Here is a 134,917-nt window from a genome sequence, read left to right on the forward strand (position 1 = left end):
AGACTGCACCTAACAAGGACTTTTTCATTCATTCTTTGCTAAGTAACCAAATGCACATGATCTAGGAAAATAAATATGCTTCTAAGGATTAAATAATACTATAGAAAAGCTCTTCTCATTCAGATGACTGCAAAGTACAAATTGTTTACTGGAGAAATCCAGTCATATGTCTGGCAAAATGTTTTTGGATGCTGTTAGAAGATGGATAACCAGGTGATAAAATTCACCATTCCAACATCACAAGATTTTAATAACCGGACAAAGGCTTTAAATGGTGTCTAAGGCATCTTTTATGCACAATAAACAGGGTTCCAGAGGAAAGTCCTCCCACCCATGCCCATCCTAATCACAACTTTTATAGAGGAATATTCCTGCAGACAAGGAGAGTTTTCAGATCACACCTGTCCCTTGAGCCAAATGCTACCATATCCAGGCAATGCCTCCCTCCTATTACCACTTTAGAAAGCCATGTATTTTAAGAATGTTATTAAAATCTTTCAATTCTTCAGCTCCAGATTCAATTCCAGTAGGGGGATCAAATTTAAATGAACAGCAATTGACAAAACCAAATAAAAAAATCCCTACAACAATAAAAAATACTAAATTCTCTGGAAGACAATTCCCTGCCACTGTGACCAAAATAATGATTATTATGAAATATAAGTTTTCAGGGGAGAGAAAGCATTGCTTTTGTTTTTCCGGTTTTTGAAAGAGTTTTCTAGGTTGGATCCTTCTGAGTTCGTGTAAACAAAGGGGTTGACTGGCTGCATTTTATTCCTCCCCATTGGTCCTTTGCAAATAAGAAAGCACCCACGGTGCTGGTAAGGGAACAACATCATTGAAATAATACAAAAAGAGTAATACCTGCACTCAGATTTGTTCTACCCGTTATACTAAAATACTTGGGCAAAACTCACTGTGGCAAAGTGTTAGGTGACAACACCCACAACCAAAATGATATTTTCTGTTGACATTGCTGAATAGAAGAGCATAGGAAATGCCAAGATTGTTTATTAACTTGTGTGAAATACACCTCCCTCTTTTCAGTTTTTCCTCTTGGTTGAGACCAAATGGATTCCCAGAGATATGCTCTAAGGCCCTCCAGAAGCACCAGACACCAAGCTCTTCGATTCTTATTTATTGCTTGTCTAGAAGACACTTTGGTGTTGTGGAGGAGGAATATTAGCTGTATGTCAGTCACACTTTATTTGTGAGAGACTTTGCTCACTTAGAGCATGTTAATCAAAGGCACACTAGAAAATATTAAATCAAAAAGAGCTTGTCAAACACAAAAGACTAGAAACCACAGCGACTCTGCAAAAAAGAAGTACTCACTCCAAAAAGAATGCTCTTTACCCAAACAGTGCCCTATCCAACCAAGAGGAAGGGACCAAAATATGAAGAGCCTGGATCTCAGAAAGAAGAAAAAAGACATTTTTCCAGCATTTCTCTTTTCTGCCCATCATTCTGCAATAAGAGAGGAGGAGTGAGGGCGAGTCAGAGGAAGCAAAGGCTGTGGCCACTTCCTGCCTCTTCTGACTTGTAGCCCCAGCATTTGACATTCAGATGACTTGCTTGCTTCTTACAGCTCTCAATAGCTGCCAGATAATCTTTTCTTTTTAAAAAAATTATTTTTGCAATATTTAAGACATAGAAAAGGAAATAACAAATAAGTCCCTATGCACCCATCCCTACTTTAAGAGATAAAATAGTACTAATCCATTATATTTAATGCCCTTTGTTTGCTCATTACAAATATATCCTCTCCTTCATTCTAAAGGTAAACACTGTCCTGAATTTAAGGTTTGTCTTTTCCAATCTTTTTTTTTTTGTATTTTTATTCTGTCTCTATGTAGCCCTTAACAACTTTTGTATTGCACTGTATGTTTTTAACCTTTACATACACTTTTTTTAATTTGTTAACCTTTATATATTCTTTTTTATTTTTAACATTTATAAGTTTTGCTTATGCTTTTAACTTTTACACATTCTGCGATTTTCTTTTCTCAAGCATCATTATGTTTATAAAGTTGTCCTATAAATATATTTGGCTCTAGTTTATTAATTTTCAGTGCTGCATAGCAGTCCATTATATAAATACACCACCATGAGTTAATTCACTTTTCTGTTGACAACTTAGGTTGTTTCTAAGCATTTGCTATTACAAACCATTTTGCTGTGAACATGTCTCTGTCTCCTTGACTATATGGGCAAGTTGCCCTGGGGTATATTCCTGTGGACTGCTGAGTTATAAGGCAAGGGAATCTTCAACTTTACTAAATATTGTAAAACTGACCTCCAAAGTGGCTACACCAATTTACATTCCTCCTGCTGTGTATAGGAATTGCCATTGCTTTATATCCTTATCACAATATAGTGTTGGCAGGTTTTTTTAATTTCTGCAAATATGATAGACGTGAAATTATAATCATCTTTTCAAGTGATTATTAGTCATTTATGTTTCCTCATCTGTGAGGTTCCATGTTGCTGTGTGTGTTTTTTATGAACCACTTTTTTTATTGTGTTGTTTGTCCTTTTCTTATTGATGTGCAGAATTTCTTATATACACGGCATTTTAATCCTCTGATGATTATACGTGCTGCAAATACCTCTTTTTCACTCTTATTATGATGTCTTTTGATGAACAAAGTTTTTATTGTAGTATGTTCCATCCATATTTTGTATAATTTGTATTTTTCCTGTTTTATTTATTTCATGCTAGAAGCCTTAAAGACATTCTTTGTTTTCTTCTAAATTTTTTGGTTTTATTTTCACTGTCAAATTTTTAATATACCTTGACTCGATTTCTTTATGAAGTGTGAACTAGTATGGCATAGTGATTAAAAGCATGGAGTCTGAAGCCAGACTGCCTGAGTTCACATCTCACCTCCATCACATTTTAGCCTGTCACTTAACCTCTACATGCCCTAGTTTCTTAATCTGTAAAATGGGTATAAAACTAGTAGCGCTTATTGATAGATAAGTGTGAAGTTGCAACTAGGATATGCAAAAACCTCTTAGAACAGTACCTACTACATGCATTTAAGTGATTACTATTACTATTATTATTGTTGTTGTTATTATATGAAGTAGGGATCTAATTTTATTTTTGTATATGGATAGCCAAATTTCCTACTCCTATATACTAACTAGCTGACCTCTTTCTCACTTTCTAACAATGCCATTTCTGTCATACATCAGCTTTCATGTAGGTGCGAACATTTTTCTAGCTTCCTTATTCTTCCATTGGACTGTCTATCCTCTAGAAAATTTCTAGCCTACATTTAAAATTCCCTGAGTTCTAGAAGTCCCTGAAGTTGTCACTCTGGCCTCTTCTTCTTTTATCTATAATCCCACCTCAATAATATATTTTTAGTTGTTTGATAAATAACTGAAGGACAAGGGCAATATTGGTTCCCTAGGGCTGCCAAAACAATGTACCACAAACTGGGAGACTGAAAACAAAAGAAACTTATTGTCACTCATTTCTGGAGGCTGGAAATCCAAAATCAAGGTGTTGGCAGGGTCATGGTCCCTCTGAAACCTGTAGAGGAATCCATCCTTGACTTTCCCTAGCTTCTCGTGGTTTGCTGACAATCTTTGGTGTCCCTTGGCTTGTAGATGCAACATCTAATCCTTCATCTTCACATGGCATTTTTCCTGTGTCCCTGTCTTTACATGGAGTTCTTTTTGTAAGGACATCAATCAAATTGGATTAGGGATCCACCCTATCCCAGTAGGACCTCATCTTAACTAATTATATCTGCAACAACTATATTTTCAAACCAGGTAACATTCTGAGGTACTGGGAGTTGGGACTTTATTTGGGGGGGGGGTACCATTCAACCCATAACAAGGGCACAACTAAAACTACTAACCTTTGGCTTCGATCAAATCTTCCAACCCTCACCTGAACATCTCAATCCACCTGCTGAGGATCCTTGCCACACTGCCTTCAATTACAGTGGTTCAATCCTCCTAGACCCAGTTGTCCTAACTCAGACAAATTTTAAAACAAATAATTGCAAACTTCAAATAGCCAACTACATCAGGAGTTTGCAAAGAATGAAGATTTCAGAATCCTACCCTTAGAGATCCTGATTCAGTGGTTTGAGTTGATCAGTGCTAATGCAGGTGGTCAAGGGAACACACTTTGGGAAACATTAATCCAGACAACGTGTTAAAAGGCACATTTCTAAAGAAGGGGAAATCTGCAGAATAGCCCACCTCATTGCTCAACACTCAGGCAGCTGCTCATCAATCCAAAGGTCTTGGAAGAGGCTGTCTGCAGAGAAATGGAGTTTTCTTGATAAGCAGTCTAGAAAATTAGATTAATACTACTTCAGAGTTTAAAACCCACTCTTAGAGGATTACAGAATTGAACTGGTTCCATTTTTTAATTAGCAATTCGATTGTGTCTTCAATTTTCACAGGCTGCAGATTCCCTCAAAGTCCAAAGTAGGACACTGCAGTAATCTATTCTACATTAATAAAGCTTGGACCAGAGTTTGCTTTTTTATTTGGAAAAAATGAAATTAAAAGACAACAGCTGGTATTTGTTGAAATCCTACTATTTGCCAGCATTTTTCTGGGCAGTAATGAGACAGCATTAAACAAAATGGACATAATCCCTGTTATCACAGAGCTTTTATTCTTGTGGATGGGAAATGATTGAGAAGCAAGATAAATTAATAAAATATGTGAAAACTCCAGGATGATAGAGATTTTTGACTGTTTCGTTTAACACTGCCTCTCAAGTGCCTAGAATAGTCATTGGCACATAGATGAGGGTCAACAAATGTATATTGACTACCAAATGGTGATAAGCGCAATGGCAAAAATAAAGTAGGAACATGGACTAAGGGGTGGGATGGGTGCAATTTTAAATGGGAGAATCAAGGAAAGCCTCATAGAGAAAGGGTTTTTGGAGTAAAGATCTGAAGGAAGTGAAGATGTGAGTCATATATGTATCTGAGAAAGAAAGAGACCAGAAAACATCCTATGCAAAGGCCCTGAGATGGGAGCAAACTTGGTGTATTCAAGGTAGCATTGAGAGAAGGAAAAGAGAGAAAGAGAAGTAGGAGCATGGAAAGTTAAGGGCGTTAGGAATGGACAGATCAGGAAGAGCCAAATGGGTCACTATAATACCCTTGGCATTTGCTCTGAGATGGGAAGCCACCAAGGGTTTAAACAGTGGAGTGATAGAAACTGCTTATAGTTAACAAGTGTATTTCAACTGCTGTGTTTTGAATACACTGAATGGCATAAGCAGGAAGCCATTGCAAAAACCCAGTGAGACTGTCTTCTACCAAAATGGTAGCAGTAGTAGGATGAGAAGGAATAGGATTCTAGGTGTATTTTGAAGATTTGGGCAACAGGATTTGCTAATAGATGGAATTTCAGATTGGATGTGAGAAAAAGAGAGCAGTTGAAGATGTAGCCAGGCAAGGATGTGGAGGAACTCGTACTTTAATACACTGCTGGTGGGAATATGAAATGGCACAACTACCTTGGAACACTGTTTGACAGTTTCTTTAAAAGTTACCCAATACACCTACCATACTACCTGGACATTCTGTACCTAAGTGATTTACTCAAGAAAACTGAAATCAAATGTCTGAACAAAGACCTCTACTGAATGTACATAGCAGCTTTATTCAGAATAGCCAAAAACTGGACACAACCCAAATGTCTGTCACTTGGAGAAAGCATAAACAATTATCCATATAAGGGAATATTAATCACAACAAAAAGAAGTGAACTACCAACACACATGACAGGAATGGATCTCAAAATGTTTATTCTAAGTAAAAGGCACAGACACCAAAGAGTACACCCTGTAGAGTTCTATTTATATAAAATTCTAGAAAATGTAAAGTAACCCCACAGTGACAGAAAGCAGATCAGTGCTCTTTAGGGGACAGGGGAAAAGAGAGGAATGGGTGACAAAGAGAGATAGAAATGTTCTGTATATTGATTGTGGCAGTGGTTTCCTGGTATATACATCAGTCAAAATACATTGAATTGCACACTTGAAATGGACAAAGTTTACTGGGCATAAATTGCATTCAAAAAGTTGATTAAAAAATTTTTAAAGAGGATAAAGCTAAGGTTTTTAGCCTGAGTGACTAAAAGTATGGAATTGCAGTTTACGTAAGTGAGAAAGACTCATTTACGTAAGAGAAGGCTATTTGAAAGAAGAGAAGGCTATTTTGTTGATGGAGAATATCAGGAGCTCAGACTCATGGTGAGTTTGAGACACCAATTAGATATCAAAGTAGAGGTGTTAAATGGACAGTCAGATATAAAAACCTGGAGTTCAGGAAATGGCCTAGGGTGGAAATATACATACAGAAGTCATAAAATATAGATAAAGCTATAAGGCTATGTAAGATCATTACAAGACAGAATGGAGAGATCTAAGGACTCATCCCTGAAATAAAGATGAACAGCAAAGAATCTGAGAAGAAGCAGCAGTGATTAAGGAGGAAAAGAAGTAGAGTCTAGTACCCAATAAGGCACATGAAGGAGGGTTTCAGGGAGAAAAGAATGATCCTGTGGCAAACGCTGCTGATAAATCAGACTAGATGAGGATTGAGAACTGCTCATTCATGTAAACAACCTGGAGTTCATTACCGATGGGGTGATAGTGAAGAAAGAATGGGAAAAGAGAAATTAGAGTTAGCCTAGATAGCTAATTCGTTCATGGAGTTTTACTGCAAGAAATGGGGAATGAGTGGTAAGTGCAGGAGGAAGTGGGGTCGAGGGAGAGTTTTCTTAAGATGGGAAAAATCACAGCATGTTTGCTCACTGATGGGAATGATTCAATGGAGGAAGAAATGTTAGTGCTTTGAAGGAGCTAGGGGAGAATTGTTAGAGCAATGTTCCTGAGAGTAGGAGACAATGGAATTAAGCGCACAAGCAGAAGGGCTATATTGTGTCAGGAGCCCAGAGAGACCCTTAGCTATAGGGACAAGGAGGAGAATTCAGGCACGATAAATAAGGCAAGGGGAACTGCTGCAACATCTTTTCTGATTGCTTCTATTTTCTCAATGAAAGAAGAAACAATGTAGTCATTGAGAGTGAGCATGAGTTAGAAGCTGCTGGAGACTTGAGAAGAGAGAATAAACTACATAATAGTCAGCAGTGCAGGGGCTGGCAAACTCCAGCCCCCTGACCTGCCTGTTTTGGTATGGCCTGTGAGCTAAGAATAGCTTTTACATTTTTCAAAGCGGTCAGATAACTATAGCCTTTTAGTGAGAACAGGTACTTGAAGAGCTGAGGATATTTCCTCTTGGCTAACAAAGCCTGCAATATTTACTATTGGCCTTTTAGGAAGAAGTTAGCTGTCCCTTGATGTAGGAGAATGAGAGAGTGAGTGGGCTGAGACTGTACAGCACGATATGCCAGGCAACAGGAAGGTATTGGGTGGGAGCTTGATAGAACGTCAACTCACTGAATCCTCATACAAGCACTGCAAGTTAAATATTAATAACCCAATTTTAGAGATACACTAATTGGGTTTCCGGGAGGTTCGGTAACTTTCTCAAGGCCACACAAATAGTAAGTGGTGGAATACATGTATTTAGCAAATATACAACTATCATAAATGTTTCCTTTCCACTCTGCCATGCTGCATTACAAAAGACTGCGGCCTCTTTGTCTTTACCTTGAATCCTCCCATCTGCAATGGCAAGGTGCTACATAAAGAAGCAGCACATGCAGCAAATGAGCCACCTCTGGAGCTGGACTGATGTAAGGGTAGACTTCACCCTGCTCTTGGCTTTGTGGCCTTGAACAAGATATATCACATGTCCAAGGCTCTGTTTTTCTCATCTATAAAATCAGATTAATAATAAATGCACCATTTGAAGTTGCTGATATTCAACAATTTTTAAACTATAAATATGACAATTTCATATGTTTCAAACTAGTACCTACCATCCAAGGATATTGTGTGGATTAAAGTTAGTGTACATATAGCACAAGTACTATGCTGACATTTAAAGAACAGGTATTCTATGGACACTAATAATAGGAGCAGCCTTATGCCTAAAGAAGTAATTATTTAGAGAGAAATGGCTGTAAAATGATCTCAGCTATGTACACTTGGCCCAGAGGCACAGGGAAAAATGAAGAGAGGAAGTCTGCAGGAATCCTGGTTGTGGCCAATCAGCCTCAAGTCACACTAACTCTAAGTCCAAACCCAATTGATAACATTTGGCCTGGAGGAGCCCTGAGGGCGACTTGATGACCAACTTCTAATACCTGGAAGACTCATGGGGTGGACTGAGACATCTCACTCTGTTTGGCTGCAGGGGATGGGAACAGGAATAGTGAGTGGAAGTTACATGGAGACAGATTTATATGCCATTAAGCTAAAACTTTCTGGTAATTAGAATTATTAACCATGGAATGAGCTGCAGTGGGAAGTAGAGAGTTCAGGGGGAGACTGGGAAAGCACTAGATCACATATTACTAGAGGAATCTCATAATGGGTACGTTCATTACATAATAAATGATCTGTGAGATTCTTTCCAATTCTAAAATGTTATGAGTTAGTAGTCCCTGGCTTTGGCCTAGCAGTGCCCTAAAGTCAGAACAGCTAGTTAAGTATCTAGTATAGTGCCTAATACGGAGAGAGCATTTAAGGAATGTTTGCCCCTCTCCTTCATGATTCTTCTGCCCTTAAATGCAAGAAGTCTTAAGAGGCTGTCTTATCATTCAGTAACTGTACTATATCTTCCCTTTATTTCATTCTTTTTGATTTATCATCTATCTGCTAATTAAGAAACAGAAGAGGAAAGAGTTGATTTTAAAAGTAACAAGTCCAAATTCAAATTTGAATCCAAGTCTATTGTCATGCAACTGTTATCATATCACAGTCAGTATTTCATATTTAAATTGGCTTTTCCAAGAATAGATCACTGGGATTTATATCACTAATAGGGGAAGAAATTGTTTTCTGAGAAAAGATTAAAAATTGGCATTTGAGAGATATTCAGATCACTTCACTCGCAGATGGATGGAATAGAAATTCTACCTACTTTAGTTAGACTGGCCAGAAAAGGCATCTGCAGAAAAGACAATATTTAAGCTGATTTCCAACAGACAAGAAGTCACACAAGGCAACAGTAGAGAGAAAAGAACAGAGGGAACAGCATGTATGAATATCCTGAGGTAGGAAAGATTTGGATGTGTTTGAAAAAGAGTGGCTTTGATGTAGTGATGGAGTAGTGCAGCCTGAGGATGGAGAGATCAGCAGAGACAAATGAACTAGATCTGTAGAGCCATCCAGCTCTTGTAAAGAGTTTGAATTTGTTACAAGTATAATGAAAAGCCACTTCCAGTTTTTAAGGAATGTTTAATTTATGTTCTAGAAGATGATCACTCTTGCTTGTGATGTGGAAATGGATTGTAGAGGAGCAAATGTGGAACCAGAGAGACCAGCAAAGAGATGTCAACATAGTCTGTGAAGGATGGGCTATGACCAGGAGCAAAGAAGATGGAGAAAAGACAGAATCAAGATATTTTGGGGAGTAGAATCAAATGAAGTTATCAAAGCTTTGGATAAGGGTTATGGGAAAAGAAAATCAGGACTGACTCAGGTTTCTGAATTGAGCAACTAAAGGATAATGGTGCCACTTATTAGGATAGAACAGATGGGGGAGGGATTCGCTTGCAGAAGAGAAATGAGAAGTTTTATCTTAGATGTATATGATTTAAGTGTCTATAAGACATACAGGTTGAGCTATCAGGTAAGCAAAATTGTATATGGTGCTCAGAAAAAAAATTATCTAGGTTGGAGATATAAATTTTGGAGTCTTGAGTCATACTGATTTTTTAAAGACTGGGAATTAATAGGATCACTCAGGGAGAAAAAGCAAAAGAAGAGAAGAGGATCCACAACTTAAACCAGAGGACTGCCAATACTTCAGAGGAGGTGTAGGAGCCAGCTGGAAAAGGAAACTGATGGAATAAGCCAGTGCATTTGGAAAACTAGGAAACAATAGTGTAATGATAGCCAAGAGAAGAGAGTGTTTCAGGAAGTAAATGGCCAATCCCATCAAATGCTCAAAGGGTGGATAAGAGAACAGAGATATGTAGATTGCAAATGGCTGTGTGACGATTGTCAGTGATTCTGAGACAAGAAATTTCAGTATAGTCGTGGGGCAATGTAGAAGCCATATTAGAATGGATTAAAGAAAAGTAAAGGAGGTGGAACCAATACATTTAACAACTCTTGAGAAGTTTGGTTATGCAGGATAATGGAGAAATGAGTGAAACCAACCTTCAGGGAGCTATGGAACTAAGGTTTGATTGTTTGTTTTTGGTGTTGTTTCTAAGATAAAGTTGGAAAATTCGAATATGGTTACAAAACTGATCTGATAAAGAATGGAAAATTTGATAAAAGGAGAGTGGATAACCAAAGTGAAGTGTTTTTAAAGGTCAAAGAGCACTGGATCCATAGGATAAGGGGAGGGCCTGGAATTGGCTAAGATGAAGAAAGGGCTCTCCATAATGACAGAAGGGAAAAAGTGAAGATAACTGCTGATGAGGGTAGTCTTTGTTAAGTTTGCATTAGGAATTTTAGAGTTATCATCTGAAGGCTTTTATTTCACTTAAGTATGAGGCAAGGTCAATAGCTGAGTGAGGGTAAAATAGGGAGGAGTTGTGGGTGGTTTGAGGAGAACATATAAAATCATTCTGGGAAATATAAGTGGGTTTCTGGGTCATAGTATGTGCAAGTTGTGATTTTAGATAATCAAATTAAGGAAACATCAATTCAGTTATATATTCTCCGGTAACATTCAGCTGCTCAGATACAAGTGCAGAGAAGATGGAGGGTTGAGGTTTTACTAGACATGTGTGATGAAGGTGAGAGTAGTAGAGGGGTTGAGACTACATGTGAGGGGGTGATTATAATGGCAGACCATGGAAGTTTAATGATGTACCTAAGAGAAAAAATATAGAAGGAAATTCAATAAAATGTTTAAAGGGTATTTCTGAGTGGGGAGAATACAGGTGATTTTCATTTTCATCTTTACATGAGTCTTTATTCTCTAAATTTTCTATAAGAAACATATTTTAGTTCTAAGTACATTATTTTAAAAATAACCAAAATGATATGAAAGCAGTTATATACTGAGCTTAAGAACAATCCTCTTAAAATTGAGATGGGAATCAGAAAACAAGTAGCAAAATGGCAATAAGTACATACCTACCAATAATTACTTTAAATGCTAGTGGACTAAATGATCCAATCAAAGGCATAGGCTGGCTAATTGGATAAAAACAAAAACAAAAACAAGACCTACCTATATGCTGTTTACATAAGACCCTCTCCAGAGCTAAAGACACATACAGACTGAAAATGAAAGGATGGAAAAAGATATTTCATGCAAATGGAAATGACAAGAAAGCCAGGGTCACAATACCATATCAGGCAAAACAGACTTTAAAATGAATTCTGTAACAAAAGACAAGGAAGGGCATTATATAATGATAAAGGGATCAATAAAGGAAGAGGATATAATACGCATTAACAAATATACACATAATACAGAAGTATGTAAATATATAAAGCAAATATTAACAGACATAAAGGGAGAAATTGACAATATTACAATATTAGTAGGGGACTTTAACACCTCACTTACATCAATGGACAAATCATCCAACAGAAAATCAACAAAGAAATAGTAGTTTTAAATGACACATTAGTTCAGTTGAACTTAATATATATCTATAGGACATTCCATCCAAAAAAAGCAGAATACACATTCTTTTCAAGTGCATCTGGGGTGTTCTCTAGGATAGATCACATGTTAGGTCACGAAACAAGTCTCAACAAATTTAAGAGGATAGAAATTATATCAAGCATTTTTTCCAATCACAGCAGTATGAAACTAGAAATCAATTACAAGAAGAAGAATGGGAAAAACACAAAATGAAGAGACTAAACATGTTACTAAAAACCCCTCAATGAAGAAATCAAAGATAAAATCAGAAAATACCTTGAGGCAAATAAAAATGGAAACACAACTTTCCAAAACCTATGAAACATAGCAAAAGCATTCTAAGAGGGAAGTTTACAGGGATAGCGGCCTGCCCCTAAGAAACAAGAAAAATGTCAAACAACCTAACTTACTATCTAAAAGAATTAGAAAAAGAAGAACAAATAAAGCACAAAGTAAGCATAAAGAAGGAAATAATAGCAATCAGAGAGGAAATAAATTAGAGACTAAAAAAAAAGTCAAAAAGATAAAGCCAGGAGCTGTTTTTTTGAAAAGATAAACAAAATTAATAAACTTTTAGCTAAAGTCATCAAGAAAAAAAGAGAGGACACAGATAAACAAAATGAGAAATGAAAGAGGAGAAATAACAACTGGTATCACAGAGATACACCAAAAAAATCATAAAAGAATACTACAAACAGTTATATGCCAACGAACTGGTCAACCTAGAAGAAATGGACAAATTTTTAGAAACATACAACCTTCCAAGAATGAATCAGGAAGAAATAGACAACTTGAACAAACCAAAAACTAGCAGTGAAATTGAATTTATAACAATAATAATAATAATAAAAACTCCCAGCAAACAAAAGTCCAGGAGCAGACAGATTCACAGGGGAATTCTAACACACATGTAGAGAAGAGCTAATACCTATCCTTCTCAAAATATTGCAAAAAATTGAAGAAGAGGTAACACTCCCAAATTCATTCTACAAGGCCACCATTAGCATAATAACAAAATCAAACAAAGACACTACACAAAAAGAAAATTACTGGCCAATATCTCTGACAAATATAGATGCAAAAATCTTCAATAAAACATTAGCAAACCAAATTCAACAATATATAAAAAGAATTATACACCATGATCAAGTGGGATTCATTCTAGGGATACAAGAATGGATCAACAGTCACAAATCAATCAGTGTGACACCACATTAACAAGAGGAAGGATAAAAATCACATGATCTTCTCAATAGATGCAGAAAAATTCAACATCCATTCATGATAAAAACTCTTATCAAAGTTGATATAGAGGGAACATATATCAAAATAATAAAGGTCATTTATGACAAATGCACAGCTAACATCATACTCAACAATGAAAAGCTGAAAGCTTTTTATCCAAAGTCAAGAACAAAACACACATGCCCACTCTCACCAGTTCTATTTAACATAGTATTGGAAGTCTTAGTCACAGCAATCAGACTAGAAAAAGAAGTAAAAGGCATCCAAATTGGAAGGGAAGAAGTAAAACTATCACTATTTACAGATGACATGATACTATATGTAGAAAACCCTAAAATTTACACCAAAGGACTATTAGAATAAATGAATTCAGTAAAGTTTTAGGATGCAAGATTAATACATAGAAAGCTATTGCTTTTCTATACACTAATAATGAACAATCATAAAGAGAAAGCAAGAAACAATCCCATTTAAAATCACATCAAAAAGAATAAAATACCTGGGAATAAATGTACCAAGGAGATGGAAGACCTTAACTCTGAAAACTATAAAACATTGATGAAGGAAATTGAAGATGATCCAGAGAAATGGAAAAATAGCCCATGTTCATGGATTGGAATAATTGATATTGTTAGTGACCACACTAACCAAAGCAATCTACAAAAATAACACAATACCTATCAAAATACCCATGACATTTTTCACAGAACTAGGACAAATAATCCTAAAATATATATGGAAACACAAAAGACCCTGAATTGCCAAAGCAATCTTGAGAAAAAAGAACACAACTGGAGGTATCATGATCCCTGACTTCAGACTATACTACAAAGCTACAGTAATCAAAACAGCATGTTACTGTCACAAAAACAGACACATAGATCAATGGAACAGAATAGAGATCCCAGAAATAAACGTATGCTCTTATTGTCAAAGAATCTGCAGCAAAGGAGACAAGAATATAAAATAAAGACAGACTCTTCAAGGAATGGTGCGGAGAAAATCAGACAGATACATGTAAAAGAATGAAATTAGAACATTTCCTCACACCATATACAAAAATAGACTCAAAATGGTTTAAAGACCTAAATATAAGACCTGAAACCATAAAATTCCTAGAAGAGAACATAGGCAGAACACTTTTTGACATAAATCGTAGCAATATTTTTTTGGATCTCTCTCCTAAGGCAAAGGAAACAAAAGTGAAAATAAATAAATTGGACCTAATTAAACTTAAAAGTTCTTTCACAGAAAAGGAAATCATCAACAAAACGAAAAGACAGCCTACTAAATGGGAGAAAATATTTGCAAATGATATGACCAGTAAGAGGTTAATATCCAAAATATATAAATATATTATATTATATTATATATATATAAAATATATAAATAGCTCATACAACTCAATATCAAAAAAAACCAAACAACCTGATTTAAAAATGGACAGAACCTGGAGGCCACCACCGCCATTGCTGTGCGGTTGAAGCACCGGGCTGCACCATGACCTACTGCCAGCAGGAAGGGAAGGATTGAATCATATTTGTCACCAAAGAAGACCATGAAACTCCAAGCAAATTGGAGCTGGTGGTCAATGACCCCAATGATCTGTACGAGGAGAAGAGACTGATCCTGCCAAATGGAGACATCAACTGGAACTGCCTTGGGCGGATGGCCAGTGGTCCATGTGGGAAACTTTTCAAGGTGGCCTTTTCCTGCTTCCGCTACAGCATGGAGGATGTCAAGGAGTCAGACTGCGCAGACCAGTTCCGGGCCATGCAGGGGTGCATGCAGAAGTACCCGGACCCGGAGGAGAAGCCAGGGGATGGTTTAGAGGAAACAGCTGCCTCTGAGGCCACTGCAATCATAGAAGAGGAGGGGTCCAGCTAATGATGACTCTGGGGTGCTGGGCTCCAGCTTCCTTCAGAGCAATATGAACCTCTCCAAGAAAGTGTCTTTCCTTCTGTTTTTCTGTGCACTGTAATGTACAAAATAACTTATTGTGCTGATCGGGGTCTTGGCCCCTTGACATATACACTGAAAAATGGGGTTGTGTGTATGTGTGTCTCACATGGACATATCAGTGAATGTAGCTGCCACTTTTGAATTCTTTTCTCAGATTGTCCTGAATTTTGCCACTTTGAAATAATATGCTGAATAATCTCAGCGACCAAAACTCATTATCTGGGAGTGTCTCTTGTGAGTAAGCTGATTTATTTTGATTCATTGTATCCCTTTTAGTAGATTTTACACCCAGTTGGAAAGTGAAACAGAAACAAAACATCTTTCTTTAAAAATGTTGGAGTGGGACTATTTCTTGTAGAAGAGGTGGGGGTGATCAGACCTTGAGGAAGCACTATGTTCATTTCTGATACATTTTGGTTTCCAGTTCTTCGTTGAGCTCCAGGTTTTCTAGTTTGGAAAGCAGATCTTTGGACCCTCTGAGTGACTCCCTTTGTAAGTGAAGAGAAAGGCTGGTTTTTGCTCTTCTTGTTATTCCAAAAGCCCTGGTTGGGGGCCTGTGTTCACACTGGCTCTGTCTCAGCCTGTTCAGATGCAATGTTCTTGAGAGGTGGGGACCTAATCATTATCAAAGTAGCACCGAGAGAGGAAACTGTGTCAATTAAAAGGAAAACATAATTTTTACCTGAAAAAAAAAAATGGACAGAACCCTAAATAGACATTTTTCCCAGGAAGATATACAAATGGCCAACAAGCACATGAAAAGATGCTCAACATCGTTAGTCATCAGGGGAATAAAAATCAAAACCACAATGAGATATCACCTCACACTGTCAGAATGGCTATCATCAAAAAGAACACAAAAAGCAAATGTTGGCAAGAATGTGGAAAAAAGGGAACTCTCATACACTGTTGGTGAGAATGTAAATTGGTGCAGCCACTGTGGAAAACAGTATAGAGGTTTCTCAAAAAACTAGAAACAGAACTACCATATGACCCAGCAATTCCACTCCTGGGTATATATCAAAAAAAAAAAAAAAAAAAACTGAAAACACTAATTCAAAAAGATACATGCACCCCAATGTTCATAGCAGCATTATTTACAATTGCCAAGATGTGGAAGTAACCTAAGTGTCCATCAACAGAGGAATGGATTAAGAAGATGTGGTACACATATACAATGGAATATTACTCAGCCATAAAAAAGAATAAAATTTTGCCATGTGCAACAATATGGATGAGTTGGAGGGTATTATGCTAAATGAAATTAGTCAGATAAAGACGAATACTGTATGATATCACTTATAAGTTGAAACTAAAAAATAAACTAGTGATATAACAAAAAAGAAGCAGACTCACAGATATAGAGAACAAACTAGTGTTTACCAGTGAGGAGAAGGAAGGACTATATAAGAGTATGGGATTAAGAGGTACAAACTACTACAAATAAGCTACAAGGATATATTGTACAATACATGGACTATAGCCAATACTTTATAATAACTATAAATATGATATATTTATAATTTATAACTATAAATATAATAACTATAAATATAATAACTATAAATATAATAACTATATAAATGAAGTAAAACCTTTAAAATTGTGAATCATTGTATTGTATACCTATAACATATAATATTGCACATCAACTATACTTCAATTAAATAAATAAAAATATATGTGTCTGTATATATATATATATATATATATATATATATTGCTGGGCTCATTATTCTGAAATTAGATTAAGGTACAGAATCAAGCATTTACCTTGCCTCTCCTTTATAAACTGTTTTTCATATTAACCAGATAAAGAAGTCCAACTAATTCAGAAAGAATGATTGACTTAGAAAAATGTCATTTTGCAACCCCAGTAAAATAATGCATCTGTACAATAATCATCAACAGCTGCTAAGACCATTAGGAAAAGGTTGACACCTAAATCCCACTGATCAATCTTAACATCACTAAAAGTAGGACAAACAGGTATTACACCCCTCTTGATGTGATACAACAGCAAGTACCCACACTGCCTGTGAAATATTCTTGCCTCCCCCAGCATAATTAAGCCTAAATTTCATGTTTTAGACTCAGCTACCAGTTAACAAGAAACATGGGGCTGTAGAAACAAGTTAAACAATACCACAGAGATATAACCAAAACAGTCCAGGGTGCAGGGAATCAACAGGAAAAACGACTCATCTCTTCAATAAATAAATGGCTTGGGGGAAAAAAAAAAAGGAGAGGAAACTGTTAAACGATAATAGAGACATAAGAGATAAATCAACCAAATTCTATAAAGGACCTTGTTTGGGTCCTGATTGAACTAATAGGACAATTAACAAATTTTGAGACAATTGAAGAAATTTGAACACGGATTGGAATAATATTTCAAATAATAATTTTGTTAGGTGTGATAATACTATTGTGGTTATATTGTTCTAAAGCCTTTATCTGTTAGAAATGAGGTATTTATAAGTAAAATTACTGTGGCCCAGGAGTGCAGACTGGTTAAACACAATTGGCAAAATATTGATAATTATTGGGGCTGGATGATAGTACCATCAAGATATGCTTCCCTCTAATTCTGGACATGTTTGAAATTTTCCGTAATAAAATATTTTAAACAAAGTTGAAATGAAAAAGACAATGTGCCATTAAAATCTGAGTGTTGAGACCTGAGGCTTATAAAGTCCTTTCAGAACCTGAAATCACTTGCAATTTTATACGCAAGAATGATCCAAATATCAATGTGTATTGTTATTCTGCTGAACTAACATTTGCCTGTTTGCCGTGTCTTTACAAGAATTCATAGTAACTGGAGCCATCCAGCAATCTGTGAAGAGCTTCTTGTCTTTACGATTTGGGAGAGAATAAACAGATTACTAGACTCGCTAAATCATCCATACACCCCCATCTTTAAGCAGGTGAATGACTATGATGATGGGATTAAGTTTCACAACCAATTATACCATCTGACTCAGATTTCTTGAGACAAAACAGGAGAATAAGGAAACACAAGTAGTGTCTGTGTGCAGTCAAGTGTACAAATATTTATCTAGCTACTCCACCACCGCACAGAGTTTTAATATGTAGTCTGAGAGCATAAACTGCAGATACCAATATTGTATGTGTGTCTGAGACATGACAATTTAGCAGGCCCTCTGGTGCTTAAACCATTTAGGAGTTTCATTCCAGTGAACTCCAAATGGGAGAAGCATCCAGCGGTCAAGAATACATCAGGCTTTCTCTTTCTCAATTCCGCTCTTATACCTTTGAGACTTGGGCTCATTCCAGAACACCCTGCAGCTTCCTCACAATGATCTACACCTGCAAGCTTTCCTATGTCCATACTCTGCCCCGGTCAAACTGTACCCCTACTACCACCACCACCACCATTGCCACCACCTCCGACACACACACACATACACACACACACACACACACACACACACACACACACAGCGGAATTCTTACTTCTTGCACATGGTATAATAGCAGTAGATCTCAACGTGTGGTCCTGAGACGGGCAGCAGCAGCATGACCTGGGAACTAAACATGCAAGTTCTTGGGCCCCATCCCAGACCTATGGAATCAGAAGCTCTAGGGTGGGGACTGCACTCCAAGTTTTAATAAGTCCTCCAGGCGACCCCTGTGCGCAGGAAAGTTTGTGAAAAGTAGAGGAGTGTCATGCCCACAAACGAAGGGTAAATTTGGGGGAACGCTGCAGGTTCTTCTAATTCTTAAAAACCTAGGGCTGAGTGAGTACGAGACATTCTCATTTTACACAAGAAGGAAAGTGAATAATTAAGAAATCAAAAGACACACAGTCAATGTGAATTCATTACAGAAAACATGGAGGTGGGGTGAAACAGGCCAGATAATACAAAACAAGTGTTAACAAAACGAGTGTTAAATGACTGTTATTGTTTCAGCACATCTTCCAAATTGAGGTTAATTTAACATTGGTTTGCGTTGAGTCAATTTGTCAACACGTGCTAATTGGACACCTTTGATGTCCTTTTCTTCAAAGCACACCAACCAATGGAGACACCCGGAAAGAGAGTATTTGGGGAATTCTCTGAAGGATTTAGGATTTAAATCATAATATGAGTAATGTGTATGTATATAAGTGATACTACAGTTAACTTTAAAGGGGTTACTAGAAAGTGAAAAAATTACAAGGGTATTCTCTCCTCTGCCTCTGTCTAGAGTATAGAAGAAAAATCTATATTTTTAAAGGAACAAACATAAGGGAAACAATGTCCAAAGACTGAATTTCTACTCCGCATCTCAGTTTAAATGTGAAATATATTGTTGCTAAACTTGGACTCAAAATCAGGTATGCCTCTTACTGAGCTCTGTTTACTGGGTTCTGCAGAGAAGCCAGATCATGGAATCCAGTTCTTTGGAAAATCTCCAGGGAAAGAATTTCTAGAATGAGGATTCTGAAGTACGAATATGTGGGTTATGTTTCTAATTTCCCAGAATACATGTGATTTCTCATAATTAAAATGCCCAGGATTTTTCTTCTACTTTGATTTTTATTAGCTTATAAAACTGGTGGGATAATTATTCATGTTAAAAAGAATTATTTTCAGTTTTAAGCTATCACCATATTTCAAACTCTTTTCAATTTCTCTTAATTGTGGTGAGACTGTATTTATAAATGTAGAATAAAGTCCCCCAGATGATAATATTTCAAATACTCCCTGCCTTCTTTTTAATTAATAAACCCAAAAGTCATCTTTTGCAGAAATAACTGCCTTAAGCTTCAAAAAAATTTTCAGCTTAAAAGTAACAAAGTTCAACATTTTATAGTTGGCTGTTTTATTAAAAATTTATATGGTAGTAGGAAAAATCAGAAAATTGAACCCAAGAGATTCAAAAGATGCCAAAGGGAACATTCTCCTGCCTCCACCCCGCCCACCTTAAACTTTTACAGAATACAAAAAATGCTTATTTTCCCTCTCTACTGTAACTTACTTAAATTTTATTGAAGGCCTTTATTATTATTATCATATCTAAATAGTTAGAATTGACTTTATTTCTGTGGAAATAAACAAAGACCAACCAAATGAGAAAAATCAAAGGCTATTTATTCAGAACCCGCATAAGAAGTGAGTCAGCCACTGTCACTTGCATCTTGGCAAAGATGCAAAGGCAGGCAGAGGAGTAGGAAAGCTTGATTGTACAAAAAGGGGAGGCTTCACGTGTACCCTGATTGGAAGCTGTGGGCTTGGGGAAGCTGGAGGAGTGATACCTCATAGCAAGGTATCTTATGTGATTGGTTAGGGGTGCATATTTGTTTTTCTCTAGTTGGTCCTAAGTTGGAAGTGGGGGCAAAAATTTGGGAAGCTATCAGCTTTTAATCAAATCCTACCCATTTGGGGCCGACTGTTACAGAAGCTACTGTTTAGCTTCTTAGATTGTTATTAGAGATAGTAGTCTGAATTCTAACAAGTCTGACTTATGGCAGGCTGGCTTCCTGGACTGTTTATTATCAATGAAAGGGTTGGTTTCCTTGGCAGGTTGCTGTAGGTTGTGGGTCAGAGTTCTATTTTTATATAGGGTCTGGCCATTGTCTGTTTCTATGTTTAGTCTCTCATTTCCAAGTCAATTATAATTTAATGAGTAGCTGCAATATTGATGTAGTTCAGATCCAGAATGGGGCGCCCACCTCTGTGGAAATTTAGGCCCAGCAACCAGAGGAGGTATCGTACAGTTCCCACATGTATGAGGGCCTATCCAAGCAATAACAATCTGGGATCTTTTAAGAGACAAATTGGAGTGAATAGCCCCTGGACAGAGACGGGATCACAAAGAAAGGTTTGAAAAGAGTATGGTACAGGCAGATGCTTTCCAGGAAGCAACAGTAAGATAAATCAACAAAGCCAGTGATCTTACTATATTTTTTTATACTGCACAGTTTTCATTATTTTATTTTTTTAATTACTTTTTATTGGAGTATAGTTGATTTACAATGCTGTGTTAGTTTCTGCTGTACAGCAAAGTGAATCAGTTATACATATACATATACGTCTTCCCCTCTTTCCAAAGATCTGAGGCAGAAGTACAGTGTTCGATTCATGCCCATCCGAAACAATGAAGTTCAAGTTGTGTGAGGGTGCTACAAAGGGCAGCAAATTGGCAAAGTAGTCCAGGTTTCCAGGAAGAAATATGTCATCTACACCATACGAGTGCAGCGGGAGAAGGCTGATGGCACAACTGAGCATGCGAGCATTCACCCCAGGAAGGAGTTTATCACTAAACTAAACTGGACAAAGACCAAATAAAGATCCTTGAGCGTAAAGTCAAACCTTGCCAAGTAGGAAAGGAAAAGGGCAAATACAAGGAAGAAACAATTGAGAAGATGCAGAAATAATCTTACATATAACGTTCATTAAAAACTGTTAAAATGAAAAAAATTTTAATTAAAAATATAGTAAGACATTTTAAAAAACAAAACAAACAAAGCAAACAAACAAAAAAAACAAAGCCAGCAAGCTCTAAGACGTGAGACAAGAGAGCAGACTGAAAATGGGAGAGTGCGTGCCTAGATCAGAAACAGAGCCTAGTGCATGCCTAGGCTCAGAAACAGATTTCAAAACCACTCAGCATACCCAACAAAACTAATCTACCAGCAACATGGCCCAGAGGCCTGCCTGTTTGGGACCCCTGTTCAATCTGATATTCAGCCTGTATGCACTGGTTTGACCATACCAATTGGTCAGTTCCCCATTCCATCACGGCACCCAAGACAACTGGTCATTAAATATGTATTTTGAATATTACCCACACTTGAAAGTGCGAGAGTCAGGAGGTACCCCCAACTAGTGGTTACGAAGAATAAACGACTTCAGATGTAGTTTTGCAGGTATGCTGTTTCCTTTCAGTTTAGGTGCTGGGTAACTTGTCTCAAGCTTGATCTGAGCTGGGAAGGCATGAAAACCTGAAAAAAGAAATCAAAGAAAAGTACCCCTGGTGAGAAGAGAGTACTCTTCTCTTCATGAGTCAGGGCCATGAGGAAGCTATAAAATCACACATATATGTCAACTGCACAGGTTGGAGGGCAAATCACTGGGGTCTGTGGCCATGGAAGGGAATATGTCAACACTGCAATTGAAGCCACTGCAGGAGCTTCAGAAATGGGAGCCCAGGACAGAGCAGAGAATAAAGAGGATAAAGAAGGGCATTAATTTTTTTTTAACATCTTTATTGGAGTATAATTGCTTTACAATGGTGTATTAGCTTCTGCTGTACAACAAAGTGAATCAGCTATATGTATACATATATCCCCAAATCCCCTCTCTCTTAAGTGTCACTCCCACCCTCCCTATCCCACAGCTCTAGGTGGTCACAAAGCACCAAGCTGATCTCCCTGTGCTATGCGGCTGCTTCCCACTAGCTATCTATTTTACATTTGGTAGTGTATATATATCCATGCCACTCTCTCACTTTGTCCCAGCTTACCCTGCCCCACCCGCCCCACCCCGTGTCCTCAAGTCCATTCTCTACATCTGCATCTGTAAGGAAGGGCATTAATTCTGATAGCTTCAGCAAGAGAACTGCCACCCCCACTGATAATGTGAGTTACCCCCTTGACTTGGCCAAGAGGCCATGGTGATGGACATTCCAGGGGTATTTCTGGGTGTGCGGTCAGAGTAGAGACACCGTCCTTACCACTTCATATGTTAATTTGCCCCTGCACCCTTCCAGGGTAACATCTACTTTAGGTTAAAAAAAGAGGGGTGGACATTTAATGTACCTTTTTTACCATTTGAATTTTTCACAATAGTTAAGCCTATTTTTATGGTGGCAAATTAACAGATGCTATTTGGGGAAAAAATATCTAAAATTCACATATGACATACCACAAGTATGGTAAATTGTTTACTAAAATGGCTAAATAATATAAAGGCAGTTTTTTTTTAATAGAGCAGGTTTTTATTAGTTATCTATTTTATACATATTAGTGTATATATGTCAATCTCAGTCTCCCAATTCATCCCAAGTCCCCCCTTTTCCCCCCGTGGTAACCAAAAGTTTGTGCTCTACATCTGTGACTCTATTTCTGCTTTGCCAGTAAGGTCATCTGTACCATTTTTCTAGATTCCACATATAAGCGATATTATACAATATTTGTTTTTCTCTGACTTACTTCACTCTGTATGACAGACTCTAGGTCCATCCACGTCTCTACAAATGGTACTATTTTGTTCCTTTTTATGGCTGAGTAATATTCCATTGTAAAAAAATGTGGAATGCTTCACGAATTTGTGGGTCATCCTTGAACAGGGGCCATGCTAATCTTCTCTGCATCATTCCAATTTTAGTATATGTGCTGTCGAAGCAAGCATCCAACTTAACTCTTTAAAGTATGGATAGGGTAGATGATGTGGATCTCTTGTCCCACGCGCAGTGGGGTGTCGATGATACTAATTCTGTTGTCTCAAAATTGGCGACCAAGACCTGGAGCAGAAAGCAAAGACACATCAAGCACCTCCCATTCTAAAAAGAGCTGCCAACAGCTGGAGGCATGAACCCCTCCAGGACGTTTTAATAGACCAGACTTAACCAACTGTACTACTTTCAACCATTCCCCCCACCCCAAACAAGCAGAAAACCAGGAAGAGGAGAAGGAGGAGAGATTCCTTATTGTGAGTCATCGGTAGAGAGTTGAGAGCCTCGGTGTTTTCCATGGAGGAAGAAAAAATGGGGAGCTCTCATAGACAGTAGGAGTGTCAGAAACAAGAGGAGACGGGCATCTTGAACCACAGGGAGACATCAGCTTATGGAGAAGACACACTGATCTGCCCACTCTCCGAACATCTCTGAGCAGGGGAGAGGAGAACCAAGAGGGCAGAGAGAGAGACCAGCAGTGGGGAAACCAGCCCTCCTACCACTTGGTATTTGAAGGAAACCTGAGTCTTCAGTGACTCAGATGGACACTGCAGAAGGTAGCTGGGCTTAAGCTGTCTTAATGTACCCCAAACAAGAGGGCCACATACAGGGTGGATGTCCCAAGCAATGGGAAACAGCAGGGTGTATTGCTGGTGGTGAAAGCTGCGGTGGGATTCAAAGAGGTTGAGCTAGAGTTAATCTCCCTTGTTAAGACACTGGATGGAAACAAGATGTGGAGCCCCGTCCTGATCCTGAAGGGTCCATGAAGAACTCACACATGTACCTCAAGAAGGAAGCAGCCTGGGATGCCTGCCCTCAGTGGGCATCTGTACTTGGTCCATTTCAACCTAAGAAGCAATAGCCAAGAGATGGCCAATGCACACCAGGAATGACAGATTTGTCCCTTTCCATCTCCCCTCTGCAATCAAGGAGAAAAGTGCCCCAGGAAATCGGGGATAAGGAGTAAAAAAGCAGACCAAGCTTTCTCCCTCCTCTAAGTCTCCTTGAAAAAGCATGGCCAGTGCTGGGAGGAGGGGAGGGGATAGATGGATCTGAAATGGATATTTTAAACTTGACCTGCTTTTTTTAAATATTCAGAAGTAAATAGAAAATGTATGGAACTCTGTGAGTACAAGGCAGCATTTTCCTCCCAAAATGAATAAATATTTGCAGGTTTTAAATTGCAAGAAGAGCCCTCCTGCAGAGGGATGTGGCCCTGAGGTCAGGGAATCACAGTGATAAACCAGGAGCATCTAGGAAGTGACCCCTGCACAGGATTTCAATTCCAGGACACTCTTTCCTTGGACTTCAGGAAAAGTAAAGTTAAGCAGCAATGTTTAAATTATTTCTCTCATAATTTCCCCAACACTTTAATAAAAAGTTTGAAATAAGTGAGGGACTGAGTCATAAAAACAAAAACAGAGGGGAACAGATCCCCATCATTCTCACCATCAACTCTGGGATTTTGCAGAGGTGGGAAGATTGCATTAGAAGGTGTCCTGAGCCCCCGGCCCCCACTAGAAGGGCAACAAGTAGGTATCTGCTTTGGCTCAGAAAAGGCTGGGGAGAAAAAAGCAGCCTGGAGAACAGGTAAAAAGGACCCTGCAAGAGCAGAGAAAACTCCCTACCCCAGTGAATACACTAGAGCAGTGACTTTCAAACTCCTTGTACCAAAAGCCACAGTAAAAAATACATTGTACATCATGACCCTATACACATGTATATGCATAACTGAGTAAAGTTTTATAAAACAATATTACTCACCATGTGCAATGAATGGACACAGCCCGTTTATATTCTGTTCTGTTTTGGTTTTTTTTAATGCTGGTCACAGATCATATAAATTGATTTCTGTGGTTCTGAAGAACCTAGTGACAGGAATAAAGGCACAGACGTAGAGAATGGACTTGAGGACACAGAGAAGGGGAAGGGGAAGCTGGGACGAAGTGAGAGAGTGGCATGGGCTATATACACTACCAAACGTAAAATAGATAGCTAGCGGGAAGCAGCCTCATAGCACAGGGAGATCAGCTCGGTGCTTTGTGACCGCCTAGAGGGATAGGATAGGGAGGGTGGGAGGGAGGGAGATGCAAGAGGGAGGAGATATGGGGATATATGTATATGCATAGCTGACTCACTTTGTTATACAGCAGAAACTAACACACCATTGCAAAACAATTATACTCCAGTAAAGATGTTAAAAAAAAAATTGATTTCTGGATCCTAGAAGTCTACAAGCAGCAGTATAAACAACTCTCATTAGAAGGAGGTGACCCTTAAAAAGGAGGGGAGAGTTTAGGTAATACAAGCATGAACAACATTTGTTTTTTCTCTCCCAAATATGCCTCCCACATCCACAGCTCCTTCTATATCATCAGATTGGAATCATATATATTCCTGATAACCTACTTTCCAGATGAGCTCTCTCCTCTGGAGTTCACATCTCTCTACTGGTTCTCTTATCTAACTATCCTCCATGCCTTTCTAGCTCTACCCATTGTAGATGTGGATTGGACTCCTCAATACTATCTCCACTAATTAAATACTTTACAATCCCTTAAATATCCAACATGTACAAATCACTCACAGGGCATTCTTAACAAGCATGTCTGAATAATAACAGTAGCGAGTAATATTTATAGAACGCAAGGATGTGTCAATCGCTGCTCTCAGCTTTATCAATCTATATCTCTCTATCTGTAAGCCTTATAATCATCCCACAAATAAGGAAACAAAGGCCCAGGAAGGTTAAGTAAGGACACAAAGCTGTTAAGTGGTATACCTATGCTTTGAATACAGGGGTTCTTGGAAAACTTGCAGGTCATAGAAAAGCATGGACACAAAGGATAAGTCTGACCTTTCAATGGGGGGAAGAGGGTCATGAGACATGGAGCATTGGTGGGTCTCATGCAGAGCCTCCTCCGGGTTTTATGCTCATGGTAGAATAACCCTTCTGTACCAAAGTGTTCCAACCAAGAGACTTCTTGCTCTCTCATGAAGACAAACATTTGTTTCAGTTTCAGTCACAATTCCTACTTTGTAAGTCAAATCTTGAAATAATTTTATCCCCACAAAACAGAGAAGCAAGATACACATCCTGATAGCGTTTGGATTTGTTAACGACCTTCTCCTACCATTTTCACTTGTTTCAAGAATTTTAGGTCCTGGGTTACTTGGAATATTGACTAGGAAAATCTTTCTCAAGGGCAGGCCTCTCTGAGAGAGTATTCTCATAGGTCCCTGGGACTGGTCCTCAGTTTTGCTAGTTTAATGTGAAAGGAGTAGACTCCAGGGGCACATAAATCATGTTTAACCAACAATGTTAGATCCTTCACTTAGGATGATATTCTTTTCCGTTCCTCCAGGGGGCACCATTTGCATAGAATTCAATATGAATGGCACCCGCAGGGATTAGGCAAAGCGGTGGTCCTGAAAAATAGTCCTGCTCGAAACCATCCTTCAGATATCAGCCACCTGGAAAAACAAAATAAGTTAATCAAATAAGCTAATTGAATTAACGTTCACGAGGTTGCTTGGTGTCCAGAGAATCAGAAGGAAAGGTAGAAACTGACCCTTTCATCACTTCTTCCTTTCAGAGGGAAACTGTCAGATATATTTTCTGCCCCATTAATCAATGCCTCTCTTCTGACCATCCGCCTATGATAGGCATATTCTCTCTAGAATGTGTTCGTTTTACTATTAGTCAGGACTTATTCTGAGCCATTCTCTCTAAGGTGAGTTTGTAGATATCTGATTTCATTCTCATTATGCTGATTTTCACAACAAATTCTCTGAGTTGCCCAATGTAGTGGTGGTTCTCACAGTGTGGTCCCTGGGTACCAGCAGCAGCATCACTTGGGAACTTGTTTAGAAGTGCAAATACTTGGGCCCAAACCCAGACCCAAATCAGACTCTCCAGGTGTGGTACCAGACATCTGTGTGTTTACAAGTCTTACAGGTGATTCTAATACATGCTAAACTTTGAGAACCATCGCCTTAACATACAGTTTCCAGTCCCACTGACACCAGAAACAACCATGAGCTTTTTAAAAATATAGGTGCCCTGGATTCTCCCGGAGTCACTGGGAGAGTAAAAAGAACTTTGGACTCAAAAGGATCTGGGTGGAAATTCTAGTTTTGTTTTGTTTTTTTTTAATAAATTTATTTATTTAATCATTTATTTTTGGCTGTGTTGGGTCTTCATTGTTGCACATGGGCTTTCTCTAGTTGCGGTGAGAGAGGGCTACTCTTCGTTGCGGTGCACGGGCTTCTCTTTGCAGTGGCTTCTCTTGTTGCGGAGCATGGGCTCTAGGCGCATGGGCTTCAGTAGTTGTTGCACGCAGGCTCAGTAGTTGTGGCGCATGGGCTCAGTTGCTCTGCGGCATGTGGGATCTTCCTGGACCAGGGATCGAACCCGTGTCCCCTGCATTGGCAGGCGGATTCTTAACCACAGCGCCACCAGGGAAGTCCCGGAAATTCTAGTTTTGTCACTCACCAGTGTGTGCCTGGTTGACGCCCCATTTTCTCATCTCTAAAGTGAGAGTAGTAGGACCTGCGTCATAGGAAGGTGTTGGAGGTAAGAGGCAACAAATACCTCATATAGAGACTGACAGCAAATCTTCCTTGGCCTCCATCACAACTGGAATTTCCTTTGCCCAGCCTGTGAGGTTGCAGGTCTCATCTTACCCAGAATCACAAAACAAGAGTTGCCAGAAGCTGATTTCCAAAGTTTCACAAATAGCCTAACATTTTCACAGCAGTTATTGGGGGTTTTGCCATGACTCAGTGGGAACAACACAGCCCTGAGATTCCCATGGAGCTATTTCAAATTCTAGATTGATGAGTGCAGGAGGAGTTCCTATGAAGCAATATTTACCAACTGAGAGCATTATAATTGTTAAAGTAGCTCTTGTGAGCCAGATCACATTCCTGCTGACAACAGGGAGGCAAAAAATTTCAATGATTGCCTAGAAAATTGAGTGGAAGTTCCCCAAGTTACCTGCCACACACAGGTTTGTTTTTCCTTAATTATCTAGGTAATTGCTTTGGTTCCTCTACTTGCCTTTACCAAGAGACACCCGGGCAGAAGAGTGAGCAAGAAGAGTGAGTACCTATGGGGCTGCCTGCTGAGTGAAGGCTCAGGCAGCTTATCCCAGTGCAGAGAACTCCTCCATTGTCAGTGCGAGTGCCTATGAACTACCCCCTCCACTGGAACTAATGAGGCCTTTCTCATCAATCTGGGTCCCTGCTCTTGTGGAATTGCATGGATTGTTTTTTTTTAATGTACATGAAATTATCAGCCTAAAATCAAATCATTTCACTGGAAAACATAATACTCAGATCGACTTCCTAATATTCATACAAATTTGGAAAATAGTTAAGATAGAAACTCTCAGGTTTTGTCAAGGGCGAAGTTGTTTTCTCAAATATCGTTTTCGACAATTCTGTACAAATCAAACCAAAGTTCATCAAACACTCTCTCTGAATTAGTTTGACAGCTATCACTAGAGTCCCTGAACATAAAATAAGGGGGAAAAATTAGAAGCAAAAGTTGAGATTGAAGCTGCTGAGAGAGTTAACAAATACACCACTTATGTGGAGGAAAAGACATTTCAAAGGAGCCAAAATATACTTTTTGGCCTGAACATGATAGTCCAAGTACAAGTACAAGTCAAAGAGTAACTCAAAGGCGCATGGGTCTTCAACTGCAGATACCGAATAATACAGATCAACGCCCCCTACTGGATGACACAGGAGGTTCCGTCTTGCATATTCTACTTCCTTTGTGTCTGTGAAAAATACCACTGCATTAGTTAGGGTTTTCCAGAGAAACAGAACAAATTGTAGATAGATAGATAGATAGATAGATAGATAGATAGATAGATAGATAGATAGATAGATAAATAGTTAATGAGAATTGGTTCATATGATTATGGAGTCTAAGACATCCCAAAATATGCAAGCTGGAGACCCAGGAAAACTAGTTGTGGAGTTCAGTTAGAATCTGACGTCCTGAGAAGCAGGAGAGCTTGTGGTATAAATCCCAGTTCAAGGGCAAGAGAAGTTGAGATGAGATGTCCTAGCTCAAGAACTGAAACAGAGAAAATGGGAGAATTCTTCCTTCCTCCTCTTGTTCTATTCAGGTTCTATTCAGGTTGGATGATACCCACCCATGGTGAGGAGGGCAATTTACTGAGTCCCATCATTCAAATGCTAATATCATCTGGAAACCCTCTTATAGACACACCCAGAAATGTTTAGTCAAATATCTGGGCACCCTGTGATCTACTCAACTTGACACATAAAATTAACCATCACACTAACATAACATGTCACCGAAAGTTGGCTGTGGCTTTGACCCACTCACCTTCATTCCAGGACCCAGGGTAATGGAGCAGCAACATTCCAGGACCAACTGATTCTTAATGCTTCTGCCCAGAAATGATACATGTTCCTTGTGCCCACATTTCATTGGCTACAGCAAGTTAAATGGCCTCTCCTGAGTTCAGCACAGTAGGAAAGTAAAATCCTTCCAAGGCAAAAGATGGAGGAAAAATAAGATATTTGGCAAACAGAAATACAGTCTACCATACCAATGGAATTCTTATGGGGTCCACAAGTAAACTGATTCTAGACCATGCTCCAGGGACTTCCCCTCAGGTCTCCACTGCACTTCTTATCACTTTTCCACGCAAGCCAGGCTCTTGCTATACTCAAGGAGAGTTGCAACCCCCTCCCTTAATTCCTAAAGGTACAGCAAATACCTAATGAGCATTTAAGACAATTTATTGAAGGGTTGAAAATAACAAGGAAATTATAATGTAGTAAAAGAAAAGAAAACAATAGTACTGGATAGGAAATATCACTGCTCCTTGAATGAAGTCCATCACCCATACCCCTTCCATAGGCTTTCTTCCTACCACCTACCTACCTACTACCATGAGCCCTCAGTCCCCAGAGTACACTCCCTGACCCTCCTTTTCCTCACTGAAAGAAGGACATAATCCACCACATCCTCACTCAAAACAACACCATCATAACCCCACAGAGATTCAATTCTGCTCACAATGAATTCAGCTCTGATAATTTTATTCAGAGTTGTTTAGTATGTATAGTTCCAGTTGCTTGATTGTAAGACAGAATTTTGACTTTGCATAAATAATGAGCCCACTGAAGAGTAATTTTACTCAAAGATGATGAGTATCTTCTATCTGGGCAAAAGAAAATTACAGGTAGATTCAAAATACAATTTGTCTCCATTGTACTCCAAAAGATAATGACTGTATGTGTGTGTGTATGTGTGTATGTGTGTGTGTGTGTTGTGCTTATTGTGGATGTGAATATATATGTGTAAAGTGGGTACTTCTTGGGTGATCATATATACATAGTTTGAATATTCATGTAAATACTATTTTATGTTCTGCTTTTTCACTTAGGTCATAAAGATATTTCAATATTTTATATAATTGTCTTAACATGGTTAAAAACTATATAATATTCCATCTTGATAAAGTGACATAATTTATTAAAGCATTCTCTTAATCTAGATAGTTTGCTTTACCTAGTATTATGAATGAAGTTGTCATAAACTGCTTCATGCTTATGGATCTTTGCTTCTGATAGATTATTTTACTGAGGTAAATTTCCAGGGATAAAATTCAATATTTTATACACTTGTCTTAATTAACACGGTTAAAAACTGTACAACTATATAACTCAGGATAAAATTCCTGAGTTAAAAATATAAATATTATTACTTTGTACTAGCTGTTTTTATATGCCTTTCTCAATTTACACTGATTAGGAATAATTTTTACTGCAATATTAGATAACATTTTTCTTTGAAACTTCTGTAGTCCAGTTTAATTTGATCAACTAATAAACTCCATGAAATACAGATATTAATGCTTGCTTCTAATTTGAAGAGATTTTAACCCTCCAAAAATAAACCTAAAAAACTTTGCATTGGGATAAAGAAAACTTCTTTTTATATAAAGGCCCTCTGATATAGACAAATAGTATATGGATGATAAACATTTGATTGCAAGTAACAGAAACCAAACTTACACTAATTTATGCAAGAAAAGGGAGTTTGAAGAGCTATGGGTATAGCCCACACCATAATAAAAAAAAGCTCAGAAGTGTAACATCTGAGCATCATCAGAGACCTTGTTAAGAATGGGAATATTATTAGAACTCTCTCCCATCTCTTCTGTCTAGACTTTGGCTTTGTCTTCTCCTACTGTAGACAGATGTCTGCACATGGAGCTCATTCCCAACAGCTCTACACCCAAAGAGGAAAGGAGCTGTGGTATATTGGAGGACTGGTCCCAATTCTTTACCCCTCTACGTATCCACACACTAGCCATGGTCTGATCACAGGCTGTATATACTTCTGCCCTGGCTTTGGGCTTGTCCACGTGACTTGCTTTGGCCAATAACATATGGGCAGAAATGACAGTGTGCCACTTCTGAGACTAGGTCTCTGAGACTTGCATGTTCTCACCTGGTCTCTTGTGGAATATTCCCCAGCTAGTCTGCTGGAAGGTGAGAGACACACGCAGTAGACATGCAAACCTGAAGTATGGACTAGAGACACCCCAGCTGCTGTAGACTAAATCAGTCCACCCAGGTCCAGCCTGAAGACTCGTGGGTGAGCCCAGCTGCGATCAGCAGAGCCTGCCCAGCAGACCTGCAAATGTGTGAGCTAAATAAATGCTCACTGTTTCAAGTCACTTAGATTTTATGGGTTTTTTTGTTATGCAGCAGTAGCTGACTCATACAGGTAGCTCCTCTCTCTGAACCCTAGTTTGAAAAGTCCCAGGGAAGAATACTCTTGTCCACCTTGTTTCAAAGGCCCACATCTGTCACTAAGTAGTTATGTATTTTAAGAACAGGGTGCTGGTGCTGGTTTCAGGCAAAAATGATAAATTTTGTATCTTAAAATGTGAATTTGGTAATAAACATATTTTAAAATCCAAGTAAGAAAGAAATAGAGTTTTTTAAAATATCATTTACCACAACTGAGAGAAATAAGAACTGTTTTCCCAGGGAAGTAAAGAGAGCTGTCTCTCAAGTCACAGGTTTAAAGGATGACTTTAACATCTTATTGCCATCTGGCCACCAGCATCAGCTCCCGGCAAGGGATTAGAATAAATTACTTGGTACCAAAGGCAGGTGAACTGAGCTAGTGGGAGAAGCTATAGAAGGAAACTAGCCAGTGAGGCAAAGGAGAAAGAAACAGTAAAAGGATTAAACAGAACAAGGATTAGGACTCACAGCAGAGTACAAAGAGGAGAATTTCACATACATTCTGGTTCCAAGGGTCTAGGAACAACCACAGCCATAATCTTTGGTGAGCAAGGCAGAGCACAACAGAGCAGAGAACCCTGGAATGTCAGATGGCTGCTTCTAAAGAAATCCATCCAAAATCGAAGCAGGATCAACAAGAAGAGGATCCATAGGAATGAAGTTCACAAGAGGGGAGGCAATGCCAGCTTTTGTCAAGGGAAAGCACACAACAGCATTTGAAACCCAAACATCTAAGAGAGCCAAGTGGAAAGAGGCTGGGTAAGCAGCCTGGTCTCCCTGGGAAGGGCATTCAGAGGATCAGTAGCTTTCAGTTACGAAGCAGACAAAAATTATTTCCAAATTTCGTTATTTCCAAGCACAGTTCTACTGATATACTGCTTCTGTGGCCTCTCTTTGGACCCATGATGAGTTGAAAACAGCCTGCAGATAATTGAGTACTTAGTAAAAACAGCTGGGATAAGGCTAGAGCAAAGCAAAGACTGAAATTTGGGGGGCCTTCAGGATTTTTCTGCTAAAGACTTTAAAGATCATATAACATCTTTATAACTATGGGCATATGTTGATCCAACTCTTGATATTTGCAGTAGGAAATCGGGTTAAGTGCTAGAGGACTCCTCCCTTGCCTTTCATCTTTTTAAGCACTATGACCCCTTGCCATGAATTAATAAGAACAATGGGTGTAGTCAGGGTTCTTCAGAGAAACAGAAACAGACTAATAGAATATGTGTGTGTCTACATATATATACACACAGGTTGGGGCCCATTTCTAGAGATGGAGTGGGATCCATGTCACCCACAGCACCTGGTTTGTGAATGGGGGAGGAGGGAGCTTCTGCAGTGTCTGGAGAAAGGAACATTATGTGCTGGAGAGACAACCAATAGAAGCGCACTACTGCCTGATGGCAAGAAAGTGTCAGGGCCTTTTCCCCTTTGATTCATTTCCTTCTGTGAAGTGGGGAGCCCAGGTAATTAAAGGGAGAAGAAATGAAAATAATTTGAGAAACACTTCATCCCACCTACAAAACAGTCATTCTCATCTATGCAGTTATTTACGGTTTTCAAAGCACTTTCTCAAACAGCACTGGACCTGCATTATAGCAGCTCTAGGGAGACAGCCTAGTGGGTAATATTATCCCCACTAGAGACCTGAAGCAAAGCAGCCTTCTTTTCTCACTGCTCAGGATGTGCCCCTCTCATGCTCACTGAAGGGGAAACTCCCAACCTGTCTGCATGGGAGGGAAATACTAGGAGATTCCATGAGAGGATGCTGGAGGCTGAGTGGTGAGAACAGAGGAGAAAGTGCAGAAAGAGGAGAAGAGGTTCAAGGTAGGAAAAGAAAAGCTGCAGAGTGATGGAACAAAGTGCCCACTACCAACAGCAGGAACTGTATTTGTTTCCACGAAGTGGGTGACTTAAGCAACAGAAATTTATTGTCTCACAGTTCTGGAGGCTAGAAGTCCACGATCAAGGTGACAGCAGGGTCGGCTCCTTCTGAGGGCTGAGAGGCAGAGGCTGTTCCACGTCTCTCCTCTAGCTTCTGGTAGCTTGCCAGCAATCTTCGGTGCTCCTTGGCTGGTAGGCACATCACCCCCTTCTCTGTCTTCATCTTCACATGGCGCTCTCCCTGTGAGTCTGTCTCCAAATTTCCCCATTTTATAAGGACGTCAGTCATATTGGATTAGGACGCATCCTAATGGTCTCATTTTAACTTGATTATCTCTGTAAAGATCTCATCTCCAAATAAGGTCACCTCCTGAGGTACTGGGGGTTAGGTCTTCAACATCTGAATTTTGAGGGGACACAATTCAATCCATAACAGGTACTAAGTCTTTAGAGCTGAGCTGGATATCACGGTGCCCACTGGCCACATGTGGATATCGAGCACTTGACATGTGGCTAGTCTGAACAGAGGTGAGCTATGAGTGTAGAATAGACACCAGAGTTCAAACACTTAGAGTGAAAAAAAGAATGCAGGATACCTCAATTATCTTTATATTGATTACCCGCTAAATACTTTTGATATATTGGGTTAAAGAAACTAAAATACAGAATTAAGATTAATTTCCTCTCTTCTTACATTTTTCAATGTGACTTCTAGAAAATTTACCATTACACATACAGCTTATATTTGTGGCTTGCCTTATATTTCTATTGTACAGCACTGTTCTAGAAAGAGAAATTCACCAGGTCCCTGACACCTGATCACCTTGTGAGAAGATTTTCTGAACTTCTCACATAGTTCTCTGACAATGATGGCAAAAGTAAGCATTTGAATCACTTGAAATATGACATACAGTAGACGGTAAACATCAAACTTTATACCTGTACAGCATACTCTAAATGTGAAATAAGTTTTTGTCTAACCTAAGTGACAAAAGATATATTTGATCAATAAGGATCGCACTTTATTTTTTATTACTAAGAACTCAATTTGGAACAGGCCACCCAATATCATCTTATAATAGTGGCTCCTGTTTAAGGTATTCACTTTTTCATTTACCTTGTGTGAGAAAAATGAGGCTGCATAGCAAGGATGCCTTTTATTAATGATTACATCAGAATGGTACCAGTGCTTATTAAAGATGGTTTTCCAAGTGAGGTTTTGCATATGTTCCATGCAGATAAATCATGGGTACCTTAGTGAAGTCACATCAGTGTAGATGGATTTTGCTTTATGAAATGCACTGGGTTATAAATACTCTGACCTTGTTTATAAAGGAAGCCGGTTAGTTCACTTAATGAAGACATTAATTTGCCATTCAGCTTGGACTGATTATTCATTAGCTGCTCTTTCCTGACCAACAGCTCTGCCTTACAAACGCAGCCCGTTTATTTGATTGTAGGCAGTGGTGTGCTGCCACCTATGGCTGGAAAGAAAAAAGGATAAGGTGCAGAGAGTTCTGACAAAGCCACAACTATTGAAAAGAGTCAGAGTATGAATAAAAAAAGGCTAGAACAAAATACGTTTGAAAGTATACTACTGTGGACCTTTCCCCATGTTAAAATCATTGTAAGACATTGACTTATTTGCAAGCAAAATAAAACCTAGATGAAGTAAGCCATAAATGTCACAACTGCAAAGTCTTAACCCAATTATTCTTGGTGGGGCTGGTGTCATAAGATCAACAGTACTGATAAGTCAAACAGTGTAAGATCTACTATAATCACTTTCCAAGTAGGCCACTGCTTGTATTTCCCAGAACTCACCTTGGGATCTTTCTTTTTTTCACTCTTCAGGTCTTTTCTCTACTCTAGGACAGCACCTTTGGCAACACTCAGCAAACATTTTTGGATTCCAGGCATTGTCCTGGATATTTGAGATGCAACATGGACGAGGATTTGTGTGTAAATCTCCTGCCCTTGAGATGCTTACATTCTAGTAGAGTGAGACAGGTAATAAACACGAAGCAAAAGAAATAAGCCAATTCTCTAGTATGTTGGAAGGTGACAGGTGATATGGAAAGAGAAAATGAAGGACAAGATACAGAGGTTGGAGGTGGGATGGTAAGATGGGGTAGGGTGCAATCTTAACTAGGGGAGCCTCACTGAGAAGGTGACACTGGGTAAGTGTCACCTGGAAAGGTGTTAGAGGTAGCTGCAAGAAGAGCATTCTGGGAAGAGGGACCCCTTGGACCAAGGCCCCATGGAGTGACAGTGTCTGGTGTGCTGAGAAAGAAGAGGCCTGTGGAGCTGGGGACACAAAAGAGGAGGAGAGCTGGGAGATGAAGCCAGAGAGGAGGGGAGGGAGACCATCACAGCAGGCCTTGGGGACCACCATCAAGATCTCAGCTTTTAGCTGAGTGAAATATAACTTCCTGACTTTTTTACATTTCTGGCTGACCTACCCTTACATTTTTCTCTTTCTGGTTTTTGTTTTTAAAATCATGTTTGATAGTTTTATAGTTGTGGTGGTAGTTATTGTCTCAAGATTCATGTATACCCATGAAAGCAAATTGGAATAAATAAGAATGTGTTCACCTTTCACGGACTTCTTTTCATTATTTTCTATTCTATTCATTATTTTTCTATTCACATTATTTTTCTATTCATATTTCATATGCATGGTTATAATCATTCTCGATACATGTGTCTTGCTTTTATGTTTAGTATGTCACAAGCACTTTTCATGTCATTCTATGTTTATTATAAACAGCTTATTAGCTTAGTAAAACTCCTAAAAGAGGATAATATCTACCTTTCGAAGTTATTGTGAAGATTAAGTGAAAAAATCATGAAAAGAGATAAATGTAGTGTCTGGCACAGAATAAACCCTCAATAAACTTAGCTTTGAGTAGATGTACCGGGATTCACTTTTTTTCCATTTCTAAAGGTTTATTCACTACTATTTACTGGGTTAAATAATGCTTTGATGAACTACTTGGTACATAGAGGAATTTGTAGGATTAGTTTATGGCTAAAGTCTATTAGATCGCAAACTGCTTTCCCAAGCCTTCAGAACTTTGAGAAAATAAATTTCTGTTATGTAAACCACCTACTCTGTGGTCTTTTGTTATGGTAGCCCAAGCTGACTAATACACACTTCTTCCCATTCAGGAATGTGGTACAGTGCTCCATTTATTTAAATTTTCCTTTACAACTCTCAAAAACAGGTTTTCAATTTATTTTGAATAAGTTCCAGCCATTTCTCACCAGAATTTTATTTCTAGAAATGGCTATTTTGCTTTTATCATTATGTATTGGAAATCCTTTTTATCAGGATATTTTCTAGCCAATTATTGGAGATAAATAGAAAACCTTCTCATTTTATATATCTCATGTCTAGCCAGACACCTTATTGAACTATTATATGTAATAAATTCCTGTAAAAGCTAACAAGGAATTGGAGAATAAATTATTTAACAGAAATTATTTTAAAAGCACATTGCTCTCTACAGTTCTATGTAGTCAGAAGTAGGCCTCAAATTTTCTCTTACAAGCAAAAAAAATTAAAGGAGGAAACAAAATCCATCCTAAGTTAGTATAACTAGTTGTAGTTAATTCTTCCTACTTCTAAAATCTTCCTTACTACTGAAAAGCAATTTCTCTAATAGAGCCTCAATAAGAGGACCCAGCTTTCTCATAAAAGAAACTCTTTTTTTTGTTTGTTTGGTTGGCTGGTTTTTTAGGTGTTCACTGTGGCATTGTTTAAAATAGAGAAAAAACTGGACACAATTTATATATCCATCCACACAACCGCATAATTTAAATACAAAATACAATGTAATATTATGAAGTAGTTGTTTAAATTAGATCTCTCTATGTAATATGTATATATCTTTAAAATATACTGTAGGGACTTCCCCGGTGGCATAGTGGTCAAGAACCCGCCTGCCAATGCAGGGGACACGGGTTCGATCCCTGATCCGGGAAGATCCCACATGCCGTGGAGCAACCAAGCCCGTGCGCCACAACTTCTGAGCCTGCGCTCTAGAGCCCATGAGCCACAACCACTGAGCCCAAGCATCACAACTACTGAAGCCCGCATGCCTAGAGCCCGTGCTCTGCAACAAGAGAAGCCACCACAATGAGAAGCCCGTGCACTGCGATGAAGAGTAGCCCCTGCTCGCCACAACTAGAGAAAAGCCTGCACGCAGCAACGAAGACCCAACGCAGCCAAAAATAAATAAACAAATTAATTAATTAATTTAAATATATATATATATACATAATGTAGAATGAAAAAAAGTAACAAGCAGAACAATAAGAAAGAAACTGTTTTTTAAGAGCCCATGACCTAACTCCTTCAAACCAAAGGACTGCAGTATTTCTTTTTGAAGTTTCTAGTTATCTTGGAGTTTCCGGCGAAAAGCTAAATTCAGAATCTGAATTCAAAACAAAGTTATGGTATACGTATACACCACCCAATTTTTCTGTAATAGGAGGTTTTTCTGTAACTTGGGCTCAAAATATTCAACTTACTCAGCTCCTACATAAAGAAACGCCTAGAAATTTTAGCTAATTCCTCTACCAAACCAACTAGCCCATATTTCAGTTGCTTTCTCCTGTGATGATGCAGTTAGTAGACATTCCATCAGCTCCCTAAAACTACACCCACACTCCCTCATTCCCCCAAAATGGAAAGCCCAGTCTTACAAACATCGTGGTGGTTTCCTGGAATCATTCAGCTGTCTTCCTCCTTCCAATGTCATGAGTCTATGGGATGGAGAAGCACATCCATACAGGAGTCTTCCTACAGAGACTTGTCTATGTTTGCAGCAGTTGCAGTGCCTAAAAGTGGACACAAACCCCCTCTCCTGAAAGGATGCAGGAGTTAGTGGATAAGAATACACAGCAATACAGAAGTCAATGGAGAAACACACATAACTGCTTTTCTCCTTATTTTAAACCCAATAACTCACTCTGTATATTCATTAAATTTACTCATCTGCATCCCACATCCCCCCCTAAAAACTATATTAATTTGGATTTTATTTATAATTCCCTAGGAAAGACATACTGATGTTTTTGTTTTGTTATCTATACTTGTAACAGTAAATATATCATAATTTTTTAAGTAATTAATACTAGAACCACCTTTATTTTAAAATCCTATTGAAATAGGAGAGAAATAGGTGAGGGAGATTAAGAGGTGCACACTTCCAGCTACAAAATAAATGTCATGAGTATGAAATGTACAGTGTGGGAAATACAATCAATAATAATGTAATACCTTTGTGTGATGACAGATGGTAACTAGACTTTTCATGGTGATCATTTTGTAGTGTAGGGGAGTATTGAATCACTGCTGTACACCAGGAACTGTGTAGTGTTGTAGGTCAATTATACTTCAAAAACAAACAAACTCATAGAAAAAGAGATCAGATTTGTGGTTACCAGAGGCAGGGGGCTGGGGGTGGGGGAATTGAATGAAGGTAGTCAAAGGTATAAATTTCCAGTTATAAGATAAATAAGTACTAGGTATGTAACGTACATCATGATAAATGTAATTAACACTGCTGTATGTTATATATGAAAGTTGTTAAGAAAGTAAATTCTAAAATTTCTCATCACAAGGAAATTTTTTTCTTTTTCTTTTATTTTCTATCTCTATGAGATGATGGATGTTCACTCGACTTATTGTGGTGATCATCCCATGGTGTATGTGGGTCAGGTCATTATGCTGTGTACCTTAAACTTACACAGTGCTGTATGTCAATTATATCTCAATGAAACTGGAAGGAGAAGGAAGGAAAGAAAGAAAAGAAAGAAAGAAAGAAAGAAAGAAAGAAAGAAAGAAAGAAAGAAAGAAAGAAAGAAAGAAAGAAAGAAAGAGAGAAGAAGGGGAGAAAGAAAGAGAGAGAGAGAAAAGAAGGAGAAGGAAGGAAGGAAGGAAGGGAGAAGGAAGGAAGGAAGGAAAGAAGGAAGAGAGAAAGAAAGAAGGAAAGAAAGAGAGAGAGAGGAAGGAAGGAAGGAAGGAAAGAAGGAAGGAAGGAAAGGAAAAACTCCTTCACTGAAACAAATGAATGGATAAACAAAATGTAATATATACATACAGTGGAATATTATTCAGTCTTAAAAAAGGAATGAAGTTCTGAGACATGCTACAGCATGGATGAACCTTGAAAACTTTATGCTAAGTGAAATAAGCCAGATACAAAAGGACAATTACATGCTTCCACTTATATGAGGTACCTAGAGTAGGTAGTCAAATTCATAGACAGAAAGTAGTCAGATTCATAGACAGAAAGTAGAATGATGGTTACCAGGGCCTGGGAGGAGGGGAGATTGGGGAGTTACTGTTTAATGAGAAGAGGGTTTTAGTTTGGATGATGAAAAATTCTGGAAATGGATAGTGATAACGGTTATACAACATTGTAAATGTACTTAATGCCACCGAGTTGTACACCTGAAAATGGTTAAAATGGTAAATGTTATGTATATTTTACCACAATAAGAAAAATGAATTTAAAAAGTGAACTCATTGTAATATACAGGGAGTCCCCTATGCTAAGCCCTTTGGCATCCTACCATGATACCACCATCAAGTACATTTTTAGCCAAGTGTTTCTAACTAGACCATAACATCTTGAAAAATGTTGTGAATAAATCTTTAGATGTTATCGAAACACCACTAGGAAGTTTGTACCAATTTACCTCTCAACTGGTAGTGTTCATTTCTTCACTTACTTGTTGACATTCAGCTTTGATTGGCAGTCATTTAAATCTTTGGCTGTAAGACTATAGTTTTATTTCAACTTCCCGTGTTATTAGTTGAGTTGGAAGATGTTTTCACAGGTTTGTTGGCCATGGCAGAACAAGCATTCTCTACACAAGCTGTTTTTGCTTTTCCACCTCTCACTTACCAGGTCACCTAGTCTCCCTAGACTTGGTCATGGTCAGACTCACCCTGAGCACCTCATCACCAGTGGAGATGTTCGGTCCTTATCTGACAGAAGGAGTGCATCTCCTTCCCAACACCACTCTTCCATGTTATTCTTGTCTTTCGATTTTCCTTCTCCTCTGGTGTTCCTTCTTGTCCCCTTGGTAGATTCTTCTTTCTTAAACATCATTATTCCTTTGGGGTCTGTCCAGGACTATCTTCTCTGCTCACTGTACACACTCCACTCACATGGCTTCAAAAGTAGATCATATGTTAATGCATAAATGTAAAGCTTGGGTGCAAATCTTCCTCCTGGGCACAAGTCTTATATATCAAGTACCAAATCGACCTCTCCACACAGAAGCACACGTTGTGTCTCACATGCTGTACATTCATCACAGAAGTCAGCATCTGTTCCTCAAACCTGCTTTGATCTTGTGTTCACCACCTCATTGAATAGCAACGTCTTCTACTCTGTCATTCAAGAAAGAAATCTGGGAATAGTCCATGATTCTTCTGCCCTTTTTTTTACCAATCCTTCTCCCCACCTCAAGTCAGTCACCTTTTTCCTGCCTGTTTCATGAATCTGGCTACTGTCTTGTTTTCCCACTAGCACGTCCTTAGTCCAGCCCACCATGATCCCTTGTCTGACTACAGCCATGGTCTTTTATTTAGCTCCGCAATTCCACTCTTTGACTCCACCATCTACTCTCTTCGCTACAGCCAAAGCAAACTTCTTAAAACACAAGACTGATCATATCACATCTTTCAGAAGTTTCCCATTGTCTTTAAGATAAATTCCAAATCCCATAGTATACCTAAGGAGGGCTGGACTCTTCTCACCCATCTCCATCTCATGCCACTCCTCCAACCTGCAGTCATCATCACCCTGACCACGCACACAGAGCATTCAATCATGCTAGACACACTTCAGGTCTACAAATAAATCAGGCCCTCTCTTATCCCTCAGCTTTTGCACATGCAATCATTTAGACTCAGGACACTCCTCCCCAACCCTTTTTACCTAAATTCCTGCTCATCTTTCAGATGTCTGTTGGTTGGCTACTTGCAATCCCTCATCAGCTCCTGTACCTGAGGGTAAATCTCAGTTTCTTCCTTTTAAAGCTGCCTCATCACCTGGCAGAAGCCCTCTTGCATAGGATCCCTTTGGAAATGACCCCAGACAAATAGCCCTCCCTTGGATTCCACATCTAGTGGCTAGAACCCTACAACTCTGACCCATACCAAAGCAAATCCCACTTCTTCTGAAATGCAGCCCTCTAGTCTGCCGCCACAGGTGTTCCATCCATCTCCCACCCCAAGGTTATTTTTGCTTTTTGTTTTCATGAGTCAGGTACCAGTCCTTTGCATCCCCCAAACTCCAGGTGACTTATGTCAAGGTTTACCTAGGGGGTCCCTCATAGCCCATCTCACTAAGCTTAAGAGGGTTAGATTCCCAACACAATAATAACATTTTCTAAAGAAATTCTCTATCTTCTCCAACAAATTCCTGTCAGTCTTCTGAACCACCTTTTTAGGCTGGAGGTGGGTGGTCAGTTAAGGATACTTAAACCAGTTCTTGGCCAGCTCCTTTCAGATGCTGCAGAGGAGAAGGAGGAAAACTTTGGCAAGTTGAAAAAACAGAGAGAGGACCTCTCACTGAAAGGTAATGACAAGAGAGGGGAGTGATATGAAAGGTAATCAGTAGGATAGAAAGGATGCAAGACCATGGTAGAGAGTTTTATATATATATATATATATATATATATATATATATATATTTTTTTTTTTTTTTTTTTTTAAAGGGAAACCACTGAAGCATTTTGAGCAGAGGAGAGACATGACCTGCTCACATGTCATAAAAGTCACTTTCTTTCCTTTGTGTAGAATGGAATGTAAAGGAACAAGAGGGAAACTAGGAGACCAGTTAGAAGGCATCTCAGTGCTCAGTGGCTCAGTGGAGAGATGGGAATGGCTCAGGTGAGATTGTTGACATCAGGTAAGAAGATCGCTCAATCAGATTAAAGCTACGTTTTGTGGGAGAACCAACAGGTATTGCTGGTGGATTGGATATGAGAAATGAAGTAAAAGGAGAAAAGAAGGATGGTTCTAAGGATTTTGCCTCAAGCAAATGGGATAATTTACTGAGGTGGAAATGACTGAAAGGGGAGCAGGATGCCGGTCAAAAAAGAGTATGTATTCAAAAGTCTATCTTGGTTATGTTAAGTTTGAGATGATGATTAGATATCCAAGTGGAGAGGTCAGGAGGGCAGCTGGAGTCTAGAGTCCAGATGTTCTACCATTCCAGTTATCTATTGCTATGTAACCACCCGCAAAACTTCGTGGCATAACTATAATTTTTCTTTATGCTCATGGAATCTGTGAGTCATGGACCAAGATGGTTTGTCTCTATTCCTTGATATCTGAGACCTCAGCTGGGGAGACTCAGACAGCTGGACATGGCTTGAATGACTGGGGATTAGGATCATCTGGAGGTTTCTTTACTCACATATCTGGCACGGAGCCTGGGATGACTTGAGGGCTGGGCTCAGCTGGTACCGTCAATGGGCGTGCCTACACAGGGCCTTTCCGTGTGACTTGGGCCTCCAAAAGCAAGGGTTCCAAAAAGCAAATATTCTGGTAAAAAACAAACAAGCAAAAAACCAAAACCAAACAAACAAACAAAAAACAGCCACAAGGCCTTTTGAGACCTAGGTTCAGAAATCTCAGAGAAAGAGTTCTACAGTGTTGTTCTATTGGTGGTGAATGCAGTCACAAGTCCACCCAGATTCAAGAAGAGAGGACATAACATAGATCACACTTTTCAATGGAGGAGTGTCAAAGAATCTGTGGCCATCCCCAGGATACTCTCAGAGTCCCTGTTCAATGGTGGAGACCTTGAAGAACAGGGAAGAACAGATAATTGTAGTGTGAATCTGAGAAACCAGTTTCACGAGAGGGAGATGGAGAGAAAAGTCAGACCACAAGGGCTTCCCTGGTGGCGCAGTGGTTAAGAATCCACCTGCCAATGCAGGGGACACGGGTTCGAGCCCTGGTCCGGGAAGATCCCACATGCCTCGGAGCAACTAAGCCCATGTGCCACAACTACTGAACCTGTGCTCTAGAGCCCGTGAGCCACAACTACTGAAGCCTGCGTGCCTAGAGCCCGTGTTCCACAACAAGAGGAACCACCGCAATGAGAAGCCCGAACACCGCAAGGAAGAGTAGCCCCCGCTCGCCGCAACTAGAGAAAGCCTGTGCGCAGCAAAGACCCAACACAGCCAAAAAAAAAAAAAAAAAAGTCAGACCACAAGACTATAATTAGGGAAGAGAGAAAAACAATCTGCACATTTTACTAGCAAATGCCTCTGTGCAACAGTATATACTGGACCTTGAAATCGAAACTAAACCTTTCAGTTACATATTGTACATACCTAGTGTATTAAATGGGCCAAATCCCATAATGGTTTGGTTTTTCTTCCATCGCTTCTGATATTCTGTGATGTCTCTTCCCTACCCTCTGGTGGTAGCTCGGGCAAATCTCAAAACTTTACCATTGTTTTTGACTAAGAGAATAGTTTTATTTTCAGGTGTTCAAAAACCCAGAACAGAATCTGTTCAAAATATGTACTATATTTTGAAAATCGCATAGTTGCACACAAAAATCCAGCAGTCTGGCTTCTTTTGAAAACCTGAAGATCTGGTAACACCAGACCTGCACTGCAACAAATGGTAGAAGCTGAGTAGCACCTGTCCCTTTTTGGATAAGCTGAGTGCCTCTGGCCCACAGCCCTGCTCATCCTGTTTGTGAATTGCATTAACCTCACCTGCTTGGTCTCATGGCTCTGGGACTTGCCCCAGGGACTGGTCATGTGGTCTGCTCTTCCACTCCCTGGCTCTGCTTTCTCCTCATTGGCCCCTGATTTAATTTTCTCTTTACTGTTGATCCCTTTCAAGGCAGGCAACCAGATGTCAGCCTTCCCTTGGGAGGCATCTCTGTGATCTCCTCAGAGATCTTCCACAGCGACATGGGTGAGGCACCTTCCAACTGACATCTGACAGCTACTGCTGCACCCAGACGCCTGCCTTCACCACACAAACAAAGACTTTGCCCCTTGTTATGAAGGCAGGTCCTTACGTGGCTTTAGCCTACCTACCCACTGTGGCACATACTCGGCACCAATGTGGGCTCCTCTGCTTGTGGTGGCCACAAGCAGCAGGGCAGGCTGTTCCTGCTATCTCTCCCCAACCCATTCTCACAGGCAACTCAGCCAGCCTCCCCATCATTAGACATCTCCACTGGGGAGCAGTTACCTCTCCGTCCACACAGACCCCCTCAAATTCTCAAGAACACAAACCCGGTTCACCCAAGAACCCTTTCCTACTTGCCTCTGAGAGCAGCCAAGGTGGGGGGCGGGTCACACACGTTTCTGCAGCTCAGACACATCCAGCCGGGAGTGAATATGATGTGAGACTCCCCTTCCACCAGACACCATATCTCTGTGTGAGGTTCTCCTGGCAGCCCCTTCACTTGACTTGTAAGATCAGAAGCTCCCCTTCCACACTCCACAGCACTCTCTACTCTGATGAATTCACTGGAAAGAGTCTAGTCTCTCAGTGAACCCTGAGGCTTCTCTTATCCAGGCTGGAGATCAGAGATTGTTTGGCCAAAAGCCTCATTTGGCCTCCACTAGTAAGCCCTGCACAAATGTGTCTATGCTAATATCTCTCTTTAATATGTGGGAGCACTTGTCTCCCACTGTCCTCAGCTATGAGGCTTGAGCTGAAATTCTAAGACAGCAGAGTCCCACGACACTCCTGTTATATATAAAACTGTATTTTCTTTGATTTATCAACATTAGATAGCCTCTTTAGCACTTCGCCATAGAGCTTTCTACAATGATAGACATGTGCCACGTCTGCACTGTGCAAAACTTCAGCCACCAGCCACATGTGGCTATTGAGAATTTGAAATGTGACTAGTGAGACTGAGAAATTGAATTTTTAATACTACTTAATTTGAATTAATGTAAGTTAAAATAGCCCCTTGTGGCTAGCAGGTACTGTATTGGAGGGCACCAGTCTACATAATAAGAAGACTGAAACTTATTACATGCTAGCTACGTACTAACTGGCCTTCTGAAAGGAATTATTCCATACATTGTTTCATTGGATTTTTACTATAGCCATACTAGATTGGTATTTTCTCTATTTTTTTCTTTATAACTTAAGCCACAAATAATCTTCAATGTATAACCAACTAAAACTCACTTAATGCCCTTCAGTTCTTTTTTCGAATGTCATCTTCTCGGATGACTTTCCGTCGTCACCCTGTGCACATCTGCCACCCCGCTCTTCCTTCTGTGCTTATTTTTCTCAGGCCCCTTTTCATCATCTAATACACTCTGTGCTTTATAATGCTGTTTACTGTCCATTTATCTGGACTAGAATGTAAACTCAGTGAGGACAGAGGCTTTCATCTCTTTCTCTAATGGATCCCTGGAGCCCAGAACAGTGTTTAGTCGTTCCTCCTGGAGCTTACTAGGTTTTTGTCGAATGAATGAATGAGCTGCCTTCTAGACGAGACTGCTCCACGAAATGCCCTCTGTTCTGCGGAGCCCTTGTGTGGCTTTGTAAGTGGAGATGGTCCAAAGCCATCCTCAGAGGCTGAGACTGGAGAGAGCTGAATGGGGGCTCCCCAGGGCAATCAGGAGGAGAAGGAAAGAGAGGGGAGCCAGGGGTGGCATGAGGCTGAGACCCAACATGAGGCTGGGCAGGCTGTGAAAATCCCCCAGTGGCGGGGAAGACCTCAAGACAGAGCTATCTCACAGCGTTCACATTGAAGCTGTCTGTATTGTTGTGAAATAAATATATTTCCCACATTTTCAATAAAGCCTACTCTACCCATACAAGTCTAGTGCTAGAGGTAATTTTTTACTGAAGTATAGTTGGTGTGCAATATTATATGCTACAGGTGTACAAGAGTGATTCACAATTTTTAAAGGTTATACTCCATTTACAGTTATTATAAAATATTGGCCATAGTCCCTGTATTGTACAATATATCCTTGTAGCTTATTTGATACATAATAGTTTGTACCTCTTAATACCCTAGCCAAGAGGTATTTTATTTGTTTGTTTGCTTACTTACTTTACTTACCTGCTTACTTATTCATTTGGGTGAAATTAAAGGACGTTATTGAGTTTAATGGCTCCATCAACAATGTGTAAAATGCAGCACAAGAAAAGATAAGCTGAACTATTTGGATGGAAGCAGGTGCCTAAGACAGGGTGACCATGAGACTCTAAGCCAATTCAACCACAAATACCCACACTCACTCTCCAGAAATCCACCCCTCCTTCCCAATTTAGGGAGAGCAATTAATAAATATGTGTTGAATAGCTGATTAGGACTTCCATAGGGTGTGAATGAGTTGGAGTCAATTTGACTTTGATCTCAAGGGCCAGAAGACGCACAGATAAGGAAACTATGGGAGAAATCAAACGCAATTTCCTATGGCTGTTCAGTGATGAAGTGTCAAAACCAGGCTTCAAAACTATGTGTCTTAACTCCAGGTCCATAATCTTTCTATTCGTCCCCATTGTCCTCTTTCTGAAAAGGCCTGGATTTGTGCCTGAGTCATTGCCTAAACTTGTGCAATTCCTTTAGTCCTTAAGTGCATACTTCATTTTTTAGCCTATTTAAAGTATGTTTGCAGCTGTCGGCTCTCCCAGACCCTAGTGAACACAAGGCCAGTCTATGAAGTGCTTGGACTAGCCAAATTCTCTTGCTTATCTTAGCAGCTTGATGTCCTTAACTTATATGTGCTCCACTCCTCATTCTTGTAAGTTTCAAACCCCATCCTTGATTCCACATCAAGCTTCCCTCCCAGAGGTCACTCATTTATCTGGTTGGCTGAAACAGGGCTGTCTGAGCAGATACCCAGATTTCTAGGAGGTATGGAAGACTTCTTGGCCGGTTAAGTTTTCCACAATTTCCCACAACAGACACCTCAAATATCAGGTGTTGAGCACAGTAGGTGAGGTCTTCTAAAAACACAGATAAAAATCTCTGACAAGTCCAAAACACGGTGTTTAAAAAGTTATTTTTTTTTAGAAAAATTTATTTTAAAGGTACTCGTAGTGGTCCTGTTCATTTAAGGTTACCATTTAAATCAAAGCAAGCAAAACAGAGTATACCTATTTCACAGAGGAAAATTCTTTGAAATTAATAGTCCAAAGCAAAAAGACTCTAAGTTTCTGAGATGGATCAAAGAGGTATTACTTTAGGAAGATTAAATTATAGTGGATATTTCCATATCTAATAGTGCTCTGGGTATTATTCACAGGATTTCCTTGCAAGAGATTAATATCACACCAGAAACCTGCTTAACAAGATGGTATCTAGAAAATTATTTAGGTCTAGTCTCCTGAAAGAAGGAAATTAACTGTTTAGAAAACAGCTGGCTTTCTGGACAGTGAGTAAATGTAAACTAAGTGGGGAGAAGGAAACAGTGTCTGCTGAAAAGACAGTTATTTTTAAATGAAAAAGAAATATGTGATCATCAATTTTTAAAATCTTTTCCATTCTCTTTTCTTTTAAACTTCTAGAACTGTGCAAATAACAGCAGTGAAGGAGAGGAAAAAGAAGTGTTTGGGCATAAGCACAAGGTAATACTTTGTTTTTATTTTTTAATTTTTTAACATCTTTATTGGAGTATAACTGCTTTACAATGGTGTGTTAGTTTCTGCTGTATAACAGAGTGAATCAGCTATACATATACATATATCCCCATATAATACTTTGTTTTTAAACCTGAACCTATGTTCCCACTATGGGCGGAGTGGGAGGCTGAGGAGGCTGGGAGGCTGGGAGGCTGGGAGGGTGAGTTCATGACCTTCATCGCGGCCTGCTTCTCTTTTGAATACCTTGCTGTTTCTCTTCTTGTAAGCTTTCCAAAGCCCAGACTCACTGCCTCCATGTAATTCCTCTCCACATTTTCCCCTTAACCTCCTACGCTCTGGCTTCTGGAAGATCCTCCCTTAACCTCTTTACTCACTCTGTCCCTGGAGAGGTGGGAGCTGATTGATGAATTTGGGGAAAAATAACTGGCTGTTCTCCACTCGGCATGGCCCTTCTCCCTCTTGGGATACACCTGTAGCACCACTTGTACTCATTCCTGCCGCCATGCTGATAAGAGTAGAGGCAGTATAGGTGGTGTGGTGCTGCTTAGAGGAAAATCTCTCTTCACGGAAACCAGGAGTAGGGAAACGTTAATTCCCTCCAACAGGAAACAAACTGATAACATAAACGTGCCTCATTCTGGAGTTCACATCAGGCTCTCTAAGCTACTCCTTCGACTACTCTTTACTGAGGTTTTATTTTGGTTTTCCACCCACCATTCCTTCATTTTATTTCTCTAATTGCTCATAACCCAGGAAGGGAATATGAAATGTTCCTCTGGAAACCCAGAGGAGCAGGGCAGGGGGTTGGAGGGGGTCAGTGTTTAGAGATACTGAGAAATCAAAATCAGAAGAACAGAATTTGGTAGTGAAGTATACATGTGATCTGGAACCTCGGGGCCCCACGGTACACAGTGGAAGCCAGGGAATTTTAACTTCGGTGTTGCCTGGAGGCTTGGACTAGGCCCAGTGGGTTTTCACAGTAGCACAGGTGGCCTGGGCGAGAGGTTTTAAACCAGCCCGTGAGCCTTTTGAATCTGGAGGGTCATTGTGGCTTATGGTATTTTACTCATAAAATGTGACTTTCTGTGGAGTCCCAACTGCCCTTCTTGGGCTTTTGAAAAGGCTGAGTGGGTATCTTTAAGCCACAGGCGCGAAGGCCTCAGCAGAGGTGTGGGTTGCCCCTCACAGGGTCAACGTCATTCCTTCAGGGACTCAGAAGTTGTAATAAGGATACACACAATATTATCACAGTACTTGTGCCACCTGGTTTGAAAACAAGCCAGTATCCAACCATCAGAGCAGTTATCCCAGGAAAAGTCACATGCCCAGAACACAGAACCCAGTGTACCCAAAGGCCGTGGTAGACACTCAGCGGCCCGCAGAGATTCCTTGCATCAGTTTTCCCGATTCCAGTCAATGCCCACTTGCCAGAATCTACTGCCTATGAACTTAAATTCAGTTGGCAGAAACACCCTCACACACACACTCTGGTGGACTGCAAGAGGCCTTGGGAAATGGGTGCAATGTGGCATAAATGAACTTGCAGGCAGCAGGCCTGTGGGTTCCTCTCCAAACAGCAGCAGCACTGCAGCCTTACAAGCAAAAGCCCAGCAGCAGCCAGCCTTCAGCCCAGGCAGGTAGCCTCAAGGCACCACTGCTGAGTTTCCAGGAAAAAGGACTTCACAGCGCTGTTAGGCAGAACTGGGAAGAATATGTGTTGCTTTCCTGCTTTTTTCAAGGCATCTGGGTCCCAGTGCCCTAGAGAGTACTGGTAAGGTTCTAGCTTTTAACTGGTAGTGCCAGGCCAGTGTCACCAACACTGCACTTACTGACCCAAATTCCATTCTGCATGCAGGCCCAAGGAGGGAACGCAGAGGGACCAGCTTTGGATCCACGTGGCTTGTCTTTAGTTGCCTCTGGATTGCTTAAGTCCACGTAAAGGAAAAAATATCCCTGGGAGGCGGCTTTCTTAGGTCTGAACATTGCTTTGCAAGGGGCAGCCTACACATCACTGAGGCTCAGGCCTGAAAATGCTTGTTCACACAGGAGTGCGGCCCTGAGCCCCTAGAGGGAGCCCTCACTCAATCCGTCCTGGGTGCCAGAAATACCACTGGAAGGGGAAATGTAAATGAAGGCCATTATGCAACGGTTAAGGCTCTCCCCCAGAAACGATCAATGCATAAAGACAAAATTAAGCCTCCACACAGGATGCAATATCACCCCCAGTTGAGACTCACAATTATTGGATCAGAAGACCCTGATCTGGATGCAGATAGCTCTGGGCAGCTGCTCAAAGCTTGATTACAAGGGCCTGGTTAGAAGTTGAATGTAACATGGTAGAATTGACTCTACAGATAAATTTTTTAAAACTGAGGACTGAAAGAGATACTACCCCTTAAAGAACCCTACAGCTCTAGCCAAAGACTAAAATTAAATCAGAAGCAAGGCTAAAATCTGTGCTTCCTTGAACACCCGACTGCTGGGAACTTTCTTTTCAGGCATGATAATCAACTAATGAAAGACTCTCTCATACAAATGCCAGAGTCATACTGTTTATTGATCAAAAGACCAAAATTAGTAAACTCATATGAGAGATGAAAAAATGGAAATGGAATGTACAACTCTAGTCAATCAGAAGCAATTTTAGAGAATTTTATTGAACTGTCATTTTATTACCAACATCTAACATTTCTAGCTTTGCTACATTTGGATAAGCACATTAGGAAGAAAATGTAAATTAAATACTATGAAAGTTCACTTTTAATGAAACATGATCTTAACAGATATGGATATATTAATTTAGTGGTTTTATTGCATTGTTAGAAAATTATATTATGAAAGATACAAAAAAATCAATAGCCGTTATTATTTCTGTTTATTTTACAATCAGTATGCCATCTTTACCATTACGGCTTTAAAATTTCATTCTGCCCAACAAGTTTCAAAGAATACTTTATTACATGCCTTAATAAAACAGTTAAAATATTTACAAATTCAAAATAGATGTTTCATAACTGAAAAAAGTTCACCTGAGAATTCATTGTAACATTGCCATTTTTTGATTTTTTTTCCAAGTTGTTAATGTGGCTGAGTGTCCACATGCAACCTGTATCGTCTACTGCACCAAATATATTTGATTCCTTATTTTAAATTAGTTAAGCATTAAGCTATAGTAAATTATGTTATAAAATGTACAGATGGAGAACTTAGATTTATATCCATATTTGTTTTGAATTTAACAATTTAATGACAAATTATTTGCTATAGCTGCAGGATTCAAATAATAAAAAAAATTTTAAGGTATGGTTATTTTATCAAGTTAGACCTAACAGCTTTTTAAAAATCATCAAGCAGTGAGAAGGCTAACTCATAAAATAAGGAACAATGATCATGTAAATATGCAATATACAAACTGAAAAACACCTTGCCAAAATTCTGCATGAAGGAAAAGATATACACTGTATACACATAATCCTGTCATTTGTCTTCGGCAGCCTCAAAAAAAAAAAAGAATCAACTTAAAACAAATTTTCTTAGAAAAACTTCTTTAGAAGTTAATGTTAAAATAGGCATAAATGTGTAATGCTATGCAATATATAAAAACTTCCCCACTTTATGGCCAAAAGACAAAGATAAAAAAATTTTTTATCTATCTGTCCCTCTGGATTACAACTTGAAAATCATATAGGTATGAGGTAGTGTAGTTACTTGTATTACATGCTGGCTATTAAAAGTAATGCTATATTTTACGAAACATTACACTTGGCCAATAATCAGAATATGATTAAAATAAACCCTTAATGCTAAACTGTTTATATGTAGAGAGAAATTTAAACCAAGTGCCTTAAAGATCGTATTTAAACTCTGGAGACAACTAGGTTTATCATAAAATAGAAAGTAATCTTTCAAAGCAGTTATTTACAGTAGCAATTAAAGCAAAAGATTGACATTTGCACATACACAAACTGATGTGACAAACAGTTGAGTGTACACTGAGGTAGGAAATCAAGGAGTCCATTGGCTTGTATAAGATTTTGCATTTTGTAAACCAGAAAAGGTTTTATATTATTGTATATTTTGAAGTTAAAATTTAAAATTACAAGTATCAAAGAAATAGGTACATGGGGGTATATATATATATATATACACACAAACACGTACACATATCATTCTTTTGTAGTACGGGATACATTACCATTGAATTATCATTCTCCCTGACAAACTGAGTGTACTTATAAAAGCCTCTAGAAAATAAACAAGCCCAACCAGTTTTCTCTTACAACTAAGCTGATAACAGAGATAACACACAAACCAATGAAGATACTAGCCGTATCTTCCCAACGCCACCCGCCCCCATGAAAAAGGGTAACATTTGACAAATTGCTCTGAAATATGAAGTCTGGTCCCCACATCCCCTCACAGCAGAGGCCTACTGGCTTGCGACCCATTCCTACACGGCACATGGCCGTCTCCCACATCAGCTACACAAGCCCTTCACTAGACTCAGGATGCAATCTACAAAAGTCTCCTCTCAGGTGTCTCATCTTGGTGAAATGAAGTACTTTCTAATCCAAACACTAAAAATCACTCTCTGTACCCTTTCAAACTGGATTCTGCAAATGTTTCTGTGACTGTGAATATGAAATTTTGTTTTCGTCATTGAGAGGTCCATAGCTTTCGTTTGACTCCCAAACAAGCCTACAACAGCAGAATGGCTAAGAACCACAGTAAAATGTTATGGGGTAGGGGCTCAGATTATGAAAACACTATTGTAAAACAGGATTGAATAAACACAAAGACTGATTTTAAAATGCCCAAGTCCAAAATGATTTGTGTGCCCTTATATACTAGATTTGGGGAAGAGAACAAGATTAAATCTGGCTTCCAAATTCAAACCCACCATGGAACAAGATCAAGTTTCATCCTATTTCACAAACCTGCACGGCTGTTGCAGATACATTTTTATCTACCATAATGCTTTTTACAAAGAAACCACAGGGCTTCAAAAAATAGGATGGAAAATGAACTGCCACTCCTGATCAATGTAGGCCATCTTCTTACCCCACGATATCTGGTTTCCTTGCATGGGTGACTTATGGTGGGCAGGCCGACAGCCTTGTATCTGGGGAGCTCTCCAAGATTCTAGGGAGGCTAAGACAATGCTCCCAACACGTGAGCTCATGCCACTGTATCCTGAGTCTCATTTCTTCTTCCAAAGTGACAAGAACGTCAGGAAACAGAAAGATCATGATGGACTCAGATGTGGAAGAGACTGAAGAGAAAAAAGAAAAGAGGGAAGTGACGCTTATCTACCGCTGACGCAGCCAGAACTCTTTGAGAGTCGACACCGAGGAGGAGCAGAAGCCTCTGCCTTAGCCCACCGCTTGCCCGTTTCCCAACTATTCAGGACTCACAGTGCAGGCCAGCCAATCCCCGGTTTTACCAGGAGCTGAAGAGCAAAGTGCCAGGATTCAGGCAAGACGATTACGTCATGTTTTCACACTGCAGTTCTACACCAATATTCCCAAGGAGCTGACACCCTACTTCGCAGTAGAACTGAACCCTATCAGCAGACTTGGGGAGAAATTTTCTTTTAAACCAGTATGTTGTAAGAAGGTCAGATTATTAAACTTTTGCAGGCTACTTCTTGATAGTAAGAACTATCTGCCGACGTTTCAAGGTGTTTAAATGTTGTTTGATATGCTACAGTTTTCATTTTCTTATTCATTTTTAATACTGGGAAGAGTCATTATTAATAGTTATTATTCTTTAAAACATGTGAGTTTTCAAAGCCTTACTACATTTCCACATATGATTTTTCGGTATCCAGGAGACAAGTCATTTCTGCATTTCCTGTGGAAATCAAGGAAAAGTCAAGGGTTGACTTCAGAGGAATTCCCTTGACGGCAAACTACAAGGGGAGAAAAACGATATTGTTAAGAGACAGATGGCTACGGCTATGTCAGGCTTTCAAGACAATGTCAGAACTTCAGTAGAAAATGAGACGGTCTGAAGGAAGTGGAAGCAAGTTTACTCATCAGTAGTACATTTGTCGGTCATCTGCTGACAGAAATCCGAGATGCCACCACTCTGGCGACACTGCTCCCCGGGCCCGGCCTGCTCCGAGGGGGCGCTGGCAGCTGCCCGGGACTCCGGGCCCCAGGCACCACCCGCCTCACCACCCTCGGCACTGGGATAGCGAGGGCTCTGCTCCCCAGCAGGCGGCCCAGCTGCAGGCCCTTCAGGCAAACTCAAAATCGATGGTAACGTGAGCTCACCATCAGCAGTACTCTTTCCTTTCTCAGAAATTAAAAAGGAAAGTGGGCAATCGGAGGCCGAGTACTTGGCGAGTATCTGTATTTGTTCTTGACTTAGAGCTGCTTCTTTACAGACTTGCTGGCAAAGTCCAGTTAGGTTCTGCTTTGTCTCGCCCAGAGTGGACAAAATGTGATCCCTTTCCTTCAACAAGCTCTCCTTTTCGTTTTGCTGTGAGGGTGAGAAAGAGAATACAGTGAATTGTGTTTATGAGCTCAATCAACATTCCTAAGGTGAGCAAACATTCATACCCACAGTGTCTTCTCATTATATAAGGTCATGTGGAATTTTTCCTGTCAATTCAATTCAAAAATATATTTAATACCTCAGGTCCATAAGCCCCCATCCCAAACTCTTAGGCCTACATGTATCTTGGGATTCAGAATTTTTCAGATTTTAGAAAGAAAATACTACAGATGCACACATAATTCCTCCAGCAGGGTCTGAGGTAGCACCCCACTATCAAACGTCTTCACATTTCTAAATAAAACACATGAAAGTATCCATGCGCAAAGTAGGTTAAATAAAGACTCTACCTACCCTGTCAGCTTGTGTCAGTTTTGTGGCCAAAACAGTTTGTGACGAACTTACGTGATTTTCAGAGCTTTTTGGATTTGTGGATTGCAAGTAAATGAGTGTGAACTTTCTGGATGGAATGCAACCAAAAAAAGTACAAGCACAGTGATCAGAACTCCTGCAAGATTCTAGTCATGACTGACATCAGTTGGGCATTTACTTTGTGCCAGATATTGTGCTGAATGTTTTGAAATATGTAACCTCAGCTACGTAATCCTCACAATGACTCTGTTGATTTCAGTAATATCAAACCCATTTTACAGATGGGATTCAGAGTTTAATATGCCCAGAGTCAGAAAGCTAGTGGGTGAGTTACTAAAGTGTGAAGAAGGGAGAAGGGGAGGGGGACTTGTGTTTGTTCATTATTATTACTACTGGTGCTGTTACTATTTTCATTTAAATGTTTATCCCTACAGGAAAGTCCACCATGGAATTCTGTTCAAGTTTTCCTGGTTCCAGCCTTTCTGTCCGCCATCACTAGCTGCTGCTGACGGTGTGTCTTTTTTCTATCATTGCCCCACCTCATCCTTCCTACTCTACCACTGCATTGCTCCTAATCTAGTATGAGCTAGAAAACCAAATAATCAAGCTGTTTATAGGGTAAGAGTAAATAAATATTGATAGAAGGTCAAAGAGTTCTCTTGTGAAATTTATGACAACTCTCTTGGCCTCCTGCTCATTGGCAGCTTCAAGAGAGCTGAGCTGTTAAATGTTGCCAGTTAACATTTAGACAGGTTATTTCATAGTAATCATCCACAATGGCCAACCTTTAAATAGATGCTTTTCTGGGACAAAAATGGCTAAAAGGCTTGCACAAAAGTACTGTTGCGGTTTTATGTAAAAGTTTTTCTACAAAACTGTGTGTGACTCCAACTATTGGTAGTTAGTTTTTAAATATTTCAAGGCCATCTAATATTTTGAGAAAATCTGCAATGAATACAAAACACTAAATTTTTATATTGCAAGGTATTCTCCAGTTTGTTGTGGTTTGAAAAAATAGGTAGACGCCAAGAATTTAAAAAAATATATATATATAAAATAATTAAAAGCAAGATCAATGTTCAGGAAGTACATTTTTTCTTACAGAAGGTTTGTCAGTTGTAGCCTTCTGATAAAACGAGTCTGCTGGTGCCTACAGGGAGAGAACAGTGCCTACCACCTGACCAGAGAAAGAAAGCAATCAGCACCCACTTCTCTTTATGGCCCTTCAGAAGCCAATCCAAATGAGGATGGAAACAAAGCTTCCAGAAGAAAATAAGAAACGTTTTTACTTAGTCATAACAATATCAGCCATTGACTCCTCTATCAAAGTTAAGATAAATCTCTGTTCTAAATAACAACAGACAAAATTTCAACTGTTCGCTGGTTTTTTAAATTAAATATAGTTAAGGAAAATAATGAATATTTGACCTTCCTCCCAGAAATTAGAACTACTACTTGACCTACAGATACTATGAAGATGACAAATATTTTATAACTTCCATATCTTTTGATAAATATCAATACAACCTTAAATATTCTCACTACTACCTCACTAAATAAAGGATGACAGGACTATAAGTATGTCCCATACAAGATGGCTTGCTTCTTTACAACAATTAAAACCAATAGGTACAACCCTGAAACTCTACGATGATTATTTCTAGAAATTAAATGTTCCCTTTCTGTTCCTCTATACTTTAAGCTAACTCCTACATGGGTAAGTTTCCAGACAGTTAGCTGATTTTTCCATTCCACTCTCATTTTAAAACACAAATTTACTTCAATAGCACTCAGTTTAACTAAAGCAATTCAACTTAAGAACTTCATGATATCATTACTAAAGATACCTCCCAAACATACTACCAGTGTCCTGCTACCTATTTCTACAATATACTTTAATTTTCTTATAATGTAACTCTATAAATCATAGTGTGAAGTGCTATGGCTTTAATCACAGATCTATTTTTTAAAAATGAATCCTGGTATTATTCTGCATTTTATGGGAAGAAAACAAATTTACATCCAAATCCACATTTTCAACAGCTAGTGTACGATATTCATTCAATATAAGAAGTTTAAAAAAAATCAAAATATAACTCACCCAGTAAAGATAAGGAGTGGAAGAATTTGGCACCAAAAGAGCCAGGTGACAGTGACAATTTACTTTAGATTAAAGGGTACTCACTGCTAGAAAATGGTGACTAATAGTCCCTTATGATGCAAAACCTCTGAATAGACAGTTCATAGAAATATAAAAATGAGCCTTAAAAATATGAATACAAGTGCTCAGTTTCACTCATAAGAGAGAGAAAAATAAAAGCTACCGTGAGATATCAATTCTCACAATCAGATTGGGGAAAGAAACAAAAGCTGACAACAAACTCTCCGCTGAGGTTGTGGGCAGACAGACACACACATTACTGCTGGTGGGAAAGCAAAATGCCATAACCGCTACTGAAGGGAATTCAATAATATCTAACAAAATTACATATGTATTTACTCTTGATCCAACAATCCTACTTCTAGGAATCTATCCTGAAGACACATCTTCTCAAACATGAGAGAAAACAATGTTCAAAGTTCTTAACTATGGCATCCCAAATGTCCACTAATAAGAAACTGGTTTGGATTAACTGTGTGTGCTACAGACAGCCACAACTGAGTACTATGGAGCTATAAAGCAGAATGACAATCACTGTGAACTAAGAAAAATATTTCCTGGAAATCACTTCTTGAGCGAAAACAGAATACAGAATGGTATATAGAGAATACTTTTCTGTAGCAGAAAGGGTAATAAAAATACATACAAAACATTAACCCGTTTTTAGAAAAGAAACACAAGGGAAAAAATCTAGAGATTAATGATAACAGTTACCTACAGGAAATAGCTATGAATAGGGTATAGGGAGAAAATGGGATCAAGACTTTGGAGTAGCTTTTTTAAAACGTAGTTTTAACTTTTAAACCATACAGATGTTTTACATATTCAAAAATTAAACTTAAAAAATGTGAAGAGTAAATCCTAGAAACAGAAATAGAAACAAATTAATTGTATATCAAATTGCTAACATAAAGAACTACTTTCAATAATTTTTAAATTTTAAACTTCAGTACTATGGTATATATATATATATATTTTTCCTATGGTATATATTTAAGGGCAAAGAAAAAGCAAAGAAATTTTAAATTTTACTCAATCTCTTTATTATTGATAGTAATATTGACATTATAATTTTATGACATATATTTTATATGTATGTATTTATCAAATAGTAAATATATTAATATAATTGGAAGCCAAGATTTTCCCTATAATGAAAAGAGATAAAATATAAATACAGGGACTGCCCTGGTGGTGCAGTGGTTAAGAATCCGCCTGCCAATGCAGGGGACACAGGTTCGAGCCCTGGTCCGTGAAGATCCCACACGCCGCGGAGCAACTAAGCCCATGTGCCACAACCACTGAGCCTGCGCTCTAGAGCCCGCAAGCCACAACTACTGAGCCTGTGTGCCACAACTACTGAAGCCCGCATGCCTAGAGCCCGTGCTCCACAACAAGAGAAGCCACTGAAATGAGAAGCCCACGCACCGCAACTAGAGAAAGACCACGTGCGGCAATGAAGACCCAATGCAGCCAAAAATAAATAAATAAATATTTTTAAAAAAATATATATATACATATAATCGAAGCAAAAAGACAAAAGTTCTAAACTACTAAATTCTGACTAAAAATATCTGCATGAACTCATGATTTCTAACATACTTTTATTTATTGAAGCATAATATACATCCTGAATGCACTCATGATTTTACATACGCGCACACACACACACACACACACACACACACACATATTTCCCAGAAGAAGCAACACTCCAGCAGCAAGCATGCTTTCTAGTCTAATACCTGCTATAAGAAACCAGGGATTTTTAGAGAAAGGGGTGATTCCCAAATGTTCAAACAAGAGAGGTACAAGGTGAGCCTATGACATGCTGTTCTAAATGGCACAGAAGCACTAATGGGGTCATGTCAAAAGCACACAGCACCTGGCAGAGGAGGCTGGCTCTCCCCGGGAAAGTCTGAAAAAATGTCAACATCAAGAAGATCGATGACTACTATGGGTTCTAAGAAATTAAATTAGAAAAAAATTAATCCATGAGTCCACAGTGATACTAAAGAGGTGTGGTGGGAGGGAGGGAAACAGGAGGGAAGGAAAGTTCTTTTTATAGAGGAATACCAATAAATGTAAGTGGAATGACAGAATTAGAAAAATCATGATTTTGCAACCCCCATTGTAAAGGCCATCAAAGTATGCTTAAAACCAAAGGACAGGGGCTTCCCTGGTGGCGCAGTGGTTGAGAATCTGCCTGCTAATGCAGGGGACACGGGTTCGAGCCCTGGTCTGGGAGGATCCCACGTGCCGCGGAGCAGCTGGGCCCGTGAGCCACAACTACTGAGCCTGCGCGTCTGGAGCCTGTGCCCCGCAGCGGGAGGGGCCGCGATAGTGAAAGGCCCGCGCACCACGATGAAGAGCGGCCCCCGCACCGCGATGAAGAGTGGCCCCCACTTGCCGCAACTAGAGAGAGCCCTCACACGAAAACTAAGAGACCCAACACAGTCATAAATAAATAAATAAAATAAATAAATAAAGTATTAAAAAAAAAAAGAAAAAGAAAAAAAAAAAAAAAAAACAAAGGACATAGGAGTGTTGGGGAACTGGATATTCGTAAAGTGCCTAATAAATACTCCACAGGTTACTAAACAATTACAAAGGCAAAAAAAATAATTTTGGAAATGATCTGGCAATTCCCATGCACTCAGGTGGGACACCCTGACGTTGTGCCTCCCCAAGTGACGCAGTATGAAGGACACAAGGATGAACGCTTAATCTCAACCTAAGAACTCACACTTCCACAGTTTACGTGAAATACAAGGAGTGAAGGAAGGTGTTAAATGGAACCAAGGGGAAACAATCAGACAAACTTTAAGAGTGGGACACTTTATGAGAACACTGGCGTAGACTCTTCAAAAAGTTACTGTCATTAAAAAAATAAAGGAGGGGGCGAGAAGGAGTATTTGTTCTAGATGAAGAGACTAAAAAGACAGAACCAAACGCATCATGTGAGGATAGGATCCTAGTTTGAAAAGGGAAAAAAAAGCATATAGATGAAATATGTTTTGGGAACAATTAGGGTAATCTGAATAGGAACTATATATATTATTTAAGATTTATGAATTTTCTCAGGTGTGACAAAGATATTGATAAATATATTTGATAAAGATATATAAAAATGTCTATTTCTAGAAGATTCATGTTTAAGCATTTAAGGGTGAAATGTCATAATGCGGTAGGTTTCAAATGGTTCAGAAAATAAAAGTAGAGCGATAGAGACAGAAAGACACTGAGACCAAGATCACCCAACTGCGGTTAGAAAGAGTCCAAAACTGACTAAGAGGGACAGAGAGAGAGAAAGACCCATAGACCAACCAAGCGGAGCAGGGGGACACACACCTGGCCAGAGAGACAGAGACTAAGATCCACAGAAACACGGAGACAGCAAAGGTGGCAAAATGTCAGTAACTGTTGAATCTACCCAGGGAGTATATGGTTGCTGATTGTACCATTCATTTAACTTTTCTGAAAGCTTGAAATTTTTAGAATGGGGAGGAGGAAAGTGAATCTCAAAAAAAAAATGAAAACACATGAACCTGGCTCCCTGTGACACTACAAGCATTTTACTGACAAGGACTATGTCTCGTTGATCTTTGACTTCCTGGTTTTCCACATTTAATATGGAGTGATCAGCAGATGCTTATAGAAAACACAACTACTAATATTTCTGGAGCCCTGAACACATGCTGGGCAGTACAAAGAGCTTTCCATCCTTGAAGGTATCAGATCCTCGCACCACACCTGAGGGAGGTACTATTCTTACCTCCATGTTATCAATGAGGGAATTCGGTATTGGAGGTGAAATTATTTCTCCAGGCCACAAAGCTACCAGTGGCCAGGCAGAGTTTCCAGCTGTTTGACTCCAAAGCCTCCAACTGACTTTTGTGTGCTAGTGCAGTAGGTTCTCAAAATTTAATGTGCATAATAAATATTGACCCGGGAAACTTTTATAAAATGCATGTTCCTGGGCCCCTCCCACAGGTCTGGGAGGGAGCTAAGGCAGGTGCATTTTGAGGAGGCACCCCCGGGTAACTCTGATGCCAATGGTAAACAGACCACATTTCAAGACAGGCTGCTAAAGGGCCTCACAGAATGGCAGAGGGCAGGTTCCAGAAACCCATGGGAGGGTTTGGAGACAACAGTACACACGTGACTAGAGCAGCCAGTAAAATGTGACTAGAAAAGGTTTATTTTTAATAAAATAATACAATCTTCACAACAAAATTCAAAACACTAAAGACAGATGAGGTCATTTTACTCCTGCACCATCATAATGGACAACGGCAATGAAATAAAATGGTGTGTGAACACCTCAACCCTGAGTTACAGAGTTTTGTGAATATTGTGATTTCTGATCACTTATAAGTTGATATCAATCAATATTTGATATCTTCTAAGAGAAATTACATTTTGGTAATTTAATTTTTTTTCTTTAAAAAGCAAGTTTCATTTCAAGGTTACCTTTGTTTCAGGCCAAAATGGTATCAGAGACACACATTTTCTAACTTCTGAATTAATCTTACAGAAAAGAATACACATGGACCTTGTAAAGAATCCTATAGAGACAAGAGACTTGTAAGTCAAACACATAACAGAAGTTGAATGATTCCTGAGCTTTGTTTCAAGATCTTATATTTATTGGTAAAAAGAAATGTTATGTTTTTGGTTTATAGATTATGCATATTCAATTCTTATAGTCAAAGCAATACTGAATTAATGCCTAACCTCTAACATATTATCAAATTTAAAATAAACATTAAAAGTCAATGCCATCCAAGACGGGAATAAAGACACAGACCTACTAGAGAATGGACTTGAGGATATGGGGAGGGGGTGGGGTGAGATGTGACAGGGTAAGAGAGTGTCATGGACATATATACACTACCAAATGTAAAATAGATAGCTAGTGGGAAGCAGCCGCACAGCACAGGGAGATCAGCTCGGTGCTTTGTGACCACCTAGAGGGGTGGGATGGGGAGGGTGGGAGGGAGGGAGATGCAAGAGGGAAGAGAAATGGGAACATATTGTATATGTATAACTGATTCACTTTGTTATAAAGCAGAAGCTAACACACTATTGTAAGGCAATTATACTTCAATAAAGATGTTTAAAAATAAATAAATAAATAAAGTATAAAAAAAAAAAAAAAAGTCAATGCCATCGATTTATCAACCAAATAAATACACACCTTTCCTTTTCTTCAAAGGTTTTGTTTGACTCTGACAGAACTTCTTGTTGAGAAATACAACTCATTAATTTATTGAATTCGAACTAACGTCTCCCTTTGGCTTTCCCAGCACATAGAGACTATAAAAGCACCCTTTACACATGATAATTATCCTACTGACCCACCCTAAAGACATCTATTTTCGAATCCCTATTCTTATTGTAATCAAGTACTTTTTTTCATGTGCTGATCCATCCACAGTCTATTAGGCTATTACTTTTAGGACCAACTACAAAAAGTTCACAGTCAATAGCCAAAGACCAAAGCTTACAAAAATAGGGGACCCTTCACCTGAATATTAATACCAAATGGGCATACTGTGAATTTATTAATATTTAATTCAATCAATCATTGGCTATATTAAAATGGATGTTTCATTATGAAACATGTAATTTCCCTTAAATAGGTCTGCTAATTCCACCCAGACCATAAAGACTGGGAAACACTGCTTGTCTACTGCTTCCAAAAAGTGACATCCCGATAAAAAAAAAAAGAAATCTGTCCCACTCTTCCATATTCTTAACTCTCCATACTACTAAACAGGAATGTGTGATGGACGCGTGGGGGTAACTTCTCTCTCTACAAAAGACAACAAGGTCCACAGTATCACCCAAAAACCAGGGTCTAAGTTCTAAGTAAACTTCTTAATGTAATAAGTATCTTAAGCATCAAACTCTTTTACTTCTGGAAAAGGGCCAGCCAGCTTGTAATTCTAATTAGCTAAGAAGTAGCATACTTTCTGCTTATTTTCATCTGAGACAAACATCTGCGGCAGGACAGAAATTTATAACATGCCTCTTATAATTTGCAACTGGAGTTTGCCTGTATAAATCACTAGAACCAAGAGCAGTACGAAGGACGGAGCAGAATTCAAGGAAGCCAAAACACAACGTAAATCATTCAGATTAAAAAAAAAAAAAATTTACCGTATCTCCCCTGGGGATATTCTAGAAGAGGAAAGAGACCGAGTTCAGCCTGGCGCACATCTGGGTAATGAGACCCCTGTCGGGCTGTCTGCTCTACCTGCCCAGATGTGAGCTCTTGGCAGCCACGTTTTCTGTTTCTGCTGTTTGTCCCTGCTCTCTAGTCACAGAAGAGGACACCCGAACCCGAAACAGGCCAACAGGCTAACTCCTTGGGAACTGAGAACTGACTAGAACTGTAGTCTCTGCCTGGACTGGTCTCTGGAGGAGAGGGAAACTATTCCTGAGCTGTGCTGTGGCCACTCTTCCCATACACACTTGGTGGCACACACAGCCAGAGAGAAGGTTCTCTGGGTTCCTGGCAATTTTCTACTTTCTTGTTCTACACTATTTATGAGGCCTGGCTCCATTCTTTGGCTTCTAATTGAGACACACGTAAATTCTTACAACAAATTCAGTAATTCGTGTTTCAGATGGTTTCTGTCTCTTGCAACCAAACAGTCCAAATTAATACAATAGGTAAATGGGGTACTGACCACTCTGGTTTCTTATTTCATAAGAACTGCAGGAAAACCAAATATTCCCTTCTATTGGAAATTAACCAAGAGTTATTCCACTGACCATATGAAAGGAACCTTTCTATAATGAGAGAGGCAATATAAAGGTGAGGTCCAAACCCAGAATTTACAGTTTAGGCAGAGACATTAGGAAAGGAGCAATTAAGGGAGAGAAAACTGAAAATTGATAAATAATAGTATAGCAATAAGAAGAAGAAGAAAAAGGTAATATTTATTGAGTGCTTACTATGTCCAGGCACTCTTCTAAGTGCTTAGATGTATTAACTCATTTAATCTTCAAAAATGAATAACCACTCTATAAAGTAAGAATTAGTATTATCCCATCTTAAAGAGGAGAAACCTGAGGGACAGAGAAATTGAACGGCCTGCCCAGAGTTACAAAGTGCCACAGACAGGCACATAATCCCACACTTTCAACCACTGTATCTCCCACTGCTCTCTGTTGAAGCAAAGGCAGAGGGAGCAGAAAGTTCAAAGAAAGTCGCAAGACCTCTTCATCCTAGATACCTGAAATTCAGTAAAAACATCAACTGTCCAGCAATCCAATGTCTGACTGCAATGAAAAAATATAAATATGACCTATGAGTCATGAAATAGACTAGTTCTAAAGGGTAATAGTTACTCTCCAACATATTTGCATAGTACATGTCTAAAATAAAGTTACTGATGAAACAAACTCAATCGATATGAAGGGTTTTTTTGTATTGTTTTCATTTTTGTTTGTTTTTAGAAGGAAGAAAACCAGATAAATTCTACTGGCAGCTAAAAATCATCAGTAGCTGAGGGGGAAGACAGAACTAAAAGAAGCAGGTATAGTAGTACTCCAGTAGTGCAAGTTTATTCAACATTGATTTCAAATAGCACTATACAACCCAACAGTCTAGGAAGCATCTCTGTATTACAGTACAGAATAAAAACTAAGGCTAAAATGCTGTACTCTGTCTAAAGGCAGGTAAGTGTTTAATCCAAAGCTGGATAATAAGAAAGGACACTAGTGCTTACAGGTATGGACGGATACACACCCTAAGGGTACTGGGTAAATGTTACTGAATTTGTCACTTTTCTTCTTTGGTCTTAACAACTCTAATCATTCAGCAATATCATATAGGTTTTTTAATATCTCTCATGCCTCTATGTGTAAAACATATGGTTTCTTTTTCATCTTCTTATACAGTTTGCTTCATCTTTTTATACAGTTAAACATCTTCATCTTTTTGCCGAAAGTGTATCACAATACTATATAAATAACAAATTTTTATTTTTCCACTTTTCTGAAGGCATATAAATGCAGTGTCTTTTTTCTAAATTGTTGCTGTTTACTTACTATTCATAGCTAGGAACATTCATGTTTAAAGATTTGCTACAATCGCAATTTTAAACTTTTACCAATAATTAACAAAGACCCAAAACCGAACATTCAATGAATGTTTTTACTACTTCTAGGCACTTTTTCCCTGATGTCTCTAACCTTATTTTTAGCTTTAGCTGGCCTGCACTATCAGTTATCTTTTTTCATACAATGTTTCCTTCTATCAACCACTAGGGTGTAGAAAAACATGGGTGGAAGTTAATCTACTTTTTGGGTTAATTTGTGTTTTGATGCTGGAATAGAAAATAAGATTCAATAAAGTAAGCATTCTTCTCACTTAGGATCTCATTAGATCTTAAAATTTTCTATTTATACCAGCACGTGAATTCTTTCCCTTAGATGAAAGATCCAAGTTGGCTGGTTTGTTTTGGTATCAACCAAAACAAGTTACTAGTTATTAAAACTAACAACTGGAACATCAGCTTTTATAGACACCAAACACAGCACAAAGAGATTAAAGTGCTTTATTAATATCTTTAACCCTTACTCAACCACCAAGAATTCGGTAGACAGTAGAATTATCCTTAATCTATAAATCATTTTTTTAAAAGCACACAGAAATAGTCCTCAACTTACATATGGTTGTATATCATGCTAAATATGTAGAACACTTACTCAAGTAAAATAGTCTATGAAAACACTCATTGTTTTTTATTTCCTAAGCTTTCTGAAAATGTCATATAATTTTCTTAAAATGATAATTGGTAAATTTTAAAATTAATGTATAATTGAGCATTATATCTGACTTAGGAATTGAAATAGCTATTTCCTGTCTGAAAAAAAAAGAAAGAATGAATTGTTGGAATTAGAATAAGAAGAAACTTGCATACTTACCAGCTTCTCAATTTCTGACTCAAGATTCTGTATACAATCAAGTTTTCTCTTGCGACAGCGCTGTGCAGCAATTCTGTTTTTACTTCTTCTCCGAATATCATGGATGCAATCCAGTTGTTCTGGAGTCAACTTGTGCATTTTCAACAAGGATTGAAAATCATTTCGAGAGAGCGAAATTATTCGTTGTGCATTAAATGGTAGTTTTACCTAGAAGGTGAAACAAACGTTAGTAGTTGCTGTATTTTGTAGTTTCTACTTAAATCTAGGAAGAGAAAGATATGCACCTATGTTTTCCAGAGAACTTCATTTAGACGTTAAAAGAAAAAAAAAGACCCCTATTTCCAATTTCTATACAATTCTTTAAAGACTGATAATTTAATTGATATTCCGATTCTATTTTAGAGAGGGTTAAGAAGACAAACAAATTGAGAAGCAAATTTTTTTCAGCAAATCAAACATTATCAACACAAATATTAATGTATTTAAGATGAAAAAACAGAATTTAAATTATTTTACTAGGGCATGTTAATAACCCATAGTGGGCTTCCCTGGTGGCACAGCGGTTGAGAATCTGCCTGCCAATGCAGGGGACACAGGTTCGAGCCCTGGTCTGGGAGGATCCCACATGCCGCAGAGCAACTAAGCCCGTGAGCCACAACTACTGAGCCTGCGCGTCTGGAGCCTGTGCTCCACAGCAAGAGAGGCCGCGATAGTGAGAGGCCCGCGCACCGCGATGAGGAGAGGCCCCCGCTTGCCACAACTAGAGAAAGCCCTAGCACAGAAACGAAGACCCAACACAGCAAAAAAAATAAATAAATAAATAAATAAAAAATTAAGAAGTGTTGTAAGAAACGTTTAAAAAAAAAAAAAATAACCCATAGATATCTTTAAGGCTCTTTCTAAAGTATTTTTAATGTATTTTAACCCAAACCAAAAAAAAAAAATCTATTTTATTCTTTGATTTATATTACTGTGTAGCACTGATTTAATACTGGTATATTAACACTAGTAATTTCTAAAGCATTTCAGAAAATTTATTTTTCTGTCAGGAAAATGGCAGTTTCACATAACTCATTTCACTTGCCAATGTAGAAATGGTTAGAAAAACCTTATGAATATTTTAAAGTCATTTTCAACATACTTAAATTTGAAAAAAATAAGAAGATAATTTAAAAACATAACAAAACTGTGGGACAGTTTAATTGTATTAATTATCAAAAACACAAATGAAACATTGGTCAGTTTCTGTGGTAACTTAGTCTTTCAAGCTGACAGAAATTAGTTACACAAAATACTCTAAAATTTCTTAAAAGTTTTATTTTTAGCATTCTTTTCACAGTTCCAAACACTGGATTTATAAATATCATATAAAAATCTATAGATGTAACTCATGCATACATATTACTTCTTAAATTAAACCACCAATCACCTCCTTCCACATCCAAGGGAAAAAAAAAACCTCTTTCAAACTATGTCATCCAACAGCTATCAAACCAAAGAACATGATAAAGAACTAACATGCCCTTATTATTACTGGAACTATAGTAATGTTTTACAAAAAAGCATCTATCAAATACAAACATTTGTACACAAAGTATACAGATCAAGCTTAGTATGATTAATACCATACCATCTACACGTAATTCATGGTAAATTATTAAGACATTCTTTAAATTAATAGATGAAATAACTAAGGGAAAATAAGAAAAAAATTCATAGCTCTGAGAAAATAGTGTAAAGAAAACTCTGTGGGGGGAGAAAGACTGCGATTGACATATACACACTACTATATAAAAAATAGATAACTAATAAGAACCTACTGTATAGCACAGGGAACTCTACTCAATACTCTGTAATGACCTATATGGGAAAAGAATCTAAAACAGAGTGGATATATGTATACGTATAACTGATTCACTTTGCTGTACAGAAACTAACACATCATTGTAAATCAACTATACTACAATAAAAATTAATTTAAAAATTATTAACTAGTTCTGTACTCAAATAAAAAAGAGGGGTGATAAAAAAAGAAAGAAAGAAAGAAAACTCTGGATCAGAAGCCACATTCTTACAACCAGTCACTGCTAAGTCATTGCCAAGTGACTAGTCCCACGTCTAGACATCCACGTGGCAGTGAGTAAGACTGAATATATGCTGTATTTAACCAAAAGTTATCACATAATGCTATAGAGTCATTTTTCTTTTTCCTCTCGGGACCTGGCATTTGATTTAAACAGTTAAACAGCCAATGTGTGAATCCATAACCTGGTTAACAAAATAAATACACCTACTTGAAATAAATGAACACATAAGTCCTTCAAACGTCATCACACACTCCTGGTATTTATCATATGGTTGTATAATTAACTGTGTATGGGTTTCCTCCTCCCTCTCTGAGCCGGCTCACATCCCCAGTGATGCGACAGGAGCTGACACATTAATCCCAATTAACAGTGGTAAAACAATGACTTAACAACACACTCATTTTCTGCTCACCTCACATTCTTGTTCTCTGGCTGAACAGGGTTCACTGTCTCCTTCGGTATCCGTCTCAGAGTCGTCTCCCAAGCTAATCACACAAGCGTAGGGACAAGGTTCCTGTTGGGGCTCTGAAACGTAGTCATCGTTTCCAATTTCCAAATTGCTAGAACAGCCTTCGGTACTCAGAGTACTTATGAAAGGGCAGTTGACAGAACTCAATGTTGTGAAAGTCCTCTGACCCGGTTCTGGGCTGTCACTAATCCTGATACCTAACCAGGGACATTCAGACCGTTTCTGGGAGTAGATCTGTTCTGAGCCATCTTTGGCCACGGCAGGTGATAACTGTATTTGGCAAGGAGAGTCCGTGCTGCAAATGTCACTCCAGAAGCCTTTCGCTAGGTGTTCTGCCACTTCTCGTTCCACGCTACTCAGATCACTCGAGGCGAGGTTACTATCTTCCCTGGGGCCAGAGTCAGATTTCAAATCTTGACTCTCACTGAAAGTTTTCTCTTCTCGAACATCTGAAGCTGACAAAGGCTTTTCTGTTAACACTGTCGTGTTTTGCATACCAGCAAAATTCAAGTCACCATACTGGTCATACGTGTGTAAAAGAGACAGAGAATAGAGCCCATGGGGATCTGTAGAACTGGGGGGAAAAGGAGTCGCTTCTGTTTTTCCTGATGGGCACTGAGAAGCAGGATCTTTCTTCTTGGTTTCTTCATGTTCCATTGCTAATTTTCTTTCTTCACATTTTAAAATCACCTGCAAATCTGCACAGTCCTGGATTCCTCCTAGACACTCATTTTCGGACGTCTCATTTGGCTGAACAGAAGAAGTATGAATGTCTTTGACACTGGATTCCACAGTACGGACTCTGTCAGTTCCAAACGCTTTTTGGAATTTTCGGTATTTGGGGCATAAAGATGGCAGAGCCAGAGCAGCACCCTTTTCTAAGCACATGGATTCACATGTTTGACTAGCACTGTCTTGTAGAGGAGGAGATACTTTTGCACTGCCTTGATACCTACGGAGTTTACAGTGAGGAGTCTGAACATTTTTATTTTCCAAAATTTCCTCCACCTCATCAATTTCTAAATCCCTCTGGTCCAAAAGTGAAAATTTAAAATCTGGTTTCTGACAGGGTGATGAGAAGCATTTTTTTCTTGGACATTCTTGCTGGTCTGCAGTGGAGTCCAAAAACTTGTATTTGAGAAACTGAAAGCAGGATTCCTCAATATCAGGTACACCTAAAAATTCCACACACTTGTACACTTCATCCACATTGTCCTTACTTAGTATCAGTTTAGCAGTGTAGGCAAACTGAATTAAAGGTTCAAATCCTTTAACTGTCACCTGTTAATATACAAAACAAAAACAAATGCATCACATGAAAGCTGTCTAGTAGATAAGTACAAGAAAAGTAGGAGGGTGGCAAGAGAGTAACCTCTGCAATATTTACAAAACGGGTATTTTAATTTGGTAAGAAAACATATTCTTCTAGGAAATGTAAAGCTAAGGGAATCTTGAAAAGCATGCTTCTCACATCTTGTTCATTGGGACCACACCCTTCACTTTATAGACTCCACCCTTTATGACCCATGGAGTATGATTTACTCATATGAGGTAAAGATATAAACATTACCACAATTTTCCACATAGCTGAAAGAAATCATCTATGGAATAAAGCAACATGGATACAATTTGCAACACATAGTCAAGTGCCAGGTGTCTGTTGCCATCCCAGCCCCATGTGGTCACTATAATCCAAACAACTATAAACTACAACTGCTATAAACTACAAAAGCGAAATTTTCAAGGATGGAAAACAATATATCCACGGCACTTAAAGTAGTCCTGGTCCACGGTGAATGCACAATAAATGCTAATTATTATCTTCATTTCATGCCAAAAATTTCTAATAAAATTTTTAAAGACTCAGATTTTAAAAATGATCTAAGTGAAGGTCTAAAACTCGTGCCCAGTACTGTTTTAGCAAAGACTCATGGACTCTAGGTAATAAAATTTTTCAGCAGAAACTTGCACATTTACACTGAACCTGCCTCTGCAAAGTGCGGGGCAAATGAAACCTACTGTAGGGCAGGGAAAGCCTCATTCTGGGCTCAAAATACAAAATTAATTTTAAAACACTGAATTCCTATAAGAGTGATCAATATATAATTTTTTGTGATCTTCTTAAAATACTGCTAAACTGGGAGTACTTAATTAGCTTTTACATGGCTAAAATAAAAAATAGCAACAATACTGGTGAAGATGTGGAGAAATTGGATCACTCATGTATTGCTGGTGGGAATGTAAAATGGTGCAGCCACTTTGAAAACCAGTTTGGTAGTTTCTTAAAAAACTAAACATGCAACCACCCTACGTCCCAGCAACTGCACTCCTGTTCTTTTATGTCAGAAAAATGAAAACTCATGTTTGTACAAGTGCTCACAGCAACTTTATTTGTAACAGCCAAAAACTGGAATCAGCCTGATTTCCTTCAATAGGTGTACAGCTAAATAAAAACTGGTACAGCCACCCTATGGAATACAGTAAAAAGGAACACACTACCTGATGCATACAACTTTGATAAAGCTCAAAGGAATTATGCTAAGCGGAAAAAGGCCAATCCCAAAAGGCCACGTACTATTATGATTCCATTTATGTAACATTTTTGAAATGACAAGACTTTAGAAAAGGACAGATTAGTGGTTGCCAGGGATTAGGAATGGAGCAAGGGGGTAAGGGAGTGCAGACAGAGGGCAGGAAGGAAGTGGGTGTGGTTATAAGAGGGCAACACAAGGGATCCTTGGGTGGGTGCTGAAACTGTTCAGACTGTGGTGGTGGATACATGGATCCACCCAGAAAATTAAACTGTATAGAACTTCATACACACACACAATTTAGTACAAGTAAAACCAGGGAGGTCTGAATAAGATGGGTGAACTGTATTACTGTCAGAATCCTGGTTGTGATATTGTACTATAATTTTGCAAAATGTTACTAATTAGAAGAAACTGGACAAAGTGCAACAAGGGATCTCCCTGCATTGTCTTACAGCTACATGTGAATTTATAATTATCTCAATAAATATTTCAATTAAAAAATTTTCAAATAAGTTAAAATAATCAAAAGAGGCTTTTAAGACAGTTACACAATGACCTTTTCAATCTGCCACTATGATGAAACACTTCAAATATTTGAAAATTTATGATTTACCCTCAAATTAGAAGGAACGAATGCATATACACACACATGCATGCATATACCTTCCCTTCCATGCACATGAATCAAATTTTTCTCTACTTGGAAAGTCATATTAAGTAATTTGAAACTACAGACCATAATAAGGATATCTCCATTATGATACGTGATGCTACTTTTTAAAAAACAATGGCTAACCTATAGTTGGCCCTTCCTGTCGTTGTCTTGGTTACCATATTATTTGCTCTGACCTCTGCCACAGAACTGACCTTTTTATTCCCCAAACTGTAGCTGCAATTTCCTGTATGTACGCACAGCCAGCGATAAGCTCAACTGTAGACTTAGTGTCATCACAGAGCAGCCCACACACACCTGTCGTACACAGAGAAGTTCTACATACTTTGTCCAAATTCCTTTTAACAACTTCTGATGTGTGTCCCAATGCCACAAGGCTCAGCATTCTTCTAGCTGTAGTTACTAATGAAATCAAGCAAGCTGTTATAAGAGTCAGTGTATACCCAGCACTCCTGCCCAGAGAGAGGTCTCCTGGAGGCAGGATGGTAACAAGGACTTAAATATCTAGGTGTGTGAGCTCCACAACAGGCTGGTGGGCAAAAGGTGTGCAAGAACAAGGCTCTATAAGTATGACACAAAATCACCTTTCTTCTACCAACGCATAGCCACAATCTCAAGAAGAAAGGGAGAGAAAGAACACTTCTAGAGTACCTAACAGCCACATGTAGACAAAACGAGGAGGCTGGAATGCATAATCTTCTGGTTTCCTCCAAATTCTAAAATCCTTAGCTAACAGCTGCTTGAAAAACTAATAGATCTGACAACTCTGACTCATAGTGAAAACAATAAAACTGAACATCACAGGCAGGCTGTCACGTGCAACTCACTCCCAACCCATATCCATGAGGGCGGGTCCTAGAGAAATGGATGTTTTAGAGAACCCTAATCCCTGTCAGTTTCCCATCACAGGAGAAGGTCCGAAGGGAGAGAAGAGCACACGGTATGGCCTCTCCCAGCACGACCTCTCTGAATGTCTGTAATCCACTGGCTGGGTCCTTTCATTAAAAATAACAATGGGTTGGGAATTCCCTGGCAGTCCAGTGGTTAGGACTCTGTGCTCTGCCGAGGGCCTGGGTTCTTTCCCTGGTAGGGGAACTAACATCCCAGAAGCAGCACAGCACAGCCAAACACACAAACAAACAAAATTACAGGGGGTCAAGTTATTCAACTGCTCAACAAACATTCACGCACATCCAAAGTTAATCGTTTTACGTGTAAAACGGCATCATTTCTATGAAGAAAGTTAAAGCCATGTGCTGTGGCACAAGCTGGGAACTGCTCCTCGGCCTGAGGACGGGGGAGACTGGGTCTTCTTTTAACTTTATAAACCAGGAGAGATTTAATTAAGTTAAACTGCAATCAGGACGACCTCTCCTACCTCTTCGGGCAGAGTGATGCGCAGCTCGGCGTCGGCCTGGCCCGCGAGCCTGGAGCGGAAGTAGGCGCTGCAGGCGGCCAGCACGGCGCGGTGGGCGCGGAAGGGCCGGCCCTCCACCAGCACCGTGACGTCGCACAGCACGTCCTTCCGGCGCTGCTCGTCCAGGCTGCGCAGCACGTGGCCGCTGTGCACCGACGACTCGTAGGCGAACACCGCGTTCTCACCCAGCGACATTCTGCGTCACAGGTGGCGTCGGGAGGGTCCGAGAGTGCATGCTTCTGACGGTCATTAATCCTGCCAAGACACAGGCCAGGTGTCACTCGCAGAAAATCTTGGTAAAGAGGTTTGTTAAAGTGACACTAGCAAATAACGATTAAAATACTCATCACTAAAACCCAACTGAAAACAACAGCCTCTCGAGAGCCTGGAAGCATTTATTCACTTTACCTCATTTAAAATTGGTTCTTGATAAGCAGTTTTTCTAACTAATTTTAGGAAAAATGTTCTTAGGGTGAGGGAGGGAAGACCTTTTTGAAGCAAGGATTTCAGGGCTCTCTGAAAATGAGACATTTTGTACGGAGAAAACAGCTCCAAAGAGCACACAGGGCGGCCGAGAAATGTCTGGGTGGCATCCCAATCCTGTTGCTTTAAGACATTAATGGGCGTGTGTATAGATCACCTGAGGTCACACTTTGGGCTGGGACTGAACAGTGGAACAAGCATATGGCACTCCACATTCTCCATGCCCCATTCCCCAACATCTGACAGCAGGTAGGAGGGCTTGGTGCTTCAGAACAAGGGGCACATCCTACGAAAGGTGAAGTCCCTCCAACATGAAGAAGAAAAGGACTTCCCTTGATTGAAAGCCTCAAATCTGTCAGGCCAGATCTTAGTAATGAGTCTTTTTCACATAACAAGCCTTACTTGACACGACAAAACGTAGGCAACAAATAGGACTACTCCACCGTTAAGAACATGGTTTACCACACACAGAAACTCTTGGTTTTCTCAAAATGCTAAAACATAAGAGAAAGTTATCAAAAATGTATATTTTAAAAAATACATAATAACATACAGTAGCCTCCAAACTTTTTTTGATCCATACATACTACTGGCAAAAAAAAAAAGGGCAGCCCCAATATATGTATGTTTGTCCATATATTTCAGACGTGTACCATTCTTATATATTACATATGTTATAAAACACACAGAGGGTGAACGTAAGAGGTTGAAAGAGAAGCTCTAATATTTTCTTCCGGCCCCCAATGGCCAGCAGAGAGCACCCCGAGGTGTGTGTACACACCCCACCACGGCACGGCAACCCCAGTGGAGGCTGAAAAGCTCCTCACGGGTCATCCCTGTGTCGTTCACTTTTGCTCTTCTGACACCTTATTCACTGCCTGAAACGTGAAGGTCCACAAATGTTCAGTGACTGAATAAATGTTACTGTTTTCAGTTGCTATACTCCAAACAAAAATGAAAGGAGAAGTAAGAACTACTAAAGTTCATACAGACCAGGCCCAAATCATGGGTGAATTCCACCTCAAAGACAGGGTGTCTTAGTAACAAACACATGAAGTGCATCCATGAATTCCACTTATGTGTTTATTTTTAAGGTGCTCATTATAGCTGAAATGTTAGGTTCCTCAGAAATAGTCAACTACAGTAAAATCTCTCACTATGTGGTTAAACTCTACCGAAGGTCAAGGAATCACAACCTATCATTTACTGATTCAGCATACCACATGAAATCATAGCAACTCCAAAATCATGTCCTAGGACTAACTCGACTTTTGGGTTGTGCCCATAGGAAAGGGTAGTAAATTCCCTTTAGCAATGGGTCTTAATATTTCAACTATCAACACAAGGAATTAGTGTTAGGAGTAGGGGGGAGGAACCATCATTCAAAGAAATTATGTATCTTGTGTGTGTGGTACCACACAGACCACTGCCCTTCACTTTATCTGAAACTGTATACCCTCCCCAGCCAAGCCCGATTCAACAGCTGACCACATGCCTTGCTATGTCTCTGCACAAGTCTCCAGCCTCCTTATTTTTTCCTATCCTCTGCCTTGCAAACCCTTAAAACTATACAAATCTTACCCTAGTCCTACTCTGTTGGTGGTAATGTAAATTGGTGAAGCCACTATGGAAAACAGTGGGGAAATTACTCAGAAAATTAAGAATAGAAGTACCATATAATCCAACCATTCCACTTCTGGGTATTTATCCAAAAAATATGAAAACACTAATTGGAAAACATATACACACCCCCATGTTCAATGCAGCATTATTTACAATAGCCAACATACGGAAACAACATAAATGTCCATCAATGGATGAATGGATAAAGATGTGGTATATATATGCAATGGAATACTACTCGGCCATAAAAAATGAAATCTTGCCATTTGCAACAATACAAATGGACCTTGAGGGTATAATGTTAAGTGTAAATAGTCAGATGGAGAAAGATAAATACTGTATGATCCCACTCATATATGGAGTCTAAAAGAAAACATAACAAACAAAAACAAAATAAAATTTGTATATACAGAGAATCGACTGCTGGTTACCAGAAGGGAACAGGGTTAGGGGTGAGCAAAATAGATGAAGTGGTCAGCTGTATGGCTGGTGGTGGATGGTAACTAGAGATTTGGTGGTAAGCACTTTGAAATGTACATAGATGTGGAATTATAATGGTAAACACCTGAAGGTTATATAATGTTTATATACCAATTTTACCTCAATTAAAAAAAAACTATATTGAAAGACACTGAGGAGCACCTAAATAAATGGAGAGATGTGTTCACATAAAACAGAGACCAATTCCTATACCTTCACTCTAGAGCTGCAGTTAGCCCACATGTGTTTGTGTGGCCCACTGCCACCAGTTTGCTCACTACTCGCCTCAAATTCAAGAGAGAATTTACTCTTGGCTCAACCCCCTTGTTGAGCCGTTTTGTGTGACGGGTTACCTCTTAAGTTCATGGTCAGCTTGCAGATTTGGGCCATATGCCAACACCAAGTTCCATCAGCTGCAGCTGAGAATCAGGCAGTAAAAGCCACCTGGGACGACCCCTCTAAGAAGGGTCAGTCTCCCTTAAAGCGGACTGATCTTGCTCCCACCAGAAACCTGGGACTCATCGCTGACACCTCCCACACTCGGCCCCAGTGTCCAATCTCTTACCGAGACCTGGTGCCTCGACCTCTTACAGCTGAGACCCATTTGTCTCCATCTACACCGCCACAACTCCAGTCCAAGCCATCACACTGGCTCTTGCCTAGACAAACGCTGTTTATCCTCTTGCAATGTCTTACAAGCTCACACATGTACAAATATAGTTACATAAAATGAAAAGTGGCACAAAGTTTCATATATCAATATTTTATCCTTACTAGTGCAAAGTAGTCTAATTTCTACTCTGTTCTATTAAAAAAACATTCCAGTTGTGATCCACTCAAATTTCAAGAACCAATAATGGACCATGACCTCATACACTGAAAACACAAGCCCACTGGCTAACAGAACAGGGTCTAGAATCATATGCTGTCTGGGTTCAAATCCCAGCTCTGCCACTTACTCACTATATGGCCTTGGACAACCTGCTTAACCTTGCTGGGTTGGGTCTTGTTTTCCTCACCTGTAAAACAAGGATAACAGCAGCACTTCACTGGGTTGTTGTGAGGTTTACATGAAGAAAATGAGGGTAAAGGGTTGAACACAGTGTCTGGCCCAAAGCAAACAAATCATAAATATTAGCTATTAATTATGATGATAATACAAATAACAAAAGCCTCAGCCCCCTCAAGCCCCTCTTGATCCTCTCCAATTTACTCCCCTATATCAATGTCTCCCTTGCTGAAAACCCCACGTCTTCCAAATTTCTTATGATCAATTCTAAATCCTTAGCATGTCCTCCAGACCTGCCTGGTCAGGTTTTCTATTAATCCAGCCTTGCCTCAAAGCCTTTGTCTCCCTCTCTCGCTATTCTCCAGCCTGACCTTCCTTCCTTCTCACCCAAAGGCATCAAGCTCCTTCTGACCTCAGGACCTCTGCACATGCTCTCCCCACTCCCTGGACTTCTACTCTTCAGCTGGCTAACTCCTCACCTTTAGGTCTCAGCGTAAATGTCAAAACCTTGCCTGACTTGTTCTCTACCACAACTCAAGCATATAACAGAGTACCTGGCCCAATGCAGGTACTTGCTTCTGAACAAATGACTTGGCATTTTTAGTATAAACCCAGAACCCCAATCATCTACATCTTCTTCCAAACACAGCGCAGTCAGCTATTCCAATACATAAGGGAATAATGCCGCTGAGCCAAGTACTCAGAGAAGATTCCTTGGATAGGTTTTCCAGAGTCAGGAGGAGCAAAAGGGAGGCCCAGCTCTGGGAGCAACTGGCCAAAGGAGAGCAAAGGTTGGCAACTATAAACACAGCCAATACAACTACCCAAACTTGGCTTCATTAGCATGGAGCACTACAAAAAGTTGTTCTGAAAGTCCATTTTCCTAATTCTGAAAGCCATCAAGTGGTCAATAATCCAATTTTACCGAATAACAATAACTAAGTAATGACTAAACCAGGTAAGAATGGCACACATCCTTCTAACGTCTGTCACCTTCTATCATTTTTCAAACCTAAACAGTAAGATGTAATACCCCCCCAGAGCCTGCCAGACCTAAAATTCTGTTAATTTCTTAACACCAAATTCAGATTCCTGTTACACGTGAATTTTTCTATATTCTTGGAAATAGAAACTATTGTTACAGTTCAAAATAAGGTTCACTGACCTGAGCAAATTGCTGATTCATTCAGTAATGCTGATAAAGGATGAACAGGCATTTTAAAGCTTCCTGCATCTCAATTTGGAAATAACTTCTACTCTCTGCTCAATATACAGAATATAAATTTAAGTTTTAATAGTTACTTCTTAATGTTTTTGCTTTCAAAAGCATTTTTTAAAAGAAACAAGATGATGTTGCTTTATCACATTTCAATAACTTTAAAGATAATATACTTAAAAAAAACTTTTAAAATCCTGAGGTGAATATTGGATCATGGAGCCAGATCTACAGTACTTCACAACAAAAATTCAGAATGAAGATGAAGTTCCACGTGTACAGAAGAGCTGGACACAGGGCACAGGGAGTAACCTAGTAGGGCACAGGGAGTAACCTAACACCAAGGATTCATATAAAAAAGACTATCATCCGAACATCCTTCATCTTCACTGAACAATGACAAACGTTCTTTCTACAAGTGCCTACCTGTGCCACATAATAAACTAGGTGCCATAAAAACACAAACAAAAGACAGTCCCTACGGTCAAGAAGAACACAACCTGGAGATGTTCAAAATGAAAATGGTACTTTGGGGTGAAAGAGATGACAATGATCTCTATAAACAACTTCCACAGGAATGTGGGCATTCCTAAAGGTATTTGCAGTAAGCCTTCAAACAAAAACTACTTTCTGGTTAATTCTCATTTAACCATAATATTCAATTACTAAGAACGACTATTTTCAAAATAGTTGTTAGCCAAGGGGGTGCGTGTGTATGGCTGGGCATGAGAGACTGGTGACCCTGGACATCAGAAATGGCACAACAGGCAAATGTCTTGGCCTTTATATAAAGGCAGTGCCCTTCATCTGCAGCCTGGGTGAGTTCCTCCCAACTCTCCTTCTCCTTCTTTCTTGTGGCCATTTGGAATTTCTGCCTTTTTCTCCTTACTGCTTCTGCCTGCCACCACCCATCATCCTGTCAATTACTTTTGCCTCACTCAATTTCAGGGCAGGGTCTTTGGAAGACAGGCAAATTCTTCCTACCACGCCACCCTTCTTGGTTCCCTCTTTAGCTTCAAAATCTGCTAAGCCGGTACCTGTTACAATATACCCAAGATACCAACAGTTTAAGTGTTCTTAAATTAGGTGAGTCTTATCTTCTATTTTTCAAGAGGATGGCGAAGACCAAACAGTATCGTGTGTTTGCACCTTCAGTCCTTCATCTTTTCTTTAAAGGCCTTTAAAAAACATTTTTTTTTATTTTAATTTAAGGTGGAGATGCTCATAGGAAAGAATCTTTTTAAAGATAAGGGATCTCCTTGTTATCATCCCCAAGTTTGAAAGAACCTTAACATCAAAAATTCTATGGGAGCTGAAATCACAGACAATAACTTAAATCTGCATTCTTCCAATGTTCTAAGACCTGACTTAACAGCCAGAAAGAGCCAGTAGGAATAAATCAGAACCAAGATTTGCTATTTTCTTTAATCATCTGCAGATCCTAAATATCACGCTTGTTTAAACACTGTATCTGATAATCACATTTTCTAAATCCACTTCTCTCAGCCTTATGAAAAAAAATCTTAAATATGACTGGATAAGGTACATGGATGCATATACCAAAAGAAGCTAAAGGAAAACAGAAAACATAAGTTTGAATTAAGGTAAGTAGCACAGGTGCTTATAGCAGCACCAAAAACAATGACATTGTGTTTTAAGGACTTCTACGGTGACATATGGGAAACCAACCTGACAATCTATGTTAAAATTATGTAACAAAAGATGCTATAGCTTTTTAAAAATGGAGGTGGTGGGGTGAGGGAATCACTACAATTTTTGCAGCTCATGGTTATTACAACAAATGTGAGGTTCCATAGAGAGAAAGTTGGATTTTTTTCCATTTACTTTTCCTATTATTGAGAATTATATATTTAATCATGGATCTTGTTATACTTACTTGGTCTAATTCCGTATGTGAAATTAAGCTAAAATTATACTTAGAAGGGAGAAGTCTGAATGGTTACAGAAGTTTACAGTTGTTTATGGACTCACCTGGTAACAGATCAGAAACAAAAGGTTTTTTTTCCTTCCCAAATCAACAAATTCAAATTTGTTAAATTCTGGGTAAAAGTTTAAAATAGCTTGGAAGGGAATAAAGGAAGAAAAAAGGAACACAGGAAATCCAAGTACCAGAACTAAAACAAGAGTAACAGATTCTTCTGTTATACCTTCTTACTACAAAAAATTTAAGAAACAATGAAGTCTTTTATTTGTTTAACAGATCTGGCAGCTATGTGATCCTTAATAGGACTGTTACACCTCAATGGAATACGACTGTGTTGAAAACATGAACTAGCAACTAGAATTGGCTTATCCCGGTACAGCTTATTTACTGAATTATATATTTTCTAACATGCACTTGTCAGTCACTATTTTATTTATCAACTTAGAGGTATGATTTTCCTTGAATGAACTGCACTGTTTAAAGCAGAGCATTTAATGAGTTTTGAGACTTGTATATGTGAACGAAACCACCACCACAATCAAGATAAATTTCCATCACTTCTCAAAATTCCACATGCCTCTTTGAGGTCTCTCCCTCCCTGTTCCCCTGGCTCCAGGTAACCAATGATTTGCTTTATGTCACTGTCGACCAGCATGCATTTTCTATGATTTTTATATAAATGGAATCACACATTATGTACTTTGGCTTCAGGTTTCTTTCACTCGGCTTAATGACGATCAGGTTGCGGACATTAGATGTTTGGGTTTTTTATTGCTGAATACTATTCCATTATATGTATGTACCACCATTTGTTTATCCATTTAATGGTAAATGGACTTTTTATTGTAATAAAGATGGACAACTACATTGTTTCCAGTTTTGGATTATTGTAATAAAGCTTCAGTGAACATCTGCATGGACATTACTTCATTTCTCTTGGGTAACTGAATACCTAGAAGTGGAGAAGCTGAGTGATATTGTGGGTTTCCGTTTAACTTCTTAGAAACTGCTAAACACTTTTCCAAAGTAACTGTATCATTTTCATTGCTACCAGCAGTGTATGACCACTCCAGCTGCTCCACATTCTCACCAACCTTGGTATTGTCAGTCTTTTTAATCTCAGCTATCCTAATAAATATACAGTGGTACAGAGCTGTGGTTTTAGTTTGCATTTCTTGGTGGCTAATGATGTTCGGCATCCCTATAAATGCTTACTGGCCATTTGTGTATCTTCTTTTGTGAAATGTCTGTTCAATTCTTCTGCCCATTTTTAACTGGGCTGTCTTCTTCTCGAGTTGTAAGAGCCAGTGTAATTTTGATTAGAACTGCAGTGAATCTACACAGCAATTTTAGGAGAACCAACATCTAACAAACTGAGTCTTCTGATGCATGAACATGGCATATCTCCCCATTTACTTAGGTCTTCTTTAATTTCTCTCAGCATTATTCTGATGTTTTTTAGTAAAGAGGGCTTGCATATCTTTTGTTAGATTTATTCCTAAGTATTTTACGGTATTTTGTAGATACTATAAATGGATTTGTTTGTTAAACTTCATTTTCTGGTTTTCTGCTGCTACTATATAAACATAAAATTGGTTTTTTTAATATTAACCTTAAATTCTCTGCAACCTTACTTAATTCTTATTAGTTCTGACAGTTTCTTTGTAGATTCCTTAGGATTTCTATGTACACAATCATGTCATCTGCAAATAGAGACAGCTTTACTTCTTTCCCATCTTTACACTTACTTCTTTTTTCCCCTTATTGCAACGACTGAATAGTGAGAGTGGTGAGAAAGGGCATCCTTGCCTTCCTGTAAGGAAAGTGTTCAATGTTTCACCATGAAATATGATGTTAACTGTAGGTTTTCTAAGCTGAGCAACTGATGGGCAGAAAGGGGGGTGTACTAGTTACTATCCCAGTTAACTTAGAACTCCTATAAGAAACTCAAAGGGGAAAAAAAAGCAGAGTGAAAACTTCCAACAATTCCCCTGAAGAGTAAAATTCCCCAACTCACTCAGCACCCTCATTCCCACACCACTTTCAAAGTATTCACCCCAGACATCTATAAGATCCCACAGTCAGGGGCTAGAGATAAGAAGGACAGAGATTAATCATCAGAGAGCACACCTAAGACTGACTCTTTCAGAACCTCACAAACATGGCAGCTGGCTGCTCTAGAGAGCACCAGAGGTGGACAGCGCAGAATATTATTTTATAGCTTGATGGCAACCCTGCCAGTTGGGCAAATTACTTTACATCTCTCTGACAATTCCCTTTTTTGGGGGGGGTGGGGAGAAGTAAGGGACAAGAATAGTACTTTTTGTTGGGAGGATCAAATGAAATAATATACATAATGTCCTTAAGACAGTGCCTGACACATACAAGTGCTCTGTAATTGTTAACTATTATTTGAATTTGATGTTAGAAATGTTTCTGGAAACACAAAAGATCCCAAATAGCCAAAGCAATCTTGAGAAAGAAAAACAGAGCTACAGGAATCAGGCTCCCTGACTTCAGACTATACTACAAAGCTATAGTAATCAATACAGTATGGTACTGGCACAAAAACAGAAATATAGATCAATGGAACAGGATAGAAACCCAGAAACAAACCCACGCACCTATGGTCAATTAATCTATGACAAAGGAGAAAAAAATATACAATGGAGAAAAGACAGCCTCTTCAATAAGTGGTGCTGGGAAAATTGGACAGCTATATGTAAAAGAATGAAATTACAACATTCTCTTACACCACACACAAAAATAAACTCAAAACGGATTCAAGACTTAAGTGTAAGAACAGATACTATAAAACTAGAGGAAAACACAGGCAGAACACCCTTAGATATAAACTGCAGCAATATCTTTTTGGATCCATCTCCTAGAGTAATGGAAATAAAAACAAAAACAAACAAACAGAACCTAATAAAACTTAAAAGCTGTTGCACAGCAAAGGAAACCATAAATAAAACAAAACAAAATGACAACCTACAGAATGGGAGAAAATATTTGCAAATAATGCAACCAACAAGGGATTAACCTCCAAAACATACAAATAGTTCATACAGCTCAATATCAAAAACACAAATAACCCAATCAAAGAATGGACAGAAGATCTAAACAGACATTTCTCCAAAGGCACACAGATGGCCAAAAGGCACATGAAAAGATGCTCAACATCGCTAATAATTAGGGAAATGCAAATCAGAATTACAACGAGGTATCACCTCACACTGGTCAGAATGGCCATCATCAAAAACTCTACAAATAATAAATGCTGGAGAGAGTGTAGAGAAAAAGGAACCTTCCTTCACTGTTGGTAAGAACGTAAATTGGTACAGCCACTATGGAGAACAGTATGGAGGTTCCTTAAAAAACTAAAAATAGAGCTACCATATGACCCTGCAATCCCACTCCTGGGCATATATCCAGAGAAAACCACAATTTGAAAAGATAAATACACCCCAATGCTCACGGCAGCACTATTCACAGTAGCCAAGACATGGAAGCAACCTAAATGTCCACTGACAGAGGAATGGATAAAGAAGATGTGATACATACACATACACACACACACACACACACACACACACACACCATGGAGTATTATTCAGCCATAAAAAAAGAATGAAATAATGCCATTTGCAGCAACAAGGATGAACCTAGAGATTATCATACTAAGTGAAGTAAGCCAGAGAAAGACAAACATTATATGGTATCACTTATATGTGGAATCTAAAAAAAAGAAAAGATACAAATTAATTTATATACAAAACAGAAAGAGACCCACAGACATAGAAAACAAACTTATAGTTACCAAAGGGGAAAGTTGGGGGGGAGGAGGGATAAATTAGGAGTTTGGGATTAATAGTGTGTAGATACACACTATTACATATAAAACAGATAACCGACAAGGACCTACTGTATAGCACAGGGAACTATACTCAATATTCTCTAATAACCTATACGGAAAAAGAATCTGAAAAAGAATAGATACATAGATATAGATGTATAACTGAATCACTGTGCTGTACACCTAAAACTAACACAACATTGTAAATCAACTATACTTCAATTAAAAAAAAAAAAAAGTTTTTGAGTGGCACAGGGTGACAGTGAAACCATAAAGAAAAAAGTGTAATAGCATGTTACTTAGCTTTCCAGTGCCCAATATGGACACAGATATAATAACATGAACACTGTTAACTGGTTTTCAACTTTCAGAACAAATAATGGAAGACTTAATTATGGTTATTAAATGAAATGCAATTATTAACCTTAGTAAAATAAAAGTGGCCAGCTGAGAGATGGAATCAGACAGAACTGAAAGGAAAGGTAGTATTTCTATATAACTTATAATGTACAGAGTCAAAAGATACTGCCTTAGATTAATGAGACCAAATTTTAAAAAAGGTGGAGGGGGGATTGTAGAGGTGACTAAGAACAGAAATAGAATGATTATAAATACAGCTGATGGGATGGCAGAAGCAAACAAAATCAACATCTATGGTAACAGAAAGTAAACAGATAACATCTTAGGTTCATAAATAAAATGAGGTACAAACATCTTAGAGACACAGAGGTCTGTGTCTCTAAAAAATTAAATAGCAGAAATGGGTAAAGATGAATATTATCTTTGAAGCATAATTAAGTGTGTAACAGATGAAGTTGCTTTATGATAAATTTATTGTTTTTAAATCAAAAATATGTAATACTCTGTAAAAACATAAACTTAAAAGATGCTTAAATAGACAGTAGACAAAAAACAGTCAAACTCAGTTAAGTCTAAACTGTTGATAACTTGGCTGTAAGTCTTAATGCAACTTTTCAAAGATTCTTCAAATAGAAAAGGAATTTGATAAAGAGAAAAATCAATCTTTAACCAAAATCTTAGATTATTTTAACAAAACTAGGCGATAGGAAGGGTAGAAAAATATAGTAAGATTTCTTCTTGTTTGGGAACAATGTTATACATACTGTTTAACATTTCATATTGACAAAGATATCAATTCAGATAGAATCTTTAAAAATGTAAGGGTATCTTTTAGGGAAACAAGCTGTTAAAACTTCCAAACTGGAGCGCTGGTTCTCCGACTTACAGAATCTAATGAAATCTACTGTATTTCCACCAAGAAAACCACTCACATAATAAAATTTTGCAGCTACTTTTGATAGAACTGATGACTTAAACCATGAGCTGATTTTTTTTTAATTTTTATTGGAGTATAGTTGCTGTACAATGTTGTGTTACTTTCTGCTGTACAGCAAAGTGAATCAGCTATATATATATACATCTATCCCCTCTTTCTTGGATTTCCTTCCCATTTAGGTCACCGCAGAGCACTGAGTAGAGTTCCCTGTGCTATACAGTAGGTTCTCATTAGTTAGTTATTTTATACATAGTTTCTATAGTGTATATATGTCAATCCCAATCCCTTCCACCCCTTTTCCCCCCAGGAGCTGATTCTTTAAGGAAACCAATAAAATTGACAAACTTCTGCAAAGTCTCACCAAGCAAAATATGAGAAAAAAATGAATACACTACATTCCCACTGGCATACAAAAATACTGTAATGGCTCTTTTCTTAAAATAAAATTTCTTGACCCTCCCCACATCCTTCTAACTACAGTAAAATTCACTGCTCTTCTTTATAGTAGAACTCCCCCAAAAAGCCATTTATATTCACACCATCTCCACTTCCCTCTCTCCCAATTTCATTTGAGCCCACTAAAATCAGACCTTTTCCCCTAAACTCCATGGGAATTACTTTGTGAGGATCAGCGGCCTTCACATTGCCAAATGGCAAATTTTGAGTCTTCTTAGACAGCATCTCAGCAACATTCAACAGGTTGATCATTCCCTCCCTGAAATCCTTTCTTCACTTGGCTTCTGATTCACCACCTCACTAGCAGCCCCTTGTCAATTCGGTGGATCCTCCTTCTCCTCCAAACCCCTAAATGCTGGAGAGCCAGGGCTTGGTGCTCAGATCTCTCCTCCTCTTTGTAACACTCCCTACGAGAACTCATCCAGACTCACAGCGTGGACACGATCACTCATGGACTTACTGTACACTCTCATATTTATATTTGGTCTAATCTCGACTATTCTCTTGAACTTCGTACTCATGTATCCAACTGCATACTCAAATTACTACTTGTATGTCTAACAGGCATCTCACATTTAACATGTCCAGAAACCTTGGTTCCCCCACCTCTAGTTAGGGTATGTATCAAAATATTAACAATGGTTACATCCAGGTAATTTTTGTTTCTGCATTCAAATTCTTAACCATAAACATATTACTTTATAATCAGAAAAATGTTCAAAGAGACAACAAACCATAAACAAAAACATATGCCTTCGGAAAAAATGCAATTCACATTTCTTTCGGCTGTCTTGAAGGCTCCCAAAGGATGTCAATTACTTTTTTCCCCCTTGATAATAGATTATTTCCTCCACTCATCAGGATATTGGTTTTTCACTATCTAGAAAATTCATGGGCAACTCTAAAACACAGCAGCCTCCACTGATATCTTCACAGTAAGCACAAAAGAATAAATTAAATTTTATAGAAATTTAAAATAAAAAGATGCTTTGATGTGGAAAAAGAGAACCCTGTTACAGGAAAATAAGGAGAAAAAACCCATCAAGTCAGGTCTAGCTCTGTGAACACGGGCAAATGTGTACCCTTGAGACTTAAGGAGGGAGCCCCTGCCCTACTTATGTCACAAAGCCCTTTGAAAAAGGATAAAGTGCTAAACACCAAATATACAGAATTATGAAATGCAAAAGAAAATCAATTTTAGGTATTTTAAAACAACCAGCAGCATGATATTGGAAAGAACGGGAAGTACTGGGATATAATTAAGGTTCTGCAGACATTACCAACGGTGTGATCTATAAGATACCTGACCTCACCCTTTAGGTTCCCCATAAGGAAAACAACATCAACACTTACTCTAAGGATTGAATGGTTGGGCGCATTTAATAGCACAGCGCCTGGCATGAGATCATTAACATTTTATTATTATTATTGCCATCTTTATCCAAAAGATGACCAAAAGAATACTGCATTTTCAAAGGTTCTACAAACCCAAGAGTTAAACTACAAAATACAGAGATTCCTGAACCTTTAAGAATGAAATGTCAATAAGTCTAATAAAGATCTCAACAAGATAAAAAGAAAATATTAAAATTATACAAGTCTGCTCAAGAAGATTGATAATTTCACAGACCCAAAGAATTCCCAACTGAAAGAGCACATTCACCCAATACAACCCACTTCCACACTTCGGTTACAGATGAGGAAACTGAAGCCCTTAGAGGGTCAGTCACTTAGAGGTTAAAAAGTTCTTCTGCCCCAGGTCCAAATATTACATTTCAATTCATATGACATGGCCTGAAGAGCAAGGTTGTTTTGAGGGTGGGGGTAAAAGTGAGGAGGATAAAAAAAACAAGACTAGAGGGAAATGTCTCAAGTATCCTGTGTGTGTGATGAGAACAATGTTAGACAAGCAGATTAAAAGGGCATTTATGGAATAGAAATTTTTCCTTATTATTCAATATTTAGTTTATTAATTTCTGATTAACACTTCTTGGATTACATAATCTATCGTTAAAAAGAATCTGACACCAAACTATGCTGAACTTAAATCAAAGTTTGTAGTTATACCCAACTACATATGGAAAATTAAACGAAGGACACAGTGCTGGAGATATTTCACCAAAAGTCACTTTCCATATAGAATAATAAGTGTTCGTGTCCCACATTCATAATGAAATAGTCATATGTTATTTTGTTTTCAAACTGTAAAAATTATAACCATGATTCACATTATTTACTTCTGATTGCCTAGAGGAAGTGAAAGCCCTAAAACTAGATCTAGGTCAGAATGACCCTCTGTAGGTCTAAGACTTGACAAATATAGCATGCAAAGTAACTGAAAAAACAAGCAAACCACCAAAAAGGTGCCCTTCAAATTCCCAACCATTCCTTAAACACCTTTTCACCCCAACTCATAATAAATTTGAGTCAAAAAAAAAGGATTAAGAGGAAAAAATGTTAAGTAACAATGTTAATTAAATAAGGCAGCAGTTACAGTAGAGCAATTAGAATATGAATCACAGATATGAAACTTTTTAATTTTGGTAGAGGTACTAAATTGAAATGCTTTATTTAAAGATAACCTAATCCACTAATCCCTGGTAGGCACTATAGTGCTAGGTATCTCAATATACATAGCTAAAACTAAATTTTTAAAATCTATTTCTTGTTATTGATGTTAACTTGGAAGTCAAAATTACGGAAGTCAAAATTACCATCTCTAAAATGGAGATTAACGAGCTGTAGACTTTCCACCTGAGCCCTCAGATAGCTACTTTCCAATATACAGTCACAAGATTTAGTCAAATAAGTAATAATTTGAGGCCTGTAAAAAAAAAAAAAAAAAAAAAAAGTTGAAATATTTCTCAGTTCAAATATCATTCGAGGAACAACTGAGTAGGTAAATACTATTGTTTTTTTACCGGAGATGAAAATTATTTTGGCAGTATTGTCTTTCTAAATTCTATCCAAAAAAGTAACACTATTTCAAAAGCCTACCCTAACCATCTATCATAGCTATTCGTTATTCTCAAATAGAAAAAAAACTATTAGTAATTATTTTCTATTTTATGAATTTACAGCACTAAGTATTTATGTATTTACATTATCTGTTTGCCTTTCCCATCCATACAAAGCACCAAAACTTAGGATTGAGAAGAAGGAACAAGAATTAAACACAAGTCCTTTGAACATATCAAAGTGCAGTAAACAGTTTAGGAGTGCTACAGGAACACTGTATAAAATTAACGTGGAATTATTCTTGAAGTCTGAAAGGAATGGCAAATAAACTAACCACAGGACAGCTTTCCCTCCTAGACGAAGAATGAGTGTGTAAAGAGGGAGTGATGTTCCCGTTAGTATCCCAGATTCAAGAATGTGGGTTCCAAAGAATGCTGGCCTATCCAGGCAATGAATCAACCATTCCATTCAAACCAGACTAGCCTCACCACTCACTGAGAGCCACAGACATCACAGATGGGCATGCCCTACAGAGTAAGAGAGAGAGAGTGGTCCTCTTGGTATAGACACAATCAGAAGCTACAAGATATTATTATATATTCTTCTTTCCCTGAAAGTATTAGGAGAATAACAGAGAACCTCAGAACTATTTAGAGCAGCAGTCCCCAACCTTTTTGGCACCAGGGACTGGTCTCATGGAAGACAATTTTTCCACGGATGTCAGGGGGGATGGTTCAGGCAGTAATGCGAGCGACGGGGAGCAGCCGATGAAGCTTTGCTCACGTGCCCACTGCTCACCTCCTGCTGTGCAGCCCAGTTCCTAACAGGGCCCAGTACCAGTCTGCGGCCCGGGGGTTGGGGACCCCTGGTTTACAGTACTGAAAGAAATGTATTCCTACTACATGTAATTTTTTGGATAGAATGGGCAAATTTTCAATTTTAAAATCATTTTAAAATAAAACATTTATTTGATCTGACTGTAAAAATAATACTTGATCATAGTAGGATATATAAGAGGAAAAAAGTCACCAAAAACTCCAAATCCGAAGACAACCACGTTTTCTTTTTCTACTCAGAAGTATGTGTCTGTGCGTAGCGTTGATACAAGTAGCAGGCAAGGATGACACTGTTGGCCATCCAGTTCCATTTGCCCCCTCATTTTCTAACCACATCCTGATTGTGCCCACAAATCTACTCTCTACCTGAGGCCATGAGTTTCGGGGGTAGCAAACCCTAGTCCCAACCCAAGATGAATCGCAATCCATTTAAGCCAATCACAGTGGTCTGACTTCTCTTGACATTGACTGATTTAGGCATAAACTTATGCAATGCTGGCCCCAAAAAGGAGAGGCTGGGGTGGTATTTACTATGAGGTCTTTGGGAAAGGCTTTTATCACTAATAAAGAGATATCACAGAAAAAAAAAAAAAAAAGTCTTCTTCCAAGAAACTCAGTTATATTTACTGGTACACTTGAACTTGTGCCAGTCATCTTGCAACCATAAGAGGAACTAGCCACGGATAAAAGAAAGACATAGCCTGCATTTTCAACCTTTTCCCACTGACCTTATTTTTAAATACATACAGACGCAGACACACAACCTTCCTGACCCAACCTCCCCCAACTAAAATCTCTCTTCTCTACTCTTCATTGCTATGCTTCTCAAAAGAGCGGTCAAAACAAGCTGCCTCCTCCACTAAATTATGCATTCATCACTGACATTCCTAAGGCTTTCTTAATTTCCCGAAGCTTAAGCTTCTTCTCATACCCTATGGTTTCAAGCCACATCTTACATGTTGCTATTTTAGCAATTACCACATGCTACAGTAATGGTCTGCCTGTCAGACTGTAACCTCTGAAAAATTCTGTATTGCCAACATCTAGAAAAGTTCCTGGCATATCAAGGCACAAATATGTTTCATTAACCAAATGTAAACCCGATACCTAACACGTAGGCATACCATGAACGGTGAAATGAGTTTAGCAACCCTACTATCTACACACACCAGAATATGTGTTTGAGTGTAAACTGGGGAGAAGAACAGCATGCACAGGAAGATAAGAGACCAAAGTGCCTTGAAACTTAAAAACACAATTATTCTTTACTCCCCAGGGATCAGAGAGCTGGTCAAAGTTAACTCAGTAGGAGAGAAGAGGATGTTTCCACACTGGTGTATGAGAAGCCATGGCAGGGAGGCGTGCTAGTACCTGAGCAGCTCTGCCACTGGTGAGCACTGCTGCCAACCTGCTCCCCAGAGGAAAAGGTGTCCCAGACCTCCTGGGGTCTGGAACAGGCAACAAACCAGGCCAGTGACAACAGACATGCGCTTAAAGGCAACACACATTTTTTTAAAAGCCCAGAGAAATATATCTAGAGCTTGAACAGTACTTGCAACAGTCCAAGAGACAATGAAGCAGGCGAAGCTGCTCGTAGCTACAGACTCGTTCCTAACCAGCATTTCCTTTGCTATCTCTGGATGACAACTGGGAATGAAGGAATGAAGCAAAGATCCCTACTCAGCTGGGCAAAATTCTTTTCTACTTCAAAAGTCTCTTACTAATGTGGGAAAACTGATTAAAAGGGCAATGTCTTTTTTCTTACTTCCCCTTGTAATTTTAGTAGTAAATCCTATCTAGAGGAGCCCTGCTGGGGACACTCCTCAGAAAAACAGAGTAAATAAAGAGACATCAGGTACTTTAAAAATGTAAAGTGTCTTGGGCCAAGATTTGACAACCACTTTACATTTTATAAAATAACAGTTCAGTGCAAAATACACATTAATGAAATTACTGATCTTACCAAAACCCACTTACTCCAAATTGACAAACTAATAATTACAACCTAATAAGTTCATTGAAAGACTAATAAATCTTTTATAGCCACCTATTTTATAGCAAACTCTCTGATGGATAAGTACATCTCCTCACTGATTTAACTGACTTCCAAAAGACGTTGGCACATTTTAGAGAAGGAATAAGGCATTAAGGATATGAAGATACCAGGAAGTAGGGTCTTCCCATTTCTTCAATAAGACCCTAAGAGTTCATCTCCTTAGGCCAAAAACATCTCCCCTGGGAATCCTAGAGGCTGACCAGTCAGTAAAAAGAAGAGATTAATGACAGGGGGGAAAGAAAAGGCAGAAGAGGGAGGTAAGACATTCCCCATACCACGTTTAGTCTATAACCTTAGAGGTGGGATATTGACAAGGTCCAGGCTACAAAGGAACTGAAAAAATGACCCCACTATATAAAACACTTTTTAATGTAATTCCACTTTAATGGGGGATGGGGAAGTGGAGTACAGCTAACCACTATGACTCTGATTCAATCTAAGCAATGACAAATTAAAAAAGTGAAAATGACTTTACCAGATAGAAGCTAGGAACAGTTATTTTCTTACAAAAATATCCTTTGATTACTAACTTTCCTAAGGCATTAAGAAAATGACTCAAATTTATTTTTAAAAGAATATGGGGCTTCCCTGGTGGCGCAGTGGTTGAGAGTCTGCCTGCCAAGGCAGGGGACACGGGTTCGAGCCCTGGTCCGGGAGGATCCCACATGCCGCGGAGCGACTGGGCCCGTGAGCCACAATTGCTGAGCCTGCGCGTCTGGAGCCTGTGCTCCGCAACAAGAGAGGCCGCGACAGTGAGAGGCCCGCGCACCGCGATGAAGAGTGGCCCCAGCTCGCCGCAACTGGAGAAAGCCCTCGCACAGAAACGAAGACCCAACACAGCCAAAAATAAAAAAATAAATAAATTAATTAAAAAAAAAAAAAAAAAAAAAAGAATACGATTTGCACACAGCTTCACCTGCACTGATGTAACACTTTCTAAACGGTGCCAGTAGTGAGAAAGGAGCCAGCAGCCCGCCAACTCCACTGCATGCCCACAGTGCTCCTAGGACAGTCATTAACAACCAAGATCCTGGCAACCACTATTTCTTTGTTCCTTATATTTGCTTGGGGACAGTTTTTATGATCCTATTAATATTCTCTAAACTGTCCCTGATCCTAAATAAAACAAAGGATCTGTTCCAGAGGAGTGATCATATTAAAGGAAAGTATTAGATGTATAAGAGGTTTAGCATCTAGACAACCCAAATTATATTTTGCTCGATCCAATTCTAAGTCAATTACAAGGAAAAAGAAGTCAGAAGACAAATTTTCTTTCTATCTCAGGAGATGAACTAAATGATTTAAATCCAGGTGCTTCCTCAATCCTCACACCAATGATGGAAACAGAAAGTAGAATTCTAAATGATCAAGGGTTTCAATTCAGTACATATTTAAAATAACTTACGAGGTACAACATATACTGTTTTCTCCTTCACTCTTTTAAAACTCCCCAAGTTTCAAAACCACAGAACCAAAAAGAATCCATGTTATACTACTAGTGCAGCAACTGACAGTTTATGGAACAAACAGCCAAAGCACGTTCACTGTTCCACGGAGATAAACAGAAGACATGCATCTTCATTAAGAAACGTACACTCTAGTCAAAAGGATGGTCAAAATGTTTGACACAACCTTTCTGAATTACTAACCGGTGCAAGAAGCCACATGATAAACATATCTACTGTTTATCATGGATAATTTTTCTATATTAGCACAAACATGTCATTTAAAGAAAATACAATACTTAGAAATAACTGGCAGGTAAACTTACATTCCAAATGTTCACTACAAGTCAGGAATGAGAATCAAAAAATGAGTTCTGTCCTGATGTTAATAAGCAGGAAGGGGGTAGACAGGTTACTAACCCTGCTGGACCACAGTGTCCTCAATTATAACATGAAGAATAGATGAGATGCAGGATGGCAGATGTTATTTCTTCAAAAGCCAATTCCAATTAACTGGTGAAAACTGCCTCTGGAGCATTTTGCTGAGACTGTTAGATTCCTTTACTAAAAAGCCATGTCCTATGTTACTTGCCCTCAGAAGTGGGGTGTTTGTTTGAGATGCTGCTACTGATTTGTCAGAATGTTCACTTGAGTTGTTTTCCCAGTAGCAGCCACGTGCTGCACACCCACGCTTCTCCTCACTCTCTCCTCTGATCAGTCGTGAAATGCAGCTCAGGGAGGCTGCAAAATGTGGCTGTGTAACCAAGCACTTCCCTGATTCTGAAGAACAGACAATAACAACTAATGCGTACTGATGTTTAATACGGAGCCAGCACTGTTCTAACCGCTTAACACATATTAATGCACTTTGCAACAACCCCTATGATATAGATTCTATTATCATCATCCCATTTTACAGATGAGAAAAAGAGGCACAACTAAGTGAAGTAACTTGTCTAAGGCTTCACAGCAGGTAAGTAACAAAGCAAGAACTTGACCTTCAGCAGTCTGGCTCCAGATGGCCCACTTTTAACGACTTTGCTTACTGCTTCTCTGTCAACTGTACAGTGATCAAATCTACAACTTCAATTTTCTTAATGCTATGCACTAAGCCAGAAGCCCAGGTTTCATGGTGGTGTAAGTCTATATTTTACCTGCAGTCTTGAAATGTTTACTCTCTCCAAGGGGCCTGGATTCTGGCAAATAGTGCTCAAATTACCCATACCTTGAGCTCTGGCATATTACCTGGTTTGGTATATTTTTTAAAATCAAAATAGTTTCCTAAGTCACCCATTCAGCCACACAAAATACACCCTCCATTTAGTAGAATCCTCAGGAAATGTGAGTTTAGGGTTAAAGCAATTCTCCCATTAACAGAACATTAGTCAGAAAATTGGGAGGACGAGCTGATCCTTAAAACCTAAGTCTTGGAGAGGATCAGCACCGTGAAGAGCAGTAACGGGGGGAATGCCACTTCCCAAGTGATTTGCTGGGTATGCAGTCTTATTAATCCTTGTGAAAGGGGCCCCTTGTAAACTTGGCCCCCAAAAATGCAGACTTCAAGGAGTAACAGTGATCTTTCAAAGAATTTGTTATATACAAGTTATACTCCAATGTGCAGATTATCTTCTGGTGGTCCCATTATACCCTTTTTACCTATTACTACACTTCAAATCATACCCATGAAACAAACCAACCATCTGGCTTGTCTCCAAATTCAAAATACATGGTATTATATGTAATAGGCAACAATGTATTTTTTGTTATTTCCATTCTCCACATCAACAATGTAATAAGAAATTTACACTCAAGCTTCTAATCTTTAAAATACAGCATAAAAAGAATAGAACTACATGTGAAATAAAAATTAAAATGAATTAAGAACATCTGAAAAAATGACAGCTTTTAAGAGGAAATCACAAGTTTTAAAAAAAAGTACCCCAATTGTTGAAAGAGTGTTACTGGCAGTGGTTAACAAACTCTTTATGTTCCCCAACAGAAAAGGGGGAGGCATAAACCCAAGTTATATAACATGCATGTACTACTGTTATCCTGTATCTTGAAGATGAATGTCTTTCTTATTTTATATAAAAGTGAGTTTTCAAAAAATCAAGGGTTTATTATTTTCTTCCAAATGAATCATCTTGCACTCACCTTAGAAACCCTAATCCCTAAAAAATTCATGATTTTTAATCTCTTCTAGTCCCAAAAGTAAGGCACCTTTTTCTACTACAAAATGTTTTAATGAGCTACCATCAATAAGAATCAGTCATTCTTCTGACCACAGATAAGGGTCAGATCCACCCCCACTCCACACTTCCCTTCCCTAAACTCTGTTAGCAATAGGGACTGTATGCTTGGGTCCTGTGCTCATTTTTAAAGCAAGAAGTAATGATCCGAGACGGAAAGACACCAGCGCCAACACTACGACAATGAGACAGATATCCATATGGTTTGCCTTTCACACGACAGTGCTTTCAAGACTCGATCCAAAGAGACCTGTTAATTCCACCCACATTCTCCTTCCCCTCCTCTCTGCCACCAGAAACTACTAGTGTATGTATGAAAAGCCAGGGGCCATGAAAACCACGAGGAAGGCTCGTGGAGGAAGCCTCCTTCTGTGTTCTCCTAAAGAAATCTTTATGAAGAACAAATTAAGTTCACTTTCTGAAATGTATAAACCACAGAACAACAAAACCACAAAAGGGAAACAAAAAACTAAGTACAATAAGAAGAGTGAATACTTTTGTTACAATACTATTAAGAGGTGACTCCTAGCTGCAAATTTCTTCCTCAGTTTTAGCTCTCTCCAGCACAAACTTCTCAGGCAGTAGGTCACGAGGCTGCTCTGTTTACCCACCACCTCAGCGCTCCTCGGCCACTTCCTAAGAGCGCTGGCACCTCACCCGCTGATTACCTGTATCAACACAAACAGCCCCAGCTTCAGGCCTCTGAAGCAACCCCTCTTGAGTGCTCCTTGGCCTTTTACAGTGGAGGCATGTGATGAGAGTATCTGCACCAGCTGTTCCTAATTACCTCTCAGGCTGGGGCGAATGACTCAGCAGCCCAACTTTTTTTAAGGAGTCATCTACCTTGTTAGCCAACCAATATATTGAACAATGGTAAACCACTTGACAGAGCCACAGGTTAAACAACAGTAATGCACGATGCCATGCCATCACTTAAACCAAGGCCATCCTACTCCCAGCTGACTCACCAAGTGTTCTTTTTCCCCAGGCTTCTTTAATCCAAAGGCTGAAGTGGCAAGCGCCTTCAAGCCCAGCCCAGCCCTTGCACCACTACCCAAGACCAGGAAGAAGCAGCCGGCCTCTTCCCATTTCTCTGCTTGACCATGTGAAGCGCTCAAGCGCTCTGGCACTAACACGTCCGGTGTTTCCACCCTCTATCTTTCGGAACTGCTTGAAATGCAAACCCTGCTGGATATAAGCAGTGTTAAACTACATGAACAAAGACCTAGTCGCAGCACCCTCCAGACCCAATACTGATAGAATTCTCCCGAAAGATAGGCATCCCTACAAAACAGCCTTTGTTCCTTCAAGCGTGACACTGGAGTCTGTTTTTCCCACACACGTTCTTTCACAATCACTACTACGCTATACCTTGAATCAGCCCAAATTCAACGCAGAAGGCTCACTGCACAAAAACCTTCTGTACCATTCTACTCAGTGACATAAAACTGCCGTGCAAGAACGAGAAAACCATGGCACTCGCGTTTCATTAGACGAGCACAAAGCTGGTGACTCTACGATCAACACCCACTCTCACCCGACTGTGGGAGTCTTTAATTACAACGCGCGGGCAAAACTCCAACAAAGGGAGCCCTGGGATCTCCGGGCCCCCAAACCAATCTTCGCTAAATCCAGTCCCGCAGGGTGGTATTTTTGCTCCAGCCATGAACTCGGCCTTTCTTACGTGATTACACGCGCGACCTACACCCAGGCTGGGCAGACGGGAGGCAAACAGCTCGCCGGACGCGGCGGCTGCCGACGGTGGTGAGAGGGGGCGGAGGGACAATACGGAGCCGGGGCGGCCGCGCGGGCGGTGCTGATGTGTCACAGCCCCGGCGGGCCGCGCGCCGGCTGGGGGTTGGGGGGTTGCCGGGCTCGGACCCAGGTGCCCAAGAGGCGGGGAAGGGGGAGCGGGCGCCCAGGCCCCAGCACATCCCGGCCCCCCGCCCGCCGGCCGGGGGTAAAGTACAGCGCGGGCCCGTAAACAACGGCGCCGGCCGCGCGCGGGGGCACGGGGCGCCGACCCGTCGCCCCTTCCGGCGGACGCGGCCACTTCCAGGAACGGGAGCCGCAGCCGCCCCCCGCGGGCCCCGCTTAATGCCCCCCGCCCAGAAAGCAGCCGCCCCGGTCTTCCTCACCACCTCCCCAGGACCTGCCCGCGGACCGCCCCTCACAGGCCGGCGGCCCAGACCGCGCGCGCGACGCCGCCGCGCTTACCCTGCCGGGGAAGAGCGCCCGGGACAGGCGAGCCACTCACCAGAGCCGAGGCGCGACGCAGCCCGACTGACGGCAGCGAGCGAGCCTGGCGGGCCGCGCGGGCAGCTATCAGGTGACTCACTCCCTCTCCGTGGCCGGCCGCCCCCTCCCCTCTCCTTCCTTTCCCTTTCCTCCCTCGCCTCCCCTCCCTTCCCCTCTCGTTCCCTCCCCTTCCCTCCGCCGCCGCGGCCACCGCCCCCTCCTGGCGCCCAAGCCCCGCCCCCTAGCGAGGTCCCGCCCCCTAGCGAGGTCCCGCCCCGTAGGCCTGCCTCGCGAGACCCCGCCCTTCCCCGCTCTGTAGCGCCTAAACTCCGCCCTCACTAAAGGCCCCGCCCCGCCAGCCTGGAAGCCTCGGTACGCGGATCCCTGCGGCTCCCTGCGTGTAGGCAGAAGCCCACACGAGGGGATGCAGGGAGGCATCGCGCAAGCCCTGGGCAGGGCAGGCCTCGAGGAGGCGGCGGCGGGGTCCCGCAACCTCCGTGGGCAGCGCCCCTTTGCGAGCACAGCCCGCAGCCTGAACGAAAAAGCCACCCGAGGACCACCTCCTCCTTTCCTGCTGAAAGCAGAAAGGAAAAGCCTGACGGCCTGCTCGCTCTAAGTGTTGCCGGGATACCCGGAATCGAGTGCCAGCGGACACCAGCAGGGAGGACGAGCGCCGGCCACGTCCCTCCCCAGACCAGACCCCCTCAGGAGTAGCTTATGGCAGCCCCTGCAGCAGAGCTTCTTCTCTGCCTTCTCCTGGGGGTGGCGGGAAGCCCAGGTTCGCAAGGTTTTTGAGCTTCCTGATAGGGATGCATCAAATGCATCCAGGATTTTGTAGAAAGCCTCTGGCAGCCCTACTTTTGTCTGACAGTGAAAACAGTGGCGTCGGCTAACAGGTGTTCCCTCTACGTGGTGGCCGCCAGGAAACTTGGAACCAGGTTGAGCGCCCAGTGGTGTCAGCCGGCTCATCTCAAGCCCAGGTCAGGCTTTCATCTTCTGCTGCTTATTCCGGTGTTCATCCAATTGTTGGTGTTAAAATTAAGTTCCCAAGCCATTTAGCATCTTTGGAGTTCAAAGCACTGACTGTGCGAAAAGATGTGCACCTGGCAAAGCCTACACTTATCAATCTTAAGGGAGACCCGAGCACTCTGGCACTGTGCCAGCCGACCTGATTGGAGTTGGGATCTTGTAAAGGGGTTTTGCCGTTGGCTTTTGAGTTCAGGTCGAAAGACAGAAAGAAGTCGATGGCTGGACAGCATCAGCACCAGGATGTGTGGGCTCATTCTTGCACACAGGAAGACAGCCCTGGACCTCTCAGGGCAAAAAAAGACTGCCAAGTTAATGAAGTCAGGTATTATCACTAACATGACTGCGTTTGTATTCACAGGCGGTGAGATTTAGGGACATTTGAGTTACATCCAAAATACACGAGAAAATGAGAGTGAAATTGTGTGGGAGTCCAAGGGGTAAAGTGATTCTCTGTGACCTAGAATTTGGGCAGTAGGTAACATTTGCATTGGATCTTAACTGGGAAGAATGGGGCCCTGCAGTCCAGGGAGGGAAGAGCATATGCAATAGTCCAGACGTTGGAGGCAGATGGCATTTCAGGCTACCTGAGTTCATGGTGGGGTAAAAATATTTAGTTAGAAAGGAGGAAAGAACAGTTGGAAATAGACATGAAAGGACTGGGGTTCTTACATGCACCTGAGCATTTTTGAGGCTTCACTCACCTTCCACCCAAAGCCAGTGGAATTCTAGTCTTCCTTCCTCCCACGCCTTTGCAGTTTCTTCGAGAGGAAGAACAGACCCTCCTCTTTGCGAGGAACTCTTCCTTCTGTACTCTCGATAAATGGCAGTGAAAGTTTCTAGCATATGCTCTGATATGTTAAATTATTTGAAAAGTCTTACAAAGGTATATCAAGGTGTTGAGAATATCAAGGCTGTTAGGAGTTACTCTCAAACTTTAGTGTTCATGAGAATCTCTGGATAGCCAGGACATGGAAGCAACCCAAATGTCCATCAACAGAGGAATGGATAAAGAAGATGTGGTACATATACACAGTGGAATATTACTCAGCCATAAAAAGGAACAAAACAGTGCAATTTGCAGAGATGTGGATAGACCTAGAGACTGTCATACAGAGTGAAGTAAGTCAGAAAGAAAACAAATATATAATATCGCTTATATGTGGAATCTAGAAAAATGGTACAGACGAACTTATTTGCAAAGCAGAAATAGAGACATAGATGTAGAGAACAAGCTTATGAATACCAAGGGGGGAAGGGGGGATGAATTGGGAGATTGGGATTGATATATATACACTACTATGTATGAAATAAATAACTAATGAGAACCTACTGTATAACACAGGGAACTCTACTCAGTGCTCTGTGGTGACCTAAATGGGAAGGAAATCTAAAAAAAGAGGTGATATATGTATATGTATAACTGATTCACTTTGCTGTACAACAGAAACTAACACAACATTGTAAAGCAACTATACTCCAGTAAAAATTAAAAAAAAAAAAAAAAAAGAATCTCTGGGGTACTTGTTAAAAATATAGATTCCTGGGCTCTGCCCCCAAAGATTCTGGTTTCATAAGTCTGAATGTGACCCAAGGATCTGCATTATTTTTAATAGTGATGCAAATGGTCTTCAAACCTCACTTGAGAAGTACTGAGTTAAAGCTTATGGTGTATATTAGGTGCAGGGCAAAAAAAAAAAAACTAGAGAATGATATAAAACCGAGTCAGATATGTCAATATTATGACATAGTATGAGTGTGTTTCATGTTTGGTAATTGCAATCATTGTTGCTTTTGTTGTGGTCATCCATGTACAATGCCTGGTGTCAGTCTATTTATCTCTTGTAAAAATAAAATATAGTGTGTGTGTGTGTGAAAAAATAAAAAAATAAATAAAAATAAGAAAAAAAAAAACCAAGTCAGAATGGGAAGGGCCTCGTGCAGTGTGCCTACAGTTTGAACTTTATCCCATGGGCTGAAGGGAGTGTGTAGAGGTATTTAAGTCATGTGATTGTTTTTAGAAGCTAACTCTAGAGAACCTCATTCACTCCATTTCCATTGCCTTAGCTCCTTCTGTCTCTAAATATTCATTCACTAATTAAATCAACGATATTTGGAGGTTGAACAAATTGTTTTAAACTGTAAACGATTACCAAGATAAAACAAGAATAGGTCACCACAAGTTGAAAAACTGCCAGTTCACACTTCTTCCCTCAAAAATGATTATGAATTAAAACCCTACCACCCCTACCCCTAGGTTGAAAGATTTTTGTAAAAAATGAACATATTTCATTAGAAGACAGGCTTCCTTGAGCAGGATGGGCAAACACACCCTAGTGCTTACCTGCTATCTGAAATGAAAGGTAAGGTGAAAGGAATGTAGCCTCTGACTTGGGATATTCACAGCGTCTAAGATTTTAAAAAGGCAGAAATTATAAAATAAGCTACAAGGATATATTGTACAACACAGGGAATATAGCCAATATTTTATAATAACAATAAATGGAGTATAACCTTTAAAAATTCTGAGTCACTATATTGTACACCTGTCACATATAATATTGTACATCAGCTATACTTCAATTTTTTTTAAAGGCAGTAGAAGAGAAAGAAAGAACACAATATTGGAGCAGAAGAACTTAACGTGACAGGGGCCAAATTGGTGAAAGAGGTGCTACTTGAATACCAGATGTAATGACAACCAAAGTGGCACAGTGTAGGGTCCAAGTAGGGAAAAATTCTTGTGCCTCCAACAAAACCAACTGGAGTAACTCTTTTGTCACTCTCCCCATCGAGAAGGGGAATCTGTTGTCCATCCACTCGAAGCGGGGTTGGCCCTGTAACTTCATAGCCAAGAGAACACTGCGGAAGTGACGCTCTGTTAGTTCTGGGTCTAGTCTTTGGATTGGCATCTCCCGCTTCCTCCTTCTTGGGACCCTCCCTCACAGACAAGTCACCATGCTGTGACAAGCCCAGCATGGGACCTGTGTAGCCTCTGCAGGCAACAGCCCTAGCAGGACAACCAGCCAATAGTTGGCATTAAATGTGTCATGTGAGCGAGCCACCTTGTTTGTTCTGTTCTAGTCAAGTTTATACATGACTCCAGCCCCAGCCAAAAGAAAAAAAAAAAAAAATCTCCGAACGGAGCCCAGTCAACTCATAGAATTATAAGATAATAAAATGATTGCTGTTTTAAACCACTAAGTCTTGGGGCGGTTTGGTTAAAGAAAATATCTGATGATGGAGTAGAGCATGAAAATGTAGTTAAATTTTGTGAGAAGACCCACAAGACCAATGGTCAAGGCTTAGAGGAAAGTTCAGATAAATAAAACAGAAAATATGTAGAAGAGACCGGTTAATTTTAAACTGTGTTAAGCTCCTTGATCTGAGATGACACTTGAGATTTTCCTCAATTACAAATTAATTGTGCCCCCAATTTCTCTCACTCTGCTGTATATATTTATCTAATGAAGTAGAGAAATTGTTATTCTCTCAGAAGCTAATGCTAAAAATCATACTCAAGAAATATATATATGTATATGTATATATACATACACACATATAAATGCTTATGGGTAGAAGGTGAGACCCTCAGGATTCTGAATGTCGCCTGACTGCTCTTCACAACTGGGGAGATGAGAGAGAGTTGGAAGCAGCAGACTGCACAGAGTCTGATGTAACCAGTCCCTCAAGCCCAAAGTAAAGTCACTAAATGTTGGGTGCACGTGTCCTTCCTGTGGAGCCTGATATTTGTGCTTGGTGCTGAGTCAGAAACAGCAAGCAGAGCCTTCAGGCACAGTCACATGTCTGCAAAGGGCAGAAAGATCCAGCCTGATAGCTTTGTTACCTGTATTTGTTGAGGTTTACACCCAGAATTATACCTGCAGCTCTTGGTCTTTTATTTTCAAAATTAATGCAGGTGTTAAATTCTACTTCATAATATATTTGTCTTAATAAAATTTTTCTCAAAAAAAATTGTTTTTGAGTAAAACTGACACAACTAGCAGAGGTGCCGTATTTTAACTCATAGTTTCTTTCACCTCTGACACGCACTGTTTCATTCACCTAGAGCAACGGGTCTCCACAGAGGCCGGTTTTGCCCCCCAGGAGATATTGGTATTGATATGGGACAGGGGCGGCAGGTGGGGGGTGGGGAATGCTACTGGTATCTAGTGGGTAGAGGCCAGAGATGCTCCTAAACAACCTACAATGCACCGGGGAGTCCCCATGGATAAACTGCACTGTGAATATAGACTCCTTATTCTCCATTCATAACAAAGAATTCTCAGGCCCAACGCATCAATAATGTCAAGGTTGAAAAACCCTCAATGAGATGTACTCATGCTCCAATATGAGAAGTGTATACATAAATTAATAATAATTAATAATAAATAAGTGGAAGGAAAATACAATGAAACCAGGGAAGAAGCTAAATGTACATATCACAAAACAGATATCCTTGACAAAGATGACCTCCAGAATTCTCTGCCATCTCCTAGCAGCCAGGTAGAAAGGGAAACCTGTTAAGTCAATAATGAGCTACCTAGGGGTTGGATAGGAGTGATCACCGTGGGAGGAAGAAGTACTGAACTCTGAGAGAAGACGAAAAAAATGGGCACGGGCTATGACCCCCAGCACAACAACACATTTCCTGGACTGGGGTGCCAGATGTAGGAAGTGCTTTGGAAATAGAGTAGAATGAGTAACCTCTGAGGTTTAAAAGTTATCAAATAAGATAGACCTATGGGGTCAGAGGAGAGATATGCATACTGCCATAAAGAGATAGAACCGTCACTTGGGGGTGCTGGATTTTCTCCACTGGACACTCCTGATTCCCTGTACAGTCTTCCCCACCCTGCTCTGTGCCCCAGGAAGCTGTTCTCTAGGCGCAGCATCCAGAGGGTCCCCTGCTTCCTCACTTCTGGTCGTACTTGGATAACCGGAGGTGTCAGCAGGAATGCAGCTGTCTCCCATCCCAGGCGGTAGGTTGGCTCTAGCTATGTTCCTCTAACAAAGGTCCAGCGGCCCTCAGGCAACCTCTACGTAGAGCTACAGCCGAAGCAACATCTTTCTAGGGGTGGTGATAACTCCCCACCTTGGTTAGCCCCAGGGTGCGTCGCTGTCCCTTGGCAGGTTAGATGCCCAGCCCTATCTGTTTCCTGCCACTTCTGGGACTTATTCACCAGGTCAAGACTTGGGGATAACCAGAGTGAATATATTAACACATACAAGGAAAGAATGTGACTGTCAAGAAGAGGAGTTCATCAAAATCTGAAGCCAACAAGAGGGGAGCCAGAGGTGCAAACACAGGCAACACATCCCTGGCACCGGGGTGTGAGGGTGAGGGTAGGTCAGCCAAGGACACAGTACAGGTGGCCCCTGCTTTTCAAAAGTTCATTTTACACCACTTTGATTTTACAGAATATCTACATTAGTACTTATTTTTGTTAACTAAAAGAAATCTAAAGAGGATTTTTATTTTTACAAAAAAGGAGAAAAATGAAAATAGCATTCAGCTTCTGTTTTGCAGTGAGCCTTTATAGAGGCAGTGCACATCCTGAATGTCAAGAGTGGCGCCACCCAGCTCCTTCCCCGGGAACTACACTCAGCCTCTCAGCATTAAGCCACCATAGCTTGGGACTATGTCTGAGCATCTGTGTTTTATCTCAGTTTTATTTTGTGCATTCATTAGCAAGATGTGTCCTAAAGTAATTACTTCTTCACTTTATGCCATTTCAGCTTACGAAAGGTTGCATAGAAACACTCAACTTTCTCAGAAAGTGAGGAAACCTGTATTTTATTCCCAGGCAGGACGTGGGGAGAATGGAAGCTGAGGGCTACCCGTGTATTGGTTCCATTAGATTAGGCACCTAGGTCACCCCATTTACATCGCTCTTTGATTTCTTTCTAATGATTTGCTTTGCATATACATCTGCCTACAGGGAGAGATCATCTGATTAGTGAGTATCAACATTTGGTACATTTGCTGGCAATACTCTCTTCATAAACTAATAAATCATCTTTCCGGTTTTCTTCCTGCCTCTGTAGCTTTGGGTGAGTGTGCATCTGAAAGACAGATCACCACTGATATGTCCACAGTTCAGGTTTCTGATCTGCAAGTACAGAATCGTACTGAGTGTGACAAGGTAAAGCCCCAGGTGACCTGGTCTAGGTGGTATCTCCTTCACAGGAACTCTCTTGGTATTCATCACTAGTAACCTTTAGATCAGGGGCACTTTATTCCCCCATTTACTTCCCTTTCTCTAAATCCCTTTTAGGCAGACACTGCTAGTTGTCTACTCAATATCCATTCCCCCTTCTTCCTTTCTATTATAATTGAATGTCTGCTTAAAAACACTTGAAAACACCTCCCCAGACTCCCTTAGTCATGTGACCTAGTTCTGGCCAACCAGATATAGGTATATATGCACTCAATGGAACTTCCAAGAAAGCTCTTACTTTCCTGATAACAAAAGACCAAATCAGCCAGTATGCAATTTTGCCTTCTGCCCTCTCTGCCTTGTATGATTGAGGTGGGGCTCTTTTCTCTCATCCTTGAGTATGAGAACCACACTCTAAGCATAGCAGGCCAGGAAGCTAGAAAAAAGCTCAGGTCCTTGACAACTTCCTTGAGCAGCTGACCAGCCCTGGTTGTGGGGTTCATGCCTCTTATCATACAGGAGAAAGAAAACCTTATTCAGTTAAGACTTGCAGAGTTGGGTGTCTATTACATGAAGCCAAATGCAGCCTTAAGTGATAAGTTTTCTTAATTTCAAGGCTTTGCCAAGTCCCACATATCATTCTGTTTAAATGCACGAACTGAGAACCCTGAAGCCATGCATCCTAGGTTATGTGGGAATAAATGAGTTGTTATGATCATAGGCAAACTATGCATATGACCCTGGAATCTAGCACAAATAGCAGTATAATCATGTTGAGAGTATTAGAAGGACAAAGAATTGATATTATTATGAAATTACAAAGAATATGATATGTTATTGACTTCTGGATTGCCATATCCTCTTAGATATAACTAGGTCACAAATAAGAAAACAGAGATGCAGTTAAGTCAGTAAAAATACTCTGATAAAATTCCAGGAAATCGCTCTTTTGAAACACGGGACAGCTGCCAAAGGGGGGAAGAAAAGGAAGTTAAAATCCTTCAAAACAATTTCATGGATTTTAGCTCTGCAGAAACATTGGAAAGCATAAGAAATTGTATGGAATTATTCTGATAATTTAAACTCTTCCTCTTTTATTATGCATTTTATAACTGGATGATCAAAGTCTGTATCATAGTTAGATTACACGAATTGAAAGAGACATATCCATTTACAGCAGCCAAAATAAAGAAGTCCAAGCACCGCAAGCAGCATGAGGGGTAGAGACTTGGGCGCTCCATGATCGTGGTGACTTGCAGCGGGAATACGGGAGGATGGGGCCGACAGCTGCTTCTTCTAGACACTAGGGAATGCAGCTGGACCTGGATCCAAACAGGCTCTCCATATCGACCAGGCCCAGAGGACAACGCCCAGCTGGAGGACCAAGCGGAGGGCAGAAGGCTGGCCACCCTGTGCCTTTGGATTGGAGAATTTAACCCATTTATATGTAAGCCATATGGCTGAGACGGTCTTGGTGCTCCAGCCAGGTATCAGGCCTGAACCTCTGAGGTGGGAGAGCCGAGTTCAGGACATTATACCAACAGAGACCTCCCAACCCCACGTAATATCAATCGATGAGAGCTCTCCCAGAGATCTTTGTCTCAACGTGAAGACCCAGCTCCACTCAACAACCAGCAAGGGCTTCCCTGGTGGCGCAGTGGTTAGGAGTCTGCTTGCCAATGCAGGAGACATGGGTTCGAGCCCTGGTCTGGGAAGATTCCACATGCCGCGGAGCGACTAAGCTCGTGAGCCACAACTACTGAGTCTGTGCGTCTGGAGCCTGTGCTCCACAATGGGAGAGGCCGCAATGGTGAGAGACCTGTGCACCGTGATGAAGAGTGGTCCCCACTCACTGCAACTGGAGAAAGCCCTCGCACAGAAACAAAGACCCAACAGAGCCAAAAATAAATATTAAAAAAAAAAAAAATGGTCCACATCAAAAAAATCTCTAAAAAAAAAAAAAAAAACAACCAGCAAGCTCCAGTGCTGGACACCCCATGCCAAACAACTAGCAAAACAGGAACACAACCCCACCCATTAGAAGAGAGGCCGCCTAAAATCATAATAAGTTCACAGACACCCCAAAACACACCACCAGACACTGTCCTGCCCACCAGAAAGACAAGATCCAGCCTTATCCGCCAGAACACAGGCACCAGTCCCCTCCACCAAGAACCCTACACAACGCACTGAAACAACCTTACCCACTGGGGGCAGACATCAAAAACAATGGGAACTATGAAACTGCAGCCTGTGAAAAGGAGACTCAAAACACAGTAAATTAAGCAAAATGAGAAGACAGAGAAATACACAGCCGATGAAGGAGCAAGGTAAAAACCCACCAGACCAAACAAATGAAGAGGAAATAGACAGTCTACCTGAAAAAGAATTCAGACTAATGATAGTAAAGACGATCCAAAATCTTGGAAGTAGAATGGAGAAAATACAAGAAACGTTGAACAAGGACCTATAAGAACTAAAGAGCAAACAAACAATGATGAACAACACAATCAATGAAATTAAAAATTCTCTAGGGCTTCCCTGGTGGCACAGTGGTTGAGAGTCTGCCTGCCGGTGCAGGGGACACGGGTTCGAGCCCTGGTCTGGGGGAATCCCACGTACCGCGGAGCAACTGGGCCCATGAGCCACAATTGCTGAGCCTGCACGTCTGGAGCCTGTGCTCCGCAACAAGAGAGGCTGCAATGGTAAGAGGCCCGCACACCGCGATGAAGAGTGGCCCCCGCTTGCTGTGGCTGGAGAAAGCCCTCGCACAGAAACGAAGACCCAACACAGCCATAAATAAATAAATAAATAAATTTTTAAAAATAATAATAATAATAATGTACCAATATTGATTCATTAATTGTAACAAATGTACCACTAATACAAGACATTAATAACAGGAGAAACTAGGGGAAAGGAAGCATATGGAAACTCTCGGTAATCTCTGCTAAAAAAAAAAAAATATTCTCTAGAAGGAATCAATAGCAGAATAACTGAGGCAGCAGAACGGATAAGTGACCTAGAAGATAAAAGAGTAGAAATAATTATCTCAAAGCAGAATAAAAAAAAAAGAATGAAAAGAATTGAGGACAGTCTCAGAGACCTCTGAGACATTAAACATACCAACATTCGAATTATAGGGGTGCCAGAAGAAGAAGAGAAAAAGAAAGGGTCTGAGAAAATATTTGAAGAGATTATAGTTGAAAACTGCCCTAATATGGGAAAGGAAATAGTCAATGACGTCCAGGAAAGGCAGAGAGTCCCATACAGGATAAATGCAAGGAGAAACATGCCAAGACACATATTAATCAAACTATCAAAAATTAAATACAAAGAAAAAATATTAAAAGCAGCAAGGGAAAAACAACAAATAATATACAAGGGAATCCCCATAGGTTAACAGCTGATCTTTCAGCAGAAACTCTGCAAGCCAGAAGGGAGTGGCAGGACATAGTTGACGTGATGAAAGGGAAAAACCTATAACCAAGATTACTCTACCCAGCAAGGATCTCATTCAGATTTGACAGAGAAATTAAAACCTTTACAGACAAACAAAAGCTAAGAGAATTCAGCACCACCAAACCAGCTTTACAACAAACGCTAAAGGAAATTCTCTAGGCAGGAAACACAAGAGAAGAAAAAGACCTACAATAACAAACCGAAAACAATTAAGAAAATGGTAATAGGAACATACATATTGATAATTAACTTAAATGTAAATGGATTAAACACTCCAAACAAAAAACATAGACTGGCTGAATGGATACAAAAACAAGACTCATATACATGCTGTCTACAAGAGACCCACTTCACACCAAGGGACACATACAGACTGAAAGTGAGGGGATGGAAAAAGATATTCCATGCAAATGGAAATCAAAAGAAAGCTGGAGTAGCAATTCTCATATCAGACCAAATAGACTTTAAAATAAAGACTATTACAAGAGACAAAGAAGGACACTACGTAATGATCAAGGGATCATTCAAAAAGAAAATATAACAATTGGAAATATTTATGCACCCAACATAGGAGCACCTCAATACATAAGGCAAATGCTAACAACCATGAAAGGGGAAATTGACAGTAACACAATAATAGTAGGGGACTTTAACACCCCACTTTCACCAATGGACAGATCATCCAAAATGAAAATAAATAAGGAAACACAAGCTTTAAATGACACTTTAAACTAGATGGACTTAATTGATATTTATAGGACATACCATCAAAAAACAACAGAATACACTTTCTTCTCAATTGCTCATGGAATATTCTCCAGGATAGATCGTATCTTGGGTCACAAATCAAGCCGTGAAAAATTTAAGAAAATTGAAATCCTATCAAGTATCTTTTCTGACCACAATGCTATGAGACTAGATATCAATTACAGGAAAAAATCTGTAGAAAATACACAAATGGAGGCTAAACAATACACTAATAAATAACCAAGAGATCACTGAAGAAATCAAAGAGGAAATCAAAAAATACCTAGAAACAAATGACAATGAAAACATGATGACCCAAAACCTGTGAGATGAAGCTAAAGCAGTTCTAAGAGGGAAGTTTATAGCAATACAATCCTCAAGAAACAAGAAACATCTCAAATAAACAACCTAATCTTACACCTAAAGCAATTAGAGAAAGAAGAACAAAAAAAAACCCAAAGTTAGCAAAAGGAAAGAAATCATAAGGATCAGATCAGAAAAAAATGAAAAAATACTTAAGGAAACAATAGCGAGGATCAATAAAACTGAAAACTGGTTCTTTGAGAAGATAAACAAAATTGATAAACCATTAGCCAGACTCATCTAGAAAAAAAGGGAGAAGACTCAAATCAGCAGAATTAGAAATGAAAAAGAACTAACAACTGACACTGCAGAAATACAAAGGATCATGAGAGATTAATACAAGCAACTATATGCCAATAAAATGGACAACCTGGAAGAAATGGACAAATTCTTAGAAAAGCACAACCTTCGGAGACTGAATCAGGAAGAAATACAAAATATAAATGGACCAATCACAAGCACTGAAATTGAAACTGTGATCAAAAATCTTCCAACAAACAAAAGCCCAGAACCAGATGGCTTCACAGGCAAATTCTATCAAACATTTAGAGAACAGCTAACACCTATCCTTCTCAAGCTCTTCCAAAATATATCAGAGAGAGGAACACTCCCAAACTCATCCTACAAGGCCACCATCACTCTGATATCAAAACCAGACAAAGATGTCACACAAAAAAGAAAACTACAGGCCAATATCACTGATGAACATAGTTGCAAATATTCTCAACAAAATGCCAGCAAACAGAATCCAACAGCACATTAAAGGATCATACACCATGCAAGGAATGCAAGGATTCTTCAATGTACACAAATCAATCAATGTGATACACCATATTAACAAACTGAAGGTGAAAAACCATATGATCATCTCAATAGATGCAGAAAAAGCTTTCGACAAAATTCAACACCCATTTATGATAAAAACCCTCCAGAAAGTAGGCATAGAGGGAACTTACCTCAACATAATAAAGGCCATAGATGACAAACCCACAGCCAACATTGTTCTCAATGGTGAAAAACTGAAACCAAACCATTTCCTCTAAGATCAGGAACAAGACAAGGTTGCCCACTCTCACCACTATTATTCAACATAGTTTTGGAAGTTTTAGCCACAGCAATCAGAGAAGAAAAAGAAATAAAAAGAATCCAAATCAGAAAAGAGCAAATAAAACTGTCGCTGTTTGCCAATGACATGATACTACACATAGAGAATCCTAAAGATGCTACCAGGAAACTACTAGAGCTAATCACTGAATTTGGTAAAGTAGCAGGATACAAAATTAATGCACAGAAATCTCTTGCATTCCTATACACTAATGATGAAAAATCTGAAAGAGAAATTAAGGAAACACTCCCATTTACCATTGCAACAAAAAGCCTAAAATACGTAGGAATAAACCTACCTAAGGAGACAAGAGGCCTGTATGCAGAAAACTATAAGACACTGATGAAAGAAATTTAAGGTGATACAAACAAGCGGAGGGATATACAATGTTCTTGGATTGAAGAATCAACTTTGTGAAAATGACTATACTACCCAAAGCAATCTACAGATTCAATGCAATCCCTATAAAACTACCAATGGCATTTTTCACAGAACTAGAACAAAAAATTTCACAATTTGTATGGAAACACAAAAGACCCCGAATAGCCAAAGCAATCTGGTGAAAGAAAAACAGATCTGGAGGAAATAGGCCCCCTGACTTCAGACTATACTACAAAGCTATAGTAATCAAGACAGTATGGTGTTGGCACAAAAACAGAAATATAGACCAATGGAACAGGATAGAAAGCCCAGAGATAAACCCACACACATATGGTCACCTTATCTTTGATGAAGGAGGCAAGAATATACAATGGAGAAGTGACAGCCTCTTCAATAAGTGGTGCTGGGAAAACTGGGCAGCTACCTGTAAAAGAATGAAGTTAAAACAGTTCCTAACACCATACACAAAAATAAACTCAAAGTAGATTGAAGGCCTAAACGTAAGGTCAGACACTATAACACTCTTAGAGGAAAACATAGGCAGAACATTCTATGACATACATCACAGTAAGATCCTTTTTGACCCACCTCCTAGAGAAATGGAAATAAAAACAAAAATAAACAAATGGGACCTAATGAAACTTAAAAGCTTTTGCACAACAAAGGAAACCATCAGCAGGACGAAAAAACAACCCTCAGAATGGGAGAAAATATTTGCTGATGAAGCAACTGACAAAGGATTAATCTCCAAAATATACAAGCAGCTCATGTAGCTCAATATCAAAAAAACAAACAACCCAATCCAAAAATGGGCAATAGACATGTCTCCAAAGAAGATATACAGATTGCCAACAAACACATGAAAGGATGCTCAACATCACTAATCATTAGAGAAATGCAAATCAAAATTACAATGAGGTATCATCTCACACCAGTCAGAATGGCCATCATCAAAAAATCCGCATGCTGGAGAGGGTGTGGAGAAAAGGGAACCCTCTTGTGCTGTTGGTGGGAATGTAAGTTGATACAGCCACTATGGAGAACAGTATGGATGTTCCTTACAAAATTAAAAATAGAACTACCATACGACCCAGCAATCCCACTACTGGGCATATACCCTGAGAAAACCATAATTCTAAAAGAGTCATGTACTACATTGTTCATTGCAGCTCTATTTACAATAGCTAGGACGTGGAAACTCCCTAAGTGTCCATCAACAGATGAATGGATAAAGAAGGTGTGGCACATATATACAACGGAATATTACTCAGCCATAAAAAGAAATGAAATAGAGTTATTTGTAGTGAGGTGGATGGACCTAGAGTCTGTCATACAGAGTGAAGTAAGTCAGAAAGAGAAAAACAAATACCGTATGCTAACACATATATATGGAATCTAAAAAAAAAAAAAAGAAAAAGGTTCTGAAGAACGTAGGAGCAGGACAGGAATAAAGATGCAGACATAGAGAATGGACTTGAGGACACAGGGAGGGGGAAGGGTAAGCTGGGACGAAGTGAGAGAGTGGCAATGACATATATACACTACCAAATGTAAAATAGATAGCTAGTGGGAAGCAGCTGCATAGCACAGGGAGATCAGCTCGGTGCTTTGTGACCACCTAGAGGGGTGGGATAGGGAGGGTCAGAGGGAGATGCATGAGGGAGGGGATATGGGGATATATGTATAGGTATAGCTGATTCACTTTGTTATACAGCAGAAACTAACACACCATTGTAAAGCAATTATACTCCAATAAAGATTTGGAAAAAAAAGAAATCCACATCTATGCAATGAAGCTGTAGAAATTAGGAGATGTTGAATTCCATCCAGTAAAGGGAAATATCATTTTATACTAATAATTTGAGAAGTTTTTCCTAAGTAAAAGGAGGCTTTAGAATTAATATTAGGCTTAAAGTTCTAAAAGCATCAATTTAAATTGATGAGAACATTAAAAAAAACTGCCTCCTGAGTAAATAAGATTTCCAGAAGAAACTCTATTGGGATTTTTTTTTATATCCCTTAGGATAAACAAGGAAAGGAAACCTAGGGCACATGTCTAATTAACTACATGTGCCCCTTTGGTTTCCAAAAACAGGCTCTAACATAATTTGATGCTTTACCCTTAGCAATGAGAAGTCAAGCATAAAACCATTTGCAAGTACCACATGATGTGTCATAGAAAGGAACCAGAAATAATCACAGAGAGTTTTTATCATTTTTAATAGACAAAAATCCATATTTCTGTTACCAGATCCAGAGAGATCAAGCTTTGTCTTTCGTACTTCTCTACTTGGTGCCTGAAATCTCTTGGAGATTAATTTTGGGGGATAAAGGTTTTGCATGTTCAGAAGTTCTCTGTTAAAATAAAAATTGTTTCAAAGGCAAGTACATTAAGCCACCTTCAAGGACAGTCACAATTACTCTAGTGAGGATAAGCTTATAAAAATACTCATAATGAATGAGGTTCAAATGCATTTTTATAGGAAAGTGGAAGTAAGTAGAAGAAAGTTGGAAGCTATACTTGGGATCCATGCCACTTAAAGAAGTATGATGGGGCCAGGAAGGGTAGTAGAGGGCCTTGAATGCTAAATGGTAGGACACCATTTAGGACAGAGACTTTTTCAGAATTATTGCAAAGAGCTGGCACAGCTTTTGGAAACAAGTGTTACCTATTCAGTAAAATTTTTACTATAAGTCCATCTTTAAGTATGATGCTGAAAATAACATCCTAAGAAGTTATAAATTCATCATGATTAGTAGAAAAACAAAGAACAACAAATGTCATAAAAGTATAAAAACAGGAAGGATTCAGCTATATCTATCAATCAATATACTAGTGTGTGTATTTAATACTAGATAACTTACAAAGCATTTTCATGGATTTAGTTTCATTTAATACACCATCCTCTAAGGCAGATAATACAGTAATTATGCCATTTTTGAAAGGAGGAAGCTGAGTTTTCAGGCCAAAAGCTAGCAAAGAATGCCCTGCAGCTCTTTGGGCTCCTTGACTAAGAGTCCTTCTCCTCTACCTGAAATAGTTTTCCTGAGGATCCCATAAATTAGTACAAGTAGACAAATTTGAATCCATGGATTTCAATATTGTCCTCTTACATTGATTTATATGCATGTTTAAAAGCTTTACATTGTACAATGTGCAGTTATAGCCTTTATTTTTTAAGTACGATTTGTGATCATTTCTGTAAAAATTGTCTATCAACTCTGTTATAGAATGATTTGTAGGAGATCTGTAAATCAATTTTACCTATGATGGTCAAAAATGGCAAAATCCTGGCCTCTGTGGAGTCCTGCTGGAAGGGTGTATGGAGTAAGCCAGGGAAGGCCTAAAACAGAAGCTGGGAAGAAGCTAAATTGGGCTTCCCGCTACCTACTAAGCTGCTCTTCCTTGCTAATGACCAAGTTCAGGCACTAATTATTTATTAGTCTTGAGTCCTTATTAGTCCAACTCAGGTTGACAGAGAGTCATTGATGAGAAAGTGGATGGAAAACAGATCAATGTAGGCTGCTTTTGGAGGGAATCCTGTCCTCGTAGGAAGACATTTCAGCATAGAGGTTACAAGCGTGGACTCTAGAGCCAGACTGTCTGAATCCCAGCTCTACTCCTTAACCATTTGTCTTTGTTTCTTCAACCATAAAGAAGGTAATGCTCTTAGGATAGTTGTAAATACTAGATGAGTTAATGTACAGAGAACATTTAGAACAACACATAGCGCAAACTGCATAAGTATTAACTATATTATTCTGGAAGCCAAGAATGTTTTAGACATACAGACAATTTGCTGTTTCTGAGACGAGAATAGATAGCATGATGAAGTAGGAAGATGATGACACAGAGGATTTTGTACTTGTGCAGTTATATGATGGGAATACTAATTTATTAGTGTGCAACTATCCAAGAGCTTTTTACCCTAACTTAAATTTAAATCTAAGTTACTAACTAGCTAGATTCTAGTGGTCAGAATAGGGAATATATGTGTACTTTGAGAGTAGCATCTTCTAAGGTAAAAACAAAACCACAGGAACAACTTCTCCAGGAGTGGGTTGGGGGTATAGTGGACATGTTGGTGACCCACCCAGGCCCTTTGGACCCCTTTACCATCCTTGTGCATCTCTCCAGCTTCCATGTGCTTTTGCTCCCAATGCCCAGCACCTGCAGCCCTTCTTTAGAAGACTCCCCTCAGTCTGCTGAAGCTACTTCCCCGAACTCCATCACACATGCAGATCCAGAAATGCCTCAAATTGACCTCCCCTGGGTCGTAGTTAGCTGATGGGCACAGGAGTAGGAAAGCCCAGCTCCCTTGCCTCAGCTGGTACAACTCCACGGTCCAAATTGATCTCCACATTTCCTCAAGGAATCAGGCTGAGTCTACTTTCTGCAGGGCTTTTGCCTGAGATGCCACCCTTGCTTGTCTTCCTCCCCTTCCCTATTCTTCTTCCTTCACTTCCTTCCTGAATTTCCCTGGGAGGAAATAATAAATAAATTGCTTACACACAAATCCTTGTCCCAAGGTCTGCTTCTGGGAAACCTGACCTAAGACCTAAGTGAAGATGCTTTTTGTCTTATTTTATAATAAATGCTTGGTAATTGGGGCATGCTCCGAGTTTAACTCTTGCCTTACCACTTAGCTGTGCTAACTTCTATGTGCCTGCTTCCCATCTGTGAATGTTTTCAGTTTAAGTAGTGTTTCAGTTCTTCTTAACACAACCAGAACTATCTTAGATTTTGAGTTGCTTAGGTAGAGGAACACACCAGCAGTTGCTGAATGCTGGGCACAGAGCTAGAGTACATTGATACATTACTGCATTTAATCTTCATGACAACCAAAACAGTGTAAGCATGTCCATCCCTGTTTTCATGATGAGGAATTTGAGGGTCAGAGAAGTAATTTATTTGTCCAGTATTACACTGAATGAGTATTTAAATTCAAGGAAACTTATATAGAATGTAGAGTTATAAAAAGGAATCACAAAAAACATAAAATTCTATTATGCATAACTTTGTTATATTAAGGATATCTGCATGGAAATTCTCAAAAGTAGACTGTAATCAAAAGTGACTTCCCTCTCAAGGGTCTCTCTCCTACTCTCGCCTCCTTACCACCTGACATATCTACACACACAGTAGTTAAACAATGACAGTGTGTTGAATGAATGAGTACATGAGTGAATCAGCAAAGATCAAGGAGGTCACATATTCTATAGCTTTTATTGAATTTTAGAATTCATCAGACAGCCTTCTTGCTGCTGCAGAAAAAAAGTTCATTTATTAATTTTAAATATATATCTATATTTGGCGGCTATCAAAGAAAGGCATAATTGGGAAATTCAATCACAGTGTTTGAATTTTTTAAGGTAATTTTTCCCCCATGGGGATTTTTTATTTTGTCAGTTATGTGTCTGGTGTATTTTTTAGAAGACAAACCTCCTTCCTACAGTTTACAGCAAATGGTTAGCTTTAAGTGGAAACCAATTATATTAACATATGTGCATATGTATTAAATGTGTAAAAATAGTAAGGATGGAGAGATATCAGTGCCTGTGTTTTCATAAACCCTTTCAACTCTTCAAAACAGTGGAAAAGAAAAATGCTGAGAAATAAAATTCTTCAATCACAAATTTTTTAGAAAAGTTGAGAAAGCACAGAGGTATAGGAAGCAGACCCCACTGAACATTCTGCTAAAGGATGGCAATTAGAACATTCCGAGAGAAAAAGGAGCAAATGGAGAATGGTCTACTAAGTATAATGAGAAAGAAGGAAAATCAGGGAAGGCTGTGTTTGAGGGAGGGGGCTCTCAGTGTTAAAATATGGTGGGAAATTAAATGAATGAAGTCAAAGGAACCATTGCAGGAATGGAGAGAGACTTTTAAGGAGAACAGTAGTGATCATCTCCCTGAGATTGGGGCCAGGAAAAACTCTCTGCAAGTTATGATTAGCATAATTACCAGGGTAAACCAAACAAGAACTCAAGTGTGTTAGTACAGGCCCTCCAAAAAGCAGACTCCAAGATGAGATTAAACATGCAAGTATTTGATGGGGAGGAATGCCTATGTGAAAGGAAGTAAGGAGGGAGCCAGAAAAGACTGGCAGAGTCATAACACTCTAAAAGTTTGACCTCAAGCAAAGGAGAGCGGGGGAGAAGTTTGCATGGAAGTGTCCTAGGAATGGGGTGCAGCCTAATGAGGGTTCAGCAAAGGCATCAGGATGTCCTTGGGCCTAAACTGACCCTGGTAGGAGTGCAGTGGCTCCATGAATAGATACGCCTTAATATTCCCCACCGCACTCCATCACTGGCTTTGAACAAATGTACTTTTGCATTCCAAAGCTTAGCAGGTGGGACCTTTGGTCCATTACAATTATGTCCAAGTTCAAGGTCTAGGAAGTACACTCTTATTATTGAGTTTCTAAAATGTCTGTGAATATTATAAAGTAAGATCCCTTATATTTTCAGAGTTTCACAGAAAAAGAATGCAACTAGTCACCTTTTATTGAGCACTTGTGTGTACCAATCACTGTGCTAAATGCCTTTTTTTTTTTTTTCTCTTATAGTCCTCAGAGCAGCCCTATGAGGTTAAAGGACTTCCCCAATAATACAAAATTAGTAAGGGGTAATGCCAGGATTCAACTCAGGCATTTTGACTCTTGATGCTGATCACCATTTTGTAACTTACAATAATAATACCAACTTTGGTATTAGGTATTGTTGTCGTGAGAATTAAGCAAAATAATTCATGTTAAAGCCCTCAACATGGTGCCTGGCCAGGTATTAAGAGCTCAAAGAACGTTACTGTTATTAGGTAGTTGAGCCAGGACTCAGATCCATCTCTGATTGATGCCAGTGTCTGTACTCTTGGCCACTCCATCAGTGTAAATTCAGTATTTCAATCAGATAGTATCAGAAGCACCTGGAAGGGCATTAAAAAGAAAAAGGAGGGCTAGAACTAAACCTTCTTTCAATAAATAGTATCAGTCACACAGATAGAATTCAGTGATAAGAGATACTAGAAATGTAAGGTATGCTTCCTTTGGTTCCCCAGGGAAGAAAGGCACATAGGTGTGGCCTGTTTACTGCTTATTCATAAATAGAAATATGTAAGATCTATGAGACTGCCAATGGGAAAAGGAAGAGACATGTAACTCTCCACATTCTTTTAAAAGAAAGCAGAAAGGAAAAAAGTGTTTGCAAAAGAAGGCAACTGAATTTCTGCTATGATTGAGATGAGTAGTAGGGACAAGATTTACCCTCCTACCAGAAACAACCAAGAAATACGAAAACAATATGAAACAATGGTTTTTAGACATTGGATTCTGACGACATAGGACAGTGCTCCCTGAGAAAGGAGAAACACACAAGATGAGTCCTACGAGTGCCCCAGACTACTACCTAGAGAGAGTGAACCCAGGTGGAGCCTCATGGTCAACTTCGTTGAGGAGATGGAGCTGGAGGTAGGTAGGCTGGAGAAACCAAGGCAGCTGGAATTCATTCTTCAGCAGAATGCTGAAGAAAGGGAGCTACACAGAGGGAGAACTCCAGCAACCTATATATAATCCCCCTCAGGTCCTCAGTTTAGTAATGGTCAGTGCATGCCTGTGAGGAAAATGCTGGAGGATGGGGGAAAGCCACCTAAAAGGAGCGAAAGGAGCAAATACTGGAGCTCACGCAGGGCTGAGAATAGTTCAGGTTTCTACAAGCCCAAGTAGAAAATCTCATAATTCATGGGGCCTTGAATAGAGCACTCAGGAAGTTATTGCCTCAATAGTGGGGCAAAACTAGTCATAAGCTAAAGACTGCTCTTGTCTCACTTAACAAAGCTTAAAAGCAAGAATTGAAAAGATCAGACTGTTTTCATAACTTCATCTTAATAAAAATCAAGAATATTTATGAGAATAAAAAAATATCCAGGACTCTAACATGGTAAAATTCACAATGAACAGCATCCAATCAAATATTACCAGGAATACAAAGAAGCAGGAAAATATGACTATCCATCATAAAAAGAAAAACCAATCAATAGAAACAGATCAAGAAATAATAGATATACAAATGATGGAATTAGTAGACAAGGACATTAAAACTGTTATTGTAACTATATTTCATATGTTCAAGAAGGTAGAGGAAAGATTAAACATTTTAAGTAGAGTTATTGGATATATTAAAAAGACCCAAATCCCACTATTAGAAAAAAAAATAGTGTTTTAAATGAAAATTCCATCAATTAGATGGGATTAACAGCAGATTGGACACTGAAGAGGAAAGGATTAGTTAATTTAAAGACATGGCAATAGAAACTGTCCAAAATAAAACAGAATAAACAACTGAAGAAAGAAAGGGAGGAAAGAAAAGAAAAGACGACAAAAGAGCATCAGGTAACTGTGTGACAACCACAGCAGCATAACGTACATGTTATTGGAGTTCCCAAAGGAAGGGAGGAGACAGAAAAAAAATATTTAAAGATATAATGGCTGAAAACTTTTCCAAATTTGATGAAAACCGTAGACATATATATCCAAGAAACTCAACAAACCTCAGGCACAGAAAAAGGCATTTTACCACACAATGCAAACAAACTTAGAATGGACTGGTTGTACAACCATAAAAGTTGCCAAGATAAGGAAATAACACCCAAAATCATATTCAAAACAAACAACTAAGAGCTCTTATATAGGAATTCAGGTGAAGTGGGAAACCTCCATCCAATCAATTCAAAAACAGATGAGGTTATATATAAGGAAGGAGCAATTAGAAGAGTCAAAAGAGATACATTTACACACCATGCCATAGTGCATAATAAAGTCAAGATGAAATCCACAAAAAAGGGTAACCTAAATACCTCATATAATAAAGATGGAGAGATTTCCCTGGTGGCCCAGTGGTTAAGAATCCGCCTGCTAATGCAGGGGACACGGGTCGATCACTGGTCCAGGAAGATCCCACATGTCACAGAGCAGCTAAGCCAGTGTGCCACAACTACTGAGCCTGCACTTTAGAGCCCACAAGCCACAACTATTGAGCCCACAAGCCACAACTATTGAGCCCGCGCTCTGCAACTACTGAAGCCCACACGCCTAGACCCCGTGTTCTGCAACAAGAAAAGCCACTGCAATGAGAAGCCCGCACACTGCAACGAAGAGTAGCCCCTGCTTACAACAACTAGAGGAAACCTGCCTGCAGGAACAAAGACCCAACACAGCCAAAAATAAATAAAATTTAAAAAAATAATAATAATGATGATGGAAAAACTACCTATATGGTAATGATAATAGGAAAACATCTCTATCCCTAACCTATTTCTAACCTTTAGATCTTTGTTTTCACTTACCCCTGGGCATATTCATGGCCCCAAAATTTCTTAACTCAGTACTTCCACCTTATTATCTTACTACACACATATCCCTCCTCAATTCAAACTCCTTGTTGTTTATATGTCAGCTTCCATTAATAGTATCAACTGCCTTCTGCCAGTCTACCTTTTTCTCATCTATGATTCCTCTGGCTTCCTCAAAACAAATCACCAAATCCCGTGGATTTTTCCTCTATAATATCCTTAATATCTAGTACTTTTCTCCCCTTCTCTCTATTCCCACTGCTTCAGGCCTTCATCATTTCTTTAATTTTAATAAACCTTTTATTGAAGTAAAGCATACATACAGAAAAATGAACAAATCATAAGTGTACAACTTAAATTTTTTAATTCACATGTATGTGAATACATGTATTTAACCACACCTAGATCAATATATCAAATTTCCCATTACCCCAGATGAATGCCTGGTGTCGCCTCCCAATAATTACCTGTGTCCCTAAAAGATATCCACTATTCTGAAACTAACACCATAAATTTTGCCTGTTTTTTTAAACTTCATATAAGTGAGACTGTATCGTATACAGTCTTGTGTCTGGCTTCTTTAGCTCTACATTATTTTTGCAGTATTCATCCCTGTTATTAGGAGTAGCCATAATATGCATATTTCATTGCTGTGTATGAATATACTACAATGTATGTATTCATTTTACTATTGGTGGGCATGTGGGTTGTTTCTACTTTGGGGCTATTATGAATAAAGTTACCATGAACATATAAATGTTTCTGGTGAATGAATATACATGTTTGTATTGGGTATTAAACTAGGAGTAGAATTGCTAGGTCAAAGGGTATGCAGATGTTCAGCATTAGTAGATACTGCCTAACAATTTTCCAAAATGGTTGTTTAAAATACATTCCTACTAGTGATGTATGAGAGTTCCAATTGTTTCACATCCATCAAAACACTTGGCGTTGTCCATTTTTAAGTTTCACCCATTCTGGTAGTCATGTAATATTTCATTGTGGTTTTAACTTACATTTCTAAGATGTTAATCCCATTTCGTAAATATAATCACCATTTCAAAATCCTATTATATAAAGTCTTACTTTAGTCTTTTGCCATTTTCTATTGGATTGTCTGTATTTTTCTTAATGAGTCCCAAGAAGATTTTTCAAGTATACATTCTGGACTTATGTCCTTTGTCAGTTTTTTTCTCATCCTGTGTCTTGACTTTCAATCTCTTAATTGCGTTTGGTTTTGTTTAATCAACTTTAAGGAGATAAAATTTATGTACCATTAGCTGCACAGATTTTAAGTGTGCAGTTCTGTGATTTTTGACAATGTAGACACATGTGTAATGCCAATCACAGCGTACAACATTTCCAGCATGTCAGAAAAGTCCCTCATGACCCTTTGCCTTATCCTCCTTCTCCTCCTCCAGGCAACGCTGATCTGATTTCTATTACCATAGCTTAACTTTGCCTGATCTTAAGGCTTATGTAAAGGAATCAGAAAATAGATTCAACCATGTTATTTATTGCATGTGTGAGTAGTTCATTCACTTTATTGCTGAGTATACATTTGTATGGCTGAAACAAAATTTGTTTATCCATTTGCCTGTTGAAAGACATTTGGGTTGTTTCAGCTTTGGACTGTTGTAGATAAAGCTACTATAAATATTCTTGTACATGTTTTTTGTAGATATATATTTTTAGCTCCCTTATTTCCCTAGAAATGGAATTGCTGGGGGTAGTATAGGTGTATGAATAACTTTATAAGAAATTACCAAACTGTTTTTCAAATCTTGTAACATTTTACACTTCCATCAGCAATGTGTAAGCATTCCACACATCTTCTCCAATACTTGATACTGTCAATCTTTTAAACATTGAGATGTATTTCTATTTCAGTGACAACTAATAATAATCTTTTCACCTTTTCAAGTGTCTATTTGCCATCCCCATATTTTCTTTTGTGTAGTATCTATTCAAGTCTTTGCCCATTGTCTATTGATTATTTGTACTTTTATTACTGATGTCTAAGAGTTCTTTATGTGTTCTGGATACAAGAGGCGTATACACATATAGTGTAAGTGAGAGTGAGAGAGAGAGAAAAACAGACAGAACATTTGATCCCAGTCTTTTCTGTGGCTTGCCTTTTAATTTTTTTATTTGTATATTATTCTGAAGTCCCCCCTATCAATTTTGCTTTTTATGATTAGTGTTTTTTGAGTCCCATCCTAGAATTCTATGCCAATAGCAAAATCTTGAAGCTACTCTCCTATGTCTCTTCTGGAAGTTTTATCATTTTATCTTTTACGTTGAGGTCTATTTTCCATCTTAAATAGGTTTTTGCGGATGGCATGAGGTAGATATCAAGGTTAATTTTTTTCCCCATATAGATATCCAAATTTTCCACACCATTTATTGAAATTATTTCCCCCATTGATTTGGCTTGACATTTTGTCAAAAATTGATTACCATGCAACTGTGGAACAATTTCTGGGCTATTCTTTCCTTTGGCTCTTTTGGTCTATCCTTACACAGATATTATACTATCTCAATTACGGTAATTTTAAAGTGTGTTTTAAAATGAGGCATGTAAATTATCCAATGTTTTTTTTGTTTTTTCAGAATTTTTTGGCTATTCTTGGTCCTTTGCAGTCCATAAAAATTTTAGAAACTAAAAAAATTCTTAACGCATTCTGAGATTTTATTCTAAATAGTGTTGTCTATAGATCATTTCTGGGGATAATTTATATCTTAATCTTGAATCTTCTAATACTTGAACATCTTATATTTTGTATTTATTTAAATATATTTCACTATTTCTCTGCAATGTTTCTGTCATTTACAATATGCTGGAGGTAATAGCCAGTTCCATAAGGCAAGAAAAATAAATAAAAGGAATAAAAAATGGATAGCAGTAAAATGTTATATTAACAGTTGATATGCTTTTTATGTAGAAAACTGTAAGAAAGAATTTTTAGCTTACCAGAACCTTAGTTAAAATCTAATGCTTATGAAGTACTACATAAGAAAATCATCAGTTTTAAAATTATATTAAATTTAACAAGCATTTTAAAAAATTTTTATCTGTATATATTTCTAAAACATGTATACTTTTGTTTTCACCTTTATTAAAAATAGGTAGCAAGCTGTAGATAATCTCTTGGCACTTGGTATTTTCCACTTGATATTGAATTTGTAACATTTATCCTGTGGTAAGTGTTACAGTATTTTATTAGTTAAGAATGCTGTATAATATTCTACTGTGTGGTTATACAATAGTTCTTTAATCCACTCTCCAGTTGTTTGGCATTGGAGTTCTTTCCAGGTTTTTGCTATTGTGAACAATACTGCTATGAACATTCTTACAGGGTGTTCTTACCTTGCCCATCATACATTGGCAAGAGTTTCTCTTGGATATATTCCTAAGGGTAGATTTGCCAGGTCACCTGATATATGAATATTCAGCATTAAGAGATAATGCCAGTCCATTTTCCAAAGTGATAACTTCTATTTATATGCCCACTAGTAACACATAAAACATTCAACAGCTATTCAAGACTTTTCCTTTCTTTTTTTTAATTAAAAGCTACTATAACCGTAGTACTATCCTTAAATACAAATGAGAAATATAGCCCTGTCCTGGAGAAGAACACAATCTAAATGAGAAGAAAAATCATATCTAAAACAATTAGAAAGCAATTCCAAGATATTATATAAATGTCATGACAGCTCCTTATAGGGCGATAGTAAACGTCAGACTTTTTTGTGAATGTACCCCTGATGCTACAAGAACTGGAACTTGCAGTTAGTCCCCCTTACACCTCCTTCCCAACTCTCCTTATCAAGGCTGGGGACTTGCTACAAACTTCAAAATTCATTTGAAGTTTAATATTTCATTGTAATGTTTTGTCATTACTCCAAAATATAATCATTTTGTTACAATATAAAGTAATATTTTTATCACTGATCTTTGAGTACAATTGATAACCCAAAATTATGTGACACATTTATCTTGTGTTAATCTGCTCTTACTAGCATATTCATAAGTATATATATATATATATATATATATATATATATATATATATATATCTCAGTTTAAGAAGCACAGTTATAAGTGGTGGGTATGTCTTGGATTTTCTTGCATGATCTCAATATCCATTTTTGGATTTCATATTGGAAATGTTTTCAAACCGTTTCAAAAGATTTTTTGCATACCACATGTTTCTTTTGAAAAATAAATACTTTCTTAATATTGACATGTCATATTTACTTTGAAGAGACAGATTAACTGTGTTTATTTGTCAAAAATCTGTGCTATATAGCGTTATTCTAACTACCATTTATCTTTACAGGAAAAGTCAATGAAACTATATTGCTTGAATTATGCGTGCCATCTTTTAATACATCTTTTAATTACTTTGGCAAAAATTAAGACAGGAACTTCTGTGTTATTAATCTGTATATTACATATGAGTAAAGCTGAGTTTATATTTTTCAGTTTTAGGCAAATTAAATGAATAAAACTGGAATCTCTAATATTTTCTTACTTTACCTCTATTTTGGAGCCCAGTGTTCTGGTGAATAATGAAAGTAAGGCTTATTCTTCTACTTTCTTTTCTTCTCTTTCTCTCAAACAGGCTACACCACAATATTGAGAAAGGGAAGAAGAAGGGGATAGCAATTTCTATATTTTTTCCCAGATATCCCTTCTATTCATTTGATACTATTAAATTGACATTTGATACTATGTGATGTCGTTGAATTTTAACTATCTTTTGGAGTTTTCACTGAAAGTAGCAAAATAAAGTACACTATTGTGCTCACAATTCCGTGATTGTTGTGTTGAAATGCATTTTTAGTTTTTTTTTTAATTGGTTTTTAGTGACCTAGAGTGACCAAGTGTTCCAGTTTTCCAGGGACTGAGAGGGTTCCTGGCATTTGGGACAGTCAGTGCTAAACAAGGGAAAGTCCTGGGTAAACAGGGATGAGGGGGTTCCCCTTCACTGATGACCATTCAGCTGACCTTCAAATGACATGTGTACGTTGTACTTCTTTCCGCCCAGTGGCTTTTGTCTTTTTCTATACGAAAGCTTGGAGGAAACTGAGGGCTGGGCAGTGCAAAGAAGAGGAATGTTGGGTAGTTTTCAGTTTTATAAATGATTTTGATAAGAAACGTGTCACAAACCTTTCCTGAAATAATGATTCCATATTCTGAGTAGTCATTTCTTAAAACCCTAAGGTAATTGGTATGATTCTGAATATTACTTGTTATAGGGAATTTCCTCAGGAAAAAAAAGGTTGTATAAGCATAAATAAAATTGGATTTTTTTTAAAGTGATCTGGAAAATTATGAATCTTCCCTTCAAAATGCAAACACAGTCATCTAACTAAATGTTTAAATAATGCTTAAAATTGGCATACTAATTTAGAGCAAATTTATATTGGAGTCATATTTTTATATACTGCATATTTTTGCAGCAAATTGAAGTTCTTCATATAATTAATGTTATGTTTTTATTCATTTAATTGGAGTTGAAGCATTAAATTGCCTATTTTAAAGGGGGATATAGAAATTTTACTTACAGCTTTTCTTTTATGATGTTTTTAGTCAGAGCTATGAATCGTTTCATGTTGAATCAGCAATATAACCCCCAATTATATCATTAGTCCTGTGACAAAATATTGTTTTTAGATGATGAAGTTTCTGAGAATACATTGCAAATAGAGTAGGAATGTTTTTATATTATAAAATGATATTTCAAAATGCAAAATCTATATTATTCACTTATATACACATAATCAGAGTGTGTGTGTGTGTGTGTGTGTGTGTGTGTGTGTGTGTGTGTGTGTGAATGGGAGGGGTGGGGGGAAAATGAATCCTGACCACTAAGCAACAGAAACCTTTTCTCTGTTTCTCAGTGCTCTCAAGCTTAACTGTGCACATGAGTCACCTGGGGAGCTTGTAGAAGTGCAGATTCTGATTCTGGGGTAGGTCTGGGTGGTTGCCAAGATTCTGTCTTTCCAACCAACTCTCAAGTGACACTGATGCTCCCAGCTGCTGACACCCTTTGAGCAGCGAGGTCTAGTAAGTCTGTATGAGGTAGAATGTACCCTCCCCCCAGTCACTCTTACAGCTTTACCCTGCGGTACATTCTTAATAGCATCATTCCTACCCCAATCATCTTATTTCCTTATTTATTACAGATGTGTTGTCTGTCTTTCTACATGAGGTCCATGAGGGCAGGTACATTTTCTTTCTTATTCAGTGCTGTATCTCCAGTGTCTACAACATGATAAGCCATTACTTCTAAAGATCTATTGGTTAAGTAATATATTTGCACAAAGATATAGTATATATGCCGTGTAGGTTACCGGATACACACCATGTATGTATCAGGCAGGGGACTGGTGATTAAAAGCATGACTCTTATCTGCACTCCCTGGCTGTGTGACACCAGCAAGTGACGTAATGTCTCCTGCTTCTATGTCCTCAACCATAAAGTGAGTGTAGTAATAACCGCAATCACAATACTGTTGTGAAGACTAAGTAAGTTGCAACCTGTGACATACTTAGAAATGTGCCTGGCACATAATAAACATAATATAAATGTGAGCTCTTGAGCTATAACGTTTTACCACTGATAGGTATCTTTATTTACAAAACCTAGAAGCTTCCTGAAGGCAGTAGGCATGCCCTGTGTTCTGTCTGAAAGGGATCAAGACTAGATGGGTGATTTTTAAACTGTGCTTCTCAGCGAGACAGAGGATCTGTATAAACCTCCAAGGGCTAGCTCTGAGGGGAAGGCGGCTGAAAAGGTGGGCAGGACACAGCAATCCGACACAGCTGTCCATCTGCCACCATCACCACGCAAACAAAGCAACTCCACCCTCTCTTTCATTATTGACATTTCAAATAAGCTTCCCAAATACAGGGATGTGTTGCTTTAAAAAAGAAGCAAACAACTAACTTGAGAACCAAAGGATAAGGTGGTGTCCAAAGCTTTATTCAGCTCTATAATCGTATCAATCCCTAAAAAGTAAGGCATTAAAATAGCACAGCTTTTGACCCATAGCAGTTTTCGGGTAGGTGTTCAATATATATTGATATTATTATGTATTATGTTTTGATTATATCATGTTAGTATTATATTTTATTTTTATATATAAAAATTATTATTAGTATTTATATTTTATTATTATATATAATGTACTGATGACATATTAATATATATTAAATCAATTAGTGGTGGAAGCTCAGTTCAGGTTCAGGAGGGTGGAGATGGTGGCTGCTGACTTGAGATGCATTTAAAAGTGAGGAAATAGGACGGGAGCAGCCTCTGCTCTTTAGAGACAAGTATCTGAGGGAAGGCAATAGCACCTGAAGAGGTTTCAAGATCAAAGGAAGATTCTTTAATGGATGCTGGACAGATGTGGGCATTGATTTTGGTTTTTAGCCCCATGTACTTAATTCATTTCATCAAATATTTATGGTCCTGTTCAATTATGTGCTCCTGCTTTTCCTTTAGACCAGAGTGTCAGCCCTGACTGCCCATTAGAATTACCTGGGGGAGCTTCCAAACAATGCCTATTCTCTGACAGTGAAAACATACACTATGGAGGAGGGTCTCCCGCGTGGTTTTGTTGCGATGTCCTGTCAAACTCCTCAAGACAATTCCAACGTTTGAATTGTTTTAGCCTTTGTTGGAAAACTGTTTTAGACTTTTAAGCTTTGTTTCAAATCAAAATGTCTAGGATTTACATCAATAAGTTTTTAACTTGTTAATCAAAATGTATTCAATTTGCCTCTTAAATAGTTGCTGTTTACAGTTTTGTCGCTGTTTCAATGTGATGTATATTAAATCATGTGGTCAGAATATTTACTGAACAGATTACCAATTTTATAATGAAATTCCAAGAAAGATATAATCTGATATATGAGAATTTACTTTAATGAAAGTATATACTTGCCTTTGGGCCAAATAGAAGTATTGATATATATAATGTGAATTCCAGCTTATTAATCAAGTTATTCAAATATAAAACCTGGAAACCAGAGGTTGAACAGAAGAATAGTTTTCCATGGCTCCCTCATACTAAAGTCCACTTAGCCTCCTTTGGAATTCCAGAAATCAGCAGGAGAGTGACTAAGAGGTGTGGAGGAAAGGACTCCAGTATTGGACCAATCTGGCTTAAATGCTGGCTCTACCCCCTACCCTCGAGAACAAATTCCTGAACTTTTCTGAGCCCCCTGAGAAATGTCACCTATTTCTCATTGTTCTTTTGAGGTGTAGATGTGATAATAATTATAAATGACCCAGCAAAGCATCCAATATATTGCAAACATAAATATCTCTACCACTGATGGTAACAGTAAGAGCAAAAAAAATGTCCAGTGATCATTTTCTGTGTGCCAGGCTCCGGGTTATGTGCTTTTTATATACCACCTCATTTAATTAGAATTCAGCTTGGTCCCTCTTGTAAAACTTAGTCTTTTGGTAGGAGATGGAAAGAAGAATGAGATAATAAAGTGAGGAAAAGCTTTCAGACTCCTTGCCATGGCAATGTCTGGGGTCTACCTTACTGCCTGGTGTGAAACTACACAATACTTTTAACATATCACATGATTTTAAAATAAGCTCCATACCTAAATGGCCATATGTGCTTCAAACTTCTATTAAATAGGAAGAGATCATCACAATTATGACATGTACAAAATTGTGTATATCTTACGCTTAGCTTTATAAATATATCATTAGTGAAGTTAGAAGTGTCCCTTTAACTCATTGCCTTGCAGTAGGACGTAGATCCAGGCCATTCGACTCAGGTGCATTTAACCATTGGCCAGCACTGCTTCAAGGCAAGTGCAAGATCTCTTACTTGTTTATTCATGGAGCTGTTCATTCCGTTGAACACAGCCTTCCTATCCAAAAAGCTGTTTCCTATAGACAGACGTAACTAAACCCAAGAAAATGTAATAGAGTATTATTTTCATTTAGTTGATGTTTTTCCCAAAATAACAAAAATACAAATTTTAAAGAACATTACACTCAAACATCCAGTATCATCTACATTATTACCTAGGTGTAGTTATCTCAGTTACTAACCTTTAACATTTCTGAATCACTGCTGAGTCAAATCCTGTTTATTTCCTCTGGCTTAACTAATTCAAATTCATGGCGAATCTCTTAATTTGGAAAACGAGTTTCCCAGAGTTTATCTGGCTTCTCTGTATCTGTGTGTTCAGACACCTGGCAAGCACTTTCAGCCAACATATGATCGCCTTAAAAAGTGTGATTTATAGCTAGATCCTACAGTTTATGATGAAAAATATAAAATTCCTTCCAGGTCTCTCTCGCTATCTCTCTCTTTCATTTGTCTCTTATTTCTGCACCCAGTAAAATGAGAAATATTAGTCACATAGTCACACCATCACTGTTGACTTCAGTGAAACATGATCTTTCTCCAATTTATGAGCTCCCTGACAGCTTTCCTCTAAGTCTTCATCAATGTTTCATATCTAAAAAATTCCATACCTTCCTCTAGCCAAATTTTGATCAGTATCTCAAATACAGTTTTTAGAGAAAGACCTCTAATATGTACTTCTTTTTGCCATCAAGACTGTGTTACTGTAGTTTAGCTTATGACAGATCTTAATTCCTTAAATTATATTTAACCAGTACATATTAAAACTTAAGGGGCTTCCCTGATGGCACGGTGGTTAAGAATCCGCCTGCCAATGCAGGGGACACGGGTTCAAGCCCTGGTCCAGGAAGATTCCACATGCCGCAAAGCAACTGAGTCTGTGAGCCACAACTACTGAGCCTGTGCTCTAGACCCTGCGTGCCACAACTACTGAAGCCCACATGCCTAGAGCCCATGCTCCACAACAAGAGAAGCCACTGCAATGAGAAGCCCGTGCACCACAACAAAGAGTAACCCCCGCTCACCGCAACTAGAGAAAGCCCGCGCACAGCACCAAAGACCCAACGCAGCCAAAAATAAAATATAAATTAATTAATTAATTTAAAAAAACTTAAGCAAAGATATGATATACCTTCTCCATAATTATAATATTAAATTATAATATAGGATATCTACATCATATGTTATCTACATCATAATATAGGATATCTACATCATATGTGAAAATCATTTGCAGCATTGTTGTAAAACTCCAACATTTTATAAATCAATTCTTGTGAATTCTCTTCCTGAGCTAAGTAGACAATTCCTAATAGACCATGCCAGATGCTGTGCCTTCTACTTTGGCTACTAAATTGCCAGAAGAAAGTTAGGGAATAATAAGTAAAGCTAACATGAACTGAAACTGTATCATGGGCGTTACCATTCTATTTACACATGTTAACATTTAATGGTTATGATAATCTGACCAGATGGTTCCTCTTCTTATCCCTGTTTACCATTAAGAAGCTGAGGAGCCTCAGGGAGCGCTAGCCTGGTGAAGAAGCTCAGGGTAAAGGCACGGCCGCCAAAGCAGGGGTGAGAGCAACTTGGAACGGGGAGGGAGACCCTAAAGAGGCCGCAGCCGCAGGAGGCCGGAGACCTGGCCGCTGTCGGCCTTCCCCGAGACTTCGACCGGGCCCCTCAGGCCATGTAACGGCAGAGCCCCACCCACCTCACAGACCCCGTCCTGCCTCGCATGGCTGACCCAGTCGCTCTGTTGTCAGAATGAGCTGAAGTCTGAAAATTGCTCAGCAGGACCAGGCATAGCACGGGTCTCTTCTCTTGTGGTTTCACTTGCCAATGACCACTTTCTTGATAATTCTGAGCTCTTCTCACAAGTGTCCATCCAGTGGCATCTACCCCAGCCGCGTGGCTGACGAGGTCTTGGTGCTCCGGTCTTGGTGCTCCGGTCTTGGTGCTCCACCCTTGGTGCTCCAGTCAAGCCTGAGCCACTGAGGTGGGAAAGCTGAGTTCAGGACATTGGACCACCACACCTCCTGGCCCCACGTAATATCAATCGGTGAGAGCTCTCCCAGAGATCTCTGTCTCAACACTAAGACCCAGCTCCACCCAACGGCAAGCAAGCTCCAGTGCTGGAGGCCCCACGCCAAAAAACTAGCAAGACAGGAACGCAACCCCTCCCATTAGGAGAGAGGCTGCCTAAAATCATACTAAGATCACAGTCATCCCAAAACACAACAATGGACATGGCCCTGCACACCAGAAAGACAAGATCCAGCCCCACCCACCAGAGCACAGACACCAGTCACTTCTAAAAGGAAGCCTACACAAGCCACTAAACCAACCACACCCACTGGGGGCAGACACCAAAAACAACAGGAACGACAAACCTGCAGGCTGACAAAGAAGACCCCAAACACAGTAAGATAAACAAAATGAGAAGACAGAGAAATATGCAGCAGATGAAGGAGCAAGGTAAAAACGCACCAGACCAAACAAATGAAGAGGAAATAGGCAGTCTACCTGAAAAAGAATTCAGAGGAATGATAGTAAAGATGATACAAAATCTTGGAAATAGAATGGAGAAAATACAAGAAACATTTAACAAGGACCTAAAAGAATGAAAGAGCAAACAAACAATGATGAACAGCACAATAAATGAAATTTAAAATTCTCTAGAAGGAATTAATACCAGAATAACTGAGGCAGAAGGACGGATAAGTGATCTGGAAGATAATATAGTGGAACTAATTACTGCAGAGCAGAATAAAGAAAAAAGAATGAAAAGAATGGAGGACAGTCTCAGAGACCTCTGAGACAACATTAAATGCACCAACATTCAAATTATAGGGGTCCCAGAAGAAGAGAAAAAGAAAAGGACTGAGAAAATATTTGAAGAGATTATAGTTGAAAACTTCCATAATATGGGAAAGGACATAGTTAATCAAGTCCAGGAAGCACAGAGAGTTCCTTGGATAAATCCAAGGAGAAACACGCCAAGACACATACTAATCAAACTATGAAAAATTAAATACAAAGAAAAAATATTAAAAGCAGCAAGGGAAAAACAACAAATAATATACAAGGGAATCCCCATAAGATTAAGAGCTGAACTTTCACCAGAAACTCTGCAAGCCAGAAGGGAGTGGCAGGACATATTTAAAGTGATGAAAGGGAAAAACCTACAACCAAGATTACTCTACCCAGCAAGGATCTCATTCAGATTCGACAGAGAAATTAAAAGCTTTACAGACAAGCAAAAGCTAAGAGAATTCAGCACCACCAAACCAGCTTTACAACAAATGCTAAATGAACTTCTCTAGGCAGGAAACACAAAAGAAGGAAAAGACCTACAATAACAAACCCAAAACAATAAGGAAAATGGTAATAGGAACATACATATCAATAATTACCTTAAATGTAAATGGATTAAATGCTCCAAACAAAAGACATACACTGGTTGAATGGATACAAAAACAAAACCATATATATGCTGTCTACAAGAGACCCACTTCAGACCTAGGGACACATACAGACTGAAAGTGAGGGGATGGAAAAAGATATTCCATGCAAATGGAAATCAAAAGAAAGCTGGAGTAGCAATTCTCATATCAGACCAAATAGACTTTAAAATAAAGACTATTACAAGAAACAAAGAAGGACACTACATAATGATCAAGAGAACAATCCAAGAAGAAGATATAACCATTGTAAATATTTATGCACACAACATAAGAGCACCTCAATACATAAGGCAAATACTAACAGCCATAAAAGGGGAAATCAACTGTAACACAATAATAGTAGGGGACTTTAACACCCCACTTTCACCAATGGACAGATCATCTAAAATGAAAATAAATAAGGAAACACAAGCTTTAAATGACACATTAAACAAGATGGACTTAATTGATATTTATAGGACATTCCATCCAAAAACAACAGAATACACTGTATTCTCAAATGCTCAAAGAACATTCTCCAGGATAGATCATATCTTGGGTCACAAATCAAGCTTTGGTAAATTTAAGAAAATTGAAATCCTATCAAGTATCTTTTGCGACCACAACACTATGAGACTAGATATCAATTACAGGAAAAAATCTGTAAAAAATACAAACACATGGAGGCTAAACAACACACTACTAAATAACAAAGAGATCACTGAAGAAATCAAAGAGGAAATCAAAAAATACCTAGAAACAAATGACAATGAAAACACGACAACCCAAAACCTATGGGATGCAGCAAAAGTAGTTCTAAGAGGGAAGTTTATAGCAATACAATCTTACCTCAAGAAACAAGAAACATCTCAAATAAACAACCTAACCTTACACCTAAACCAATATAGAGAAAGAAGAACAAAAAAATACCCCCAAAGTTAGTAGAAGGAAAGAAATCATAAAGATCAGATCAGAAATAAATGAAAAAGAAATGAAGGAAACAATAGCAAAGATCAATAAAACTAAAAGCTGGTTCTTTGAGAAGATAAACAAATTTGAAAAACCACTAGCCAGACTCATCAAGAAAAAAAGGCAGAAGACTCAAATCAATAGAACTAGAAATGTAAAAGGAGAAGTAACAACTGGCACTGCAGAAATACAAAGGATCATGAGAGATTACTACAAGCAACTATATGCCAAAGAAATGGACAGCCTGGAAGAAATGGACAAATTCTTAGAAAAGCACAACCTTCTGAGACTGAAACAGGAAGAAATAGAAAATATAAACAAACCAATCACAAGCACTGAAATTGAAACTATGATTTAAAATCTTCCACGAAATAAAAGCCCAGGACCAGATGGCTTCACAGGTGAATTCTATCAAACATTTAGAGACGAGCTAACACCTATTCTTCTCAAACGGTTCCAAAATATAGCAGAGGGAGGAACACTCCCAAACTCATCCTACAAGGCCACCATCACACCCTGATACCAAAAGCAGACAAAGGTGTCACAAAAGAAGAAAACTACAGGCCAATATCACTGATGAATATAGGTGCAAAAATCCTCAACAAAATGCTAGCAAACAGAATCCAACAGCACATTAAAAGGATCATACACCATGATCAAGTGGCATTTATCTCAGGAATGCAAGGATTCTTCAATATATGCAAATAAATCAATGTGATACACCTTATTAACAAACTGAAGAATAAAAACCATATGATAATCTCAGTATATGCAGAAAAAGTTTTTGACAAAATTCAACACCCTTTTATGGTGTTGAAAAACTCTCCAGAAAGTAGAAGAGGGAACCTATGCTGATAGAGGGAACTTACCTCAACATAATAAAAGCCATATATGACAAACCCACAGTCAACATTGTTCTCAATGGTGAAAAACTGAAAGCATTTCCACTAATTTCAGGAACAAGAAAACGTTGCCCACTCTCACCGTTATTATTCAACATAGTTTGGGAAGTTTTAGCCA

The 134,917-nt window shown here is 39.1% G+C and overlaps 1 protein-coding gene, 2 long non-coding RNA genes and 1 pseudogene across 9 annotated transcripts; 3 read left to right on the top strand and 1 right to left on the bottom strand.

The window, feature by feature from the left end:
- The first annotated feature begins 14,364 nt into the window (after positions 1-14,364).
- Positions 14,365-15,337, top strand: LOC309629572 (mitochondrial intermembrane space import and assembly protein 40 pseudogene; annotated as a pseudogene). The gene has a single exon. The product of its transcript is annotated as a mitochondrial intermembrane space import and assembly protein 40 pseudogene (transcript).
- A 35,973-nt stretch (positions 15,338-51,310) lies between these two features.
- BACH1 (BTB domain and CNC homolog 1) lies at positions 51,311-98,199 on the bottom strand. Of its 6 annotated transcripts, none has more exons than XM_082391928.1 (6): positions 97,996-98,194; positions 73,791-74,084; positions 69,149-70,486; positions 66,650-66,856; positions 54,951-55,158; positions 51,311-54,525 (listed from the first exon to the last, which is right to left on the bottom strand). In XM_082391928.1, exons 2-6 carry the CDS (start codon positions 74,022-74,024, stop codon positions 54,470-54,472), a joined length of 2,043 nt encoding a protein of 680 aa, XP_082248054.1. In that variant the 5' UTR covers positions 74,025-74,084; positions 97,996-98,194; the 3' UTR covers positions 51,311-54,469. The 6 variants fall into 6 exon arrangements, with proteins under 6 accessions (XP_082248054.1, XP_082248052.1, XP_082248050.1 ...); XM_082391926.1 differs by adding an exon at positions 77,379-77,434 and having other exon boundaries at positions 51,311-55,158; XM_082391929.1 differs by lacking the exon at positions 51,311-54,525 and adding an exon at positions 64,954-64,999 and having other exon boundaries at positions 55,058-55,158; positions 97,996-98,199.
- LOC309628735 lies at positions 97,970-100,916 on the top strand. Its single transcript, XR_014244683.1, has 2 exons — positions 97,970-98,067; positions 98,321-100,916. It is a non-coding gene; the product is annotated as an uncharacterized lncRNA (long non-coding RNA).
- Positions 100,917-124,625: 23,709 nt separating this feature from the next.
- LOC309628736 lies at positions 124,626-130,592 on the top strand. The gene is made up of 2 exons (XR_014244684.1): positions 124,626-127,701; positions 127,741-130,592. It is a non-coding gene; the product is annotated as an uncharacterized lncRNA (long non-coding RNA).
- Positions 130,593-134,917: the final 4,325 nt, after the last annotated feature.

Source organism: Balaenoptera borealis, assembly GCF_965194805.1.
Source record: "Balaenoptera borealis genome assembly, chromosome: 5".
NCBI lineage: Eukaryota > Metazoa > Chordata > Mammalia > Artiodactyla > Balaenopteridae > Balaenoptera > Balaenoptera borealis.

Excerpts from the sequence above, each read along its gene's own strand:
- BACH1 (XM_082391924.1), bottom strand. The coding sequence starts at position 74,024 with ATGTCGCTGGGTGAGAACGCGGTGTTCGCCTACGAGTCGTCGGTGCAC. Across the intron at positions 66,857-69,148 it reads CCAGAGAACAAGAATGTGAG|GTAAAACTACCATTTAATGC; the intron begins GTGAGCAGAAAA and ends TTCACCTTCTAG. Across the intron at positions 55,159-66,649 it reads AGTCAGAAATTGAGAAGCTG|CAAAACGAAAAGGAGAGCTT; the intron begins GTAAGTATGCAA and ends TCACCCTCACAG.